Source organism: Balaenoptera musculus, chromosome 13 (assembly GCF_009873245.2).
Source record: "Balaenoptera musculus isolate JJ_BM4_2016_0621 chromosome 13, mBalMus1.pri.v3, whole genome shotgun sequence".
Taxonomy (NCBI): Eukaryota; Metazoa; Chordata; class Mammalia; order Artiodactyla; family Balaenopteridae; genus Balaenoptera; species Balaenoptera musculus.
Genome location: NC_045797.1, coordinates 82,989,567 through 83,133,745, shown reverse-complemented (window position 1 = coordinate 83,133,745; position 144,179 = coordinate 82,989,567). Strand labels below are relative to the sequence as shown.

Genomic DNA, 144,179 nt, shown 5'->3' with positions numbered 1-144,179 from the left:
GCAGCTCTTCTCTGGCCTCCCCCGTCCCCCTCCCCACCTGCCATGCTGGGAGCTGCTGGACTCAGAGGAAAAGAGCGGCCCAGGCAGCGGGGAGCAGGGCAAGGGGCTGCTGGTCTGACCAGAGACCTCGGCCCCCAGAGAGGAGTCTTGCGGCCCCAGGACCTCCGTTTAAACTACTGCACTGTAACTTCTTTTCTTTCCACGTCCAGGAGAAACCTGCAGTTAGAGAAGCTCTGACTCTGTGCCACTGACATCTGCAAATCTTCCGCGGCTCCTGTCCCACCAGGCCCATCACACGCTGGGGAAGCCCTGGAGAGAACCCCCCTCCTCCTCCCAGCACAGCAGCTGAGCAGGATGAAGATACCCCGAGGGCAGAGCCCAGGGGCTTCACACTGCGCTTGGCATCTCCTGCCCACGGGGGCTTGGGCTCGTTCCCAAGGTCACTTAGGCTCACACCCTGCACCCTCTCCCACCCTCACTCGCAGGCACCTGCACCTTGAAGCGCAGACCTTTTTTTGGTTGCTGGCCTGCAGTTGGCTCATCCTTTCATTCACGGGTCGTTCTCCCCAGTCCTGGGAGCCGCAGAACGCGGGCTGCTCTCTGACTCACACCGGGGAACCCAAGGCCCAGAGAGCTCCGGTCCTTCACCAATCACACGACTGGTGAGAACCAAGGGCCCGTCCTGACCATCACCGGTCAGCTGGCCTCTTGTGCTGTGAGCTTGTTTCCCTGGAACCGAGGTTCTTGCCTGGGGCCTCATTTTGGGACCTCTCAGCAGGCAGATCAGGACCTAGGCGGGGCCCACACACTGGTGTTAATCCTTCAAGCTCCCAGGAGGTGATTCCCGTGTGGGCGGCCACGGTCATGGGCTCTGCTGTCCCCACAGGGAGGAGAGGGGATAAGTGAGGTTTTATTTCGAGTCACCCACAATCGTGATGATTTAGGAACATGTTATGTGTGTGGAGGATGCCTTTGGAAGGACTGGGGACAAATTGGGGCCGGGGAGCCCTGAGTTGACCTGGGGACACGGGACTCTGTCTAATCAGACAGAAACGAGCAAGACAAGGCACATAAGTACTCAGGGCTTTTTTCTTTTTCTTTTTTTTTTAACATCTTTATTGGAGTATAATTGCTTTACAATGGTGTGTTAGTTGCTGCTGTATGACAAAGTGAATCAGCTATACATACACATATATCCCCATATGTCCTCCCTCTTCCATCTCCCTCCCACCCTCCCTATCCCACCCCTCTAGGTGGTCACAAAGCACCGAGCTGATCTCCCTGTGCTATGTGGCTGCTTCCCATGAGCTATCTTACATTTGGTAGTGTATATATGTCCATGCCACTCTCTCACTTCGTCCCAGCTTACCCTTCCCCCTCCCCGTGTCCTCAAGTCCATTCTCTACGTCTGCATCTTTATTCTTGTCCTGCCCCTAGGTTCTTCAGAACCTTTTTTTTTTTTAGAGTCCATATATATGTGTTAGCATACGGTATTTGTTTTTCTCTTTCTGACTTACTTCACTCTGTAGGACAGACTCTAGGTCCATCCACGTCACTACAAATAACTCAATTTCGTTTCTTTTTATGGCTGAGGAATATTCCATTGTATATATGTGCCACATCTTCTTTATCCATTCATCTGTCGATGGACACTTGGGTTGCTTCCGTGTCCTGGCTGTTGTAAATAGAGCTGCAGTGAACATTGTGGTACATGACTCTTTTTGAATTATGGTTTTCTCAGGGTATATGCCCAGTAGTGGGATTGCTGGGTCGTAAGGTAGTTCTGTTTTTAGTTTTTTAAGGAACCTCCATACTGTTCTCCATAGTGGCTGTATCAATTTACATTCCCACCAACAGTGCAAGAACTTCTATCCCTAAAAGTTTGGTCTGCAACCGTTCGGAGGGTGACACTTGTGACATCCCTCCTAGGGCTTTGGGCGTTGCCACCTATTGCGCCATAAACTCACCTGATCTCTTTCCGGCCACAATGTAATGTCTCACTTTCTGCTCCCGAAAAATGGAACCGACACGCCCTAGGTATCGGGGGCACGATGAGATCGTGGGTGTGAAAACGTCTTCTGCAGGAAGGAATGGCAATGGGGACGATGAGGAGGCCACCAGCTTCCTTTCTCCAAAATCCTTCCCAACGAGGCAGACAAAGGCCAGAACTTGGGCCCAACCCAGCACAGGGGGCAAACACGAGACACCTCTATCTGCTCTGACTCTGGATTTTGGTCCAAGACCAACCTCGGTTCAACCCCTGGCTTTAAGCTCAGTCATTATGTGACTTTAGAAAGTCCCCCATCCCCTCTGAGCCTTCACCTCCTTGTCAGTGGAGCTGGGACAATAATCTCTAGCTCAGAGGCTTTACTGCAAGGAGCAGACAAGACGGTGGGTATACAACGCCTCGCAAAAACTCGGCGCAGAAAACGGCATCCCCAGGAGAGCAGCCCCAGAGTGGCGCTGGCTCCAAGCCTGCTGCCCTTCTCTGATCGGCGTAGAGCTGTGTTAGAGCTGCCTGTGGCACCAGCAGTCAGCTCTCCTGAACAGCTGCCGCCCCAGGAATCTTCACTCTTTGCAGAGGGTGCCTCTAATGTGCAAATCCCCGAAATGAGTCTGGCGAGGTACACAGGCAGTTGCGCTGGGAAGGATCCAAATCTGGGGGCCTGACGGTATGAGGACGATCCTCTCAAGGGGCCATAAACGGCCCCCGGAAGGGGCACGATGAGAAAATGATTCCCAGCAGCGCTTCCATCGGTGTGTGTGTGCAGGGGCCGCGTAGCGTGTCTGTGCAGGAGACAGAGCTTTGCCCACGTGGCTCAGCCAGGGCCTCTCCAGGCAGCCCCCGGCCCCCTTCTCCTGCTCCCGGGCCCCCTCCCCAGGCTGCCTGCTAATGAGCGAGCAAGGGAAGGACCCAGGGAAGAACTCCACGGAGACCCCATTAGTAAACAGACTCCTTACATGTTAAAAAAAAACAAACAAAAAAAACTTGTGGTCAGTTTTCATTGTGCATAAAGGCCCTGATGAGTGGAAGGACACCGATCTGCCCCCGGGAGGAGCGGGGCCAGGGCCTGGAAAGGCACCAGAGCGCCACCGCTGAGTCTGGACCCCAGAGAAATGAAAACACACGTCTGCACAGAAATCCACACACGGATCTTCATAGCAGCATCACGCCTAATAACCAAAAAAGTGGTTTACTTACTGTTTATTGTTTAAAATGAGGTTTCTCTTAATATTGAAAACACTTCCATCTGCAATGGACAAAATTCTCTCCGGGGTTTATTTCTACGATGGCCCACACAATGCTCTTTAAGTTAGTGACACGAGAATCCAGAGAAGCAGATATGAAAACTCTGGGACTGCTGGCTTATTTTAAAAGATATTCTCTCTTTTACTAAAAGATTCAAAAGAGGCTATCCCAGGGCCGTGTTCTCAGCCACTGCGTGTGCAGGGGTACAGGAGCTTCAGAGCTATTTCCAGGGGTCCTTGCTTAGAGAAAAGAGTAAACCAAGGCACATGAGTGGGGCCCTGGAAGTCCACCCACTGGGACTCCAGATAAAGGAGGGAACCCAGCAGTGTGGTCTCAGGAGGGAGGTCATTGCCAGGCTTCTGGACCGGAAGGAGTCAGAGAGCACAGGAGAGGGGAGAGCCCTGACCATGGGGTCAGGGACCTGGTCAGCCCCGGGCTGAACCACGGGCAGGCCCCTTGCCTTCTGGGCCCCCATTTCTTCACCTGTGCAGTGATAGGGCTGGACCACCTCAGGGGGCCTCACCCTCTTACACGTAGCCATGGAAACCTTTCTTCCAATGCACTCATTCTTGGCAGGCTGAGAGTCAAAACTGGGGCTTTCGGAGCAAAGCAGGAGTGAGGGTAGGAGCCATCCTTCTTGTCCTGTCCCTTACCTCCCAGCTGTTCCAGGCACCTCAGTGTTGCCCCTGGGGTCTCTCTCAGAGAGCCATGGCTCTGACTGGCCAGGAGGTCTGAGCACATCAGGAGTCCCCAGGACGCAGATTTCATGCTCTGAGTTGTGTAGACCTGATGGGAAAAGTATGTTTGGGGATAGGGATTCCCTGGTGGTGCCTGCCAATGCAGGGGACACGGGTTCGAGCCCTGGTCCGGGAAGACCCTACAGGCCGCAGAGCAACTAAGCCCGTGTGCCACAACTACTGAGCCTGTGCTCTAGAGCCCACAAGCCACAGCTACTGAGCCCGCGTGCCACAGCTACTGAAGCCCACGCGCCTAGAGCCCCTGCTCCACAACAAGAGAAGCCACTGCAATGAGAAGCCCTAGCACTGCAACGAAGAGTAGCCCCCGCTTGCCACAACTAGAGAAAGCCCGCGTGCAGCAACGAAGACCCAACGCAGCCAAAATAAATAAATAAAATAAATAAATTTTTTAAAAAAAGGATGTTTGGGGACTAAGAAGTAAAACCAGGATAGGAGATTGGGGAAAGAGAAGGACCTGGCAGGAAGCTAGATGACAACATATTCAGAGGCCACGGTCCAGGTCCTCTGGGGGCCGAGCAAGACTTCATGGCTGCAAACAAGCGTCCCTGTAGTCCGTCCCTCCCTCCAGGCCATCGCAAGTGTCTTCCAACATCCACACCTCCTTCGCAAATGTCCCAGGCCCTGGTGGTCCTGCTGGTACGTCTGGTCTCCTGGGCACGTGGCAGGAGCTCTGAACAGACCCGAGTCCCCAGGTGTACTTCTGTCTGGGGCAACTGGGTGGCGTTCCTGCAGGCCACCTCTGCTTCTCTCCCGGGCAGGGGATGAAAGTTCAGGCTCTGCTCTCACAAGAAGGTCAGAAAGAACCTGTTCACAGCAAGGATGGGCAATGAGCTGAGGAGCGGTCTCAGGAACAGAATGGGAGGCTTAGTGGACAATCAACCAGCCCTGCAGGGGCTCAGAGGTCAGAGGTCAGCTCTCTGACTACAGGCTGCAACACCGGGCAAGGGAGTGAGGCCTGACCAGGTCCAGTGCCCACCCAGACCGGCCAAATGAGCCCGACCTCACTCCCCAGGCAGGACATGGACAAGCCAGAGGGCATCCACGAGGGAGTGGCCAGGTTGGGAGCCGTGAGACCCTGTAGTCACACCGGACCCTGCTCTGGTTTAACACTCTGTTCCTGAAATTCGTAATAATTTCTGAAGAAGGGCCCTACCTCTTAACTGTTTTTGCACTGGTGTGAGATAGTCTGGTACTATGCCCTGGTTCCTGGCACACAGCTCCCGAGACCTTTGTGATAAGAGCTCTGGAAGAGTCTGTTGTTCTAATATTTGGCCTTTGATCCCGGTTCCTGACACGAGTTCTTAAATCCCTTGGAATTTCCTGGGTGATAGCAGGTGTGTTTTGTCCTAATGAGGTGACTCTGGACGACTCCTGGATGGCGGCTGGTCACCAGAAAGGCCAAGCCACAATGAGAAGCTTGGAATTTTCATCCCCGCCTCCCTCCACCCCTCACCCCCCGTTTCCCAGAGAGGGGAGAGGGAAGATGGTGTTAACGATCAATCATGTCTGTGTGATAAAATCTCCATAAAGATCTCAAAAGTACAGGGTTCAGAGAGCTTCCAGTCTGGTGGACACGTGTGGGTGCTGGGAGGGGCAGGGCAGCTCCACGTCCCTTCCCACACACCTCGCCCTATGCATGTCTTCCATCTGGATGCTCATCTGTATCTTGTATCCTATCCCTTTATCATAAACCAGTAAACATCAAGGAAACTGTTTTCCTGAGTTCTGTGAGCCGCTCTCACAAATTAGTCAGAGGAGAGGGTCGTGGGAAACTCCCGTTTATAGCCGGTCGGTCAGAAGCAGAAGTGACAACCTGGATTCCCAACTGGTGTCCAGCGGGGAGAAGGAGTTTTTCCTAAGTTATGAAATTGTGACATTTTTCTGCAGATTCTGCAGCTGGGCCTGAGCACAGTGGCGAGGGGCCTGGTCAAAGGCGGACCCCTCCCAGGGCCAGGCCTGTCAACTGGGAGAACAGGGAAGACTCACGGAAAAGAAGGTCGTGTTCATATACCTGGAGCGCCTGGCAGAGAAAAGAAGGATCCGACTTCCTGCGAGCAACCCTGGAGGATGGAGCCGAGGCCGGTGGCCAGAGCCGGGGTGGGGAGGAAGGGGCTGCAGGGCTCAAAGCTGCAAGGGCTTCGCACCAGAGGTGGGGACACCTGGCAGACAGATGCAGGGGACTTTGTGAGTGAGACCTGGGTCCTGGATCTGATACCTGGAACAGCCTTCCTGGACCTTGAACCTCGACTGAAGGCCATGAGCCATCTGGTGATGGAGAAACCACCATCCAGCACCCAGAGGGAGGTAGGACGATGATGGGGTCTCCTGAGCACAGGCAGCGCCACCTGCCCGGCCCGGTTCACAGACAGGAGGCCTCGCCTTTCCCAGGTGCCCTTCCCCATGTGGGAAGCTGGCGAGCTCCCAGACCAGGCGCTGGCTGAGCCCAGCTGAGCTGCAGCGGCCAGGCCTGCCAGCATACCCTCCAGTCCCGTCATCAACTTCTCGGGCTGCCGTTTCAGATTTGGCATCTCTCGGCCCTGGGACTTGACAGGTGCCTCCCGTCTGACTGCTCCTCAGCTATTAAAGACGCAGCCGGCTTTCCCCTTGCTGCCCCAGTCAAGGCCCAGCGGTGGTTCTTTTACCAAGCCTCGCTTGCTAGCTGCTGCTTTCTGCTGTTTGCTTAGCTCTGTCATGACTGGTGGTCCAGCAAGAAAAGAAAGGGCTTTTTCCCACCAAGACCTGTGAGAAGCAAAAACAATTGAGCCCAGTTGTTTGGAAATTCCTTGCCTTGGAACCTAATATTCTTTGGCTTTTCGCTTTGATCTTGTGTCTGGAAAAACTTTCTTTCTTGGCCTGGTGAATGTTATTCTAGCTCGAGTAGCATGTTTGGAGCAGAGAGGCTGTGCGGGCAAACTGGAGTTGGGGATGGTGATCTCCAGAATGGGAGTGGCCTCCTTCCTTCATTTCTCGGGAGTGAGTTAGTGCTGATGCGGGGGCCAAGCTGTCCTGGTTTGCCCAGGACTCTTCCAGCACAGGAAGTCTCAGAGTCACCCCAGGCCTCTGGCCTGGAAGGAGGGGCTGGGGGCCCTCAGCGGAGGTGGCGGGGACGGGGGAGGTTACCTCGAGGACATGGCTCAGGATTCTCTCCCACTCTCCCCCCTCCCCACCCCCTCCCCGCAGCTCTGCAAGGTCGTGCTGGCTCGGAGACACCAGCCCACAGCCAGTGATGGGCTAAGGAAAACAGACTCTGCTTCCCAAGCCCTTCCCTGTCTCCCCCCACTGATGCCCCTCCAGCAGTCCATCCCACCAGCATCGCTCCGAAGCCCTCCCTTTCCAGCATTTCCTGTATGCCTCCCGTTCCCACAGGGTCCTGTGCAATAGACACTCCGACTGGCCTGTGTCCACTCCTTGGAAGGGCATCTAAATCCGTTGGATTTCCCACACGGTGAGGTGTCTTGTTATTCACAGTGGGCCCCTCGGACCACACCTGACGGTTTATGCTAACCGACGGCTCGGCTCGGGGATAGGGGCTGGTCACACCAGGGAGATCTACCGTGTGACTAGGGGGTGGGGCTTGAGCCACAAGATATCAGACCGGACCTGGGGGGGCAGGGAGGGAGCAGAGACTGAGGTCATCCACACCGGCCGTGAGTCAATCCATCAAGCCTGCGTACGGGGATCCCCCCCAAAAGTGCTGACGCTGGCGCTCCGGTGAGCGTCCTTGCTTGGCAAACACTCTTTGACCGCTGTCGCACTTTGCTGCTGGAGGAACGCCATGACCCTGAAGATTATGGAAGCTCTAGAACCCTCCTGACCTCACCCTATGCACCTCTTCCTCTGGGCGGTTCTAATTCATTATCTTGCTGTAATAAAACTGTAACCATTGAGTCTAGCGCTTTCCTGAGTTCTCGCAGTCACTCTAGGGAATTATCAGACCTGAGGGAGTCTATGGGAACCCCTGGATTGGTAGCCAGCTGGTCTGAGCGTGCAGTTGGTCTAAAATGAGGTCTGTCTCGGGGAGGATGGGGCCCCTAACCTTGAGTTTGGCTGACCCCCGGGAGCTCCCCTTCCTGCGGCCTCATCCTCTCCACACCACCCCCCAATGACAACAGCCCTCTCACTGGGTCCCTGACTCCTGTCTCTTCTCTCTGCATCATCCTTCAACTTGCTGCCAGAAAGACCTTCCTAAAATTCGGATCTTACCTTGATCCCTCCTTTCTTCTGCTCTTCACGGGCCCCCGTTACCTTCTGGGTAAGATCTAAACTCCTTGGCCCAGGGCTCTTGCTGACCTCTTTTCTGCCCAACTCAACCTCAGGAAATTTCCCTCTGGCTTCACTGCCTTCCTTGTAGTTTCCTGAATCTTCTTGTCATGACATAGGTCATAACTCTGCTTTAATCGTCTAAACTCAGCCAGAACGCCACCTCCTCCTGGAAGTTTATCTTCAACTCTTTTCCTATGACTCATGACTGATGTAGGTGCCCCCGTACTGGTCCCAGCACTCACCATCAACCCACGGTACTTACACCCGGCAGAGGAACTGTCTGTCTTTCTGGATTGATGGCTACACTGTGCACTTCTCAAAAGCAAGGACCGTGACATTCAACTTCGTGGCTTCAGCCCCCTCACGGCATCTGAAACCCAGGAGGCTCCTAGCACATGTTTGTGGGATGAATGGGTGAATGAATCACTCAAACTTGAGAATCTTCACTGACTCTGTCATCTGAAGAAAGCAAGATTTACAAATATTTATTATTCCATTTGACACTGGTCCCACGTGGTCTGTATGTCAGAAGCTTGTCCTGCACGCAATATACAGAGAGCTCTCAACCACATTTTGTCCCATATTTTGTCCCTTTTTAGATTTGTGTGACATTTGCAGATCACTTGTACCCAGGGGATTCCTATGGATATTTGGATTACATCATATGATATTAGCTAAAGTAACTGTGTTAAAATGGAGAAGTGATTTTGAAATATTCAGCAAAAAAACCAAAAAAAAAAAAAAACAACCTCGAAAAACCTAAGAGTGGAAATAATCCTAATATGCAGGCCCAAGTGAATAATAGATACGGTATAAAAAAATAAAGATTTGGTCTCTATCCTAGTTCCTAGCATAGAGCTCCTAAAGTCCTTGCAGCTTCCTGTGTGATGAGTGTCTTTTGTATGCTGATGGGATGACTCTTGGGGGGCCAGCTACATAATTTCAGGATGGGGGTTGGTCAGCAGAGAGACCAAGCCATGATTAGGGAGTTGGAACTTTCAGCGCCAACCCCTGATCTCCAGGGAGGGGAGAGGGCTGGAGATTGTGTTCAATCACCAATGGCCAATGATTTAATCAACCGTGCCTATGTAATGGGACCCCATTAAAAACCCCTAACCACTGGGTTTGGTGAACACATCCATGTGATGCACCCCAATTCCATGGGGATGAGGCTCCTGTGCTTCAGGCCATTGCAGACCTGGTCCTATGCTTGTTGTTCACTTGTACCTTTTATAATAAACTGTGACAGTCAGTAAAGCATTTCCTGAGTTCTGAGTCATTCTAGTGGATTATCAAACCAGGATTGGGGGTGGGGGTGGGCGTGGGGATGGAGGCCGGGGGCAGAGTTGTGGGAACGCCTGAATTTGTAGGCAATGGGGTCAAATCACGGGCCACCTGGGGACCCCAAGTGTGGCTGGCATCTGAGATGGGGGCCATCTGGGAATTCCCTGGCGGCCCAGTGGTTAGGACTCTGGGTTTTCACTGCCAAGGACGTGGGTTCAATCCCTGGTCGGGGAACTAAGGTCCTCCAGGCTGCGCCACGCGGCCAAAAAAAAAAAAAAAAATTAAATGGGGGCCATCATATAGGACTGAGCCTTTAACTTGCGGGGTCTGACATTAACTCCAGGTAGGTCGTGTCAGAACTGGGTTGAATTCTTGGTCCCCCAGAGTTGGCATCAGAGAATTGGAGAATTAGTTATTGGTGTGGAAAAACAACACGCATTTGGTGCCACCAGTGATGGCAGAAAACACTGCACAATAGGTACCGAGCTCACAAGCGTCTAGTAAAAACAGTGCGGATCTAGTGGTCTGTGACAAGAAGTCAGCCATTCTTTAAAAGCTACCAAGACCATGCGAAATGTGGATTTATACTGATTGCTCTTACTGACAGGAAGCGTCCCTCCAAGTTCGCGTTCATGCGTCGCATTGTGCCACGCCGCGTCAGTCAGCAGCACACTTATTTATTTATTATTTATTTTTGGCTGTGTTGGGTCTTCGCTGCTGCGCGCGGGCTTTCTCTAGTTGCGGCGAGCGGGGGCTGCTCTTCATTGCGGTGCGCGGGCTTCTCATTGCGGTGGCTTCTCTTGTTGCGGAGCACGGGCTCTAGGCGTACGGGCTCAGTAGAGCCTTCTCTTGTGGCTCGCGGGCTCTAGAGCGCAGGCTCAGTAGTTGTGATGCACGGGCTCAGTAGTTGTGGCTCACGGGCTCTAGAGCACAGGCTCAGTAGTTGTGGTGCACAGGCTTAGTTGTTCCACAGCATGTGGGATCTTCCCAGACCAGGGTTCAAACCCGTGCCCCCTGCATTGGCAGGCGGGTTCTTAACCACTGCGCCACCAGGGAAGTCCCTCAGCAGCACATTTAAAAACTAAGCCCCCAGAGCCCAAGACACACCTCAATACTTTTCTCTACGAATTTTAGTCAGTCCAGTTCTTCACAAACTCTTGCAAATGAACTCTTCTCACTCTTGTAGTGAAAAGTGTCTAGAAGCTTCTTTTGAGTTTTATTTTAATAGAAAAAGCCTAAGAGGCATTACCAGTGTGCAAACACTTAAATGGATGAAATAGTGATACAGAAGAGGGTAACAAACCAAAACACATTCCTTTGTCAACAAATACTGCTGGAAAATGCCTAGAAAACACAAGTGAAAATCTGAACAGACAATCATTAGAATAAATTATTCAGTGGGGAGTTTGCTACATACAGTTGGATAAAACTACGGATATTGTTACTGTATCTGGAAAAGATTATGTTTCAAGATCGAAGTGCACAAAGAACTACTATTTTTTTCATGAGCCACCAAAAGAAGGTATTTTCTCAACTCTAAGTGATCTCTTCAAAACAATGTGTTACTGAAAACCTCTGTGAGCAACTGGAGCTTCATTTTCCTTGGAATTAAAAAAAAAAAAGGGAATTCAGAATCAGGTTACAAAGCAGGAACTCATTGTCTCCATCGCTGAGGAAGGCAAAGAATGTGACGCCAAAGAGCAATGCGACCAGAAGTGGTTAATTTTATAAAAACAACACTTTTAAACATAGTAGGATCTTTTCAATACTTTGCAATGAGATAGGAGCGGAGAAAATCTCTCATTCCACAGAGATCCAAAGGTGACCTTGTGACAGAACACTTAAAAGACCCACTGAGCTGAGAACAAACAAAAAACAAGTGTTCCAAACGCAGGGAGCCTTTCTCTGATCACGTGACCATCACCTAGCAGGTACTTTAAACATAGACACCCGCCCGCACACGATCTGTCCCTTCAGAAAAAAAATGACATTCTGATAATTCTAAGACAGTACTTGCTTTAGTTTGTGCAACTGAGCATTTGAAAAATATATTTGAAAATGTTCCCATTGTCGTGTGATTTTTTGGCGTGGACCACTGGTAATAAAGGTGTCAATAAAAAACTTCCATATCTGCACACACCAAAAACTTGGGAACAACAGCAAAGACACTAGGGAACATAATTCTCTGTTTCCAATTCATCCCAATAAAAAGTCTTGGTGGGTTCTGAATACCTTTATTAAAAATATAATAAAAGCCTCTGATTAGTTTGCAAAAACAACAGGTAGACAACAGGGAAGATGGAAAGTTATTAGCCAGATTTTAATGACAGAAAGAAGATCTTTGTGTAATTGGTGGATTTATTTATTTATTCATTTATTTATTTATTTATTTTGGCTGCATGGCTCGTGGGACCTTAGTTCCCTGACCAGGAATTGAACCTGTGCCCTCGGCAGTGAACGCACAAAGTCCTAACCACTAGACCACCAGGGAACTCCCTGTAACTGGTGGATTTAGAAGAGAAGTATGATTTAGTCAGAGTAGACAGATGACAAGGCCCTTATTTGTTTGTTTGTCCTTTATTATTATTTATTTATTTCACTTAGCATAATACCTTCCAGGTTCATCCACGTTGTACCATGTGTCAGAACTGTACCTTCCAAACTTATCTCCCTCTAGACCCTGCCACGACCTCTGCTGTTCCAGCCAGGCTGATCTATTGTTCCCCAATACACCTTCCACATGTCTGTCTCTGACCCATATCTCATCCTATTTCTCCCTTCTGGAATGTTCTTCCTTTGTTCTCACCAACTCAAGCCCTGCTCATGCTTGGAGCTCAGCTCCAACCTAACTGTCTCTACGAAGCATTCTGAATGACCCCTTTATCCTCAGAGGAGGCTTTCTCCTGGGGTCCCTCAGCACTTACAACTGCACCCAGCACGCTGGGCTGTCCCCTCTGTGTGCACCCTGCTTCCCAGCCTCACGGCCGGTTCTTGAAGGAAGACTTGGCCTTGTGTGTCCCTGGTACCCCTATGAGCTCCACACCAGGCCACTTGCACAGCAGGTGCCTGATAAGTAAGTGCAAAAACGCATGGACCGCGATACATTGTCCTAAGTACCCTCTGCACCTGTAGGTCAATTCAGGAGTCACTTTCTGTGTCTGCCAGCCCAGTCGGCGGTCAGGACCACCCCGGCCTGGAGCAGGCGTGGCTCAGCTTTGAAGACCGAGAGGCCCCAGCTCACACTCCAGCTGGGCCCCTCAGTGGCTGGGGGACCTTGGTTGGTCGGCTTCGATTTCTTCATCTACAAAATGGGCAGACACTGTGGGCTTTCTGCGGTCAGTGTGCACAACAGTTGGATCCCACGCGCGAAGCATATCGCCCACAGTGTCCAGCTCTTAAAGGTGCGAGGTCCACAGTGGCTCAGGGACCTGGACACCATCCATGGTGAGGGCATGCCTTCCCTACCCCTCTTAAACTGGGTGGGTCGGGAACACGACGCTCACCACAAAGCTCTGCCGTCGTTGGCCTTTTCTGACGGGAACCCCACTTAGTGACTACAGGAATAAACTGAGGGTGGAAAGAAAGAGATTCCGTGGGGTCCTTTCACTGTGGACGGCCGTGTGACGGTCATGACCCCCTGGCTTCACCCCAACCCAAGCCATATGCCCACCACTGCCATCTGGCTCTTTATTTCACAGGAAGAAAAGAACTGGAAACAAAATTGTGTGTGAGGCTGGGCTCTGGGTCAAGGGACGACAGGGAGGTGCTGGGACCCGGGACCCTCCTGGTGCCCAGAGGACAGGGACGCCGATGTCCCTGCAGTCTGAGCCTGCGGCTACTGGCTTCCATTCTGACATTTCCCCCCAAAGCCAAGTTCTCATAGCAACTGGAATTCCCAAAGCTTTTCTCACCAGTGACCCCTTGTCTGGTTGACCCCAGAGTTGGAAACAAGTCCCATTGTCAGAGAAGGCTGCGAAAGACATTCCTGGGATTTTATCTTTAATTGTTAACGAGTTCATATTTATTTATTTGTTTGTTTGTTTATATTGAAGTATATTTGATTTACAATGTTGTCAATTTCTGCTGTAGAGCAAAGTGACTCAGTTATACACATATATACATTCTTTTTAATATTCTTTTCCATTATGATTTATCCCAGGATATTGAATATAGTTCCCCTGTGCTATACAGTAGGACCTTGTTGTTTATCCATTCTAAATATAATAGGTTTCTTTTTCTTTTTCTTTCTTTCTTTCTTTCTTTCTTTCTTTCTTTCTTTTGAAGTATAGTTGATGTATAATATTGTGCTAACTTCTGCTGTACAGCAAAGTGACTCAGTTATACACATATATATATTCTTTTTTATATTCTTTTCCATTATGGTTTATCTCAGGATATTGAACATAACAGTTTCTTTTTTAAGAATCTGTTTAAAATGTTTCTTTTTCAATGACAGAAGTAGGCAAATAGGCTTTGAAGAACTAGAAATAATACAAATGTGAACAGAGGAAAATATAAAAGATCCTCCCCTCTCCCCACCCCAAGCTGGGAGGAAACTGTCAGTGTTAGAAAAAGAGCCTCTGCTTTTCCACCCAAAGGAAGCTGGCCTCGTGGCCCCGACGCTTTGTCCTCTTTCAAGCCTCCACAGACGTTTCCTCAACAAGGCTGGCGTCGGGCTGGCCCAGCTCCCCAGCTCCAGCTATTCTCCTGCGTTTGCAGCGTGTGCTCACTTCTGCTGGGATGGCTCCCATCCCCAGGGCGCCGCAGGCCCCGCACCAGAAGGCCTGCTCCACCCGCCAGGAGCTGCCCAGCCTCGGACAGCTGACCCCAGTACTTCCTTCCTGGAAGCCCTTCCTCTCTGGGACGCTGACCCGCACATGGCCTGGGCCAAAGGCTTCATTCAGCAGCCTCTGGAGGGAACTTCCTATCTGGAGAGATTGGTGCTAAGAAGTGATGTCATCCAGACCTGTCATCCACATAAATTAGGTCAAAAGTGAGCTTGGCATCCCTCAAAAAGGGCCTGTCTGGAACTTAAAATAGGTAGTCTTTAGAATGAAAAAAGAGAAGTATTATTGGCACAGCAGGAAGTCACTGTATAGATTTTGTTACTCCTTAAGTAACAGGATTTTAAAAGGTTGGATGAAATCAAATTAAAACACTTATTACGTGCTAGATGGTGAAAAGAATAAAGACACATAAACCCTGGTCTCTCCCTTCAGGGAGATTTAAAGTCATGGATATTGCTGTCATTTGGATATATTAGTCATTTGATTTTGCATTGTGAGGCAAAGATCCAAAGCTTCATCCTTTCATCTTTCAGAAGTTCAGCCCATAGCCTTGCTGGTGCTGGTACAGGAGCTCCACAAAGTCACCGGGATCTGGGCTCTTCCCAACTCTCAGTGCCTCGTCCTGGGGTGCGTGCCTTGTCCTCATGGCCCAAGACGGCTGCTGGAACTTGGCCATTGTGCTGAAATTCCAGCCATTGAGGAGAAGGCTGGAGATTGGAAACACTGGCTCCCAGAGTGGCACTTACCACTGCCATTTTCCCTTGTCTAGAACTTGGTGACATGGTCACACCTAGCTCCAGGGAGGCTGGGAAGTGCAGTCTTTATTCCAGAAGGGCATGTGCTAACATTTGGGATTTCTATTGGAAGATGGGGAGAGACGGTACTGGGGATGTTGTTACTACTATGCAGTAAACAAAGGAAGTGCTGGGTTTTGGAGGGCTGTGGCCTCGGGGAGAAGCTGGGCGGACAGGCCTCTCGACACCACGCCTAGAGTATGCAGACCACTGGGCCTGTTTGCTCCGGTTAGTTATATAGATTCTGAGACACTCAGGTTGAAAGTCCTGGAGGACACTTTTTCCCGCTTCAAACCCCATGCTGACTTCGGAGGCCCCTCACGGGCTGCCCCTCTTCTGTTTGAACAGACCCGTCGACACGCAGTCATTTCCTTCCAAGGCAGTTCTCATTTCTTCGACTTATACGGTCCCTCTGTAGCTTGAACTTAAACCAGCTGACGATTTCTACCCAGGAATAATTAGATTAAATTAAAACCCGAATGAGGTGTGGGTTCCATGCCAGGCCAGGGAACGCGAAAGCCACTGAGAGGGGAACCCCCCATGTGCACACAGACCTCAGGGCACTCAGGGCACGAGTGTGTGCCCTGTGGGTGAGCAGGAAGGGACCTCCTACCCAGAAGTGAGAGCAGGCAAGGAGGGGGTTGCCCCAGATGAGGGGCCAGAGACAGGCTCAGGGCTGGGCTTGAACCCGGCGCCGCTGGTCTGCGAGCACCTTTAGCAATAGCATCCTTTCCCCAGCCCCTGCGTAAACCTGTGTGCAAACCCCAAGGGCAGCTCCACTGAGGGGGGCTAGATGGGCAGGGCACCCCCTGCTGGGCTTCCCAGGCCCCCATATTGCTGCAGGCAGTGGGGAGCCCCCAAGCACCCCTGAAATGATGCTGCCCTTGTCCTGTCAGGCCCAACAGTCCTACAGGTCATCCTGACAAAAAGGCCCGGAGGAGTGAGACACCCCCAGTATCATGGCCACGTTCCCAGGGGGGCCGACCACACCTCAAGGGTCAGGCGGGTTGCCTGCCCAGGCTGGCTTTTTCCATATTTACCCCTGAGAGTTCCTCCAAACAATTGAGAGGAAACACTCTCAACCCCAGCTGTCCAGGATACACGTGTCTGCAGCATTTTTCCAGGGAGGGAGCTGCTGCTCACAGGAAGGAAGCCCGGCCCGCGGGAAGCAATACTGTAGCATCGCTGGTCTCTCGGCCACTGCGTCCTCCAGGCCGCGAAAGAGGCACTGCACGCATCCTTCCCCCAATGTCGGGTTTGCAGTGGTCCCCGGGGCTGCCACCGTGCTCCGCCAGCAAACAAGATGCCACGGAGGTCTGCACGCCGGGCCACGCAAGGCTCCCCTCATACACACACGCAGCCTGGCTCGAGCCCCACTTTGAGAGGTTTGGGGTCCCTCTAGCCCAGGGACCCTACCTTCTGACATGAATTACAAGGCAAGCCTCAATCAGCCACTCGTGATCTTTCTGTCCGCAATCCCTGAGGACCACGGGAAAGATCGAAAATACAACCTGAACATGCAGTCCATCCCTGTCGAGGACCCGGGCCCAGGTGGGAGAGGGAGTTGGGTCTAGCACCACCCTCTCGGCCCCCAAGCCCTACTTTTTCAAACCACGTGACTCTGTGTCAGCTGTTTGGTTCACTAGGACTGCCGTAACAAAGCACCACAAACTGAATGCCTTCAACAACAGAAATTCATCAGCTCATGGTTCTAGGGCTGGGAGTCCAAGATCAAGGTGTTAGCAGGGTTGGTTCCTTCTGAGGCCGTGAGGGAGAATCTGTGCCAGGCCCTCCCCCCAGCTGCTGGTGGTTTGCTGGCAATTTCTGGCATTCCTTGGCTGGTAGACACATCACTGGGATTCTGCCTTCATCTTCACAGGGCCTTCTCCTTGTGTTTGTGGATGTGTCCAAATTTCCCTCTTTATAAGAACACAGTCACCTTGGATTAGGGCCCACCCTAATGACCTCACTTTAACTTGATCATCTGAACGACCCTATTTCCAAATAAGGTCACACTCATGGGTACTGGAGTTTAGGACTTCAACATGTAGATTTGCGGGGGACACAATTCAATCCATAATAGCAGATAAACTACAGGACCCCTGGTCGTATGTGAATATCAGTGTGTCCCATGCAGGAGATGGGACATACTTATACTAAAAATTTATTTGTTGTTTATCTGAAATTCAGATTTAACTAGGCATCCTGGACTTTCTCTTTTTTCCTTTCCACTGGCAACGCTACTATGAGTAAACCCCACCTATGAAAACTCGGATATTCTCAACAGAAAAATGGGATGATTCGTTGTTTTATGAAAAGATTAATCATAGGATGCCTTTAAATAGCAAATTCCTCTGGAGGCATTAAGGCAATCGGAGTAAAGACCAACATCTGCGCAGGCTAAGGCAGAACCCCCCTGTCTGTCCTACATCTAGGGCTGGGGTAGGGAGGGTCAGCCTGGGGAGATGTACACGATGGAGCCCTTCTGGATTTGGGCTCCCAGATGTGTGAGGGTGTCAGGGATGAGCCAGGTGGGTGACCCTCCACTGGGCCTGGGGCCCAGGACCGTCTCGGCCCAGTCGTCCACCCTCTGAGCCTCGGTCTCCTTGCCCGCACACCGGTCTCTTTCTCCCCGTCTTCACAACCCCTGTGGCAGCTCCCCGCACAGGCCCCCCAGGGCGCAGGGCCGCACCTTCAATCCTGGGCTTTAGACAGTTCTCCAGGTTTGAGCACCAGGGGGAACAAACATGCCAAACTCCAAGGCCAGGTGACAACGAGGAGACCAAGGGACATGAGAGGCAGGTAAGTGAGGTAAGGGATGCTCAGGGCAGGGGCAGGTGCTGAAGTCCCCACGTCCATGGGTCTGGGTCCCCTCGGGGACGTGAACTCCTCTGTCCTTAAGGCGAGAGGCTGAGAGCCTGAGCCCACCCATGGGAGGCTGGCAGGCTGGAGGCTCCCTTCAAGGGAAGCACCCTTGGCCTGCATCCCCCGGGCCGCCAGGCCCTCCCCACACAGTCAGCGGCTCAGTCGAGAAGATGTGGCCGGTCTGGCCGTGGGCTGCCGGTGTTGGGAGCTTTCTCCACTGAGAGAAGGTCTGAGGGGAGCTGAGGCACATCCCTCTCTCCAGGGTTCTAGAAATCCAGGTTTTCCATTGTGGTGAGCAGCTCCCCAGAGATAACGGCAGGAAAATTATTCAGACAGATGGGATCAGATGTGGTTAGAATCCACCTGGAGTTCTTTCATGCCGAGTTGCTGAGCTCCACCGTAGCTGAGATGACGGTAAATCACAGCGTCCATCTAAGGGGCACTGGGCAGCGTGACTCACCAGCAACTAGACAAGGGGCAGTTAGCAGTGCCAAGCAGAAGCTTCAGGAGAACAGGGTCCTGGCACCTCTGCCTAGCGGCTCAGGGCTGCCTCAGCCCCATCCGGCTGGCACGGCAGAGCTGAGCCGAGGGACAGAGCCGGCGTTCACTCCTGGCAGCCACGGAGGCCCCATCATCCCCTCGAGCCGCACTGAGCGCCCCATTCCAGTCTGGGACCTGGATCCGTCACATTTGGCTTGCATCTTCCCTCAGACGTGCTGCTCACTACCTCTTCCCAGGTCCTGTGGAGTCTCAGGTGTTCACTCCTGGAAAAGCTCAAATCCAAGTGGTGACAAGGAGGGCCTGATCCTTGGAGCCTGACTGTGGGTGGCAAACACCCATGAGAGGAGGAATTGGTCTGTTTGCACAATTTGAGGAATCTGACAAATAGATTGGGTATGACTCAGATGGGTAAGCCTACCACCTCCTTCGAGTGCATCATACCTTGTGTAATAACACTGGCGTGGGTTTTGTTCTCTTTTTCCATAACTATTATTTAATATCCACACTCATCGTTTCCCTGAATGATGAAACTGCATCCACAGAGAGCCGTCAAGCATTGCAGACAAAATTCCTCCCCCAGAGGGGATGGGTGCTGATGGGCGCAGGGAGACGCACGAGGTACAGGAGGGGCAGGAGGCGCTGTGCATCTGCAGGTGGTGGCTGGGGGTCACGAGGGGGGACCCTGACGCGCCCGGTGGGCAGCGGGAGGGGCCGTGGCTGTCCTCCCTCACGCCACCTCGGCAGCCACGCGACGGCGCCACAGATCAGGGCTCAGGCACTGCAGTCAAGCCGTAGAGAAAAGACCGAGAGTCCCAGCCCCCAAATGGGGTACCAAGAAGTGGGGTGTTGCTGTAACAAATACCTAAAAAATGTGGACGTGACCTTGGAACTGGGTGATGGGTAGAGGCTGCAGGAGTTCTGGGGGGCGGGCTGGGAGTACGGAAGCGAAGGGTGATTCCTGAGGCTGCAGAAGGTAGAGAGGAGAGCTGGGAGGAAGGCCCAGTCTTCTTAGGGAACATCGAAGCGGCCATGAACAGAACGTGAGGAGAAATGTGGGCGGTGCCATAAGGACCCACTGTGTGGCCCAGGGAACTCTACTCAACACTCTGTAAGGACGCATACGGGAAAAGAATCTAAAAAAGAGCGGCTATGTGTACAAGTACAACTGATACACTTTGCTGTACACCTGAAACTAACACAACATCGTAAATCAACTATACTCCAATAAAAATAAACAACAAACAAACACACACACAAAAAACAAGAAATGTGGACGGTAAAGGCCATTCTGATGAGGCCGCAGATGGAAGCAAGGAACATGTTATTGGAACCTAGAGAGAAGGTGATCCTTGCTATGAAGCGGCAAAGAACTTGACGGATCTGTGTTCACGTTCTAGTGTTCTGTGGAGGGTAGGACTTGTGAGTGAGGGAATTGGATGTTTAGGAGATCTCTAGGCAAAGTGTTGAAGGAGCTGCCTGGGTCCTCCCGACGGCTTCTGCTAAAATGCAAGAAGAAAGGAATGATTTGAACGCAGAACTGTTAAGCAAAAAGGAACCAGAACCTAAAGATTTGGAAAATTCTCAGCCTACCCATGTGGTGAAAAATAAAACAGTGTGTTTGGAAGAGAACACTAAGGCTGTGGCCAGCGAACATTTGATAAGGAGTGAACTAAGACAGAAATGGAGACAGACGGGAGTCTTCTGGAATGTTCCTTGGGAATGGAAGGGACTCTTCAGAGTCTGGTTTTGTTATGTTTTGTTTTCAAGCTACTTATGTGGTGCTGCAAAGAAAGGCTCGTGTTATTCCAACAAAGTAAGGTCAACTTGTCAACTTCAAGTCAACTTTAGGACTGAAGACATTGGCCCCAAGTACTCAGAACTTCCAGATAATAGGAATTTGGCTTCTGCACTCAGGTCTTAGGAGAAAATGGCCCAGGACAACTAGGAGAGCTTGTGTTCAAAGGGCAACCTGCTGCAGTCAAAGCCGCGTCTTTGCAGGAGGTGCCCTAGCCCCTAATTCTTCCTACCTGCCCTCAAGTCAGTGCCTCTTACTGCCAGGCCCTGGGCCTGGGGACCCACCAGGGGTTCACGGCTGAGTAAGATCCGGTCCTGGCCTTGAGGACTCAGTTCGCGCCTGTGGGGAAATATAACCCCCCAGTGCAGCCCTCGGTGAACACGGGAGGGCGGTTCTGGGCACTGAGGGGGCCGCTGTCCTCTGTATCCCCCTGGAGTCCTGTCCAGTGGTACCTGAGTTTCAGAACGAGAGACCAGCCACATCCAGTCCATTTCGATTCCAAGACAGGACTTACCACGGCAGCAAAGGAAATCACAACTTTTTAGAAGATTTTGCTAGAAGGGGTAACTTTCCCCTTAGCTGGCTAGAGAATGGATTTAACTGCCCAGCCATGAGATTCTGTTACCCCGGACACTTGCTCTCACACATCGAGATGGAGCCTGGAGCTGGCGTGACGTGGGCCTGGCTGGTCCTTACTGGCAATGCTGCAAGAATGTCACCTTAGCATTTACACCCATTAGTGAGGCTTTGGGCAAAACCACAATGGCCAGAAGACTGGAGATGACAGAGGCCTTAGGAAAGAGCCTTGTATTTCTCTCATGTCATGGTCTGTAAGGAAGTCGTCTGAGCCGATGGGGCAGCCCAGCTGCAAGAAATCACTGAGGGGCCCAGGTTCCCTCCCTCCTGTGGCTCTGCCACCGCCCCATGTGCGTGGTCAGAGCTGGACAGCAGCTTATCTGACACATCCCCAGCTCTCAGGAAGAGAAAGAGAGGAGGTGCAGGAGAAGACGTTTCCCTTCGACCTGGTGACGTGGAAGTAACACGTGTGACTTCTGCTCACATCCACTCCCGGGGGCTCGAGGATGCAGCCTCGGGCTAGATTGTGCGCCCAACTAAATCCGGGAGTGTCTCGTGACTAAAGGAGTGAGGGGGACAGTTAGCAGTCACCTGCACAGCCGGCAGTGACGCGCGGGGCTGGACAGGGCTGGGACCCACCGCAGCCTGGGTCACTGTCCCAGCTCTGGCCCTAACTGACACCCGGACAAGCAGCCTCTGGGCTTTCACTTCTGCAAAACGGGGTGGAATCTGCCCCTGGGGTTTCCACAAGTGGAAAAGCACTGGCACAGTGTGTGGAATATTCTAGGTGCCCCGCCAGTGACAGGCCTCGTTATCAAGCCTGTTATTTATGCTCACAACCTCCCAAATGGTCTGGTCAGTTACACTGAATTAAGATTTATTATGTGCAGGGACTTCCCTGGTGGTCCAGTGGCTAAGGCTCCGCGCTCCCAATGCTGGGGTCCCAGATTCTATCCCTGGTCAGGGAACTAGATCCTGCGTGCCGCAACTAAGAGTCCGCATGCCACAAATAAAGATCCCGCACGCGGCAACAAGGATCCTGTGTGCCGCAACTAAGACCCGACGCAGCCAAATAAATAATAAGTAAATAAATATTTTTAAAAAGGTCTATTACATGCATATTAATGCCTGAAAACCTAGGTGCTCAGAATCTGAGGGTCATCTGCACGCCTGGACCAGAGCTAGAAAGACAACCCCGTGGCAGCAATCAGACAGACCTGTGCTCACGTGGTTGCAGCTCCTTTATACACATTCTCATTCACCCCGTGTTATCCTCTTGTGGGAGGGAGGAAACGGGCTCCCGAGCTTGTGTGACCTGCCCCGGGTCACAGAGCTGACATTTGACTCCAAGTCCAGGGCCCTTTCTCCACCATGGCTGCCTCCTCCTTCCAAACCCAGATCCAGACAACGCTTCCCACCCGAGGGGACTCTCTCCACCCTGAGAATTGTGGGTCCTCTAGACCAGGGGTCCCTGTTAGGAACCTGGCCGCACAGCAGGAGGTGAGCGGCGGGTGAGCGAGCGAAGCTTCATCTGCCCCTCCCCATGGCTCCCCATGGCTCCCCATGGCTCCCCATCGCTCCCCATCGTTCCCCATCGCTCCCCATCGCTCCCCATGGCTCCCCACGACTCCCCACGGCTCCCCACCGCTCCCCATCTCTCCCCATCGCTCCCCATGGCTCCCCACGGCTCCCCACCGCTCCCCACGGTTCCCCACCGCTCCCCACCGCTCCCCATCGTTCCCCATGGCTCCCCATGGCTCCCCACGGCTCCCCACGGCTCCCCACCACTCCCCACCGCTCCCCACGGCTCCCCCCACTCCCCACGGCTCCCCACGGCTCCCCACCGCTCCCCACCGCTCCCCACCGCTCCCCATCGCTCCCCATGGCTCCCCTTCACTCCCCATCACTCCCCATCGCTCCCCATCGCTCCCCTTCGCTCCCCATCGCTCCCCATGGCTCCCCATCTCTCCCCATCTCTCCCCACCGCTCCCCACGGCTCCCCACCGCTCCGCATCGCTCCCCATGCCTCCCCTTCACTCCCCATCTCTCCCCTTCGCTCCCCACGGCTCCCCACCGCTCCCCACCGCTCCCCACGGCTCCCCACAGCTCCCCACCACTCCCCACCGCTCCCCACCGCTCCCCATCGCTCCCCATGGCTCCCCTTCACTCCCCATCGCTCCCCATCGCTCCCCATCGCTCCCCTTCGCTCCCCATCGCTCCCCATGGCTCCCCATCTCTCCCCATCTCTCCCCATCGCTCCCCATGGCTCCCCATGGCTCCCCTTCACTCCCCATCGCTCCCCATCGCTCTGCATGGCTCCCCATCGCTCCCCATGGCTCCCCATCTCTCCCCATCGCTCCCCATGGCTCCCCATGGCTCCCCATGGCTCCCCATCGCTCCCCGTCGCTCCCCTTCGCTCGCCATTGCTCCCCATCGCTCCCCTTCGCTCCCCATCGCTCCCCATGGCTCCCCATGGCTCCCCATCACTCCCCATCGCTCCCCTTTGCTCCCCATCGCTCCCCATCGCTCCGCATGGCTCCCCATCGCTCCCCATCGCTCCCCTTTGCTCCCCATCGCTCCCCATCGCTCCGCATGGCTCCCCATCGCTCCCCATGGCTCCCCATGTCTCCCCATCGCTCCCCATGGCTCCCCATGGCTCCCCTTCGCTCCCCATGGCTCCCCATCGCTCCCCATGGCTCCCCATCGCTCCCCATGGCTCCCCATGGCTCCCCATCACTCCCCATGGCTCCCCATCTCTCCCCATGGCTCCCCATGGCTCCCCATCTCTCTCCATTGCTCCCCATCGCTCCCCATCGCTCGCATTACTGCCTGAACCATCCCCCCGCCCCCTGGTCTGTGGAAAAATTGTCTTCCATGAAACTGGTCCCTGGTGTCAAAAAGATTGGGGACCACTGCCCGACTTAGTAGCCGTGGTCCTGCGATAAGAAAAGCTGCCGTAGCCTCGGCCAATGCATGTGGGTGTGGAATAGAAGGCGGGTGATCTGCCTGGAACCAGCCAGAGGCCACAGTGGGAGAGGCGGGCTTCATATTTACTGGGGGTGCCTCTCCTTTTTACCATCAATTCTTCTGAAATAACTGGGGTAACAAGAAAAGCCCTGTGAGCAGAGTTCCCTTGGCTGGAGTGAAGGATGTATGGACCAGACAGCCCAAGGGTGTACTGGCTTCACTGGACATGCAGTTACCTTCAGCAGGACTGGGGGGCTGGTCACTGTGCTGACCGGGGTCGCTCCAGGTGAGGCCCTGTAGACTCATCTGTGTCTGAAGAGTCCTCCAGATACTGCTTTGCAGAGATCAGCAGTTGGAGGCCAGAGCTGTAAGCCAGCCTGGATGGAGACCTCCCCATCTCTTGTCTCTGATTTTCTCTCTTTTCCGTCCATTCCCAGTCTGGCACCTTGAGACACCTGGTTAACCCAGACATCCTTTCCTGGAGCATGAAATGCCTAAGAATAACCCTTCCTAGACCACCCAGGTATGTGCGCACCTTGAATTTCTGCTCCCAGGTATGTGTGCACAGACAGATACAAATCAAATAGAATAAGGGGTTTATATCCAGTATATATAAAGAACTCCTACAACTTAACAACAACAAAAAAAACCCAAACAACCCAATTTTAAAAATGGGCAAAGGGGCTTCCCTGGTGGCACAGTGGTTGAGAATCTGCCTGCCAATGCAGGGGACACGGGTTCGAGCCCTGGTCTGGGAAGATCCTGCATGCCGCGGAGCAACTGGGCCCGTGAGCCACAATTGCTGAGCCTGCGCGTCTGGATCCTGTGCTCTGCAAAGAGAGGCCATGATAGTGAGAGGCCCGTGCACCGCGATGAAGAGTGGCCCCCACTTGCCACAACTAGAGAAAGCCCTTGCACAGAAATGAAGACCCAACACAGCCATAAATAAAAATAAAAATTAAATAAAAAAAAAAAGGCAAAGGATTTAAATAGATATTTCTCCAAAGAAGATATACAAATGGCCAACAGGCACACGAAGAGATGGTCAACATTAGTAGTCAGCTGGGAAATGCAAATCGAAGCCACAGGGAGATACCACTTCACATCCACTAGGATGGCTATTGTAAAAAATAAATACATTTTTTTTAAGTAAGGAATAAAAACAGAAAATAACAAGTATTGGCAAGGATATGGAGAAACTGGAACCCTGGTGCATTGCTGGTAAGAATGTAAAATGGTACAGCCACTGTGGAAAATAGTTTGGCAGTTCCTCAAAAAGTTAAACATAGACTTACCATATGACTCAGTAATTACACTCCAAGGCCTATACCCAAGGGAATTGGAAGCAGGGACTCAAAAAGATACTTGTGCACCAAGGTTCACAGCAGCACTATTCACAGCAGCCAAAAGGTGGAAGCAACCCAGTGTCCATCAACAGATAAATGGATAAGCCAAATGTGGTATATACATACAACGGAATATTATGCAGCCATAGAAAAGAATAAAATTTGGATACGTGCTACTGCCACAAAGATGAATCTTGAAAACACATGGTTAGTGAAATAAGCCAGATGCGAAAGGACAGGTATTGTGTGATTTCAGTTATATGAGGCACCTAGAATTGTAATTCATAGAGATGGAAGGTAGAGTAGAGGTTACCAGGTCAATGGGTACAGCGTTTCTCTTTGGGATGATGAAAAATTCTGGAGATGGATGGTGGTGATGGTTGCACAACAATGTGGATGTGCTTAATGCCACTGAAGTGTTCTCTTACAAATGGTTAAAAGAGCAGAATGATTCTCCCCCATGAATGGCACAGGCCACTGTTACTTGTATTAAGAATGGCATTTTCAGTGAGCAGATGCCCCAGGTAGCAGAGTGGGGCTCGCTGGGCACTGGGGCCTGAGCCTGGCCTGGGGAAGGGCTGGTGTTATGACAGAGCAGGAGCCCGGCCCGGGGCTCCCACTGTGCTGCTCGCTCCTTCAGGTGCTGGCTCCACGGTGCAGGCCCGGCAAGCATGGGGGACGGAGGGGGCGAGTCGAGTTGAGTCATCTGCAGGATGTGTAGATCCGGGGAGGGTCTCCAAACTTGGCGGCCGTGGAGGAAATGATTTTCATTTTTTTTGAACTCTCATATAACCTAGACATTCAGCTGGGACTCTGTTTCCTATTTCAAGACTTTTCCATACAGTTGTGTTTGCAGAGGTCTTCATAAACACACATCCAGGGGAAGGAACCAGAAGGAACCGGGCTTCTCTGGGGCTGCTGGTCAGTCCCTCGGCCCCAGCGCACCTCAAGGGTTTGAACAGGAACACGGTGGCGGAGCCAACTGAGGGGCAGGAAGACTCTCAGAGAAGCTTTCTGGATTTGACCTCCAGCCAAGAAACAACTGTCAACAGGAACGGGAGTCAGAAGACTTACTGAGCATCTATTTACTGGCACCTACAGAGCCCTCCGCCTGGCTGGCAGAGGAGGCCTGAGCCGGTGCAGTAACGCCGGCCTCTGCCCTCCCGATATCGGTTAATAGTCCCCTTTCTCTTGTGGCTTTTCCAGGGCTCTCAGAGGGAGGATGAGGACCGGTTTCTGGATGGGGCCTCGGATGGCTGTCTCCTGGAACATCCGTCTTGCTTCCTTCACCCCCCATGTGGCTGGGAGGTGGTCCCCGGGTGAGAGCTCCTCGTGCTTCCACCCCCGGAGCCAAAAGCCTTGAGCTTCTTCTACCTCAACACACCGCTTACCATTTTGCCTGATCTATGTTTCTGGTTTGTCTTTTTTTTTTTAAATACACTTAATGTTTTTGAACAGCTTTAGGTTTACAGAAAAATTGAGAATATGGTACAGGGTGTTCCCAGGTACCCACACCAGTTTCTACCCTTGCGAGCATCTCAGATTCGTGTGGCACATTTGTTACAGCTCATGAATCAATGCGGATACATTATCATTAACTTAAGTCCAGAGTTTACTCAGATTTCCTTGGTTTTAACCTAACGTCCTTTCTCTGTCCCAGGACCCCAGCCAGGACACCGTGTTACATGTAGTATCATGTCTCTTTAGGTTCCTCTTGGCCTAAGTTTCTCATGGATTTTTGTCTCCCTCCTTAGACTGGAAGCTCCTTAAGGACAAAAAGCACTCCCAACCCCTCACTGTGCGCTGAACGTGCTTTGCCCATCGAGTGCCCCATAGATGAGGAAGCATCGGCTTGCAGCTGTTTTCTCCCAGCAAATATCCAAACACCAGTAAGATCAAGTGAGAAAAAATAGTGGTTGTCCCTGTAGAGACGGGGTTCTGGGGGAAATTCGCTTTCCTTGTTACATTTCTATAATGTTTAAGTCATTTTAAATAATCAGCATGTATTTCTCTTCTCATTAGAAAGAATAAGGGAAAATCGAGTTGCGAGTCGGGGCCTGACGGTTTAAGAACACAGCCTGGGCGGGTTCGCTCAGCACTGGATGTGTCCGGACGTCACCCCCTCAACACACGAAGAGGCCAGTGCCCTGAGATATGGGGTGGCCACCTGGGGTGACCATCGGGTACAAGATGTGCCCAGAGCATGGTGTACTGGCCCCTTCCAGCCCTCACCCCCCGACCCAAGGTGCCGGAAAAGACAAGGGCTTCAGAGCCATTTGGTATAAATGAAATCCAACACATGCCCGCGACCCCCAGTCTCCTCTTAAGGCATTTTGGACACCCAGGTCCCACTTCTGAAAAGAACCATTGTTGGAATGAGCAAGGCGATGTGGTGATGGAGGAAACGGGCTCAAGGTGGCCAAGTCACCCTTGGGCGCAAGAAGCTGCCGGGCTACCCTTGCCCCCGAATCGAGGCCCTGCCCCTCTGGCTCCCGTGCCCCGCCCCCCCCCAAGCCCTGTCATCTCCTGGCACATCTGCGGGCCGTCACTCATTCCCTGGGCCAGCCCTGTGCCTGGAGGTTCAGACTCCACTCCCCCAGCTCCCATGTTTCCCCTGCACTCCCCATCCCCTGCTCCCACCCTGCATTGCCTTGCCCCGTCATGCTTTTCTTGGCTGAATTGTGTCCCCATGCAAGGAGGGACCCGGTCTTATCTGTCTCTTATATGTCCCCGCCTCCCATCCACTGTCTGGGACAATGCCAGGCACTCACTGGAGGCTCAGAACACATCTTGCTAAAGGGTTTGAAGAGCAAATTGATTGAACAAGTATTTTCAAGTATAATTGAAATAAACCCTGAAGCCTCAAGCCCTGTTTAGAGACCATATCCTAATAAGGGAAGCTGGGAATTCAGGCAGACGAGCCAAGTCAGGTCTCCAGGGCCTGACTGCCCCCAGCTCCGGGGCCTCCAACCTGTCACAGCCATGCCCGCTTGGCCGCCTTCCCGCGTTTGCCCTGACCTGGTGACCATCTGTCCAGCAAGGGCCCTCGGGGAGAAATGGGCAAACAGTGAGGTTTTTCCACCAGACATTCTGCAGCCTAGAAATGGTGGAAATATTTTCTAAAACTGCTGAGCTATAAGTCAGATTTATACATTGTGTGTTGTTACTTAAACTGCAGATTTGTTTTGGGAAAAAGTCAAATATTTGGTACCCAAGAAATTAGGATTCTGAATCAAAGGCAGAAAGGACAGGGGTGAGTGGGTGCAGGGGAATGTTCAAAATTCACCCAAAGCTCAGGGTTTATTCTCATCCAGAAGACTGCAGGGAAAGGAGCAGCAGGGATTTTTCCATTAGGGGTCTTGGCAATATCCCAAGCAAGGCAGGAGAGGCCATGGCGACCACCAGGCAGCGGGACGGAGGAAGGGGGAGAAGCAGGACGTGAGTCCTCTGGTCTTTGTCCCCAGCATCCTCTGAGATGGCCCTTCAAAGACAGAAGCTGTCTGGCAGGTTGTATCGGGAAGGGGGAGTGACCATCTGGCGGAGATTTGGCTTCTATTGATGAAACTTGTGGCGCAAATGGGGTCAGGCAGTGGGGAGCGGAGAGTAGGACTCCATCAACTGTTTCCATGGTAACGGAGCCTGTGACCCAAGTGTGGAGCCCACTTCGCTGACATGGGGCCTGGGACCTCATTTGGGGCTGAGTCTCCACCGTGGTGCCACCTTGTCACACAGTCAAAGGACTGTCCTGTGGGCAGAACCCACCGGAAGGGTGTTCCCGCAGTGCCACACCTACGTGCCAAGCTGGGTCCACACTGGACCAAACGTGTTGACAAGACTGGGCAGGGGAGGGGGGTCAGATGTTCAAGAAGGAACAAGGAACCTACCATTTTCTAAGCAATGTCTGGTTCTTTACACACTTTATCTCATTAAATGGCCCTGCAGTCTTGTGAGGTAGAAGTAATTATGCCCACTTGACAGAGAAAGAAATCCAGGGGCTTTTAATGTTTCCAAGTTTCTAGATGTGGTAACCGGCGAACCCGGCTGTTTCCTCTGAGCCTTTGATACCCGGAGATCTGCAGGTGGGAGGCCAAGGGTGGGTGTGGTCCCTGTCGAAGAAGTTGTTGCTATGGTTACGAGTAGCAGGGAGGAACTCTCAACCCACAAAGTTCACAGAGGTGCAGCCCAGTCTGACGGCCTATTTTGTACGGGCACGCTCAGCCCCACGTCCCCGGCCTTGCCTGACGTCACCTCTGTCACCAGAGGGTACGACAGGAGCCAGAACAGGGTAGAGACGTGCAGTGTATTCTGTCCCAGCCCCTCACCCTTTACCAGCATCGGCTGAGACGGGGCTGCGTGGGGCTGACACAGCCCATCTCCTGGGGCCTGTCAGGGCTGGGAGAGTTAATTGGAGGGTTATGGGTAGAGACGATGGATGGCCCTGTGAACAGAATAGCGAACCTTTAGAAAGTAATAATAAGAGATGAGGACGAACAGAGAGTGAGGAGACGTGGATAGCACCCTTAGATGGTGCGGCCCCTTGGGGCTCCCCAGGCTAAGGGTGAGCTGGCGGGTCTTAGCCCCCAGTCCTGAGTTTTTCACGTCGTGCCTGCCACTCAGCTCTCCACGACTAAGACCACGCTGGTTTTCCTTCACGTGTGGCTGCACTCAACTACACGAAAGGCGATGACTCATGCTTGCTGGGCCAAAACCTGAGGGAAAGTAACTCTTTTCCAGCAGACGTTTCTGAAATGACTCTTCAAAGATCCATGCTCCATCCCCGCTCTGGCAGGAGGAAAGCCCCCAGTGGCTGAAGAGACGTCCACAGGTCTGGAGCCACCTACCATGACCGAGAGCTGCCCTGTCCACCCGGCCCCGCCAACCAGGAACTCTAATTAGGGAGGGGAACTCCTTCCGCTTGTCCGCCTCCCACTCACACCCTCCTCCATTTGTCAATTGATCCCTCTCATAGCATCTTGTTGCTGCATCTTATTGGCACGGAGCCTCTGCTGGGAAGCCCTCCTGGGTTTCCGCTGGCTACAGTCAGTTCTGTCCGCCTTCCCCCTCCTGTTCAGTCCAGCCCACCTGTCCCAGCTCCGGGGCCAAGTCTTCAGTCCAACCTCGGCAAGGGCTGGGCCGTTAGCCTCAGGTCCTTCCAGCCCTGGCTCTGCCACTTACCAGCCAGTGTTCTGTCCCCGCTGGACCCTCAGTTTTCCTACTACAGCCGCCCTCACAGGCTGCTTGGTGTCAGGGCTCCGTAAGGCAACTTCCCAGCACAGCCGGATTCGAGCTCAGCACCCAGCCCACCTGAGTCCCCCACCTGTGTTATCCCCTCCTGTCTTTCCTCCGTGTTCCTCTGTCAGCTTCATTATTTTCTCTTTCAAAGCCTGATTCTCCCCAATCCATTCCTTTCTGACCATTCGTGGTGTGTCCCTACGAGCTTGCATTTTTCCAGGCAGTTTACCTGAAGTGTGGGTGTAAAGTCTTTGCCCTCATCATGGGTCTGTAACTCCAAGTTCTGCCAGGGATTCTGGATCCCCTCTTCCGGCGGGATGGATGGGGCAGGGGGTGGGGAGGTTAAGTGGCCACGCACACCAGGCTCCAAGCCCCCCGCCCCGCCCGAGCTCCTGATGGCCCTGTGGCGGGACCCGCAGCCCCTCGCCTCAGAGGGCCGGGTGCAGGAGCAGTGAACATGGGTCAGGCCCACTGAACAGTCCTGGGATCGCAGTTCCAGAAGCTCGGGGACCTGCTGAGTTGCAAGGAGGCCTTCTGGGCTTGGAGGGGATTATCTGCTTTCTCACTTGACGTTCATGGACAGACGGCACATTTCTTGTTCAAGGAGAGAAGGAAAACCCAGCCGGCACTGGACCCGATTCTTAGAGCTGGGACGTACCCTGGCCCTCTGCTCACCTCAGACCCAAACCTTAACACGTTCCTCATTGTTCATGAATTGAGGCGTGATTTCTGCCATCCTCCTTGACCTTTTCAACCTCATCTTCCAATCTGAATTGTTAGTATGTTATTAATGTCTGCTCCAAGCCTCCTGGCTGGTCCTCAACATTTGCTGTTGACCTGAAATGATACCCAGTATCTGTGCCGAATTCAGTTGAATCCAGCGAGCTTCCCGCGTCCTTTCTGTTCACTGATTCTTGATTCATTCAACAAGTCTGGGCCAACAACTCGGTGTGTGTGGGGTTCCAAGGCTGGCACATAGTAAGGGGGTGGCAAATATCAGTGGGATGGTTAATTTCATGTGCCAACTTGGCTGGGCCGCGGTGCGCTGACATTCAGTCAAACGTTACCCTGGGTGTGCCTGTGAGGGTGTCTCTAGGTGGGATGAGCGCTCGAATGTGTAGGCCGAGCGAAGAAGGTGGCCCTCCCCAGGGTGCGTGGGCCTCATCCGGGCAGCTGAAGGCCTCAATAGAACAGGAAGTCAAAGCTAGAGGGAACTCCTCCTGCCTGACCGAGTGAGGACATCGGTCTTTTCTGGCCTTTGGACTCAGAATAAAAAAATTAGCTCCTCTTGGGTCTCCAGCTTGCTGGCTGCACGTCTTGGGACATGTCAGCCTCCATAATCACGTGGGCCAATTGCTTAGAGTAAATCTCTTTATAGAGAGATTCCCTGGTGGTGCAGTGGTTGAGAATCCTCCTGCCAATACAGGGGACACGGGTTCGAGCCCTGGTCTGGGAAGATCCCACATGCCGCTGAGCAACTAAGCCCGTGCACCACAACTACTGAACCTGCGCTCTAGAGCTCGCGAGCCACAACTAGTGAGCCCGTGAGCCACAACTACTGAAGCCCGCATGCCTAGAGCCCATGCTCCACGACAAGAGAAGCCATCGCAATGAGAAGCCCACGCACTGCTACGAAGAGCAGCCCCCACTCGCCGCAACTAGAGAAAAGCCCGCACACAGCAACAAAGACCCAGCGCAGCCAAAAATAAATAAATTAAATAAATTTTAAAAAAGAGATTTATATCTCTTTATATCTTTACTCCTATTTGTTCTCTTCTCTGGGGAACCCTGACTAATACAGTCAGTGTTGTTATAGCGTGACGATATCTCCATTTTATGCAGCCAACAAGCAGCCAGAGCCTGTGGACTTCATCAGTTCAGAATCATTTATTAAGCGCCTGCTGTGTGCACAGGAGAAATAGTCACGCAGTCCTGGCCACAGACACAGGAGCCAGCAGTCGCCGCGACGGCTGACCGTCCACGGAAGACCATAGGTAGGGAGCTATATGGTTCTTAACTGCAGTAGAAACCAGCAAAATAAAGTTCACTTATTATTGTGAGATTTACAGCCACGCCTTTTTTATGTGTGTTTTTCAAACAAATCTGTTGTCATGGTAACCCTCTTAAAACAAGATGTGACCTAGTTAAAGAACCAGAGCTAATTACAATAGTGCTTTATATTTAGTTACACCTTTCTTCTGAGGAGTTTAATGGACCTCATTCATTAAGCTCCACCCTCTGAAGTCTTTAGGGGACAGATACTATTAAACCCATTTTATAGACGCAGACACCAAGGCACGGACGGGTTAAGTGACTTCGCCGCTTAACCACGAGCAAGTCTGGGCCAGACCCAGGTCTCCTCTTGTTTCCGTCTGTTTTCTCTACTCATCAGGCTCCATTCTGGGTTTTGAAGCCCTTCATCATGAAAGGCTCAGAGTTTCCCACAGTGTGGCTGGGGGACCCCAGATTCTGCTGCCATCCTTGTGCAGAAAAGGCTGCCCAGCCAGGGGACTTAGGGGCGCGGGGAGGGGAGAGAGGAGGCCGGCCCGTCAGGGGTCTGGGGGCCAGAGGTGCTGTTCCTCCAGCGTCGCGCCGCCTGGGCTCACAGCCTGCAGAGCCCACATCATCCCGCACACTTGGCCAGATGTTCCCAGGGCTGGTGGGGCGGCAGGGGCACACAGCTGACACCAAGCCGCTCCTGCCTCCATGCCAAGAGTCTGACACTACACTGGCCAACAGGCTCTTCCTTCAACCTCCAGGCAGAAGTTTGGACCCAGCTCAGCAGCAGCGGCAGCTGCTGTGTTAGAAACCCGAAGTTTCTGGCCCCATCTCAGACCCGCTGAATCAGAAACTCTGTTTCTCAAGATTTCTGGGGGCTTTTCAGTATCTCTGCCTAAAATGTTCCTCCCCCAGCAGCTTGGCCACCCTTCCTCCCCTCCTTCAAGCCTTTTCTCAGCTCTCACCTTCTCAACAAGGCCTATCCTGACCCAGCCTAGTTGGCTCAGAGACGAGCTCTGTCCCCTGTCCCACCTGCCGCTGACCCAGCCCTCGTGGCCCTCTTCACCCTCACGACGTCTGTGAGATAGTGTCTGTCCCCCCGTGAAAATGGAAGCCCCACGAGAACACGGCCCTTTGCTTGGTCACTTGCAAGGTGTAATCCATCGATACTGATACGAACCATGATTTTTGACTCAGGTGACTGGATGACCAACGAGGCAGAGGAACAAGTACTTGGGCTGAGGGTTGGTGGGGGCAAGGGGTCGATGCTGGGTGTTTTGGGCGAGGTGACCCGAGGCACCAGAGGGCACACGGATGAAAGGTGCAAGGGGTGGTCTTGTGAGAGCAGGAGGAAATCCCGGGGCACGTCCGCACCTGTGCAGTGCACGAGGACCAGCCACGGACCAGACAGCGCCCAACGCGCAAAGGAGCCAAGCAGGGCGGGAGAAGCGGGTCTCAGATCTGGCGAACGCAGGAGATGAGCCTCCCCATCTGCAGGGCTTCAGTACAGGAATGGGGGGAGGGCAGGAGGGCTGGGCGGGGCCGCCCGGAGACATTCAGTGCAGAGACCTAGGAGGCAGACCCAGCAGGGACGGGAGGAAGGGTGGGGGGAGGGAGGTTTCAGCTCCCCCAGTTTTAACTCACAGTTGGAGCATCTGAACCAGGAGGAAGGCCATTTGTCAGCTGGGTATGTCAGCAGAGACTGGATGGTGAGTTCAAAGGGACAGGACAGGGGAAATCCAATCGGGCAGGTGTGTGGCCAGCTGAACTGGAAGGTCGGTCCCGTCAAATCCCGAGAGTCTAGGATTCATGACTCTGTCCTGAGTCTGAAAGAAACCCAAGGCTACTAGAAAAATACAGTTGGCCTCCCTCCCACCCAACAGGAAAGCTTGTGGCCCTATAACTTTGAAGTTCCATCTGGGTTTGCAAAATAGTCTCAGAGTCTGGAACCCAGCACCGTCAGAGAATAACAACTTCCTCCTCAATTAAGATGTGTGTGTGTGTGTGTGTATGTGTGCGCGTGCGTAGACAGGAAGACTGGGAGTGTATGGGTGATTTCCAGCCCCTGCAGGACAGCTGGGCAGCAGGACGCCTCACAAACACCCTGAGCTGTGTCCTTCCTGAAACCTGGCTCCAGGCCCATCCTATCTTTAAGGGCAAGGACAGAACATCTTCTAATACATTTCCATTCACCCAGGATGTGTTCATGATCAAGGTTACATGCTTTGAGTAGGAGGTGGCACCCTAATTCCCAAGAGAATTCATTCAAATGTCACAGACTTTTTATTGCACTAATTTTGGAAAATTTACATGTGGATAAAACATGAATTTCAGGAATAAAAATTATTAGGACTGGAATTTCCCCTACTTCAAAAAGGTGTGTGGTATCCTAAATCAAGCCACTTATATAGGCCTAAATATAAGGACACTCCAAATATAAGGCAACTCCATATTTTCCCAAAGAGAAGAAAATAATTTATGCCAACTTGCACAGGGATGTCGAGGAAATAATCAAGTATCTACTTATAGTATTTATTTATACATATACTTTTTCTAATACTTTGCTGTCCTCTTTCAAAGTTTTGAGTAGAATTCAGTCACTTCAAGACCCAACATGTTAATTCACTTTGGACTTTTCTTGGATTAAAATACATTACTTTTAGTATTCTCAGTGCAAATGAGAGATGAGTTTTCTATCAGATAAGAAATATGGAGGTAGGTCTTTTACAAAGAGTAAAATGGTTATGTAACTACCATCATCTACATTTGCTTAAAAACAATGACAGCATAAACTCCAGGATTTTGTTTCAACTTCATGGCTACATAGGTAATGTGAGGTTTAAAAATCATTTCAAAACCAAAATCAATCAAAAAACAATCAGATTTTTAATGCATCGAAAGTTTACTTAACAACCATAAAATCTTTTAAATTTTCTTATAAAACCACCCAAACTGTTCTTCTATAAAATCTATTTTGCATTTAATTTGTGCTGAAGATAGAGCTTTGAAAAAAAGAAAAGTCACTGAAATACTCATCTTGTGCATTCAGTCAAAAAAAAAATTCTCATGGAAGCTCCAGCAAAATGCCTCACTACAGGGCTTCCCTGGTGGGGCAGTGGTTGAGAATCTGCCTGCTAATGCAGGGGACACGGGTTCGCGCCCTGGTCTGGGAAGATCCCACATGCCGCGGAGCAACTGGGCCCGTGAGCCACAACTACTGAGCCTGCGCGTCTGGAGCCTGTGCTCCGCAACGGGAGAGGCCGCGGTAGTGAGAGGCCCGCGCACCGCGATGAAGAGTGGCCCCCGCTTGCCGCAGCTAGAGAAAGCCCTAGCGCAGAAACGAAGACCCAACATAGCAATCAATCAATAAAAATAAATCTTAAAAAAAAAAAAAAGTCTCACTACACAATTTATCACTATTAGAAGTTATAGCAACAATTACAGGTTTGCGGGACAAATTTCAGGGGGTTTTGCCAACATGCTCCTGGAGCATGAAGACAAATCCATCTGTTAGGGTAGGTGGCAATTTCCAACTCGGGGTTGGAGCCATCATTACTGGGTCATGTAATCAATTTAATAGGTGTGAACTTATTTGGGGGAGGATGGTGGGGTAAAGGAAATGTAATAGGACAGAACAGAAAAATGCCAGCCTGCTTTATATACTGGGAGGTACAGTTTGTAATACTTTTGATACACGTGTTCTGGGTCACAGTGTCAAATGTATTTCTTACTGTGGGACACGGTAAAAAAAAAAAAAAATTGAAAAACACTGAGGTAGGATTCTGGAAACTCAGAGAGGCAATAAAATCCAAGGAAAAGCAAAAGCAGAACCCAGACTTCTCAACTCTTATGTCCTGTGTTTTATTACTCTGAGGAAGCAATTGGTGTTCTACAAAGATGCTCACGGTGGGTGGAGGGGCAGGAAGGAGAGAAAGGAACGGGATGGACAGTTCCTGGGGATTAAGAGATTCAGCCAGAACAAAGGGTTCTGAATCAAGGGTGAGCTTGGTGTGTAAGCACAGAAGTTCAAGACACGGTGAGCGGGGGAAGAAGCTCACCTTGGCCCAATGAGAAAACAGAAGCTATTAGAAGAGAACGTCCACCTGCCTCTCTGTCGCCTATCTGAACCCCAGTGGCCTCTGCCTGTGTGTCTGTGTGAGGTCGGTGTCTCTGTGCACTCTATCCCATTCCCTCTCAGGCTAGTGTGTGGGTGCTAAAATTTGTCTACAGATTCTTTCTAGGGTTGCCAAATCTAGCAAATAAAAATACAGATCATCCATCACATTTGATTTTCAGATGAATGATTTTTTTTAATGTAAGTATGCCCCATGCAATATTTGGGACATAGCTATACTAATAAGTTATGTTTATCTGAAATTTAAATGTAATTGGGTGCCCTGTATTTTATCTGGCAACCCTACGGGATACTCCCTCCACTCAAAAGATGGTACCCAATTCCTCTCCCACTGTGAGTGGGCTGTACTTAGTGACTCACTTGTAACAAATCAAAGAAAGGGTAAGTGATGACGTGCCACCCCTGACACCAGGTCATAAAAAGCACAGTGGCTTCTGTCTTGGTCTCTCTTGCTGTCTGGGATCCCTTGCTCTTGGGGAGGGAGGACACTCGAGCAGCCCTATGGAGAGGCCCGTGGGGCACGGAACTGAGGCCTCCTGCCGACAGCCATGTGTCTGAGCTTGGAAGACGGATCCTCTGGGCCCAGTCAAGACTTTAGATGACTGTGGCCTTGGCTGACGTCTTGATTGTATCTTCACGAGAGACCAGGAGTCAGAACCACCCAGCAAAGCTGCTCCTGAATTCCTGGTCCACTGAGGCTGTTGGATAACTGTTACTTTAAGCCACTATATTTTGGGGCAATTACACGGCAATAGCAACTGCTATACCTACTAATGGATATCACTCCAATAACTGTCCCCTGTCTCTCTGACATCACTGTTTCCTTTTCCTGGCTTATTTCCAGTGGTGTGCAGTCATGCTGGATTTCTCCCGTTTTAAAGAAAACTCTCTCTTGATCTCACATTTTCTCTTCTCCTGTATTCCCAAACTCCTGCCAACTGCTGTCTATAGTCACTTCTTCTGATTCCTTTTTTCCTCTTCTTTCCTGAACTATTCAATTAGGCCCTTCAGCTCTGTAAAAGCTCTTGTCAAGTGAGAATCACCCCTCTGCTATTCAATCCAAAATCTGCCGTCCTCATCTAACTTGACGCAACTATTCATTTGATAAATACTTATTTCCGTCCTCATCTAACTTGACTCAACTATTCATTTGATAAATACTTATTAAGTAGCTACTATGTAACGAGGCATTGTACTAGGTGCTGGATATACAGCAGTAAACAAAACAGACCAGAAGAGAAAAGAAAAAACTATCTCCCTATCCTTATGGAAGTCACATTCTGGTGTGGGGTGGAGGATGGGATAAACAATAAACAAGTAAAGCGCTACGAATATTTCTTGTAAAATGATACCATGTCTGGGATCAAAACACTTCAAAACAAAGGGCCAGTGGCCAGGAGTAAAGAGGAAACAGGATGAGCTTCTGTGGTTAATTACTGAAGCTGGATGATGAATGCGTACACGGAAGCTCATTAAACTGTTCTCGACTTTGGTTTGTGTTTGAAATTTTCCATAGTAATAAGTTTGTTTGTTTGTTTTTCTTCTCTTAAAGCACATTGAGGTGGGTATCGGTGCTGGGAGCAGGGGTGGGACAATTCTACACAGGGTGGTCGTGACCTGAAAGGTGAGACAGACAGGCCGTGGGCTGACGAGAGAGCATTCCAGGCAGAGGAAATGGCAGCTGTGGAGGGCCCGGCTTAAGAGACACTCTGCGTGTTCCAGAAACAGCATCACATGGTGACGAGGAGTAACTGAAGGGGGCGCAGAAGGGCCTGACCACACCATGCCGTGGAGGCTCTGAGGATCTGGGTGTCTGCTCTGAGGGTAGCCCCTGCAGGGCTCTCAGAGGAGAAGGGACCTGATCGGATCTGGTCCGAGTGGAATCCGTCCTCAGCCCCGCAGCCCCACACCGGCTCTGTCCTCCGGGCGAGTCAGTGACAGCTCCATCCTTGCCGGGGCCGGGGGGGTGCCCAGCACTGGGGCCGCAGCCTCCTCTGCCCCTCATGCCGCGCCGCCAGCCCAGCCCAAATCCTGCCAATGCACCTTCAAAACAAATCAGGTCCCACCACCGCCTCCGCCCCGTCCAGGCCCCCCCCGGCTCACCCAAGGGCCTCGGCGCTTCTGCCCATTCTTCTCATGGCAGCTGGAGGATAAGTGAGGCAGGTCTTTCATGAGGTGGAAACCCGTACAATTGTCTTAGGAACTTTAATCATTTCAGTTGCAGGCGTAGTAAGACGTCCATGAATGGTACTTGAACAGCACGTTACAGTGTGAGGAACATCACAAATAGCACGACACGTTGGCATCGTGGTAGGTACGGTAATAGTATACAGTTGTTCATACAACAGAAAAATATTTGGAAGATATACCTTCTACTGTTAGTAGTTACGGATTAGTGGGGAATTTGTTATCCTGGGTACATGTGACTTTGATGAAATAATTCTGTCTCTTACGACTTTAATTGAAGTATCACATGACACAGGAAAGTGTACAAGTCATGAGGGTAGCTGAGCACCCAGGTTAAGGACTAGGACCAGCCAGGTGCCAGCTGCCCCATCACGTCCCCCTTCAACCACTTTCCCCTCTCTCCAGAAGTAACCACTGCCCCAGCTGCTGCAAACAACTTTCTGTTAATAGTCGGAGCCAAAAAAAAACCATATTAGGCATCAGGTTGAGGGTATCAGAGCACGAAGGGGATCTGGCACAGGCAGGCTTACAGAAGTCATGACTCAGTAACCGCAGGGTGGTCCTGAGGTAAAACCCACGCCCCCAGCTTTAGGCTGGGCGTCTCCTACTGGCTCAGGAACGCCCTGCCCTAGAGAAGCACGCCACAGCATCGGGCTGCTGAGGAAGCTACCAGAAACACAGGGAAATTATGGAGCACGAAACTCACGTTTAACATTTTTAAAACAGAAGACTTCAAAGAAATGGGGGCATTGCAGCAGGTGCTTCAGGAATCGCCACCCTGAAGAGGTGGGGCTGTTTAAGGGGTCGCTAGGGGAACAGCGGGGCCTGGAGGATGTGCTCTGCAGCTTTCTATCTATCCAGCAAGTTTTTCTCGAATGTCCCTCACAGCTTCAGCTCAGGCCCTCCATCTGCCCTTTCAGGAATCCCCCAGAACAAAAGCTGAGGGGCACCTCGCTCTAGGAAAATCTTGATATTAAAGAGTATGTTGAGAGACCTCCCTGGTGGTCCAGTGGTTAAGAATCCACCTTCCAATGCAGGGGACGCGGGTTCAATCCCTGGCCAGGGAACTAAGATCCCACATGCCACGGAGCAACTAAGCCCGCATGCCACAACTAAGACCCGACACAGCCAAAAATAAATAAATAAAATATTAAAAAAAAAAAAGAGTATGTTGAGTTCAGAGGGGCGCGTGTGCGGGGGTGGGGGGGTGCTGCTGAGCGAGCACTTCGTCGAGCGCTCCTGAACCCGTGCGAGGTGCTCGTGCACGTACGGGCCGCGTTCGCTCCGCACCGAAATGAAGCATCAGGCCCACCTACAGGAGGAAACAAGACTCAGAGAAGTTACGGTCAGTGGGCACAGAACTGGTAGCAACAGGCCTGGGACTCCACGCTGGGTCAGGCCGGCCCCGTTGCCAGCGTCCCAAGCGTCCAGAATGGGTCCACACCATCCTCCTGGCCCTGGCAATGCTCCGGACTCAGACGAGCCCTAGCTTCACAGGGCGAATGAGGCCCCTCTGCCAGCTGCAGCACTGCTTCTGGAATCTGGCACGTGGTGTACTGGCTCCCCGCATCACACGGAGGACCCCGAAGAAAGAAGGAAAAGGGGGGCCCGGGAAGGCCAGGTGTATGTACGGAAGCACCTGACCCCAGGAAACAGGTCTGGAGAACCACCCTCAACCCCTGGAGAAAAACTCCAGCTGGCAGTGTCCTTCTCTAACTTCTTCTCCAACTCCCAGCTCCTGAAGACAGCAGCGTGGGAAACAGAAAAGCAAGCCACAGAAGGCTAAGCCCCGTGAACAGCTTAGGGGACGAGCTGAGAAAGGCAAGTACCAAACAGGTGGGGGCCTCTCCTCTCACAACACAGGTTGGGTTGGCTGCCCACGTAACCAGAGTCTCTTTCTGGGGACCGTGTCTGTCCACACACACACACACACGCCTTTTTTCTGGAAACGTACTCTCTCTCTCAGACCACAGAGGTTAACAGTGTGCCCCACGCTGTCCCCTGCCTGGGGGAGCAGGGCAGTCTGCACAGAAGCGGAGCTACAGCGGGGAGGGGGTGTAGGAAGAGAAGACGGGAGACCTGAGGAGACAGGAGTAATGTTGAAACAGGAGGGAGAAAAGAAAGGAGGGCCGAACCGGCCTGAGTTTGGAAGGCCTGGATCCAGGTGTCCCGAGGCAGTAAGGCTCTACAGCCTGGCTGTGTTAATTAACGCCTTTGCCTTTTTGCTCACAGCATTTCAAGTTCGAGTCTATCATCTACAATCCAAAGAGTCACTCTCCCAGTTGTACATAAAGAAACGCACCTCCAAAATCACATTCATGCACAAAAAAACTAAGGAAACCAAAGTTATTTTTCAAATTAACTCAAGGAATGGGTCTCTCTCCAAGAAGCTGTTCAAATGAAAGCATTTATTTTTATAAACATTTTCTCCAGCCAGTACGTCTCTAATTACACTTAAGAAACAGAATAAAAAAAAAAATCTGTATTTAATCTTGTGCCAAGTTAAAAGAATATCCAGTAGCTTCCACTTCTTGTTTTAGACTGTTATTACCATTACTTTATATTCTCTTGGTATAAAAATATGTTTTAAAAAATCCCAAACTAACACATAAACAAGCAACACAGCTACCAGCATATCCTTATAAACATAAACATGACCGACGCTCGCAAGTCAGGCAAGACAGGAATGGCATCTCGGGGTGGCTGATTCATGGATGGCGGCAGGCAGTGCAAGAACGTTTCTGGAAGACCGTCAGTCCTGGTTTTCAGCACAGGAGAACCTCTCATGTCACGGTGCACGTTTCACAATATTCAAAAACCACCACCTCGTTTACTTGATTAAAACCAGGGGAAAGGGACAATGTTCTCGGGGAGCCACAAGGCACAGAAGCGCCCTGGGGGCACCGCACGGCCAGCGGGCCCAGCCCCGCGGTCTGACCAGAGGCCTGGGACCCGCTGCCAGATGCTGACCCCCGCAGACGCGGCGAGGGTTTCCGTGGGGCTTCGGGAGCGCGCGTCCCCGGCGCAGACGACACCCTCTAACGACGGTCAAGTGGGGGAGGCGAGCTCCTCTGAGTCACACGTGGGATCAGTTCCAGACTCAGTGGAACGGCCGTCCTCTCCAGGGCCTGGACCTCAGGTGACCGGCCGAACGGCGGAGGGTCTTCCTCTCTTGTCGGTGCAGTTTCTCAGCCTCCTGCTGCTGCTTCTGCTGTTCCGACTAAAAGAGAAAATTAAATGAGGAGAGAGAAGGAGAAAGGAAAGGCCAACACCCCTTTTTTGTGACCCTCAGAACGCCAACAGCACAACCACCAGTCACTGCCATGCTCCGGCAGGCACAGCAGGACGAGAGCCAACATTTACCGTCACTGCGAAACCTGAAATCCTAAACCCCTGGGTAAGAGAACGGCCTTGACACACGGGTCTAAACCACACAGTCCGAGGCTGGCTTTCCAACTCCCCACACAACACGGCCCCTCCCAGGAGAGCCAACTTTAAGAGACGCCATTGCTTTCAAGATGTCCACGACTTCTCGTGTAGAACTGTCTTTCGTTTACAAGCCAGAGCCATTCATTAGTTTACTCACACTGTCTTAAAGACACAAAAATACTTCTGTGTCCTGAAAGCGTATAATAACCCACCCATGATTAAGCATTCAGTCTCCAGAGCTGGTTCCAAAGAGTTTTTGGCTATTTCCAAAAAGTCACACTCCCCTTGAAAGGCAGAGATCTACCATTAAATGCTGATAAAGGCTCGGCAGACACATCAGTCACAAGTTCAGGGCTGCCTGAAAGGCACCGTTCTTAACACTCAGGCGAGAGCCAGACCTCCTCCTAACAGTTTCACTATGTTTAGCAGAAATTCTTAAAAGAGAGGAGTTTCAACGCAGAATCCGCGATGAAGGTAAGAGCTACATAGTTTTAAAAACACTTTTGGTGGTTTGGATAATACAAACTCCTAACCGTGAAGCTCAAAAAAAAATTCTTAGCCGGTGGAACTGACAGAAGGTAACTGTGAAAGCAGTGGCAGGGACAAATTTTTAAAGGTTGAAAAACACTGCCTTATAGACACCTACGTACGCAGCCTGCCTGCCTGTATTTTCCATGCACCTGAAAATACTCATCTGTATTTTAGTCTTGAAGAGAAAGTCTCTGTGTTCACTTCCAGCTGGTATCATTCAATATTTTAAAGAGTTGGAAGGTGAGGGAATCGTGAGAAAGGAAAGCAATTTATAAGACCAAAAAGAGATGAATCGCCCCTATTCTAGGAGACTCTTAGAGATTCCGAATAATTATTTAAGTTCTTTTTCTGATTATTACCATTTTTGCAAAGCCTTTTCAAAATAAAGCCTGCCCTGTGTACTCCTCCCCTTGGCTCTACCTTGGCCCCGTCCCAGCCCGGGGTGCTGTCCGCACCCCACGGGCCCCTCACTGCAGGGGAGGAGCCTCCAGCCACAGGACTTTTTAAAAATAAAAACAGTATGTAGTCTTCTGCTAACTAGAACTTTTCAATAACTTTCCACGGCTCTTAGGATTGAGGTTAAAATTGAACATGACCTACTCACGAGGCCCCACAGGACAGCCCTACACGTCTTTCCAGTTACACCCGAAGCCACAGTTCCCCTCCCCAAGATGGCTGTTTCACACGCGTAGGCGCCTTCAGATCCCCGAGCGCGCCTGGAAGCCTGCCTGCCCCACCCAGGCTCTGACCTGACTCTAGGACCCAGCCTGTCCCTCACTCATCCGCCCCGCACTCCACGGTCCAGGCCAGGCCCCTGACACTCACAGCCCCGGGCCTCCCTGGGAGCACGTCCCACATTACAGTGACGTGACTGTATGTGTAGCCCCCTCTACAGCCTGAGGACTGCGGTGGCAAAGACCAAGTCTGTCTTGTTCTGTGTATCCCCAGCATGTGGCACAGAGCAGGTATTTGATACACATTTATTAACGGAAAAGTCAGAAACCCCGAGGGAAACCGCATACTCCCTAGCAGACCAAATAACGGTGTCATCAAGACCCCTGTAAAGTCAGTCAATTTGTTTTTTCATGTTAAAAAGTATCCCTAGGGCTTCCCTGATGGCACAGTGGTTAAGAATCCACCTGCCAGTGCAGGGGACACGGGTTCGAGCCCTGCTCCGGGAAGATCCCACATGCCGCAGAGCAACTAAGCCCGTGCGCCACGACTACTGAGCCTGAGCTCTAGAGCCCGCGAGTCACAACTAGTGACCCTGCATGCCGCAACTACTGAAGCCTGCGCGCCTAGAGCCCGTGCTCCGCACAACAAGAGAAGCCACCGCAATGAGAAGCCTGCGCGCCGCAACAAAGAGTAGCCCCCGCTCGCCACAAAGAGTAGCCCCCGCTCGCCACAACTAGAGAAAGCCCACGTGCAGCAACGAAGACCCAACGCAGCCAAAAATAAATAAATAAATAAATTTATTTTTTAAAAAAAGTATCCCTAAAAAAAGTGCTTCTTGTCCAAATAACTTTGCGAAAATAAAATAAAGATGAACAGGGTGTTCTGGGTGGGGCTTTTAAGTCAGGTGCTGTTATGCGTCTCTAATACAGACATTAGTCGTAGATTTCCCTTATGTGTCTGGTGGCAAAGCCCCTTTCCACGAGGCCCTGCCCACTGGTCCCCACAAGGCAGGAGCCTACGCAGGAGCTCATAAGCAAGAGCGATCGTCCTGCAGACAAACCCCTGTCCAGAAAAACCTCTCATCAGCCCCTTTCTGAAAAGCGGCTGTACTTGGAAGACGTCGCCATCATGTGACCGTTTCGCTATGACTGAAGAGCCAACTAGCTCACTCCCCTCCTTGTTCCTGTCCCGACTCCTTCCCCACATCCACAGCAGTCCGGTCACAGGGACAGGGGAGGGTGAGCGCAAACCCACACCCTCGCACTAGCAGCGGCCCAGGGCCCCTGAGGAACTGAGCTGTAGGACGTCTGAAACACGATTTGGGACCTAATCCCAGTTTTGCCACCTCACAATTTTAAATAATATCAAAGCATAGGTTTTCTCCCTCAATTTGATTCACATATGAAAGAACTGGGAAAACTCGAGATCTTACCTGACTGTATCGTACCCGTAGTATAAAAAGATATGTATAAACAAATATGCAAACAATTCCCTAAATATTCTTAAATCAAACTAAGACTTAATAGTTCAAATTTTGTTAGTCGAATGATAAAACAGGCATAAGCCAAACACCAATTGACGCATTCCCAAAAATAGTTTCCAAGCCTCTGCTAGACTCAACCACGAGGCTGTTTTAAGTATTTTTTACTTAGTGCTTCTTTTGTTTTCAGGGAAAAAAAACCGCAAGAAAATCAGAGCCATCTTATTTTCACTTTACCATGAATTACAAACTGATATTCAACTCAGTACCTTCCAATTAAGGGGGAAAGCGGGAAAGGAGCGTGCACGCCTCCTCCCTGAAGCTCACTCCGAGCCACAGAGGGAGCGCAGGGCTGGGGCGGCCGCGAGCCTGAGGTCCTCCCACAGTTGCCGTGTGCCTGACGCCCCCTCGGCCTCTTGGACTTCAGAGGGAATCGGGAAATGTCGATGGTACACAGAGAATTTCTAAGAAACCAGGTATAGGCACAATGAGTTCGTCTGAACACACAGCCAGTTTTGGCTTATTTAAATGAGAAGTGTAAGAGTGCAAATTTGCTCTAAATGGAGACAGATTTAACTGAAAAGCTTCTTACACTTAGAATAAAGACGTTCTGAGGGGCGGTGGGAAAAGGGGGGACTTGGAGAAAGGTGGTCAAAAGATACAAACTTCCAGTTCCAAGATAACTGAGTCCTAGGGATGTAACGTACAGTGTGATGACTACTGCTAACACTGCCGTATTATATACGTGAACGCTGTTAAAACAGTAAATCCTAAGAGTTCTCATCACAAGGAAAAAACAATTTTTCTTCCTTTTTTGCTTTTTCTTTTTATTGTATCTATATGAGATAATGGATGGTAACTAAGAAAAAAAATGTCCTTATCATTTGGCAAGCCTCCTGATGACACCAAGAGAACTGTCAAAGAATAAGAGATGAATGGGAGAGGGTGTGAACAGACATTTCTCCAAAGAAAATATACAAATGGCCAATAAGCACATGAAAAGATGCTCTACCCTCATTAGTCTCCAGGAAAATGTAAATCAAAACCACAATGAGATACCACTTCACACCCACTAGGATGACTACAATAAAAAAGACGAAGAATAACAAGCGTTGGCAAGGATGGGGACAAAATGGAACCCTCATACACTGCTGGTGGGAATGTAGAATGGTGCCATCGCTTTGGAAAACAGTCCAGCCGTTCCTCAAAAAGTCAAACAGTTATCATGTGGCTCAGCAACTCCATTCCTAGGTAGATACCCAAGAGAAACAAAAACACGAGTCCACGCAAAAACACATGCCTGAATTTTCACAGCAGCATTATTCATAATAACAACAACAAAAAACCCAACCCAAATGTCCATCAACAGATTAAAGGATAAGCAAAATGTCGTATATCCACACAATGAAATATCAGTCATAAAAAGGAATAAAGTTCTTACACATGCTACAACATGGATTAATCTTTAAAACATGCTAAGGTGAAAGAAGCTGGTCGCAAAAGAAGACATGTTGTATGATTATATACAGTGTCTAGAACAGGCAAATCCATAGGCAGGGGAGATGTGAGTATGGGGTGACTGCACAAGGGGTTTCCTTTTGGGGCGATGAGGATGGTCCAGATTTAGACAGTGGTAATGAACACCCAACTTGGTGAATATACTAAAACCTCTGAACTGTACACTTTAAAAGGATGAATTTTATGATATGTGAATTATAACTCAATTTTAAAAAAGAATCAGAGGCGGAGTCTTTCTTACTCTTTCCCTCTTGGTGACAATGTATATTAAGGAAGATGGACTGAAAGAGAAAAAAAATTTGAAAAACGAAACCATGTAGCAAAAATAGAAAAGAAGTTTTCCCTCTCCTGAGAACAAAGAAAAATAAAGGGAACAGTGAACAGGCTAGAGAAGAAACATAACCTGGCCTGAAAGAGTTAATCAATCCTAGTTTCATTTTAACTGTTACTAATCTGTAGTGTCTGTAGTTAGATTTGTCCTTCACAAAGCTAACCTGTCACCCCAATCCTGTGTAATTTACATTCTGCACCTGGTATTTGCTCCCCCTGTAATCTCTTGTAGCAAATCACCCCTTGTAGCTGTTTGCACTTCAGAAAGGAGGTCACAGACCCATAACCCAGAGACTAACGGACCCAATTACCGGGCTGCCGGACCCAATTACCTGGTTGCCTGACTCCAGTGGGGACTGTTTTGAAATAATGCAAGAAGAAGAAGAATGTAAGACCTTCACCATTTTGATCCTTATCACTCACTTCGGACTGCGAACTCCCCTATAAGAATCCCTGTAACTCCCCAGGAAGCGGGGGCACAGTTCTTGAGGCGCTAGCCTATTGTGTCTTCCCTTTGCCTGGCAAAGAAAATAAAAAGCCTCGCTACTTCTTATCTCCCAAACCTCTGTCTCTGTACTTGTACTCGGGATCGGTGCGCAGGGAGCCAAGACTCGGCAACAGCCTCATTCACGAGTTACTAGCAAGTGTTCAAAGCAGCTTATTCCTCCTTCAGTGGGCGCCAGGCATCATCAAAGCCGGCTAAAGAACTGACTGTTATAAGTCAGTTTAGAATAACCTACTACTGACAGAAACTATCTACGCTGGACAAGCTGATCCTACTGCCACGAACATATCGGAACTCACCAGTTCTTGATCTCCTTTAAGTCCACGTGAGCCTGAACCAGTCCACTATACCGCAGGAGGTCACGACTTCTGCTTTAGAAGGCCCCACTCACGTGGTCCAGCCACCCAGAAACCACACGGCAGCTCCTCACCAACAGCACCAAGCCTGGGGTCACTGAGGCCCTGTCTCCCTCAGGACACCAGAAACACGCCAGCTGTGCCGAGGCCAAGCAGTGCGCTTGCAGCCCAGGATGCGTCCTGGCGGCAGGAAAAATGCCTGAACAGAACACGGCTCCTCAACAGGGGAAAAGCTTGGGAAGGCAGCTCTGAGGTCACACGTGCACAACACTACTGGAGGCCTATTTTTCTTCTGTAAATTAAAAAAGAACATTAAAAAGCAACTTACCTTCTTTAATGTAAATGTCAACTGTTTGCTGCCAACCGTGGTGTCCGATACACTCAATGTCCCATTTTTCGCTTCAAGTTTCAACCGGTCTTCAAGGGTTTTACTGCAGGAAATTTAAGAGAATGACATATTAATTAGCATTTTGTTTTGATTTACCATTTGAAACAAGTTTTAATTGTAATTGATCACACGAAGAATGATCTTTTACAAATTTGGTAAAGACAGAAAATGGCATTCGTTTAATACTATCAATGGAGAGAATTGCGGGCACTCAAACCGTCATTATTCAGACTCAGCAGATCCCTAGTAGAAACAATGGCTGCCCCAAACACCCACTAATTTAGTATTTTAAGTGGTGGTTCCACATATTTCAATGCTTGCTACTTATCTTACTAAATCACATTTCTGAAGCCAAAATGCAAAGGAGCAATATTTCTGAAGCCTGTAATTTACTGTAATGGTCAGCGGCACTTACGCTGCTAAAGCATTTTATATGTAATCCACGCATGAGTTAGGTATGTGAGCATCTCAGCAACTCATTCACCTTCTGCAAAGGAAGCTCTCCAGGTCAAGCCACAGAGACGTGCTATGAGAATTCTGATTTTTCCTTCACTCGGTCTTAGCTCACGGACCACACTCATCACCCACAGTATGAGCAACTTGAAACATGAATACTCGTCTGATTACACAGAGAAAACAAAAGCAGTTACACTGAGGGTAAATTCTATCTGATCCAGCCCTATTCACTGCTACTTCTCCAGGTGTTTTCCTTTCAATTTCTTACCTGAATTACCCTTTCTGACACAATTTGCCCAAATTTCAATTTCATTTCATCTCTTGATCATGTTTCTAAGGTCTCTTTTTATCATCTTTGTCCCTGCTATGGTTTGCTGTGCCCGGCAACTCACTGCCATCTACAACAATCAAGACGTTAAATTTGAATTTTGTACCAGTTATGTAACACTTCATTGAATGTTCTTAAAATAATGTATTATTATAAAATCAGATCATTGTTAAGTTGGTTTAGAGGGAAAAAACAGAATTAAGTCTAAAGATAGACATTTTGAGTAAGTTTTAAAGTTAGCTCTAGCCCTTCTAGAAAAGGCTAAAAAGCAACACCCTCATATCCCTGGGATGAAACTAGGAGGGGAGAAGAGAGGGAACAAAAAACAAGAATACAGTTTTCTCTTCTATTCGGTTCCTTCCTCAAAAAAAAAGTAAATATACTTCCCTTTCCAATCCTCCTTGCACCAACTTAAAACTGAATGCACCCTTTTTAAAAGTTAATGTGAAAAAACTTGGTTGAATTTAAAAGGGGGGGTGTGCACTGTATGAAAGGGTCTTCTTTTTCCTGAAATATGATCTTTGTAACTAATTACTGAGGAGAACACAACTCCTAAACGATCCATTAGACAAAGTGATGCTCCTTTGAAATTCTGAAGCCAATGTTTGATGTTTACACCTTTGAAAGCCCTACCTCTAGTTTATGACTACTAGTTAGTACTAAACATACCTTCTTTACATGATTTGAGACATAAACGTGGTTAGCATAAAAGTGGCACTGTTTTCTAAGCAATAATGTTATTAAGAAGCACTTTTAAAGTACTTTTCATCTTCAAAGTTCTTAACAGACTAACTAATTAATCCTTTCAACATCCCTGAGACAGAAGCGCTTATCCTCTATAGATGGCACAAAGGGAGGCAAGATGTTCTATGACTTGCCCCAGGCCACAGACGGATTCAAGCCTAAAACCAGGATTCCACCTGAAGAATTTCTGGTTTCCAGGCGTGTGTCAGACCATGCCTGATTTATAAAGGTTTGTTCAGGAAATGTGTCCACTAAGTATTCTAAATGACAAGCTTCCACATGACAAACTGAATGAGAAATTAAGGTTTGGTTTCGCCTTTTTTTCACTTAAGCAGAACTCAAAGGTGACGTGTAAACTGACTCCAGCGCGCCTGTGACTCACGTCAGCTCTGCACATTCCTCCAGCCCTTCATTGCACTTTTGTTCTTTCCTTTCAGAGCTACAAGTGCTGAGATTTTAAAGGTAACAGGAATTCTGAGTAAGTATGGAGCCACTGAGACAAGGTGGTACACAGAGAACACTAATTTGGGAAGAAAAAGACTTTTCAAGTAAATTGTGGGAAATTACTACTCTTTTCAGGATGACCTATTTCCTGCAGATAGGGCAGAGAAGCTCTGGTCTCCTCTCCGTGTACCTGGCCGGGCACCTGCAGCAACTTGTTCTGCCTCGGCTCCTTGGAGAGACCTGAGCTTTAGGAGGAGCCGTGGCAGAGGATCAGACGCAGGGGCCGAGGGCAGAGGCTCCTGCAGTAAAGCAGGTCCCACTTCCCCCCCTTTAAAGTCGGCTCGCGGAAAGCGGCCGTGAACCACCAGTCCCGAAGCCTGAATTCCCGAAGTGTGAATTCGCTCAGAGGTGACTGAAGACGCAGTCAGGCCCCTGAAAACTGTCTACTGTAACCGAAGAAGAAAACGCAGAAACCCCCCTGCTCATCCTCCTCACGTTCGCCCAGCACTGGCCGGCCCTCCCCGTCCTGCTCCTCTTCCTGTCTAGGCTTTGGGTCGCAGGCCTCCGGCTGCTTTGTAACTGACGGTAAAGTTAAGAGGTTTAGGGAAAAAGTACCCCCCTGCCGGTCACAAGATGATCAAAACTCCCCCACATCTGCGGGGACTGCTAAGAAGACAGCCATGGGCCGCAGAAGGTGGAAAGGGACAGGAATGACTCAGTATGGGATGGAGAGGGTATGGGGGGGAAGAACCTAAATGATCAGTACGGCTGCATTAAAAGAATGAAGAAAAATGGGCATAAACTACGAGGGGAAAAAAATCAAATTATATATTTATTAGATACCCCAGGACAGCTAAATGATTTACTTCTTTGAGGCTTTAAAAACACACACACACTAGTATCTATTTCCTTAATTAAAACTAATTAAAAATAATGCTCCTTCACAGAGTTTTTAAATCACTCTGTGAGGAACGGGAGGCAGGGGAGTGGAAGACATACCTAAAGGCACCTGCTTTAGTACAGCACTGAGAAGAGTGAAATGAGCTTAAGAGAGAGGAATCGCCCCACACAGTCTACATCAAAGGGAGTAAGAAGAGAATGGAGAAACAGAAGTATTTAAAATTTAAGTACTTCGTTTTAAATATATAACTTTGACAAATATTTACATACACTGTAAAGGTTACTGGAAACTATTTCAGTGCTTTCAGTTTGCATACGGTGGCTTCAAAGCCTCTATCTCAGCAGATGTAAGTTCAAGCAACCATGAAATCGGTTATCTCAACTTGCAGCTCAGTTAAAATTTTAGAAGATCCCTAATATCCACTGTTGTTGCGAGTGTGGGGAAACAGGCATCCTGGCAAGAGGGCAAAGGGCCCAAAGCCCTTCTGGAGGCCGATCTGGCCAAATTGATCGCACACCTCTTTTGGTCCAGCAAATTCCATCACTAGGTAAGGCAGTCTAAAGAAATTCTTGCACATGTGTACATATTTATAACTGTGAAAAAGGAAGAGAAAAACAAGAAACAACCTAAACATCCAAAATTAGATAGCATGGCCCAACCATCTTATGAAATATTTATGCAGCCATAAGGCAGACCTCCATGTATTTACAATGAAAAAATTTCAAAACTTATTGTTCAATGAAAAGAGCACGTGAAACAGCAACAAGGTTAGTGTGATCCTTTCATGTCAAAGGCAGAAAAGCTACAACTGTACACGTGAGTGTGTGCATACACGGGAGTGACTGAAATCTAAGAAGGCGCCCAGAGCAGGACCTCAGGAAGGGAGTGTGGGGAAGAAGGGACTTTCACCTTTCATCCTATGCTCCTAAGTATTACAATGATAATATGCTCGTGTATTACTGGAGCACATATTACTGGAGTAATAAAAGATTCTTTTTTTAAAGTGAAAGTTTGGAATTAAACTGCTTTCAAAATTAGATTTTAAAAATGTTTATATGAAAAACGAGACTGCATTCTTTTAGTTCTTATCCACAATCAGTGAAGAAAATAGCTGAAGAGTAAAAACTGGCCATAGTTATTTAATTTAAAGTGGATAAGGTTGCAGACATGATAGGCAGCTCACCAAGAGCTACTAAAGTAGCTGGTGAAGAAGATGAGGTCGTCAAAGGCAAAAAATGTCTTAAAAATCTTTGAATTTCCAGGACCTACCACAGGGTAGGTGCTTCAAAGAATGCTCTCATGAATTGGGCTGAAAGGGCCACCTAGCATGTAGTACTTATTACCCAAGAAGAGGGGCTATCCTCAACTACTGAAATTTAGAAAGTTATCCCAAGGACTCTTTCTCTGGGGTTTACCAACAGACACCTCCAATATTTACATCATGCGCCGCAGACCAAAGCTGCCCCAGGTAACTGAAGAGGCTGATGTGCCCAGATTCCTGACGGAGGTCAGCCGGCGTGAACTCCCAATCTTTCTACCTAGAAACACAATCATCTCCACTCGTCCTGACTTCTCTCCCTTGTCTCTGAAGATGTACTGGTGCTCCTGGCCCCATTCACTCCTGACTGCTCACCTAATTCAGCTCTGCCAGTTCAGTCCAGTCTCTCATTTCTTCACTCTCCCCTTCCTCTCTGTGTACTGATAAGTCACATCTCTCAAGCCTAAAAACCCTTTCCTATCAAGTTACTGGCTCTGAATTCCTTCCTTTCACTGCCAATGTCTTGAAAGAACCATCTATGCTAATTGTTCACAATATTCTTTTATCTCCCATTCATTCATCAATCCTGAGAAATTCATCGCAATAAGACACTCTTCCTACGGCCTTTCTCCAACCTCCATTCCGGGGACTCCCCTGCTCCCCCTGATATTTGTGCCACGCCCCTCTCGGTGAAATTCTCCCCATGCTTGGCTCTTTCGTTTTCCTCCTGCCTCTTGGGCAGCTCCTTTGTAATGTTTACTGCCCATATTCTCCTTTACCAGCCCTCTAAATCAGAATTCTCAGCCCCAGCCTAGCGATATATTCCCGACACCTCTAAAATCATATGTGTTACTTTGCCTGCACTTGTATGTTGTCAGAGAGGTGTACGGTTTTCATCATAGACGCAAGAAAAATACTTGTTGTTCCCAAGGGCTCCACTCTTAGCCCTCATCTCCCTCTACATAATTGTGGGAAGTCTTTTTTGTACCACAGTTTCAGTCCCACAGTGAAGCTGGTATCTCTTATACCAATGTCTCTGGCCCACCTCCTACATTTCCATTTGTCAGCTGGATGTTACCAAGAGGACATTTGGGTCTTGCGGACTTAATGTGCTGAACACCCAGCTCAATACTTTAGCCTTAAATTTGTTTTTCATTCTGTATCCCTTATCTCGGTGGCAACATTGCTAGACATTTCAACATCACCCCTGACTCCTCTGATATTAAATTAGTAACCAAACAATGTTGTAGCGTGTGTCTTATTCTTAGACATGCTTACGAATACTCATGCTCCTCTCCACCCCACACTTCAGGCTTTCGTCACTTCCCGCTGAGACTACTGTACAGTTTGTGAGCTGACCTCACAGGCCGTTTCTCCCTGCATTTTCTCTCTAAAACTGCGGTATTTCAAAACAGTCTCTGGGAAATAGGGACTTTTTCGCTTATGTTTTTATGTTTATTTTCTACAACAAACATGTATTGCTTTTCCTGTGTAAGTATTTCCATCGTTGGGAGGAGGGGCTGAGCAGATCTGATCACGTTAATCTGAGCCCAAACCCTTCCCTGGCCCGCCAGGACCTGGGTCGGGGCCCAACACGCCTCTCCAGCCGGCTTGTCAGCTGGGCCCCTGCCACTCACTCTGCGCTCCCGCTGCACAACGAGGGCGCTTCCGCGCTTCCCTCACTCCCACGCAGCAGTCCTCTCTCCACGCCGTGCCCTCGGCGAGAATGCCAGCTTTCCCACCCTGCTTTCTGTGCTCATCTTTTTCTGTCAAGAGACCAGTTTTAATAGGATCTCTAATAAAGACGTCCTCAAATCTCTAAAAACTGACCCTCTTTCTTCCTTGTACACGTTCCCCAGGCCTCTGGACAGCTCACGGCGTCAGCGAGAATGGGAATGCTACGGGCATGTGAGCTGTGCTTTTCCTTTCCATCCCCCGGGCCTAGAACAGCACTTTGCTCACATGAGGCACCCAATGAATGCTTGACTGATGAATGGGTGGGTGGAGAGGCTGACAGGTGGATGAACAGACACACAAACAAAGCGCAGCATACTGGAAGGCATGTGAAAAGGTGCTGACAGACATATGCATTTATCTAAAGCCCTGTTACTACGTCAAGCAAAGGACTCACTCAAGTACCCAGTCGGGATTCACTCTTCACTTTTCCCTTTATAGAAATGCTTTTAAGGTTGGGCAAGTCCAAGTGAACTTTTAAACATAATACACTTGCTTCTGATGTTGTGTTTTGTTGATTGCCTTGTGGTAACTCACAGAATAAACATAAGGAATCACTATAGCTGTCTGAAGGATAAATGGTTCAATGCTTCATTAAATAACATTAAAATATTACAAGTTCAGAATTTGCCAGAATAATCCAGTCAAGACCAGAATTCAATAAGCAGTATGTGCCAAAATGCCAGCAAACTGCAGGCTATTCATACCAAAGGGTTATTACTTTAAGCAACTGGATTTGGCTTTTAAGCTTGTGTAAGTATTATCACTCATATAGCTCCTCTTCTCAAAAAAACTGTTTAACTTATTGACGTTTAACTAAGTAAGAACGTGTAACTGCAGTGCATTAACTTAGCTATTATTTATCATTATATACTAAATTTTCATCCCTTTTGTTTTTTGCATTAATATCCTACTACAACCCACAGGCAAAACAAGAATATCAGTGAATTTAGTCATGTCTCCCACCCCGAAATCGTGGCTTCCTGTTACCATGGTTACCCTGAAAACAACTGCTCCCAGATTTTCCTGGGTTTCAGGTAAATGAGTTCTTTTTCAGCAGATCTTGAAAGGGTAACTTCCAGAGTTGCCTGACATGTAGGCAAGGCATAGAAGAGTCACACTCTCACAAGGATTTATCAAGTGCCTACTCGGGTCTAGGTACTGATCCAGGAGCTAGGGGTAAATAACGCAAGACAAAAACAGCAGATAATCTAACAAAGAAATTCACTCCACGGAATCAGAATACTGAAAACAAGCAGTCTTCCCTCTGCTTCTGAGTAGGACTCCGAATAAAAATCTAAGAATGACAGCTACATAAAAAGCGAGGTTGCACATATTGCTGATGGAATGTAAAATGAAGAAGCCTCTTTGGAAAACAGTGTGGCAGTTTCTCAGAAGGTTAGACATAACCTTACCATGGGACCAACAATCCCACTCCTAGGTACGCAGCCAGGAGAAATGAAAACACATGCCTATGCAAACACACACACAAATGTTCATAGTAGCATTATTTGTGATAGGCAAAAACTGGAAACAACACAAATATCCTTCAACTGATAAATGGATAAATAAAATGTGGTATATCCCTACCCTGGAATATTATTCGGCAATAAAAACTAATGAAGTACTGACACACACTACAACATGGATGAACATGTAAAACATTATGCCAAGTAGAAGCAGTTGGACAAAACGCCATGTACTGTATGATTCCATTTGTATGAAATGTCAGGGACTTCCCTGGTGGTCCAGTGGTTAAGAATCTGCCTTCCAATGCAGGGGACGTGGGTTCGATCCCTGGTCGGGGAACTAAGATCCCACATGCCGCAGGGCAACTAAGCCCGTGCGCCGCAACTACTGAGCCCCCGTGCTCTGGAGCCCATGCGCCTCAACTGGAGAGAAGCCCGGGTGCCCCAACTAAGACCAGACGCAGCCAAATAATAAATAAATAAACATTAAGGAAAAAAAGAAATGTCAGAATAGGCAAATCTATAGAGGTAGAGAATAGATTAGTGGATGCCGGGGATGGGGTGGGGTAAATGGGGGTGAATACCAATGGGGTAAGGAATTTTGTTTGGGGGCGATGAAAATGTTTTAAAACTGACTGCGGTGGTGGTTGCAGAACCCTGTGAATAGGCTAAAAACCAACGACTTACACACTTTAAGTACGTGACCTGTATGTTATATAAACTATATTTCAAGAAAGTTGTTATGGGGCTTCCCTGGTGGCGCAGTGGTTGAGAATCTGCCTGCCAATGCAGGGGACACGGGTTCGAGCCCTGGTCTGGGAGGATCCCACATGCTGCGGAGCAACTAGGCCCGTGAGCCACAGCTACTGAGCCTGCGCGTCTGGAGCCTGTGCTCCACAACAAGAGAGGCCACGATAATGAGAGGCCCGCGCACCGTGATGAAGAGTGGCCCCCACTTGCCGCAACTAGAGAAAGCCCTCGCACAGAAACGAGGACCCAACACAGCCATAAATAAATAAATAAATAAATAAATAATTTTAAAAAAAAAGTGAGGTTGGTAGGTAAAGAAAATTTCTTCAAAAGATATTAAGCCTATCACTAGATTCTTTGTCTACTAACGTCTCTTTTGTTAGTCAGAACCAGAATTTCTAGGTGCTCCTGGATCTAAGTTGAAGGGTTTGCTCAACATTTGGTTTCCCAGATATTTGCCAGAAACTGCTGAAATAAAGATGAATAGGCATATCTCCATTCCAGAAACAAGTCAGCCTGTCTATCAATATCCTCCCCACCTTTTCCCCCTTCTTCTGTCTGAAAAACCACATTTTTCAAAACGGGAAGGTGGGAGCTAGAAAAGCACGGGGCACAGCGCTGGTATTGCCCCTGACCTAATGCCTCGCCGGTCTTGCTCGGGTCCTCCTCCTCCTCCCCTTGCCTTGGCCCCCCAGACCTTTAGGCTCTTCTTACAAGGTACTCTACTCTGACTGGCTATCACATCCAAATCCTGTATATCAATACTCAGCCTAGAAATTCTCAAAGCAGAGACCTGGGTGACTTAGAGCTTATACACGCTTTGGGCTTACGTACCCAGCTAGTTCCTTACTTAGACACCTGACAACTGAAACTGTTCAAATAATACCACTTCTTTTAAGGTTGATTTTTTTATTGTGGTAAAATATATATAACATAAAACTCACCATGTTAACCATTTTTCAGTGAACAGTTAGTTCAGTGGATAGTCACACTATTGTGCAACCATTACCACTGCCCATTTCTAGAACTTTCTTATCATTCCAAATTGAAACTCTGTATCTCATTAAGCAATGTCTCCCCACCCCTCAACCGCTGGCAACCACCATTCTACTTTCTGTCTCTATGTATTCGACTATTCTAGAATACCACTCTTTCTGATCTCTCAGTTTTCCTACAAGAGACTTAAAATTCCTGGCAAATTTTCCAAGTGACCTTTTTAATAATCAGGTAAACTACGATGACGGTAAACATAACTGAAATTCTAACTTTTAAAAATAACTTTCTGTTAAAGAAGTTGTTACCTCTTAATTACCACCATAATTTAAGAGAGTGGCTTCTGCAGTATAAAAGTGATCCAATGTATATATTTACCAATACTCATGGGGCCACACCCTGCACCTTATTGTATGTAAAGTATACCTCAAAAAGTTGTTAAAAATAATCACAGTAAAGACCAGTGTATTTCCCCTCAGGCCTTGTGGTGCTTCCCTCACATTAACTCCAAAGATCCAAATGCCACCTTTAGGGCAAGGAGAAAAGCAAGGCTGGGACAACTCGACGAACCATCACTGAAGGCTGTGCTACTCACTTCATCAGCTTCTGCTTTGTGGCAGAATCTCTGAAGCTTCTGAATTCTTCGCCTGCTTTGATCTCATAAAACTGGGGCTTGAGGACCGTCTGCCGGTCCTCCCTGAGCCGTTCCTGCCGCTTCACTTTTTCCTCCTGTTGGAGAAGCCGGCGCTGTTTCCTGACCTCTGCAACCCAGGCTTTTTCATCATCCGAACTCTCAGAACTTTCTGCATCACTTGGTTTTCCTTCCGGTTCTTCCTCCTCTTCCTGAAAATAAAAATAGTAAGAAGCAGCTCCTCTCCCCCAACCAAAAACACTGACCCACTATTTTCTCTTAAACAGCATTAGCCCATCAGAGTACGTGACATCGCATGCATCTGAAAAAACATCTTTAATTAAATAAGATATATTCCTAAGCTGAAGGTCAAACAAATTACAGCTCAAGTTTGTTCAAAGACTCTTTCAACTTACACAGAAAACTTTATTTTAAACAAACAGGAGCAAATTCTAAATGATAAAGAGTACATTACTTTTTCATGAAGTTCCTGTTGCTCGAAGAGTCTTAGTTTCTTCTTCCTTTTTTCACAAAGTTTGGAAACAAGTGGATTCAAAAGCCTAAATTCTTCACTCTCTTCGTCTACTTGGAAGTCAGGGTTCTCAAACATAACTTTAAATCGATCATCGGTGAGAATATTAGGAAGGCTCTATAAGAAAAAGAATGTCAAAATTTTAAGTTAATATTGGAATAAAATCTGACCAGAAAGATGGCTTAAAAACATTTTACTCAATAATAAATTAATAAGCTACATAAAGCACAACTTATTAAATTATTATGAAATTGCTAAAAGAATCAGTTTCCAGAACTTTCTAATTGCTTATCTCTTACCCACAATCAAATTCTATTCACCTATTTCACAGAAAATATGTATTAGTTGGCCGTTGCACACAATGAGCTAAGACTGAGTCTTTTGGCCTAACCTTATGCTTAATACATTAGAAAGAATTTTCTTCAATTAACATTTTTGGATGCAAAAACATTTTTCAAGAAAATACATGTTTTTGAAACATGGCTTTTTAAGCATAGCTACTATACTGAATGAAAATTAGTGAGACTTTCAACTTCATATTCTAAAACTGGGAGAGGAAGTATGCATCAATAATAAGTCAAGAATTAACAAGGTGGGGAGCTGGTGGTGTAAGTTTACTGACTCTGAGTTATTCGGAAACCTAAGGGATATTTCCTTCCCTCACAGGACAGCCTCGTCGATCTTTTTCTCCTAGGCCATTTAATTGTTCTCAAAGGATATAATGTGAGACTGCGATTTTGACATAATAAAACTTTACTATTGAGTCCCATTTTGGATAGCTCAGGACTGACACTGCATTCCCTTTTATTTATACCACTCTGAACAGAAACATTTTCTAGAATGTACTGTAAACTTATCTGTTCACTTAAACAGATGATAATCTTATACACTCAGGGCTCTCCTATTGTTCCTTATCTGCAATAGGCTTAGAAACCAGATACATTAACCTACTTAACATGGTTTGTAAAGAAAACAGCCTAAGCACAGGCTGGAAAAAATGAACCTGTTTGTGGTAAACTATGCCTCTACTTAACAGACTTTATTTTACTGGCTGCTTCTCCACTATTGGGAGTAAATAAGGTTGTAAGTAGTTGAGCTCAGAATGTTGTATAACTGAGCTACACAAAAAATTGGTAAACCATGAGACATTAAGGAACTTGGGTTGTTTATTACCTGTATGTACCTAAAATCTGACAAACCCTTACTAAAATTCTATGATATACTGAATATATATTTGAGATATATCGAAGTCTTCCCTAAGTATCATTTCCAAGACAAATTTAGATTCAAGGAAGAAACAAAGATAGGTAAGTTCTAGCTCCTGATCCCAAGGCATTCACAACCTAATGAGCAAAAAACAAACAAACCTCTATGCTACAAGGCACCTTAAAAAGGATGCTAAACAGAGTTGAAAGTGCTCTAGGAGCAGAGAGGTAAAAAGTAATTCCAACAAGGTACACCTCAGAAGGGTTCACAGGGGATATGCATCGGGGAGGAAGCTTAAAAGATGGGTAGTTTTCAACAGATAGAAATTTGGGAAGAACATTTCCAGACCACTGAGGAGTGGTGAACAGTCTAATGCAATAGATAATGCAAGGATAATGGCAAAATTTGAAAAAGTAATTCTTGATCAGGCCAGATTGTAAAGAATTTTAAATACCGTGACCTTATTCTGCAGGTAAGGGGAAACTATTAGGGAACAAGAGGATAAGGAGGAGAAAGATACAGACAGAAGAGTGCGTCAAGAATCTCAGATGACAGGGCTTCCCTGGTGGCGCAATGGTTAAGAATCCGCCTGCCAATGCAGGGGACGCGGGTTCAAGCCCTGGTCTGGGAAGGTTCCAAATGCCGCGGAGCAACTAAGCCCGTGCGCCACAACTACTGAGCCTGTGCTCTAGAGCCCATGAGCCACAACAACTGAAGCCCAGGTGCCTAGAGCCCGTGCTCCACAACAAGAGAAGCCACCGCAATGAGAAGCCCACGCACCGCAACAAAGAGTAGTCCCCGCTCGCGCAACTAGAGAAAGCCCGCGCGCAGCAACGAAGACCCAACGCAGCCAAAAATAATAAATAAATTAAATAAATAAATTAAAAAAAAAAAAGAATCTCAGATGACAAAAAGAAGCCTGCTTTGCGATTCTGCAGCAGCGTGCTACATGATGGGCTGTTGAGGGAGAAACCAGAGTCATGAGGAAGACGAAGAGGCCTCTTGAGGAAACTGGGAAAAGAGACAGGGCCTGAGTTAGGGCAACTGGAATCTAAGGGTGTTTTAGGAAAGGATGATAGTGAGATACACTTCTAAGTTCGAACTGATAGATACAGCTACAGATGAGATGGGAGGAGGAAGACTGAAAAAGAGGGTTAAAAATTTCTCTCAAGTGTCTAGCTTAAGTGACTAGAAAGCTGGCGATACAGTAAGTCAGGATCCATCACTGGAGATGATCAGAAAAAGAGGCATAGGATGGAATAAAGGGCAAGAAATTATGTACCAAGAAACCAAGACATCCCCCAGTAGCTAAATAGTAAGTACGCCGTGGTACATTCAAACAACTGAGTATTATTTAGCGCTAAAAAGAAAGAAGGGGGCTTCCCTGGTGGCACAGTGGTTAAGAATCTGCCTGCCAATGCAGGGGACACGGGTTCGAGCCCTGGTCTGGGAAGATCCCACATGCCGCGGAGCAACTGGGCCCGTGAGCCACAACTACTGAGCCTGCGCGTCTGGAGCCTGTGCTCCTCAACAAGAGAAGCCGCGACAGTGAGAGGCCCGCGCACCGTGATGAAGAGTGGCCCCCGCTTGCCGCAACTAGAGAAAGCCCTCGCACAGAAATGAAGACCCAACACAGCCAAAAATAAATAAATAAATTAAAAAAGAAAAAAAAAGGAAAAAACTCAACTATATGCTAAAAAAAAAAAAAAAAAAAGAAAGAAGGTTTTCAGCCACAAAAAGACATGGAGGGACCCTAAATGCATATTATTAAGGAGAAAGAAGCCAATATGAAAAGGCTACGATCCCAACTATATGACACTGTAGAAAAGGTAAAACAATGGAGACACTAAACAGATCAATGGTTGCTAGGGCTCAGTAGGAAGGGATGAATAGGTAGAGAGCATAGAGGATTTGAGGGGATGTGAAAATATTCTGATGTTCTAATAGTGGATACATGTCATTATACATTTGTCCAAAACCGTGGAATGAACACCACCAAGAGTAAACCCTAATGTAAACTGTGGGCTTCCGGGTGATTATGATGTATCAATGTAGGTCCATCGATTGTAACAAATGTTCCCTCTGGTGGGAGATATTAATGGGGGGAGGGGGGATTACGCATGTGTCAGGGCAGGGGTATATGGGAAATCTCTGTACCCTCCTCTTGATTTTGCTGTGAACGTAAAACTGTTCTAAAGTAAAAATTGTCTTAAAAAAAAATCCAGTGCATGAGAAAAGTTAAACAAAGAAATTATGTTCCATTTAAGACTGGTTAACTCAGTCTATGGCTCAAGGAGAACATCATCTGGATTCTGATGGACACCATTAGGTGCCTAAAATCAAGGCACCAGGACTCAGGAGAGAAGAGGGGGATAAACTGGATAAATTTTGGAGTTACCTGTAAACACAGGATATGTAATACTGCTAAAGACTACATGAATAGCTATTGGCCTGTTATACATTTTCAGGTTTCATGTATATATATATAAATCCCAAAGGAAATCTTTTCTTTTTCATCTTACTGTATTATTAAATAATCACATTTAACAAATGACTGAGAAACATGTTAAAAAAGGATATGTTGGCTAGTGTTCTCTTTTTCCCTTAATTTAAAACAAATAAGTTGCATTGCCTAAAGACAAGTATGCCTTAGAAGAACAAATACAAAATAAAAACTCTTCTAACCCAGCTGTAAAAATATTTCCATCAGAGAGTTTCCTAGTCTAATTGTTTGTTTTCACAGCTGTCTTAAAAAAAAACAAAAAGTAGTTTGAGATGTAGTTAGTGATGTGCTGTAGCAGCTCACGCGCGTCTGGCTAGCGAGCTGCCTTACAAATACACGTGTGCATATGCCAAACACTTGCCACTGGAATTTAGGAAACATCTTAAAGTATTGTTTATACCACAGCCCTGCCTCACAGAAGTGTATTATGTGTAGATCTGAGTAGGATGCTTGTTATCAATATTTTGTCCCAACACAGTGACATATATGAGAAATACTTAACATTTAAAACAGATTAATTCTTTCAATGCTACGATATCTATGAAATTAAGGTGATGCAGACTTCTGAGTAAAGATGGTGGTTCGAACATGAGCATCTTCTAATCTCTGCTAAAACCCCACTAAAACAACAGAAAAGGGGCTTTAAAAAGACACAGACCCTTAACGCTGAGAAGGACAGGAAAGGAAACAGGAGCAACGAGGCTGCAGGAGCAAGAAAGGAAGGTCTAGTCCCCGCGGTCTCCAGCTGAAGGAAGGCTTCTCTGCAGGGGAGGGCGTGGCCAGCCGGGCCCACAGCGCGGGGAGGCCAGGGGAGCCCCTGGCACCAGGGGGTGCGGGCGAGGGGCTGAGGTGCCCCCCACCCGGCCACCCCAAGCCCCCCTGATGGGAGTTCTCAGTCCTCGGAACGCTGGCAGCCAGGCCACCGCCCTCCAGTCAGGAGGCTCGGAGCAGCCGAGGGAAAGGCTGAAGACCCTGCCATTTGGCGCCTCCCCAAATAAACCGCTTGGCCAGGTCAGCACACAGGACTGAGGAGCCCTGTCTCCACCTCAGAGCCTCCCCTCAGCTTTTCAAATCTTTCACTCTTAAATTTGAACAAGTGACCATGAATCACAGCAGGGAAAGACTACTTAAAATTTTTTTTAAGAAAATTTCCAAGTGCTGAAGAACCTAAGTTCCTGGATTGAAAGAATAAAGCTGAAAGAACAAATGAATTAATTCTTAATTAGATTAATACCACCAAATTAATTAATACCAAATTTCTAATACCAAATACCACCAATTAATACAACCAAATTTCTAAGTTTGGATAAGGTCCAGATAATGTTTCTTGACATTATTACGCGGTGGGTCACTTGCCATTGCAGATGCAACATCAACTGAAAGGTAAACATCTTATTAGACTTTAATTATGTTATCAGTGGTAGCGATATCTGGGAACGTATTTCACCGTTGGCCTCCATGAAATTTCAGCTGGAGCCAAAGCAGAACATAACCGCACCACACTGACTTTCACATCAGAAGTTACCAGAGCTATTAAAGCTCCTGAGGGCTTAAAGAGCTGAATTCAAAGACCAGACAAGACTAATGAACTGCTGATGGATTTCACAATTCTTTCAAGTATTCTTTACAATTATAATGAAGGAGTCTTTCCTTAATTCAGGAACCGTTTTTAAGGTCTTTTTTGGGGGGGCGGGGGTGGGGGAACCACACCACGCGGCCTGTGGGATCTTAGTTCCCCGACCAGGGGTCGAACCCAGGCCCTGGCAGTGAAAGCGCCAAGTCCTAACCACTGGACGCCAGGGAATTCCCCAGGTCATTTAATTAGATAAAACTGTTAAACAACGAATCACACAAACTGTCTAATAACAGTCTCAGATTTTTAGATGACTATATTTAAGTATTTCTGGAAAGAAACTGAGCTCTGATAACGGAGCCTGACTTGGGTCAGCAAGCCACTAAGAGCAGACGAGGAGCACGTTTTACAAACACCACCTTCTAGCGGGATTCTATAGTTCACACAGCTACAAACACCGTGCTTCCAGCTTCCAACAGCTGAAGGGGAACTGTTTGATGGAAGAAGATAAGAATTTCCAAGGTTCTTCCTCCTTGCACCTGCAGTAGAAATAGCACACAGTCTGATGATTCTTTATAGGATAACCCTATAAATGTTTTGACTAAAACTGTTTTAAAGGCACAGACAACCATGATTTTCCCATTGACTCTACAGATCACTTTGCATGTTTTCAGCTCCCAGGCTCGTTGTTACCACCCTGCACTAACGTGCACAGCAAGGGCCGCCTGTGTTCTACATCTCTTCCAGCCGTCCCTACCTCAACAAAAGTCTGTGAAGCAGAGGGGGGATGGTGAGAAAAGGACGATTCCCCCACATCTCCACAATCATAAGGCCTTTAAAAAGGCTCCGGAACTGTGTATACCGTGCTGCACAAAGTATCAAAATTAAATTTTAAGTGTCCTACTCTCTATAACATTAAATGTAATAAAGACTCATAAGCATAAAACATAGAAAAGAATACATCTGCAGCCTAAATTAGCTCCACTCCCTCCTTACTGAAACTTCAGGGCATGTAAATCCAAAGATCACTTCCATTAAGCTTGCAGAATGACATATAAAGCTGAAAGGTTACCTCCCTAACCATCCTCAGGCTGGGCTAACAAGACAATCAATGTGGGGACTTCCCTGGTGGCGCAGTGGTTAAGAATCTGCCTGACAATACAGGGGACATGGGTTCAATCCCTGGTCCGGGAAGATCCCACATGCCGTGGAGCAACTAAGCCCACACGCCACCACTACTGAGCCTGCGCTCTAGAGCCCACGAGCCACAACTACTGAGCTTGTGTGCCGCAACTACTGAAGCCCGCGCGCCTAGAGCCCGTGCTCTGCAACAAGAGAAGCCACCGCAATGAGAAGCCCACACGCTGCAACGAAGAGTAGCCCCCGCTCGCCGCAACTAGAGAAAGCCCGCACACAGCAACAAAGATCCAACACAGCCAAAAATATAAATAAATAAATTTATTAAAGAAAGAAAGAAAGAAAGGAAGAAAATAAATCAATGTGAATACTCTGAGGAGAAAGTCAAGGTAGCAGGAAGCACTTACATTTTAAACATTTTAAGATATACATATATACTTAATACACTGATGTAAATTAGGAAGGTGCACAGCCATAGCATATAGATGTATAAATTCATATAATAACAAGTTTAAGTCATTGCTTCAACATTGGTATACTATTCATGTAATGAAAATAGAAACGTAAAAGCCATCTATGTATTTACTTGTGTGTGGGGGGGTGGGATGAACTGGGAGATTGGGATCAATGCATATACACTAATATGTATAAAATAGATAACTAATGAGAACCTGCTGTATAGCACAGGGAACTCCACTTCGATGTACAGCAGAAACTAACACGATACTGTAAAACAACTATACCCCAATAAAAAATAAATTAAAAAGAATTGGAAAAAAAAGGGAAAAAACAGCATATTAAAAGAAGCTAACAGACCAGGATAAGAGGATGCAGAAAGGATGAGGAGGCCAAGGACGACAGAGGGAACAGTGAGAGTGAACCCATGTAGAAATCATAGCGCCAAGAACGCCCCTCGCTGGTCCTACTCTTGCATCTTATAGAAGAACAAGCTATGACCCAGTGAAGCTGAGGGTCACCCATGATGACACAACTAGTTAGCAAGGGGGCCAGACACAAGACCCTTTAGTTGCAGTCCCCTGACGTCACTGAAGAGAGTGGTACAAAAATAAACACATGAAGAGCTCACTTATCTCCCGTTCACTTACCTGGCTAAAAACTAGAGAGAGAACCGAGAAAGAATAAACAAGCAAACAATCCCCTCCTGAGAGCTCAACACAGCAGGCCCAGATACGAGGTTCGGCCATCTATCTACTCAGGCAGGTCCTGCAGGCTTGCAGGAGAGATCGGATGTTTACACCTCATTCCAGAGGACAGCCCAGCTTGGTCATCTGCCTGCCTGATCTAAACTGGTGAGAAAACAGCACTGGGGAGCAACGAGGAAGCCTTCGCATATCCGGGAAAATTAGAAAAACCTCCTCCTGTCTTGACAACATCAGCTAAATGAAGCATTGACCCTTACTTAGTTTATGACCGATCTTTCTCTCTTTTACATTAGGAACGGAATGTGGAGAGCAGTATTCATAGGAGTTCACAGTCCCAATGATGCCAAGTCTAAATGAAAACTGGCTACTTGTGAAGTTAGTTATAAACAAACCTAGTTAGTACAGAGAAAAACAATAAGCAAACTCAATATTTAACAATAAAAGGATTATTTAAAATACATCACAAGATAAAATATGCAGCTCTCAAAAATATTTATGAAAGAATTTTTAATAAAAATGGGAAGCTATGTGTGTTATGTTATAGAACCAGGATAAATATTTTATATATACAATAGTATCCTGCTATTATAGTTTATAATTTTAAGAGAAATAAGACAGGAAGGAAATTCACTAAAATATTAATGATGCCTTTGTCTGGATAGAATTATATGGGTGACTTTCTTCTTTATATTCTATTTTACAAACTTCCCATATTGAGCACATACTATCTTAAAAGCAGGGAAAACAGAAAACTAAATGCATTTTTAAAGTAAAAAGAAAAAAGATACAAGTTACTGTCAAGAAAATGGAGAGACAATTTATCAATATTGTCTCTGCCTTATAAAATCTTACCTTAACCTTCTTTTTCCATGTAGATTTTTGCTTTTCCTCCTCTTCCTCAATTAATTTAAGTGCCAGCTCTTTGTTAACTTTTGGCAATTTCTAGTAGAGGTGAAAAAAAAAAAAAAGCTGTACTGAAATACCTACAATTTAGCTTTAAAGGTTAAAGCGAAGAGCAGGGACAGAGGACTCCGTGTCCTAGCCTGACCTGGCCAATATACACACACACTCACTGCTTTTAAAAACTTAACAAATAATCTGGAGAAAGGAAAGGCCTGTCACTAGTCTTCTGCACTGGAAGTGTGTGCATGTGCTTTAAACAGGGTCCAGTCGGAAGTGACTGTATCACCTGGTGGCTGATCTCAGTCGGGACGGGAAGGCAGAGGAGACGGGGTTTGCGCTTCCCCTCTGCTTGCCGCTGGCGTGACATCACCCGCCAACGCTTCTTTGTCCTGGCCACAACAGGTGGCTCCAGCAGAGCGGGGAGGCCACTCTGTGGTTCTCCCCCGCTCCCGGGAACAGCCTCACCCTACCTCGAGGACCCCACGGCCAGCTGTCAGCCCTCCACGGAGGTCTGAGTCCCGGCTCTCAGGCCTGCCTCTCTCCTGCCGCCCAGCCCTGGAGTGTCAGCTGCTCCCTGAAGCCACGGCCTCTCTTGTCAATACCTCAGTATTTCTGCCTTTTCAGTTCTCCAATACCTGGGTAACAATTCTTTACATTAAATTCCCTCTGTTAATAGAACTAGTGTGGCCTGATTCCTGTCTGGGCCCTGGCATAGTCTAATGACCATTTCCCATGATCCAAGCAGCTAGCCTAAGACACTCCCAAATGTCAGGAAGAAATGGGGATTAGCAAAGCGCCATCGCTCCAAAATCTAAATCCCTGTTTGAAAACAGCATCATATCTTCCTGGTAGGACGGACACTATCAGCTCACCTGGCATGATCTTCCACACTACCATTACCATAGAGTCTATAATGATAAAACTCTAAAGAGTGTCCACCCTCACAACAAATAAAATATACCAAAAATACCAGTAAAAGATGTAAACTAAGGATGGAAAAACTAAGAAATGGATGGCAGGTTTCTTTGAGTAATAAATAAAATAAAAGTGAAGTACCCTTCTCTAGTACATTCAATGATGACTACAATATTTACCTTTAATTGGACTCTCTGTGCTCGTGTTTCTTCTATCTTCTGTCGGATCTTATCTTTCCTATATTCTTCAAAAGCAAATGGATTTACCATCAATTTCACCTTTTCAAAGTGGAAAAAAATTAAAAATAAGAGAATTGTATTTAGCAGCATGTCTCATATACAGCATGACTATCATGCCAAAGAACAGACAGATTGCTTACAAATCTTAAGTATGTTTTATAAAAATGCAAGTAAGTAGAGAAGAAATGGCTACAGAGCGCTCATCAGTCACCTAAAATAACTGTAGTTTTGTAGTTACCTTGTGGTAGAGTCTTATATCCATGAAAAATCCATGCATATATGCCCGGAGAAAAGGTGATCCAATAAGATGGGTGAGCCCTGGGGAAAGTTAATCAGAAGAGGGCAGATTTTTATGAAATCTTGATTAAAATTCAACGATTTTTCATGACAATTTGATTATAAGTTCACTTCTGAGTAAAAATTTAAGGATCAGAATTACTGATCTTCTTCAATAATTGCAAAGAAAATTTTACTCTGCTTCAGCAATATCATCCTTACTTATTTTTAATGCAATACTAAGCATAAAAATGATGGCAAGGTCTTTATGAACTATGACAGATAAGTAAAGAAGGGTTCCCTATACAAGTGGTTCTCAGATTTTTGGATTCCATGAGCTAGTTTAACTTTAAAAATAATACTGAGGGCACTTCCCTGGCGGTCCACTGGTTAAGACTCCACGCTTCCACTGCAGGGGCACAGGTTCGATCCCTGATCGGGGAACTAAGATCCCGCATGCCGTGCAGCGCGGCCAAAAAAAAAAAAGCCCAAACAAACAAAAAATGCTGAGATCAACACTAGGTTGTCAACTTTCAAACTGCCAAGTAGGAACAGTGCCAGGGTTGGGGGGAGACCACTGTTATGGCCCATAATTTCCAAAAACAAAGGACACTGTCACAACAATAATGTAGAAAGGGCATGTTTTTCCCCCAAAAGAACAGCTTTTGGCAAATTTATACCAACATATATATTATATACAGACATACTTCATCATGGATGAATTAAAAGTTCAATGCCAATCAGTGTTTGGAAGCTTTGAACAGTATCTTTCACAGGGTTTCCTAGATTTAGATTTCATTTACAATTAGTGGTGCTGGTGGTCAGAAAAGGATGCTCTGCCTATGTCACAGAAATTATTTATTAATTGCAAATATTTACACAGAGAAAGGTTATGAGAATATTTATCTTCAGAATAAGACCACCTATGATATACTCACATAAATGGCAGCTTTAGTTGGTATAATACTAAGTGACTATGTTTCCAAGGAAAACATTACCCTGATTTCCAAATTTTAGAAATTAACATCCCTCCAGACCTAAAAATCACTTACTAGGCAAAATCACATAGATGTACAAAACAGTATACATTACAGAACAACATCAAAAGGCAAAATTAAATTTAGGATAATCTCATAAAGTAATAAGACTTGGTCAGAAAAATACTTTCCTAGAATTCATTAGGTTAATAAAACCACAGGGTTTGGATTTGCACAGTAGAAACTTAAAAGGTGGTAGGGGGGTTCGGGGGGAGGGAGGGCTGAACCTTAATGAAATGTCCAGTGCATAACAATCTGCATTTAGGTACCTGCACATGTGGGTTCGCAATTTTTTGTTTCCCCTATTAGGTATATAAAATTTACATTTACGGCCCAGCATTATTCCCATTCCAGGAGAAAGCTTTTCATGTTAAAACAATTCTACACAGAGAATCTGGCAGGAGCAGCAGCTTTTCCCATCGTTAGCTCCACAGAACACTAGTCCCAAGAGATCTTTGAGGAAGAAGAGGTTCTACGATCAAGTTAAGTTTGGGAACTGTTTCATATTTTCCTCCCCCTCCTGGATATTTATAGTGTATGATGGCATTAAAGGCTCAAAGAAGTCCATAAGTAGAGAAACTGATTTATCTTGGCTTAACCTAACATTTCTCAAACTTATTTGCCACAAATCTCTTAAAATGATAGGTAACATTTATGTATCATGTTTCGAAACTGTGCTGAGTACTTTTCAAGCATTATCTGATTCATTCTCCAAGCAACCCTACGGGTAGGCACCATTACTACTGCCATTTTATAGATGAGGAAACCAAGGCACAATGAGGTTAAGTAAATTGGCCAAGTCATAGAGCTGTTACGTGGTAGAGGTGGGATGTGAGCCCATGTCAGCCCATCTCTAATGCCAATGATATCAGCCACAATGCCACCCACCCAGCACTGCATACACAGTGGCCCATGAAACACGTTTTGGGAAACACCATGGTATAGGACCTGCTAAAGGCTATAACTGGGAAATGTCAGAACTTGCAAGTATTCAATGCTATAATCTTAAGAAATAAGGGAAGTTAGTGACATGGCCTTATTTTTACTTTAACATAAATTATTTTAAAGGTTTTATATATGATGGTAAAATCTGTTGAAAAATTATAACCAATGGCTCATTTAATATTAAAAGATATTACTAATTTACATGAAGATGATTTCTAGTATAACTTATTTTGTTGAATATTATATCTATTTCCATAGTTTTAAAAATAGGCAGTATGAATGCATTTTAACAAAACGTATCTAAACCTTTATCACTGCCTTCCTCACCCAAAATAAACACAGTGAAGAGACTGAAAAAAACACCCAAAATATACTAAACACAGTAGTTTTTAAAAATCCACAAAATAGCAATGACTTTTTAGTCTCCAATTTAAGAAGGTAGGTGAGTATGACACAAGCATACTGTAAAAATTACATTGGAGATATTTAAGGAGGCACTTCAGTAGGAAGACTCAGTTCACCCTATTTCATCCATTAGTCATATTTTTAAAAGGCTAAATACAACTCTTTTCTTTTTAAACACATTAAAATTTAAAGAATTATTTTGGTGGTAGCTAGTAGAAAATAATTCTGCCTGGATTAACTGTGCTAAAAGATATAGTTTCAAAATAGAGTTTAAGAATCTCTCTTCTCATCTATTTGTTATACAATTCTATCTTCTTTTAGCATTTAACTGCTATAGTACATCTATTTGTTCTAGACAACTAAGCTGCCTAGGCTTGTGGAGAATGGACCCTCTAGGTTTTCCCATTCTCAGTAATTTGCTATGTAGCCTTTTCCCAACAATAGAACAAGATTAGCAAAACCTACTCTTGTTATCCTACAAACCAGTACTAGTCAACTAAGATAAACATGTTCTTCAGAGGGGTCAGTATGGCTGAGGTTAAGAGCATGGACTCTAAGTTTAAACTCTAACCCTCACATTTACCAACCACTGAAGCCTTTGGCAAGTTGCTTTAATCTTTCTGGGAAAAAAAAAAATCTTTCTGTGCCTCAGTTTCTTTACCTATAAAATGAAATCATAATAGTATCCACTCCATAGCTGTGAGGATTAAATGAGTTGTATATAAAACATTCAGAATACCGCCTGGCACATGTAAGCCCTATTTTAAATGTTGGCCATTATTAAGAAGCATTTCTTGGTTTGTATTCTTTAAACCTAAGTAACTGTTAAGGTTCTACATATTTGAGGATTCAATCTATGGGTTCTAAGTTTTGGATTAGGTCTTTTAATAAGCAAACCTACAGGGGGACAAAAATCATTTCCGTGCAGTCTCTGAGATTTCTCAAAATCGTATTATATTCAAATAGTACTTGAAAGTCACTGCTCCCTTGACATATTTTTCCTATACATAGGTGGTAGGTTAAAAAAATTTATTCCTCATTTAAGATACAAAAAAGCTTCAGTAGGTTGAATTTATCTGAATCTTTTTCTAAGCAGAGATTATATATACTAAGTTTAATGTCTGATTTGTCAGAAAGAGATTTGGAAAATCAGATCACTGTGACTCCATCACTTCTAATGTTCAAAACTCAAAACAAAAACAAGTAGAAATAATCTTATAAACATTTCATCATAATTTTTTTTACCTAAATTTTCAAGGTCTTTCTTGGTGACAAATTTGTAATCATCATAAACTGTGCTTTCTGGATTCTCTTCCAATTCTTCTGTCAAGTTGTCTAAGAAGGAACACCACCTGGGAGCAGGACCCAAAACCTGCCGGCGTTGATTAGAAGGTTAGCAAATGTGCATTCTAATCATGTCAACTAAGAGTTGTTTTACAACCAGATTTCATATTATATTTATATAATTTAAAAATCCTTGATTCTATCATAAGTACTGAGAAACAACTGCAATATGCATAATCAAGTCTATAACGGAAGAGAAAAAAACAAAGTAGGGAGAACTTAGACCTATAAGGGAAAAATCTCAGTCTGGGACACAACAATATTAATGAATATCTTTACGTGAGAACTATGAAAATAGAAATAATAATTCAGGTAGTAATAATAACATCCATCTATAATTCTATTATCTCTTTCATTCAAAACAGTACTAGAATCTACAAAAGCATACTTGGCATACCAGACTTTTTGTTTGCCACTCATGACAAAAGTCCAAAATGAGAATTATCCTTTTTAAAGGTTTTCAACTAATTACTTGATAATTACATTCTATCTTGTATGGTCCACTTCATTTAATTGATTAAAAATTAAAATTCTGTATACAGAATTCTTTAGATTTAACCTAAAATGGGCTGCCAGGATCCACAATCAGTCCCAATAAAAGGCTGAGGAACAAAGGATTGAACAGAATTTATAACCAAGTAATAAAATATGAATACTTCAATTTGTAACCCAATTACTTCCATAAAATACCGTGATTGCTTCTTACTCTTTTGCCCCTGGTACAAATCTTTCCCAGCAGACGTCTCACGCACTGAGGTCAACGCTTATCCCAAAGGAAATAACACTCAGCGGGAGAGCCAAGCTACTGAAACCCTCCCTCATGGTGGAGGCTTTCAGAAGAGAGAACTCTGGGCTCTTACAAAATGAAACTTCCAATGACTTCTTGCCTGTGTATTTTGACAGTAATCAATCATACAGAGGAAAAAAACAAAACTCATAATGGAAATTATTAAATCTAGCTTAAACTTTTTGGAGAAGGGAAGGTAGGAGGAAGAGAGTTATAACAAAGGAAGACAGCCCCCAATACCCTCTTCAACCATTAAAAAAAAAAAAAAAGTAAATGTAAGATATAGCCATACTAATTAATTCTATTATTTTGCCTGATTAGAGAGGGTGATCCCACCACTCCTGCCAAAGGCTATGGGGCTCATGAACATGAAAAACAACTCTTAATGAGCATTAAAAAGTCCCATGGAGTATTTTCTTACTTGCATAATCTGTACAATTTTTAAAAACAGAGGTAAAGGTCTTGATACGCTAAGTGGTTTGACTAACCATAAAAGACAAACCTTCAAGAAATGAAAGGTATTTTTTTTAAAAATTCAATGTAGACCACTTTAAAGAAACTGCTGTGGTTTTAAGCAATTTTAGGACAGTAGCTTGAAGTCGACAAATATTGATATTAATTGCTACTATATATAAAGCACTGTGCTAAACCAAAGTCCCCGACTATGCTCTTATTCCCCAAGGAGTTAGAAACCTAACTGCAGCAGATGGTTTGTGCATGCACACACACATGCACGTGAGCACACACTCAGCCGTTTAAAGCAATGAACTGAGATTGTGCTGAATCCATGTGGAAGACGGGCAAGGGCTAGATGAAACAGGCCGGGTCGGGACACTCAGTAAGTATATTTGAAAGGACTTCCGGTTAGAATGAACACGTGAGCAAGCTAGGAAAACCACGGGGCACCTTCTGAGAGTGAGAGTTTAGGCACCTGCAACTACAGGGTATTTGCTTCCCATCAGTCACAAATATGCAAAAGCAAAGCTCGACCATGTACTGGTGTACAACCTAGGAGAGCAATCGTCTCCTCTTTTAGAGAGGAAGAAAGTACACTAACTCTTAGCACTTTTCTAGAATATAAGATCCTCAAGAAATTGTTCTCATGGGAGGGTTTAAACTTCATCTGTTTTAAGTGCTTAATTTCCAGTACCTAGAACATTGCTTGCCAAGTAGTAGGTGTTCAGTTAAGTGTTTCATAAATAAATCTAGTCACACATAAAACATGTATGAATGCATTCATGAATTCCACTGCACAAGGCATGAAGACTTAAAGGGTCTAGTTTGGCAAAAGTATTTTTTAAATTGTCTAGTTGTCCTTACTCAGATAAAAACATTCAAACACCTCACCATAAAACTACTGGATATAAGAACACTTTTTAGTGAAAGTCAGATTTATTTTGCCTCCTATGCAAGGGGGCACTGGTACCAAAGGACCTCATAATAAAGTAGTTTCAGTCATAAACATGGGCTTCAAAGACAATGAAAAGATTACACTGTGTTTACTGACTTTTCTTGGGGGATGAGGGGTAGGAATATTAAAATATCAGACCAGATCTGAACTTACTTTCACATGGTCCTTTTTTATAATGTTCCAGAACACTCTTTTTGATAGTTATCTGGATTCTAATGAAACTGTTTCAAATTGCCTCTCCAGGGACAGCTCTGGTTATGGAAAATAATCTCTGCAATCAAATTCATGGCCATTAAATTTTACAGGAGGAAATATTTCCATCAAAAACAAAATGAAGTCTAATGGGTTGATTATTAATCACGTTTCCCTACTTCCTACTCAGAGAAAAAAAACATCAGAATAACCATAACAAAGTTCAAATTACTGATTTAACTGGTATTCACTGAAGGTTTTATCCACATTAGAGCTTTCCTCAAAGGTCTACCACTAAGTTGCAAAAACAGTGGTTGGCTTAACTAATAAGGAGGGCTTAAGCACATGCACGGCTCTGATGTACCTATAATGACCACAATATTAATTCATGTGTAAAAATTCTTGCTGTCTTTATTCATAAAATATGTTAATCCTTCAACTAATACGTAAAACTATATTAATTTATTCTTAAATTTCAGGCTTTACAACTTGAAGAAAACATCTTTTTTAACAACCGGTGTACTATTACTACTACGTCAAAAGTTTCTAGGTTTTCCGTAGTGTCATTATATTGCTATATTCTATACTGCAGTCAAAACTGATTACTGCTTGATTATCTACATTTTTATGCACCAGAAGAGTTTTGTTTCAGAAACTTGGTGAAGACTGTTCTATTTTAAACTTCAGTTTATCTGTTAATGACTTTCCACTGTTTATTTATAAGAATTTCCTAAAGCCATAGGTCAGTAAAAGTAGAGAACTGGAAACGGACTCATCAAACCGCTATAAAGGGTTCCGTGGGTCCCTCAGCAACTTTAATGACAATCACATCAATCAATTCAAACAGAAATACTTGGTCCTCCAAAATAGGAAAGAATCTTTATCAGTGTGCTTTGGGAAGGCCTTGACTGAAATGCAGCCGAGTATCTACTTGCTCTAATCCGTTTGGGCAAAAGAACCAATTTTAAGGTACATGAAAATACATGCCACGTGCCCAAGCTCATCCGCCTGTATGATTACAATCTACTTTTAAGATGTTAATTACATATGCTTAATTTAAAACCTCAAAATTCTCATGTATTCTGGTAATGGACAAAAATGACTAAGAGTGGGGAGGAAAGACAATGAATATTAAGATTCTTAGGGAGTTGACAGAAAAGGGTACCCCGTCCCCCATTCTTTGGAAAAACCACTGTGCCACATCCTAAAGCTGGGTTAAGGCAGAAATAAGGATTGAGGATTACTGGATGGATGGTTTTAACAGATCAAGGGTGATTAAAATAACAACAAAGTATTATTAATATCATTAGAGACAAAGAACCAAACTGTACTAATTCAATATAGATGCCATAATTTTTCCCGTTTACTTATAATGCTACTTAGTATTTCCTATTTATATGAAAATCACTGATAATATAGCACAGCAATTAAATATGAAATTGTTATCTTGACTTTTTAAAATAAATTTATTTATTTTTTATTTATTTATTTTTGGCTGCATTGGGTCTTTGTTGCTGCTCACAGGTTTTCTCTAGTTGCGATGAGCGGGGGCTGCTCTTCGTTGTGGTGCGCAGGCTTCTCAGCGGTGGCTTCTCTTGTTGCGGAGCACGGGCTCTAGGTGCACGGGCTTCAGTAGTTGTGGCTCATGGGCTCAGTACTTGTGGCTCGTGGGCACTACAGTGCAGGCTCAGTAGTTGCGGCACACGGGCTTAGTTGCCCTGAGGGATCTTCCCGGACCAGGGCTCGAACCCATGTCCCCTGCATTGGCAAGCGGATTCTCAACCACCGTGCCACCAGGGAAGTTCCTTCACTTTTAAACTAATGATTTAAAAACAATTTTAAAAACTTTAGTAACTAAGAAAATTCTTAATTACTCCATTTGGTAGTACTGTATCAACATACAATAAATAACTTTTTTCTTTTTTCACAATAACTTTGAACAAAAATGGGAAACTTTAACTGTATGTAATATATCCAAGTGTTCTAACATGTATCAGTTAAAGTTTCCCCATTAGAATTTTAACCCACATCTAATCTGAAATCTGTTACTCTCACTATAAGGCCACAACTCTTTATCAGAAATTAACAGGGCCAGGGACTTCCCCGGTTGTCCAGTGGTTAAGAATCCACCTTCCAGTGCAGGGGATGCGGTTTGATCCCTGGTCGGGGAACTAAGATCCCACATGCCGCGGGGCAACTAAGCCTAAGCACCGCAACTACTGAGCCCGCACGTGCTGGAACCCGGCACTCCACAACTAGAGAGAAGCCCATGCGCTGCAACGAAAGATCCCGCACGCCACAATGAAGAGCCCATGGTGCCGCAACTAAGACCCAACGCAGCCAAATAAATAAATAAATATTAAAAAAAAAAAAAGAAGAAGAAGAAACTACTGGGGCCAAAAAGCATTTGAAACCTTAGAATCTTCTGCATTTTCAAAAGGTAACACAGTATGTATACTGCTTTTATGTAAAATCTTCAGTGGGGTCTGGGTCAGTGATCCATAATCAAACACATTAATAGTTCTCTGCGGCAAAATCTATACATCTTCATACCGGTGATCTGGATAAACAGACTAGAAAGAGCCCCATCATTGCATGTCAGATTTGAGTCCTAATGAAGCGATTCAGGTTTTGCCACTGATCAGTTATAAAAAAAAAAATTCAGGGCTTTTTGGATTTCAGAATTGCAGATCAGAGATGATGGGGGTATACTATAATATAACTATCATTAACCACTATTATGATTAATCATAATTTTTCTAAATGTATAGCCTGCATCTCCAGAAGGAGAACGGGATTTTGCCAACTCAGATGACCAACTCTGCAATACATAAACTCAAAGGCAAACTTCCTTTTCAAACTTTCCCTCTATTATTAGTTGAACAGCACCACTAGTACCAGCATGTATTTTCAAATTCTGACAGCTGGGGCTTATTAATAACCAGTCATAAATAAGCCTAAGAGAGGAGAGACAGCTGGGTGAGCCAAGGGAGTGGCCATGAATTTAAGCATGTAACTGCATTTGCAACATAATGAGCTGCCTAATTGCGTATCCAAGTTTACATGTATTTGCGTGAGTAATTATGAGTCATTTAAAGGTACTCTACTTGTAGTGCTTTGTTCTCTCATTCCTAAAAATCAGATCAGCAAAAGAGCAATTTAATTTCAACATTTTAAAATATTTATTTTAAAAAGGAGAAAAATTATTATCTGCCATGATTTCAATTTTTTTCAATTCACTTTTTGAAAAGCAGTGTAGGCACTGAAATAAAATGATAATAAAATAAGGCCAGGTGAAAAAGAAAAAGATCACCTATGCCATTCTATCCATATCAGCCGACAAACCAATAGTTAATCTATGCAATGCCCTATGAGTACAAATAAGCATGAGATGGAGCACCTATACTCAAGGGTTAGGGGAGATAGGACACCCCAAGCAAACAATTAAATGGCGCACTAACTGTATATTTTTATCTCCTTTCCCTCCCAAGCCTACTTAAAATGATAGTAAACCATTATAAAAGGTATTACCTTCAAGGACAAAAAGAACAGAAGAAGAAAATATAGTGGTTAAAGGATTTAATACAGTATAAATGTTGGGTATGGGCTTCCGTGGTGGTGCAGTGGTTAAGAATCCGCCTGCCAATGCAGGGGACATGGGTTCGAGCCCTGGTCCGGGAAGATCCCACATACCGCAGAGTGACTAAGCCCGTGCGCCACAACTACTGAGACTGCACGCTAAAGCCCGTGAGCCACAGCTACTGAGCCCATGTGCCACAACTACTGAAGCCCGCGTGCCTAGAGCCCGTGGCTCTGCAACAAGAGAAACCACCGCAATGAGAAGCCCACGCACCACAATGAAGAGCAGCCCCCGCTCGCCACAACTAGAGAAAGCCCGTGCACAGCAATGAAGACCCAATGCAGCCAAAAAAAAAAAAAAAAAAAAAAATGTTGGGTGCTTCCAGAGGTAAGTATCGAAGAGGAGACTAGATTCTTTCCTTAGAGTCCTTGAGGCCCAGCACTTCCAGGCTCCATGTATCCGGGAAGATGGGCCCAAACAGAGGGGAGATGATGGAGTTGATGAATATCTAAAGTCCCACCACCCCTTAGGAAACCAGAGGATGATTTTTTGGAGAAAGTGAAGGAAAGCTGCTCCACGTGAGTAGATACCTGGCACAGGTGACTTGAGCTGTGGGAGCTGAAATTAGCAAACTAACTGGCAGCCTCCGTATCAGTGTGCGACCCTCAGCTCCTTTCGCAGCTCCCAGAATGCCAGAAGCCAAACACATGTTGCTGTGCTTCCATTCCTGCCAGCCTAAACCCCTAACACTCCTGGTGAGAAACTGGGGGATTCTCTATAGAAAACGTAATATCCCCAAAGACAGACTTCCAGATGTTGATATCTGGGAATCCTCCAATACAGGCACAGACCTCATTTTATTGCACTTCGCAGATATTGTGTTCCTTACAAATTGAAGGTGTGTGGCAACCCTGTGTGGTCAGATGGATGACGGTTAGCATTTTTTAGCAATAAAGTATTTTTAAATTAAGATATGTACATAGTTTTTTAGACATAATGCGATTGCACACTTAATAGACTACAGTATAGTGTAAACATAACTTTTATATGCACTGGGAAACCAAAAAATATGTGACTAACTTTATTGTGACATTTGCTTTATTGTAGTGGTCTGGAGCCAAACCTGTAATTTCTCCAAGGTATGCCTTTGGTCATTAGCTGAAGAGTTAGCATGAAAATTACCAGAAGACAAGACCACGGCATACAGAAAGCTTCCAATCAGCATTTAGTATTTCATTCTTTTCTTTTTTTTGGCTGTGTGGGGTCTTTGTTGCTGCACACGGGCTTTCTCTAGTTGTGGTGAGCGGGGGCTACTCTTCGTTGCGGCTTCTCATTGCAGTGGCTTCTCTTGTTGTGGAGCACGGGCTCTAGGTGCACGGGCTTCAGTAGCTGTGGCACATGGGCTCAGGAGTTGCAGCATGCGGGCGCCCTAGAGCACACAGGCTTCAGTAGTTGCTGCACACAGGCTCTAGGACGTGTGGGCTTCAGTAGTTGTGGCTCACGGGCTCTACAGCGCAGGCTCAGTAGTTGTGGCACACAGGCTTAGCTGCTCTGCGGCATGAGGGATCTTCCCAGACCAGGGATCAAACCCGAGTCCCCCGCACTGGCAGGCAGATTCTTAACCACTGCGCCACCAGGGAAGTCCCTAGTGTCTCATTCTTAAATAAGAATAGATTCATTTATTCAACAAAGTTATTGTCAAGCATTTTTCTCTTCACTGTAGATACAGCAGTGAACAAAACAATCAAGAATCTCTACCTTTAAAGAGCTTTCATTCTGGAAAGGGAAACAATAAACAAACAAAGGAAAGACAGTATAGAGTATGACAGACAGTGATAAGAGCTATGGAGAAAATCAAGCAGTGAAGGGTGATGGAGAACACAGGGGAGGGGGAGCAGGGGTGGACAGGGAAGCCCATGTTGAAGTGACAACTGAATACAGACCTAGAGGAGAGGAGAGAGTAAACCATGAGAATATCTGGCATATGCAAAGGTCCTGAGATCAGAACTGCTTGGCATGTTTGGGGATCAGCAAAGAGACCAACCCGGTATGGTCTGAACAGAGGGAGGCAGGAGAGGGCTAGATCGGGTAGGGTCTTGCAGGCCACTGAAGGACTTTACCTTTTCCTTGAGTGAGATGGAAGTCACTGGAGGGTTCTGAGCAGAGGTGTGACATGATCTGACTTATGTTTACGAGGATCCCTTTAAAAAGGATGGGAGACTTAACTGGTTCCAGGAAAGCTCTGTCATTAGCTGAATTAAGTCAACTAAGCAGAGACTTTGGTGGCCACACAGAGCAAAGCTATCAGATTTTACAGACTTAATCCAGCAGTCACTAAACAAACAAAACGGCAACAACAATGAACTCAGGGTGGGGGTCATCTGAGTTCCATAACTCCCAAATTATATTATCTAAAACACCTAGTTTTCAACAAAAAATTACAAGACGTGCAAAGAAAGCACGGCCTATACACAGGGGATAAAAAGCAGTCAACAGAACCTATCTTTTGAGGAAGCTCATACTTTAGACTTACCAGGCAAAGACTTTGAATCAGCTATTATAGATATGCACAAAGAACTAAAGAAACAGACCCGTGTCTAAAGAACTAATGAAATGTATGAGAACACATGTCTCATGAAATAGAGAATATCAATAAGGAGAGGGAAATTATAGAAAAGAACTAAATAAAAGTCTTGGAGTTGAATAATACAATGATTGAAATAAATTCACTAGAGGGGCTCAACAGATATAAATCAGCAGAAGAAAGAATCAGCCAATTTGAAGACAGGTAAATTGAGATTATCCAGTTTGAGAAACAGAAAGAAAACTGAACAGAGCCTCAGACACCTGTGGGACGTCAAACAGACCAACATACACATAATGGGAGTCCCAGAAGAAAAGAGACAAAGGGGCAGAAAGAGTATCTGAAGAAATAATGGCCAAAAACTTCTCAAATTTGGTAAAAACTATTAAACGGCACATCCAAGAAGCTCAACTCCAAGTAGGACAAGTTCAAAGAGATCCACACCTAGACACATCATTGTCAAACTGTGAAAAGACAAATGTATCTGAAAACAGATATTCATACCACTCCTTTCCTTTTTTAAACTTTTAAATTTGAGGTATTGTAATGCCAAGAAAGCTTCTGGGAAACCAAAGTAACAATGTACTGAAAACTAAACACATATGCCCACTGGAGACCTACTGACTGTGAGCTTGGCAACATTCAGAACATGCAAGCTTAGTAAACATTCAGAACATGCAAGCTTACATCAAATAGTCCTGCTAAATTGAGGAAAAGGGGAAAGAGAATTACTCTCAAACCACTGCAATTTAACAGAGCAAAAATCTTGTTCAAAACCATGAAATTCCTTCATAAACCAAATCTCTTAAAGTTCTCTTGTAAGTATTCAAAGCTGTATTATACTTAACCTAAGTAAGTCTAATTTGAGTTAGAATGAAAAGCTTTACATTCGTCTGCTTTTCCTGAAAATTACTAACAGTGCATTAAATAGCATGAAAAAGTCCTCAGCTTCCATCTTCCTTCAATTCTCAAGAAAAAAGAAAAAAAATATCTTAATATGGTCCCTGTCTTTTTCAAAGTCCACTGTTAGTTAAATAGGACAAACATATTTCTTTTAAGGTCTCCCCTTTATTCTTTCCTGAAGAGCCTGGCTCTGCACCTCTGCTGCAAATCACCACTGGATGTTTATCATCATGTCGCACTTGAAACCCCATGCAGTTTCCCCAAGTTCACATCCAGAGTTTACCGTTCCAATGACTCCAAGCAGTGTCAAAGTCCTCTACTTCCAGCCTTTTCCTGTCCCAGTTTCCTAACTACACTAAAAATGCTCAACCTTGACAGCTATGTCTGCACATATGCGTACACACAACCGTCCCATGGGTGCTAAAGGCACTAGGCCAATTTTATCATTTGAGAATGTATTTATCTTTTTGATCACACACCTGGTAATGTGCACTCTCCAAGATCTTGTTTTGTCATTTTATTCCTGCCAAGAGTTACACAGATGGTTTCAGTGTGTTATCCTGGTTACCACATCAGCAGTTTCCTGGTTCTATCCTACTTCCTCACAGGCAAAGGAATTTATTAATAATTTTTTGGCATATTCTTATGCTTTCCAATTCTTAAGTCTATGTAAAAACTAAGGGTATCCTAATATTTAAAAATATCTAGGGATGGAAACTTGGCAGAAACAAAGGAAGAGTAAAATGTTTTTAAATGAAGGTTATACACTTCAACAGTGCTACTCTAGAAGGGTCAAAAAATATTTTGCCACCATTTAGCAGTTAATGTTTATCTACAGGGTGCCACACATGGAACTAGGAAATCCTGAAGAATACACTTTAAATTCAAGCAAAAGAAGATTTCCATATATTCCCAAAGAAAGCCAAAGTAGAGCATGATACTGGCAAAACAAGAGGGTAAAAGAACCCAATTTGGACTCATAATTGAATAAAATGTAACCAACCATAAAGCACGTAATTTTCTACAACCCCGGTAGAATGTCTATTTCAGATTTTAAATACCTATATTTCCCACTGTGATGATAAACAGGATTCATACACATGATGATATTAATGGCCCTATTAAGATATATGATGTATGTGTGTGCAGGGTTGTGGAAGGGAAGTAGTGTATATACTGTATTTATCTTTTTTTAGGGAAGTCTTAGGATAGATTCCAAAAACTTCATGTAAATCTAATGATTTTCAAAAAGAGAAGTGCTTTACAAGGAAAACCATACACATAATGAAATCTTTAAACTCAGAATGAAAGGAAAGCTATATAGTTTGGTGGGGGGAGTGATGAAAGGGAAAAGATTACCTGCTGTAGCAGAACCAAAAATTGCACTTTGGACTCCATGGCTACCAAGGCAAAAGAGATGCAAAATGAGGTAGAAAGAGATCACTTACTTGATAAAGGAAGCATACTGATATGTCTGGAAAGAGAAACTCTCTTGTGGAACTAAACTCGAGAAGCATTTCATAGATCTCCCTCTAAGGAACTCTAACACTGAACAATACTTCTTTAAAAGAGGTTTACAAGAGAAGCTTTATATGACTGTTAAACATCAAAGAAACACCATTAAACTGCAATTTATGAAGGCCCAAGTAATGTGATCCAAGCAAGCACCTTGATGGCCTAACTTGACTCTAACATAGTTCAGAGCTGCGCTGTCCAATACAGTAGCCACTAGCCACATGTGGCTACTTAAATTAACTAAGATGGAATAAAATTTAAAATTCAGTTCCTTAGGCACACCAAGCACATTTCAAATGCTTAATAATCACACATGGCTAGTGGCTGCCATGTGGGACAGAGCAGATCTTAGAGCATTTCCATCAGAGAAGTTCTACTAAACAGCACTGGTTTAGAGGTCGGAAAGAAATGAGTGGTGAATATCCATTAATAGGAAACTAGACAAATAAATTATGACATATCTATATAATGAAACACTGTACAACTATTAAAAAGAATGGGTTTGCTTTATATTTATCTGATCCGATCAGAATAACATATCGTTAAGTGACAAAAAGCCCTTTCGAAATTGTATGCATCATGAGATCCCAATTCTGCTAAAATGCACATGCTAGTGTTTGGGGGGTTTGGGGGGGAGGCATGGAGGGAGAGAGTTTGGGGGGGGGCATGGAGGGAGAGAGAACTGACTTGACTCTGCAAAGAGTATGCACCGTCTTGTTAAGACTGGTAGTGGGAGGGGCGGTTATGAAGGACTTTTTCTTCCTTGGTTACATATTTTTACAATGTTTGATTTTTTTTAAAAAAAATAGAGCATTTTTCCTAAAGTAATAAACAACATCTCCAAAGGGACAGATGCACAGACACAGACAGAGTTACCGAATGATTAACAAGCCCCCTACAACATCAAACTGTAACATCAATTGTTTCAGAGCCTATAATTCAGGATTGAGACCCCCAGTGAACATCTGGATTGGTATTTGTGATATTGACTGAGAAGAGACCTTTAAGAAAGACAAAAGATCCTTTTTCTCTCCAGAAAATTCAAGAACTTAACTCACTCACAACTTTTGATCCTTTCCATAGAGATAAACCAAAAAACCAAAAGATCAAAACTCCCTCCCAGGAAGTAGTTTGCCATTATCTGAAGTTTCCGAGTTTTAAATCATACACCTGGGAGAGAAAATGTCAAGTCATCTCAACACTTCCAAAACTCAATTTAGCATCTACTCCATCATCTGTGGCTTTTATCTTTGTGAATGGTACCATCATTCATTCAGTTCCCCATCTCCCTCTTAGTCTCCACTCCCAATGATCACCAAGCCCTAAGGAGGTATTACCTCCTTACTGCCTCTTCTATCTGTCTCTTCCTTCACCAGCCACTGCCACTGCCTCAGAGGGCGCTCTCAGGACTCTCCCCGGTCAACTACAATCTGTCCTAGCCCCTGCTTCCAAAGCCACCCTCTCCCTAAGGCAGAACAATCTTACCCCCCATCTCGTCGCACTCCCCTGAATAAAACCCTTCAAAGGCGCGCCGCTCCACTTCAAGTCAAAAGCAAAAACTCTAACAGAGTACAAAAGGTCTAGATTTAAGGCCCTTACATCTCTCCAGTTTTATTTATTTCTTGCCCCTCCCTGCCCCTGGAAAACCTAAGCTCCTCCCAGGCACACAGAACAGATCTGAGGCTCTAGCATCTAGTTTCAACTCCCCGTGTGTAGAAAGATCTCCCTGATTCCACCACCTTTCTTTCTACCTCTTTGTTGGTTAATTCCTACATGTCCTTCAAGATTCAATTCAAATATCTGTACTCCCTCTGACTCTCCCACCTATGGGAAGATGGCTTCCTAGTGTGCTCCTACAACTGTAATGTTTGTTCCTTTACAAAACTATAAGCTCGGGCTTACCTGGTGGCGCAGTGGTTGGGAATCCGCCTGCCAGTGCAGGGGACACGGGTTCGTGCCCCGGTCCGGGAAGATCCCACATGCCGCGGAGCGGCTGGGCCTGTGAGCCACAATTACTGAGCCTGCACGTCTGGAGCCTGTGCTCCGCAACGGGAGAGGCTGCGACGGTGAGAGGCCCGCGCCCCGTGATAAACAGTGGCCCGCGCCCCGCGATGAAGAGTGGCCCCCGCTCGCCGCAACTGGAGAAGGCCCTCGCACAGAAACGAAGACCCAACACAGCCAAAAATAAAAAAAAAAAAAAAAAGACAGAATCCAAGCTAACCACATATTTTAAAAAAAACAAAACAAAACAAAAAAACTATAAGCTCCAAGGCAACAAATAAAATGTCTTTGATATCCCAGGCCTTAGTGCAGGTGCATGAAAGGTGCCTACTAAGGATTTGTCCAATGACCCTTACTCCCCCAAAAACTCAAACTAGAAACTAGTCAACATAGACTATCTAGTCAAGCCCACAAAGACAAAAAACAAAGGGTTGGATTTCCTTCAGTGACCAAGATAAAAATAAATGTACTTACAAATTAAAATAATGAGATACCACTACACACCATTAGAATAGCTAAAATCCAAAACACCGACAGCACCAAACGCTGACAAGGATCTGGAGCAACAGCAATGCTCATTCAGTGCTGGTGGGAATGCAGAATGGTGCAGACACTTTGGAACAGTCTGGCAGTTTCTTACAAAACTAAACATACTTTTATCAGACAATGCAGCAATCACACTCCTTGCTATTTACCCAACAGAGTTGAAAACTTATGTCCACACAAAAACATGCACATGAATGCTTAAGGCAGCTTTATTTATAACTGCCAAAACTTGAAGCAACAAGTTCAACAGGTAAATGAATAAACAGACTGTGGTACATCCATACAATGGAAGAGTATTCAGTAATAAAAAGAAATGAGCTATCAGGCCACAAAAAGACATGGAGGGATCTTAAAGGCATATTACTAAGTGAAAGAAGCCAATCTAAAAAGGCTAAATACCGTATGATTCCAACTATGTGACATCTGGAAAAGGCAAAACCACATAGATAGTAAAAAGACCAGTGGTTGGCAGGGGCTTGGGGGAAGAGGGAGGGATTAATAGGTGGAGCGCAGAGGATTTTTCCGGCAGTGAAACCATTCTGTATGATATATAATGGTGGATACATGTCATTATACATTTGTCAAAACCCACAGAATGGACAACACCAAGGGTGAGCCCTAATGACTTTGGGTGATAATGATGTGCCAATGTCAGTTCATCGACTACAACAAATGTACCCTCTGGTGCAGGACACTGATAGTGGAGAAGGCGGTGTACACCGTGTGTGTGTGTGTGTGTGTGTGTGTGTGTGTGTGTGTGTGTGTGTGAGAGAGAGAGACAGGGGGTATGTGGAAACTCTGTACTTTCCAGACGATTTTGCTGTGAACGTTTTGAAAACTGCTCTAAAAAAAATAAAGTCATACAAATAAATGACTGAATGAATGAATGAATGATACAACCATGTGCAAATATGAAAGAAACATAAACAGACCTAAACTTCCTTTCAATATGTCTCACTATTATCATTTACACATTGTTTCCAACCAAGAATAATGTTCTGTTCCTCAAGAAGGTAAATACACAACCTAACTAAAGATTTGTGCCAATGTGCAGATCAATTATTCATTTCCATTTAACAATTTTCAACAACTTCTTTCTACAGCAATTTAAACTGCTAATAATATGAGTCAATCCCACCACCGCCCCCCAAAAAAGCATGGGGGGAAAGAACATGATACTGAAGCAAGGAGATGCATAGATGGGGGCTCTTTATATTTCTCTTTACTTTTACGTATACTTGAAATATTTCCAGAATAAACTTTTTTAAATGAAGTGTCAGTAATATTCATTCCTTCAAATTGGCACGTATTCAGCAAGAGCCCACAAAGTACCAGACACTGTTCTGGGCACCAGGGACACAGCAAAAAGTAAAACACACAAAAGTCCTGCCCTCAGGGTGCTTACATCTGAGCACATGTGCATTAGAAGACAAACTTGCCTGGGATTTGAGAGAACACTAAATCAAAGTAAAGAAAGTCTAAGTCTTAGAACTTTCTTATTTTCTGTATTAGCTGGGCCTTTTAAAAAAACATAGCCCAAACTTCTTGCCTATTTGTATAACTTGCCTTCTATTTTTAAGGAAAAAAACCCAAAACACAACAAAAAAAAACCATAGTAGGTAATGGGCATATTAATCAAAGAAAGTGCCAAAGGATTCAAGCAGTCAGGCAAACTCAGAAACTAAAATCAATCCCTGGTTGTGAGCACTACATTCTACCACCACCACCGAGGTGACCACGCCAACAGGACAAAAGAACACTAGATTTACTTCCAACTCTATCTTGTCCAAAACAAGAATGGTAAAGAGATCAACCTGGTAAGCATGTAATCACCAGGGCTGGGAGATAAGATCTTTGGTCAATATTTGATTCAGAACTGAAAACCTAGCATCTGAATAGGAAGTTGTTATTTACTTTCAAGAAAACGGGCATGCCAGATGTGTAACCATTTAAGCAAAAATAAATATCATCTAACATATTAACATAATAAGATAAATGTCATACGTGCGTCAAATATTTCCATATGGAAATTACATTCATTTTTACCTTGCCGGAACTGAAATTAACTTTTGAAAATGTGACAGGATGCTCAGAAAATTACTTCCTGAGTGTCACACATTAACGCTTTCTGTATGTCTGCTATTCTTGTGACCCAATAAAATGTGATGGGAAATGGAGAGGATTTCCTTTGTTGAGAAAAATGCCACAGATACTATGTTACTGCCTGAAAGTGTTTAGATTAAAATAGGAAGTCTACATTTCCCCTTTGTAAAGACACAAACAACTTGTTTGTATTAGATCAGAATACTTTATTAGCCACCTGACATTTATGCCCTACTTCCCATTTCACAATTATGAATATATAACTGAAAAATTACAAACAGAACATAACACCTTATAAAGCGATTTCATGCATGAGATAAAATTCAGTTACAGTAATCTGCTGTGAGCTTGGGTTACAAAGGAAGCTCACTAAAAAGAAATGCATCTGCTTTTCACCCCTCTCCTTTTTTTGTTAATTAGAAGAAGGTAATGAAAATACATGGAGTTTGGAATCTAACTTTTCCACTAACTTGCTGTTCTGACTTTAAGTGCCTCACATTTTTTTCTCCATAAAAGTAGGTCTATGACCTTCCATAAGATATATCTTATCCCTCCAGATCTTTCTTATGGGCTTGGCTTTATCTTTTAAATGCTTTTTTTAGAGAACAAAATAAAGCATATGTCCCATCTGCATTATTATTAATCAAGACATCTAAAAAATACACATCTTTGAACTCAAATTAAAATGGATCATGTTTTTCATTCAAATTTGTCTTTTTCTTCCTTTTAGAAGCTCTGAAAGGTCAGTCCTTCAGTCCCTCCTGTATTGATTGCTCTTCCCACACTCTCAATAATGAAAATTTTCTTCCTTAGTCTAATGCCCCATCATTTTTTTTTTTTTACCTCACAAAGGGTGACTTTCTTTTATGAACTTATTCTTTTCCTAAATCCTAAAAACATGCCTTCTCTAGATGGTGCCTGATAACACAATTCCTGAATTCTTTTCTGAGCTTTCTCTAATCCTCAATCTGTGAAATATTTCTCAATGAACATTCACGTTAACAGCCCCAAGATGGCCCTTTCATTGTACCCCCTCGTCCTTCCCCACCCCCATTCACATGTGGAATCACTGCCGACATTCTGCTTAATTTATTCCTTTGATTTAGAGGTGAACAAAACCCCTGGATCCCTTTTTCACAAATGCTGCTGCTAAGCCCTATCTCACTCATTCTGAACTTGCTAACTGTATTTTTAAAATCTTTCCCTTTCTCCTACTCTGTCCATTGCATTTAAAATTTCTGAATTTCATTGGTTTAACCTCTTACATAGAGACCAGGTTCTAAAGTCAAGCAGCTAAGACTAAATAAAGTGTAATCAAACTTGAAAAATCCCTTTGGGATGTCCTTCAGTATGTCTAAAAGAGCACCTATGCCTCAGGTGTTGGACCAGGACCAGATACAGTGACCTACAGCCACGAGTCTTGTCACACCAAAAACCCCTTACCTTAAATTACCAGAATCACACTCAGTGTGGCAATGCTATGAGAGGTACTGGGAACAAAAATCTTTTGAAGAAAACATTCAAGCAGCCCTTTTTTGAATGGCGGTCCTCATCTCAACCACATAACGCAGAAAATGACTGTTTTCTCAAGTCTCCCAAGAATGATACGTAACTAGCACCTACCTACATGCATAGATGAGAAGGTGACCGACCGACTACATTCAGTGGATGCTTTAGAGAATCAGGGCTGATTTCTGTTAGCTGATAAACGATCTTCCACCTTAAATTCAGTCCTAGACACAGGCCTGCAGCGTGAGATGGATGGGGCCACATCACTCCCCAGCACCCACACCTTGAAAGACTTCTATTTAAATTTACGTAAGCTAAGTGAGCGTCATTATAGGATTTAGGTGAAAATGTAATCAGTAGCCACCAAGGTGTTCCCAAATGCAAAGAAAATGTAACAGAAGTATTAGCAAAATGCCTCTGACTCGGTGAGACTATAGTTGGTTTTTTCATCTATTTAAACATTTTTTAAAAACTATATATTATTTTTATATTCACACACAAAACCCACTTTTTAATGATCTCCAAGAGTTTATGATAATTTGGGGAAACATTAATTAAGTGGGAAAAAGGCAAGATATTAAACCATATCAACGTTTCAGTTTAAAACAATGGAAAAAATAGAGCCAAATGTTAAAATGTGTTTGCCTTTGGATGATGGAAGAGTGACGTTTCTACTCGTCTTTATTTGATGTTTTCTATAAAGAGTGTGCTCTGTTTATACAACGTGGGGAAATGGACTTCACTTTTAAAAATCAGATTTTTAATTTGAGCAACCAGATTTCATCACTGCTTTCTGTTTCAATAACTAACGGCAAAACCAATGGCATTCAATAGTTCTTTCTCAACCTCTATTTTATATGATCTGTAACAGCCCGAACGATCTCAAGTCATATTTCTGAAGTCATTTTCCTCACTCACACCTATGATTCTGTCACGACCTTTTCAGTGTATCTTTATTTTCCTCAGTATCACATTCCTCCTAAAAGCTACATAAAAGCCCGTGTCCATATAATGCTAAATGTAAATACTCTTTCACACTGGACCCATCAAATTTTACTCACTGCAAAAAAAGTATAACAGTAACAATCAGCTGAACATCTATCAGGCACCAAGCACCATGATAAATGACTAAGTATCTACTGTACATAGCTGCCTTACAACATCATTCTTCCTCTGTAGCTCAAGAAACCAAGGCTGAGACAAGATAAGTAACTTAGTCAAAGTCACCATATTTACAAGTAGCAAAGCTGGTATTCAAACTCAGGTCAGACTAATTTTGAAATTCGTTCCATAAGTAATATGGAATGAAGAAATGCCTTCTATGATTCACTTTGTTATAAAGCAGAAACTAACACACCATTGTAAAGCAACTATACTCCAATAAAGATGTTTAAAAAAAAAAAAAAAAGGAAATGCCTTCTAGATTCAGCTCTGTGACCAACTTGTCATTTGACCTTGAATAAATGACTTGATTCCGCCTATAAATTAAGGGGCTAGACTAGATGACCTCAAAGTTCCCTTCCTGCTCAAATGTTCTGTACTTCAAAAGCTTCCCCTGTTCCTTTGCAGCACGTTGGGAAACCCTTTATTGTGGAAAGCCATTTCAGCAATTATTTGTCCAGTTTATGTTCTGTTTTGTACATCCCTTGTATGTTGGCAAACTCCCCCGAGGACAGTTTTCTTTGCATCTGGTACTACCTCCCTAAACCAAGAGAATATGTTGCAACTGGCACTAGAAAATAGGAATTTCTAAATCTAAAAAAAACTAAAAAACCAAAACAACAACAAAGAAGGAATTTCTAAGAAAATTAACTCTGTCACTACATCTAACAGCTCTCTGCTTAAACAAGCATCTTAGAGGAAAACGTGATCCGTCACTTTTAGGACTCTACATGGATACTAATATATTCAGGGCTAGTTCAACATACACTGGTGGGCTGAAGAGAGCTCATCTGGGGAATCTCTGGTATCAAATCAGTACACATAAATGCCTTGGGCCTCGGCTTCCAACCGAAACGCATCAATGGTCCAGGTTCAAAGCCACATCTTAGGGAGCAGCACGCGCAGCGCCTCCACCAGCTCCAGCTGAAGCACAGGAAGGAAAACAACGGCATTGCTGCCAATCTGTAAAACACGCAAGTCCATCCTATCCTAGATGCAAAGCCAACTCTTCCACAAATTTCAAAAAAGGTACAACAAAAGCTAAATGCCCTTACTTTCACATTCTCCTTTTGTGTGTTTCTAGGAAAGAGTTCATCTTAACAGCACCACTATTAAATCTTTTGGACAAGGCATTTCTTCTAGAAATCTGTCAGCATTCCCAAACACAATGACTGCATCGCCCCAAGATTCTCTGATTCTGCTGATTAGAACATACTGTCAGAGCAAAGGAACTGATCCTTACCCTACTGTATAAAAATTATGTCTAGGGGCTTCCCTGGTGGCGCACTGGTTGAGAATCTGCCTGCCAATGCAGGGGACACGGGTTTGAGCTCTGGTCTGGGAGGATCCCACATGCCGCGGAACAACTAGGCCCGTGAGCCACAATTACTGAGCCTGCGCGTCTGGAGCCTGTGCTCCACAAAAAGAGAGGCCGCGATAGTGAGAGGCCCGCGCACCGCGATGAAGAGTGGCCCCCGCTCGCCGCAACTAGAGAAAGCCCTCGCACAGAAACGAAGACCCAACACAGCCAAAAATAAATATTTTTTTAAAAAAATTAATTAATTAATTAATTAACTTTTTTAAAAAAGTCAAAACTCTCTAAGGAAATCATCTTTAAAAAAAAAAATTATGTCTAACACTTATGGGTCATGTTCTCCACTTTTTAATTTCACTAATGGTAGGAGAAAAGGGCAGATGTTAAATTCGAATTTGGTATCATAACAGCTAAAAATCATTGCAAACCAGCCATTGTCAAAACATTATCCAAGATTCTTCAAATTATGGTCATCAGATTACTCTCATATGTATTTGTTTTATTAATTTTCAGCACATATTAATTGAATGTCTACAGTGTAGTAGACACTGCTTTAGGTGCTGGGAATATAACAGAGAAAAGAGCAAAACAATATCCCTGTGTCCATGTTTTACATTATAATGAGGAAAGATATACATTTATTATTTATAAATTTATTCATATATTTATTATTTATATAAATTTACAAATAAGTAAATAAATATAGGAAGATTTTGTGTTCAATGGAAAGCTACGCATACTCTAGAGTGGGGGCCACAAACTTTTCCTTAAACGACCAGGTAGAGATTTTAGGGCTTGCAGACCACAGGGTCCTTCTGTCGTAACTACACAACTATGCCTTTTTAGTCATAAAGCTGCCATAGACAACACTTAATAAATGAATGCGTGCACTGTGTTCCAGTAAAACTTTATTGACAAAAAGAGGCAGCTGGTGCTTAGGTGTTTAGTTTGCCAAACTCCTGGTCTAGAGATTATCTGATTCTGATTCCATGGGGTATATTTTTACAACTCTGTAAATTGCAAGTAACTGACAGCAATGCAAGATAATTGTCTACAGTCACGCAAATGCATTCTGTCCTGGACAGATAACCCTCCATAACTTCAGAAAGGCCTATCCATTTATTTGCACATTCCCAATTCAATATCACTTTATTCCACGTAAATCTGTGCTATTTTAGACTTCACCTTTGATGACATGTGCCTGATTCCCTTATTTAATTAGTAAGTTAAATGAAATTTTCAACACGTATTCATTTGATATCTATGTGAAAGTCATGACTTCACATTTTTCTGAAAATTATACTTTAACGGTTTTAGAGGGTCTCACCAAGAGCACAATGGATTCACCTGACAGTGTCAGGGAAACTTCATCACCAGAGAAGCACAGCCAAGCACAGCTTTTCTTCTTGGCTCCATATGAATCCAAAGGGGCAGCAGAACTTCGGTGACTCTGTTTTTCTAACTTTAATTTTCCTCTCTACTAATTTTGTGTTTGGGTTTTGGTTAATTTATGGCCTATAAGTTATTCCCCCTTGCTGGCAGCAATGACTGGGGATTTGGTCTTACGCTCTAACCATCTGGTGATCTCTGTAAATGGGATAAATGGTTTACAGAGATCTAGTCTCTAATGGGTGAGAGAAAATGGAGACTCTGGTGTTTTAGCCTTTTCCTGTTGGTGGGACATTTTAAGTTACGATAGGAGTTAAGATGCTACGCTATGCAAAATGATAAGCCTTTGGAAGGTTTAGGAAGAATGATAGACTCTGATTTTTGTTTTTATTTTTATATTTTAAATCAACCTGGCTGTTGTATGGAAAACAGAATGCAAGAGAGACAAAAGTGAAAGAAGAAAGATCAGTTAAGAGGCCACTAAGGTAACCCAGATGAGTGGTAGGAGCGGAAGTACTGAAAAATGGCTGGATTTGAACCAATGTTGGAAAAAGAGTTGATGTGACATTCGGATGGACTGGACGAGGAGGCGTGAAGAGAGAGGGAGGAAACATGGTGGCGCCTGCGCTCTGGGCCTAGAAACTGAGGAGACAACGGTGCCTCTGCTGCAACGGGAGACGGGCACGGGTGGGGTGGGTGGAGAGCTGGGATCAAGACTTCTGCTGCGGGCACCTTAATACAGTGCACCAAGTAGACGTCCAGGCGGAGAAGCCCAGTAGCCCAGTGGATATGTAACTCTGCAGCTCCGAGAGGAAGGAAAGGCTGGAGACAGAAGTCTGGAAGTCAGCAGCATGAAGGTGCCTTACAGAGCCTGGGGACAGATGAGCTCCCTGGGGGAGAATAAACAAAGAGGCAAGGACTAAGCCCCAGGGCTCACTAACATCTGGGTCAGGGGGAGAGAGGCGAGGCCCAAGCACTGGGCCATGCCAACAGGACAAGCCACCAAAGAAGGCCAACTGGAAGGGCCAAGTGGGCGACGGGAGGAGAACCAAGAGAATGTGGTGTTCTAGAAGCTAGGCACAGCCTGGTCAACTGTGTCCAACGTCAGCTAGAGATAAAGTGATCTGCATACGAGATGTACTTCAAAGGAGAAAGCGCATCCAACTCTCCAGGAAAAGCAGAACCTTCTCTGTTGGCCAAAATTCTCTCTGCTGTTTGCATTGTTTCTAGAGATTGTGGGACAAATGTGTCAGTCACCATTTTGCCCCCAGGTGTGTGATGTGATCACCAGACAAAAAGAAGACCAAGGGACTTCCCTGGTGGTCCGGTGGGTAAGGCACCACACTCCCAATGCAGGGGGTCGGGGTTCAATCCCTGGTCGGGGAACTAGATCCCGCACGCATGCCACAACCAAGAGTTCGCATGCTGCAACTAAGAAGGCAACATGCCACAACTAACGATCTCGTGTGCTGCAACTAAGACCCTGTGCAACCAAAATAAATAAATTAAATAAATAAACATTAAAAAAAAAAGAAGACCAAGTCTCTAACCCTAAACTTTAAAATTAAAATGGAGAAGATAATAGCTATATAAAAAGGAGACATAAAATATCTGTAAGACACTGTCAAATCTAATGTTAAGCTAAAATAACATATTTACAATTTGGACAGCTGATAAAAATGGTGTTATCTATCGTGAAGGTGAGGAATAATTGTTACAAGCACTATATAACTATGTTTCTTAAGCCTTCTGGAAAAATTATGCCAAAACATACCCAAGCAGTAATATTTGAAATACTGGCCGTGAAAAAAGAGGCCATCTCTGAGGGAGGCCACAGAAATACCTCGATAATGGACAATCTAATATAGTGGCTGAGTTTAGAAGTAGACTAACAAGTTCAATTCACCACAGACAGAACAGTCAAAATTGTTCATATCTAAATTTTTTTGTTTTAGTCACGAAAGCCCATAGAGAAAAAAACACCAGTGAAACGATTATGATACCCATTTTTAACTCTTTACTGAGCAACAAAAACAAAATCTGCCCAAATGCAAATATCCATATACCTACTACAAAATTTTTCATGCCACTTCTCTAAAACTGACTTCCAAACACTACAAATGTATTTCAAAAGCACCTCTCCGACCACCCCCAAACCAGGCCGCACTCACTGACCTCTTGTCTCCTGGAGGGCTGAAGCACAGGTGTTTGATCTAAATCAGACTAAACCCCTCTGAACAGGAGCAAGTGAACCCAGCGATGGTATCTGGAGGCCATGGCTCTTCTGAAGACCTTTTGGGTTGGTGAGTGATAACTCACTTAAGTGAAAAGACTTAAAGACATTCACTAGACTGAATCTTTTATTACATTTCCAAAATTGGCTAAACTTCACTAATTTTTTGCACTTCCTTTGGCTTTACATGCCTTTGGGAGGATATGTGCGTGTGTGTTACAACTAAGTGAAGCAAGCGTTCTTGAGATTTTTATGCTTCTTAATACGTAGTCATCTCTCTTTGCAAAGATAGAGTTCCGGAGGTTTCATGCATTATGCTGGATAAGTTCAAGTGCTATTTTCTTAAAGAAACAGAAGCACTGGTGCAAGTTAAATATAACCCTTATGTTTTTAACTCTGCCCTATTTGCAGGTACTCTGGCTCCAAAAGTACTTTCCAAATTTAAAATATAATTTTAAATTAAATAGTAAATGTTAAAATATTTAATACAGTTTTTTGATTCATTATAAAGAATAAAAACATCTCAATAAAAACAAGTATTTTTTTTTCCCTAAGAAAATGTTTTAAAATAAAACACCTAACTGCCACTACTGAAAGATGGTTCAGTGACATTGCATATAGTCATTATAGTGGCTTAAATTTACATGTTCAGGAAAAAAAAACAAACCAAACCATACATCCTTAATCAACTGACTTTTATTCTTCTAATTCAAATAGCTTCCTAAACAAATAATAATTCTCTTTTTCCCAAGTTTACGCATCCATACACATTATCAAACATGCAAGCTATCAACTATCCCGTCATGAGTGGTCTCTGGAGCTCACTGACCCACGGGGGGCTTGGAGCCCAAGGAGCATTTCCAACAGAAACAGTACTCAGCACACTGGCAGGTTTTGGGCTGGGTGCCACAGGACTTGGATTCCCTCTGGAGTCTATACAGTTGCCAAAGGTGTTAATTATGAAGAACTAACCTACGATTAAATTACATTTCAGAGGAAACCAAACTTGAAAAACTATTTCTGGCATTAGTCCTGAAAGCTGCAGTTGAATTAGGCCCTGGAATTTAAAAAACAAACAAACAAAATAACAGATCCTGGTCTCTGAGAGGGGAAAAAAAGAGTACTGAGAAAACGGGGAAAGGGCTGGAGAAAATCCATTTGGTCATAAAAGACTAGTTGGCTGCTGGGATATGTAAGTAGCAGAGAGTATATAAATCAGTAATTGCATTTAATCTAAAAAGACTTCAAGTATTCAAGAAAGATGGTATCAGGTAGAAAGGTAAAAATTAATAAGCTAAAAGAACATTAAGCTGTCTTCATTTTTAGCCACAGCCCCAAAGCAGGGAAAAGAGTTTTCATACCTGGTTTATAAGATGTTGATACAAATCACAGTCCAACCTCCCATATTTGGCATGAATTATATATTAAACACACACTTCTCTGTTTCTATAGGCCTCAAATAACCTTTGTGCCAAATATCAGCTTGGTGAGTTTGATAAAATCTTATGAAAGATGGCAGCTTTCAGACCCCTGGGCTCTCTCTGCTTTGAAGGAGTGTCACAAAGAAGAGGTTCCAAGTAAAGACAAGCGGCACTCTAAAACCTCACTCCGTGCAAGGCAGCAGGGCAGAAAGGCAGGTCAGGAAGGAACACTGAGGTACCAGCTGCAGCACAATGCTTAGCTGGGCAAGAACAACTCTGCTCTCACTGTCCGCACATGCACAGTCGCCTGGGAGCAGCCTCTGGATTCTTTCTCACAGCGCTCAAGTTAATCTGAGCTACAGAGGTGAAACTAAAAGACCTTATAAGATAAGCTAACATTTGTCAAGAAGGCCGTTTCTCACCACCTGGCCAGCATCTAGCCCCTCTCACACGTGCAAATTAAAGTTCCCAGAACTTGGAACAAAAAAGCCCACTCTGAGAAACAGACCCAGAGAAGCAGAAGGGAATAAGGGTCTCCTCCCGTTCTAAGAGTCTATCATCCCCTTTCTCCTCCTGGATTCAGGGAGGGATGTCCTCGTCTGCATGTTTACCAAGCAGAAAGCAGCTGTCATCTTTGGTTCTTTCCTCTCCTTTCCTCCTCACATCCAATCAATGACCAAGCCTGTCTTACAACCTTGACAATCTTTCCAATTCTGTCCCCACTGCCACCATCTTAGCACAAGCTGGTAAGACAGCCTTCCCACAAAAGTACTCAGAACTGCCCTCCCCGGCTCCACACCAAGGGGCTCTCAGCCCACGGCTGCTCACCAGTTGAGCAGACCCCCCAGTTCGGCCTCCCGCTCTATCTCAGATTCTGGTGGGATTCTATACACTTCTGACGGGAGGAAGGGCTCGTCCATTCAAGACATCTACGCCTTATAGGCAGCTGCTGACGATCAAAACACAGTAAGCACTCCTGAGAGGAAGACGGAAAGAGACCTCGGCCAGGAGAAGAAGTAAAGGGAGGGGCAAGCTGATTTATTCTGCCTCTCCTGACGTTCCCAGAGAGGCTGACGCTGTGAGAAGACTATTAACACTGGACCAAGGGAAGGCTCTTCTCGTGATCGACACAAGTCTTCATCAGTGGACACCTCCGGACACACCACCTGGCTATTCATGGATAACAAACCTCTTAAATCACTGCCCACCAGATCAGACTTCTTTCAAATTACCCCAGGACCCCCAAAGCTCCAACTACTAAAAAGGGAGGCCTGGCCAAGGTAACACAGGGACCATCACCTCTCCTGTAGATTCCTATAGCCTGTTCTTGCTGCTTCCGGACTGGATCCTACCTAATCCATTCTCCTGATGGCAGCCAAAATAATCCTTCAAAAATGCAAATCTATGAATTGATTTCATGGGTAAGAATAAAGCAAGTTCTACCAAAAAAAAAAAAAAAAATGCAAATCTGACCATAGCACTCTCCCGCTTACAACTTTTCCAGGAGTGCCTGCCCTGCACCGTCACGCCTGGCCTACAAGACCATCATAGCCTGGCTGCGGAGCACCTTTTCGGCCTGAGCTACCGCCAAGTCTCAAGCGCTAATGCTTGGCCACGTGTGTTATCTTCTCCCTGATCTTAGCACACAATGTTCCCTTCACTTCCAAGATCCTTCCCCCATTCTGAACCCCACCCTCTTCATCCAGGAGACAGAACCAGCCTTCTGGTCTCTCCCTGGATATCAATTCCTCTGGGAAGGTTTCTCCGAGTATCCTCCACACTTCCCACCAGTTTCCAGCCCCATGCTGGGTTCCTTACTTCTGTATAGCATTCATCACACTGACTGGAAATTGTCTACTTTCTTCTTTTATTCCCTAATAATGAACTCCTTGAAGAAAGGGGCAGTACCCTATACACTGTTACACTGCCAACCTATAGCACTGTGCCTGCCACACAGTTGATACAATCACTTATTGATCAGATGAAGACAAAGATATATGAACTAACAGGAATATGGAAGCAGTATCTGTGAGACTCCGGGGAGAAAAGGAACAAATGACAATTTAGGAAAACGGAAAAGCTGCTGTTTGAATAGTCTTCATTTCACTATCAATCAAAAGAAACATCTCAAAGTGCTTTCAACAACATATCAGGTTCCTGAAACCACAGAAAGTCAACATCAACAGAATACTTTTTTTTTTTTTTTTTGAAATACACGCATGGTTGAGCTATTTCAAAAAACCATCATCAGTATAAAGAACTTTCATAACTGGAGGCTGACAGTGATTATAGAGAGCTCACTGCCCTAAAGATCTGATCTTCAACACCCCTCATGCTCCTCCCCAGATCTCAGAAAAGGAGATGTTTGCTAACCACAATCTAATGCCAACTTTGTACTATATGCTTTTCTGTTTAGGTAAAGGGAGGGAAGCTTCTGGCAAACGTAACAGAAGAATTCTTTAAGGAAGAAAAAACGGCACAAGATTGCAAACTGCATGTCATCACTGATCATGGCAATCTAAGATAGTTTCTTTTATATAAACTCATTTTTAAAAGACACAAACTACAAAGAGATGACTGGAAGAGAACTAGACTTTTATTTTAGAGGATTAGATCTCCTGATCACTAATAGCTGAAAGTTTAAGATTCTGGAACGCTTTTAAACAAAAAACAAATGTAGATCTGAAGAATAAAGACGAATTTCTACTATTTTAATGGGATATTATAAGTAGTTTCCCATAAACAGTGGTTAAGCATTATTTTACCGGTTCCAGGAAGCACAGGGAATTGACAAGTGAGCCACTGTGTCTAATTTACACAGCCACATGCAGACCCAAGTCCCTCGACACAGCCAGCTTAAAAATACAGCATCTTTTCTTGTCCTATTTTTATCATAACTCCTTTCTGTATCACTTACCGGAATGTAATAGATGCCCATCTTGGGGGTTTCATTGGCAGTAAGAAGCATTCCTAAAAATAAACACAATGAAAAATGTAAACACATGGGGAAAAGAAAAGCACCCTTTTCTACTTGTTTAACGCTGTGAAATGCGTGAGGTGCTCGGAACACTGCGAATGGCAGAAGAGCCAGACCGGCAGCCAGGCACCCTCGGAGTCAGCTTGTGGCCTGTGGTCCCTGACCATCCCAGACGGGGCACCTTAAGTATCGGAAAGACCAGCTTCCCCATCTGCAAAACACTCAGGCTGTACTAGCTAAGTGACTGAGCAGTTCCCACCATGAAGTGCTCAGGTCTATACAAAGTTTGCCATCATTTTTAAGGGGGAAAGTTTTAAGCTTCAGACACATAGATAAAACGTAGTTTTGATGCACTATTTATTATAATAATAATAAGGAAGTCAAGAAGAAAGGTTTCTCTCTGTTAATCAGGAATCAAAGAACCAAGGTAAAGTATTTCCCACCAAATGGCACAGCAAAGAAATTCCTAATGTTTGAATTAAACTTTACACCTTAACAGAAAACAAAATGGCTTACAGGGAACGCTATGTGTAGCTACACTAGAAAAGACCCATACAGAATCTAACAGCCTGGGACTTCCCTGGTGGCGCAGTGGCTAAGAATCTGCCTGCCAAAGCAGGGGACACGGGTTCGAGCCCTGGTCCGGGAAGATCCCACATGCCGCAGAGCAACTAAGCCCACGCACCCTAGAGCTTGCATGTTGCAACTACTGAGCCCATGCGCCGCAACTACTGAAGCCTGCGCGCTCTAGTGCCCCCGTGCCCCCACTACTGAGCCCACGGGCTGCAACTACTGAAGCCTGTGTGCCTAGAGCCCGTGCTCCGCAACAAGAGAAGCCACCTCAATGAGAAGCCCACGCACCGCAACCAAGAGCAGCCCCAGCTCGCCGTAACTAGAGAAAGCCCACACGCAGCAACGAAGACCCAACGCAGCCAAAAATAAATTAATTAATTAATCAATTAAAAAAATAAAGAATTTTGCGTCTGCAGACCTGCTTTCCTCGAGACCACACTATTCACTGTGCGTGGGACGTGCTCCAGGGTGAGGCTGCAGATCAGGGTGGGGCTTCACAACCACTTGGGAAGCATGTGAAAAGTAACTCATTTCAGAGCTCTCCCCCAGACGCCGAGTCAGTACCCCTGATGTTTATAGGGCCAAGCAAGCCGTACTTTTAAGATGCTCCCAGGCGATCCTGGGGGCGGCCAGGCTGGAGACCCCCTGCCAGACACTGCCACTGTCCCCCTGCCTCCTCATATTCAAGGCTGCAAAGAAGAAAACATAGTCTTTCTCTCCAAATTGCTCTCTCTCCTGTGCTCCCAATCTCGGCTCCAAGTATCACTTCCTACTCATCTTAGTTCAAAACTGATCTACCGTTCACCTGGTGGACAGAACCACCTCGGGAGGCAGGGCCTGCGTAGGTCCTGACCACAGACAGCGCCCAGCCACTCAGCAGGTCACTCCTGGCCACACCACCCGGGCACCACCTGCTTCCACCCACTTCCTCCCAGAGCCCCTCCGTTGCACCATGCTGTGCCCCCGCCCGTCCTTCCTGCCCTTCTTACAATGTCCCCTCATGGGGATCACCTCACCTCCCAACTCCACCCAGCACCCAGGCTCAATGCAAACAAAGATCCTCATCTACGTCTCCTCTCATTGCTTCAGCTGCGCGTGCTCTCTCTCTCTCTCTCTCTCTCTCTCTCCCCTGCCATGTGTACATACATAACAGAACTCTTCCTGCATTGCCTTGTATCCCCCCGTCAAAATTATCTGTGTACGTCCGTCCTCAGAATACAACCCTGCTTGAGAGTGGGAAGTGTTCTCATTTTCCAGAATTCTTCACAGATTTGCCTTGAAGGGGTTGTTAAATCTTGAAATCTGCCAGGTTATTTACTGAACAGCCTGCAACACAGAATATACCAAACCCATGGCTTTATGAGCCTGTGTATCATCATCAGGGAGCTCCAGCCTCCTCCAAATCCCTAACCTCAATTTCTACACACGATTACTAATCACATAAAACAGCTAAAGCGCACACTAAAATAGCACCTCACCTGCCACCGACCTACAGACTGCTACCAGTTTCTACTGATAGCTAGGCTGGCTGAGGACTGAGTCACTGAGAGGGTCATTTTCTCAATCATCCACGCCACTTCCTGCTCGTAATTTTTCAAGTAAATACAATATCCAAGAATTGTCCCAACCAAGCCAAACCCTGTCTTAAGAAATAAAATGAGTTTAAAACCCTATAAAGCATAACCTAGATTCATCTCGCAGAATGGCCCGTTGCTACATACTGCATACCTGAGTTGGGATAGAGGCAAACATCATTAATGTCATGTTCTGGCTCCAAGGAAGTAAATATTTTTCCCTGAAAGAGTAAGCAAAAAGGAATTATTAAGATAGTTAAAGGAAGACAACTTTTGGCAATGTGATATATAGAAAATAACCTGGAGACATAACTCCACTACACTCTGCTGATGCGAAAAAATAAAATCACCTAACTGAAATCACAGAATTTAAGTTCAAACAAATCTTAGAGAATCTGTTTTATCAATCTATCAAATCCTCTCATTTTAGAGAGGAAGAAACTGAGGCTCGGGGGGAGAGGTGACTTTCTTGGGAAAATAAACACAAACTTTTAAAGGTAATGTCTAAACAGGAAAGGGTAAAGTCTAAAATAAAGTTGTACATCAACTTTAAAAAATTCTCATAACCTGGAAAACACACCCTAGGTAAACCTGTCCTCAAAGAAACCAAAGATGAAGAGACGGTCAACATGGCAGAAAGAGGATGGTATCTGCCATGGCTGCCTCACGAGGACTTGAGGGGGATCAAGTAAGATGACGACTATAAAATAACTTACAAAACAAAACCCTATAAATACATAAAGTGTTAGTTATTACATAGCAAAGGGTAAAATTTTTTTTTTAATGTGGGGGGAAATATACTATAGTTTTAAAAATTAAAAGAAGTTAAGTAAAAGAAAAGAGACAGAAAGTAAGTAGATGGGAGTGGAAAAAGGTGATGAGAAAGGTAAACAAGGAAAGCAAGTCAAGCAGAGCCAAGTAATTTGGGTGTTGGTCAAGAGGGCGTATTTAGTCATTGGCAACAACGCCAAAATAAAACTTACTGTAGCAACTACAACGTGATTTCAAGAACTGCTGTTGAAAATGTCTGCCAGCTCTTGCATTTATTAACCCATCATTAGAGGCTCCACGGCAAAGTGGGGGCAGTAGTTAAAAAACTAATTTTGCACTCAGTGAAAGACAGCAGCCAGGTTCTAATTCAAGACAGACAATGGAACTCACACAGCTACCTCCCTTTCGTCTCAAGTGCCCACTGAAACAAAAAATGGAAAGAGGGAAGGAAAAAGGAAGGTGAAATGGGAATAATAATAGCATGGAACAAAAAAGAAAAGGGGCCACAGTTCATAGAAATCCATGTAGGGGAAAACTATGCAGCAGTTAGAGGGCCTGGGAGGATACATCCAAATTGGTAAGTTTACCATGAGGTAGGATGGAAGCCAGGTCAAGGAAAACGTCTACTTTACCAGTATGTTATGACCTTTCAAAAATAAAATGTCTGCATTTGTAGTGTTAAAAAGAAATACTGTGTCAAAGTAAACTAGTTTGGATTATCAGAAAAGAGCAGAGAAAATTCCGGCCTAAGACACCACGAAACTTCCTAAGAAAGCCCTCAAAACCCTCCAACTCAAAGCAGCATAGTCGGCTCCCGGGCAATCGTCAGGGTAATTCTTCCAGGAGTTGAGAAGAGCCGGAAGCCCTTCCTCTTCTCCCTAACATAGTCTCAGGAGCTGCAAAGGTAACAGGGCTTGAGAGACAGGACACACCCCAAGGATAACTCTGAACCTCCACAGCTGATCCAGAGAAAAAAAGAAAGGGAGCTAAGTAAGGTCAATACTTTGAGAGTTGACAAAATGAAAATGGAAAACAAAAGTAATGGTCCGAGCAGGCAGGGAATCTGACCAGTAAGTAGCTGAACCGTGACGGAGCTGCTGGTAGCACCTCTGCCCTAAGCTCGCGCAGCCCTCACAGGAAAGACTGACGCTTGCCCTCCGGCAACTAATGCTGAGGCTGCTGGGCCCTCCACCCGCTTCATCTCAAAAATGAATTTTTTTTTTTTTAAAGTAACACTTTTTGACTAAAGATGCTAAGTTTGAAATCAATAAACGCAAAGACTCTTAAAAGCAATTGCTACACTGAATGAATTTTTTCCCAGTTGATGAGCTAACCTTTTACTACTCTCTCAAAATACTTAGGTTTTAAAATGAAGAAGCAAAAAGCAGAAAGCAGAATAAAACCAGCACACAGGGTTTGTTTACCTTTTAAATGACACTCAGAAGGGCAGAGAACATCAAATATTCTGAAGAAAATATTGTTTTTAAGAAAAACACTATAAGAAATTATTGTAAAGGTATCATATCTAAAATCCAATTGTTTGACATGGGGAAAGGGTATGAAATTGAGATGTATAATAATACTGATACGGAAAGATTAGCAGTAGCTCATAAAAACCTTCCTAAGGTTGTAAGACAGCCTCAGAATCTAGGGGGTTTCTCATGGATCAATCTTTTTTTTAAACAATGATTTACTCTCTACCTAACTGAACATGTAAAATTGCATGCCCGTTCCAGCAAATGAGGAAAACTTCTTAACAGGAAGAAAACAATCTTGACTACTTTGAATATGAATATTATCTGTCCCGAAGTAACTGACTTCCAATGAAGTGCCCAAACGGATGCTTAGTATTGATATTTCTTTCTCAAGAACCGACACTGCTCAAAAAAGGCAACAGAAAGAAAAGAAACATTAAATGGAAAATAGGCAAATAAGTAAGTAATGTTAACAACAAAAAATACATACTGAGTTCTTATTCCACATTTTGATAATTCGAGAGTCAGCAGACAAAATCAAATCTAATGAATCCTGGAAATGAACTGATTTAATGGGCAGCCCATATTGGTGATCCTTAACTAGCAATGGCTTATCAGACCGAAGATCATACAATAAAACCTAAAAAAAAAAAAAAGTTATTTCTGTTTAAACAAACTAAATATTTTATCTTGAAACTTTTAAAACTTAGAATAACGGCTGCCATTTACTTCATTACCTTTTTTATCAACACAATGAACACCCCTCACTCAGGGTACAAAGATTCTAAAGTCAGCCAGCAAAAGTACTCCAGAAAAATCTCTTAAATTACCCTTCCAGCATACGGTTTTATGAACTCAAGCCTGAGAGTAGTCTTTAGGCACACTGAGATTGAGAACTACTTAGCTATATTAAGGAAGGAACCAGAAGGAAAGTCCACAAGAATTTGTGTCATTTATGAATTCAACAAATATATACACTGAGGGCCTACTGTGTACCAGGCACTGTCACAGCGGCTGACAGAAACAAGAACAAGAAGCATAATGAAGACAGTCCTGGTAGATTCAAGACAGATGGCGGTGGCAGGGTTATGACTTTCGGTGGGGGGGGGGGGGGTCTCTTCTGAGCCCTGTCTTGATAGGCAAGGGGCCTGGTGAAGCTGGATCTTAGTCCCAGGTGACAGATGACAGAGGCAGTAACTCTACTGGAAGTAGGGCTCACACCTGTGCTGAGGTGAGAACAGACTTACAAGTGTGGGGGCTCTGCCTTGAAGGAAAGAGAGAAAAGATGAAATTAAATCTCTGAAGCTATTTCATTTGTACTCCTCAGACTAGCATTTGCTGAGGTATGTCCCACTGACCACTCACTGCACGGGATATGGGTGATAGTGCTGGGTGAAAAAAAAGGTTCCTTGGGCAAATACATTTTGGAAATACTTACTCAACACATTTTTTGTCTACAGGAATTCTCCGAGCCTTCAATACATATTTAAATGCACTATAAACCTCAAAGAGTAGAAATCTGGAGAATTCCAAACTTGTATGACCACGGAACTCTACTCCACACACTCTAGAAAATGCTGTTCTAAACCACAGTCAGGAGGACACCTGAGGCATACCCCACTGCAGCTTCAGCTCGAGAGCCTCTCACACCAACCATTCAGGCCAGAACCAGAATTTCTCAAGGTACTGAAGGAACACAGCATTCTGAGTACCCTCTCCACTCTGGCCAGAACAATAATGCTTCATTTTCTGTTCCCACAGTGAACAGACACGTGGATGTTTCCCATGATACATACACGCCCCTGAAGTAGTAACTTAAGTGTGAAGTTTCCAACTTAAACATATTTACCTGCCCTGTGGACGTTCCAACTGCCATGGTCAAGGCACCATTAAATTTCAAAGCAGAGATCGTTGGTAAACTGTTTATCCTGAAAGGCAAAACATTTGTGTTTCGTGCATATATGGCCAAATCTCCTTCCAAATAACAAATTCATTATTAATCTTCACTTCAATTCTAATGGGGACAATCACATTTCCTAGTCTTCTGTTTAAAAGGTAATTGTATCCAAACTTTCTTAATCAAAATGAAAAATAACCTTTACTTATAAATGTAATCTACCTTTAAAAATCTATAGATTATGTTCTTTAAGAACTGCAAGAAATATTTTCAAAGTAGCTACAAGCAAAAAAAGTTTCTGAAAATATAAAACCAATTGAAAAAGATCAGTATGACAATATCTTTCATTTTGATTAAGCCAGGATATTTACAGTAACATGCCCTTTTTTTGCTTAAGAGAAAACAGTTTTATATTCGGGCATGGGTATACCCATTTTCATTTTTAAAGTTAGTGATGTCAAGCTAAAATAAAGACTAGTCCCCAAACAGGGACCCAGAACCTGTAAACGTAACAAAATGATGGATGTTTACGGCTCTGAATCTCGAGTATGCTTCCCACTCAGTAACCAAGAATAATGCTCTGAGGGGGAAAGGGTCCTAGAAGATGAGTCAGAAGCGGACCACAGTCCTGATTTCAATACCTATTGTCTCCATGACCTTGGCCCAGGACCTTCAGTCCAGACTGCTGACTCTTGGCATCCTCAGGTCTCTTATGCCACCTAAAGCCTCAGCCTGCAACTACACTGAAGCATCCAGGGAAACCTGGAGGCCTCTCGTCTGCATCACTTTCAGTCATTTACTCTTCAAAATGAACTCTGGAATCATTTCTCAGTGCGGTGACATTATTTTTCCTCATTTATTCAAACTTCTTTTTTTTTGTATTTCTTTTTTTTTTTAATTTATTTAATTTATTTATTTTGGCTGTGTTGGGTCTTTGTTGCTGCACGCGGGCTTTCTCTAGTTGCAGCGAGCTGGGGCTACTCTTCTTTGCAGTGCGCAGGCTTCTCACTGCGGTGGCTTCTCCTGTTGTGGAGCACGGGCTCTAGGCGCGCGGGCTTCAGTAGTTGTGGCTCACGGGCTCAGTAGTTGTGGCTCGCAGGCTCTAGAGCACAGGCTCAGTAGTTGTGGTGCATGGGCTGAGTTGCTCCGCGGCATGTGGGATCTTCCTGGACCAGGGCTCGAACTCGTGTCCCCTGCATTGGCAGGTGGATTCTTAACCACTGTGCCACCAGGGAAGCCCTATTCAAACTTTTTTGTTTCTTAATAAAATTTTGTCCCTTTCTTCAGATAGTCACTTATTAAGCTTATCCCTCAGTATTTTACAATTTTTTTGTTACAAATTATTTTGTTATAAATGAGAACTGCTTTTCATTGTATCTTTCTAACTGGATATTGCTGATAAACATCAAAGCCACTGATTTTGTACATTTATTTTGTAACCAATTTACTTAACTCTCATATTAGTGCTTATAGTTTTTCAGTTAGTTCTACTGGGTTTCTTAGGCAGACAATCACATCATCTGCAAAGAACAAAAGCCTGTCCTCCGCTAGCCAAAATTTAACACGTATTTCTTTCTCTGACTGTGTTGGCTCCACCTTCCAGAACTCTACCTATGTCAAATAACAGAGGGTGACGGCTTATAATGTTTGTGTAGGAAAAAAATAAAGCTAAGCATAAAAAAATTAATAAATAAAATCACCTGAAGCTGAATCAGCAGGCAGAGCTACTTTTAACACTTTGTAACATATCCAGATTTCGTCCCTGTGACTGTACACATAAGTTCATTGTTTTCTTATGAAATGTGATAAAACTCTGTAGGGAACTGTATGATTTGCTTTTCCACTTAACAGCATATTTAGAACATCTTTCCCTAGAAATAAATATGCTTCTGCCACATAATTCTCAAAGGCTATCACTTCCTCATCTGTAAAATAAATACAAAACAGTACCTGCATCAAAGACTGTTGTTGTTTTATTAAATAAGTTAACATACATAGAGAACTTAGAACACTACCTGGCAAATAGAAAGTACTGTTAGCGATTATTTCTACCAAGCTGTATTTTGATTTGATATCCCGGGCTCTTTCTGACATCTTAGTATTATTATAACGGGATTAACACCTTGGGCTATGGAAGGTGGGAGAATGTGCACTCTGTACACGTAGGTAGACCTTTAAACTGATGTTACCTTTTCTGTCAGGCAATTCAGCAATGGGTACCAAAAGCCTTAAGAACATGTATGCTGTTCAAGCTCTTGATATTCTCCCTCAGGAAATAATCATAAAACTGTAAATAGATGTGTACTAGTGAAAAACTATAAGCATCCTTCATGCACGAAGAGTGGTCTGTTACTTAAATTAGACCTGCCTGTGTATATGCAGAAGTCATTTTTACTATCTTTTGTGCATTTTTGAAACTGCTTAGTATCTTTTTACACTAAGTACAAATCATCTTTACAAAATAAAATAAAATTTTTAATCAATAAAATAACCTCCATCATGATAGCTGAAAAATGCCTCACCCCTAAGGACAAAAGAGGCCACCAAAAATGTTTGTGAATCAATATTCTATTAAAAAAAGAAAAAATACTCCCATGTTTCTAGGGACCACAGTTAAGATTATTTTTTAACATCCCTTCCTTAAATTTTGTATAATGGTACTTCTATTGTAGTCATTAAAGTAGAAATAACCTTAAGACATACTGCAAATAACTCCTACTGGCCTGTTTTCTTAAATGACTTTTCAAGATGAAACAATTAATGACAGAGTTTGTACACAAGTCTCTTTATTCTAATTCAAACACAAGTTAATGCTTAAGGGTAAGAGAAAATTAACCTCTTTGCTTCCTAGAGAGTGAGTAAATATCTTTCACTTAAACCTGATTTTCTACTTTCTAAAAATAAACAAGTTTCTGATTCATTTTCTTTCATACCTATTTGATGAATACTAATAAGCATTTTCCGTTGCTTTACTCTATTAACAAATGTAGAGACTCATAATTCAGTAATCTTCACATTGTTTTATGAGTTTTTCTGTAGGTGTACATTTCACAATAAAAATGTCTAAGTAATTCCAAAACAAAACGAAAAATCAAATGTAGAATGAGTTTTCCATTTTTAGATTGTTTAATATACTATATTCCATACCATGACTAATGAAGTTATTCATTAGTATTACTTTAATAAAACTCAGTAACAATACTCAGGAAAAAAATTTCCTATACTCACTTTCAATGTCATAATTAAAAGATGGAAAAAATTTTTTCTTTACTTATGACAGAGGAAAAAATGTATACATTAGAAACAGACATCTTTCCATTCAGTGATTCTTAGCTTTTTTTCCTAGGTCAAGAATGCTTTACAAAGCTGATTTTTTCAAAAGAAAGAACTATATTTCTTCTTCTCTCCTCCAGAAAAATGCAAATCACACAAAATTCTACAATAAATTTAGAGTTAGTCTCTCTTAGCCCACCCATCTAACACTCCACCTCCCATGTGACATGACTGTAGATAAATGTCTGACCAACTGAAAAGACAAGGTAAAATGACATTTCCATGAATAACAAGACCCCAGAGAAAGGGCGTTCTCGAGCTGATTACAGCAACTAATCCCATGTCAAGGATCTGACAGTGATAATCTGCATGTGTTAATATGAGCACAGAAAAATGTCTGAAGGGAATTCCCTGGTGGTCCAGTGGTTAGGACTCGGAACTTTCACTGCCGGGGGGCCCGGGTTCAATCCCTGATTGGTGCAGTAAGATCCCGCAAGCCATGAGTCAAGGCCAAAAAAAAAAAAAAAATGTCTCAAAACATATGTACCAAGCAGTGTAACAGTAAGTACTCTTGTGAGTGGGAAAAGGACAGGGGGCTTATAGGTATTACTTAATTCAAGCTTTAGAGGTTTTCATCCCCCAACTGTGATTTACTTTTCCAATTATTTTAAGTGTAGGAATGGCCAAAGAGGAACAAGAAAATATCAAAACATTGCTTCCCTCTACCTTAGAATTCAAAGCACATATTTTTGTTTGTTAAATGGAGTGGTGGACTCCTGGTTCCACCACCATATCCTACAGAATGGGAAATAGAAATTCCTGCAGTGTATTTGTTTTAACAAAATTCCACGGCAACTAAATAAACAAGGAATTCCATCTGGCTTCCCCACTTGGTGAGCTTTCACAGGAAAGGATTTTTACATAAAACAATCACAAAACCACAACCTCAGATAAACATGTTTTAAGAGTGTCATCCTTTAGCAACTGATTTTAATTTAGTGTTGATAAGTTTGTTTAAATCAGAAGCTGATGAGTATTTAAACTGCGACTTCACTCCCACTTACTCTGAATCAGCTGTGACGCTACTTAAGGCGCAATCTAACAGGCCAACCCTGCCACGCGTCCTCGGGTCCCAACACTCCACTCGGCCCTAAACAAACAAAACACAGTCATTTTAAATACTAGAAAATTTTTAGACAAATACCAAAAAAAAAGCCTCGTTAACACTGATTATCTCGTGGGGAATAAGAATTTAACTTTTTCAAACTTTTTACTTATACCCTTTTTAGTACTGTTAAATGTTTTATCATTAGCTGCATTTATTTTATAATTTAAAAGAAGAAAAGAAGGATGGTTAAGAAAAACAAGTGCAAAACGTGATGCATGATCCTTGAATGGACCTTGATTTGGCTGGTGTGGTTGAGGGGAGAGGAGTTATGAAGACATTTTGGTATAACTGGGAAAATATAAATTTGTAAATATTATTGTATCAATGATAAATGTTTAATATATGTACTACAATAACTATCACAGAAGAAATCAAAATCCAACATATAATATAAAAATCAGGACTTCCCTGGTGGCGCAGTGATTAAGAATCCGCCTGCCAACGCAGGGGACATGGGTTCGAGCCCTGGTCCGGGAAGATCCCACATGCCACGGAGCAACTAAGCCCGTGCGCCACAACTCCTGAGCCTGCGCTCTAGAGCCCACGAGCCACAACTACTGAACCCACATGCCACAACTACTGAAGCCCAAGCGCCTAGAGCCCATGCTCCACAACAAAGAGAAGCCACTGCAATGAGAAGCCTGCTCGCCGCAATGAAGAGTAGCCCCCGCTCGCTGCAGCTAGAGAAAGCCCGTGTGTAGCAACAAAGACCCAACGCAGCCAAAAATAAAGAAAGAAATAAATTTATTTTTTAAAAAAATTAATGTAAAATGAATTTTAAAGTCTGGTCTGACTATGCATATCAAATTTCAAGCCCCCAGTAATCAAGGTACCCAAGGAATTTCAGGAACCCAGCCCTTGGCCTGGGGGGTTCTGCTCTCCCTTCAACAAGTCTCAGGGCTGGTCTTAAAACAGCTGGTGAAAGAGCAGCCTGCTCTAATGCATAACTTCTCTTACAGAGCACGCTTCCTGATTTCTAGCCTAGCTTGCTCTGTAAGGACTCTATTCAAATAAACAATTTTTTCAAGAAAATTATTTTAAAACTTCCCCTTGGTAATCTCAAGAAAAGTAATTAGCAAGATAATGCTTCATTGGCCTGACTTAGGCTTAGTAGTATTATAACACTGTCAACATAGTTTTATATGTTTCCATTAAATCAACCTCATGTGTTCCATTTTGAATCTTAATCTTTTAACATAAAAATAATTTGAGTAAAGATACCTAAATTTCATCCAGATGGATTGGTTTAATAAACTACAGTACATTCAAACAATGGAATCCTATCCATCAGTTTAAAAAAATTACTTTAGGGGTTTCCCTGGTGGCGCAGTGGTTAAGAATCCACCTGCCAATGCAGGAGACTCAGGTTCGAGCCCTGGTCCGGGAAGATCCCACATGCCGCGGAGCAACTAAGCCCGTGCGCCACAACTATTGAGCCTGCGCACTAGAGCCTGCAAGCCACAGCTACTGAAGCCCATGCTCCTAGAACCCGTGTTTCATAACAAGAGAAGCCACTGCAATGAGAAGCCCACGCACCGCAATGAAGAGTAGCCCCTGCTCGCCGCAACTAGAGAAAGCCCACGTGCAGCAACAAAGACCCAACGCAGCCAAAAATAAATTAATTAATTTTTAAAAAATTACTTTAGCTTTATAAGTAATTACAAGTACCAAAGTATAAAGACGTACATTATATACCATTACATTAAAAAAAAAAAGCAAATGAAGAACCATGGTATAATTTCAATTTTGTGAAAAAGTTTTAAAACCATGTTACTAACACATATGCATACCCGCACATACATAGAAAAACAAAAAAAAAAAAAAGGAGAATACTGCAAGCCATTAAAGAGTTACCTCGGGTGTACGAGGATTTGGTAACTGGAAGGCACAGAAGGGTACTTTTTTAATAATACGTTTTTGACATTTTTACCTTTTTTTAAATTATGAGTATTTAACAATATTGTAATTAAAAATGCAAGTCTAGAAAAACTTCTGGTAATCATGAAGGACACTGATTCAAAGGTGCTGTACTTTAAAATGAAAATGTTGTGCATTTATTGAATGCTACTATAGAGGATGTCCAAATCACAACCCTATATACCTTTCCAGTTTATAATGTTTTCAAATAGGTTCTTTCACGTGATTCTCACCAGCACAGCACCTCTATAGAGTTGCCAAGGTAAGTATTATCATCTCCATTTCACTGACGAGAAAAACAAGCCTCAGGGCAAGTCAGTCATAAAACTGACAAGCAGCAGAGAGCTGGGACTGCCTCCTGTTAAGAACAAGAGTGGCAATCACACTGGAGCTGGCAAGTCAGCAGCAACTTCAAGTCTCACCCCCGACGATGACGGCCCTCGCAGACCAAATCAACGCACAAGGGGCACAGTCTGCAGCAACGGCACAGCTGTATCTCTGTGGAACGTGACCCACGGTCCATACGAAGAGCAAACCAGTGGCTTGTGGCTTCATTAGCACCCTGCTCTTAGGGACCAAGCAACGCTGTCTTTAAATAAAACTCCATTCGTTATCAAATACAGAGCAAATGTTCTAAAAAATAAAGTCAACGTACGCTTACCTCTATTGTTCCTGCGGCAAATAAGCCATGCACTGAATTTACGTCACAAACATTATTCTCCCTAAAATAGTAAAGCGATAAGGGAGAGAGTTTTAGCATCTACTTCTGCGGAGGGCGGGGACGACAGACACTCAGTAAACTCTGTAAACAAACAGTAAACCCAATGCTGTGCCGAAGGTGGCAGCAGACGCTCTCGCTCGTCTGCACACGCGAAGCGCCGAGGCCTCGAAGGGGCCAGTGCACGGCACACAGTCCCCGCAGTTTCAGACCCCAGGGTGACACTCTATCTGCCAGGGGACGAGACAAGGAAGGGCATTCTTCAAAAACACTATTCCACCATCGCGAGAACACATTTCCCAATATATTTTCTCCCAAAGCAAAAAGAACACAGGCTATCACTACACCAATCCTGAGACTTGACCAGCTTGTTGAGTACACTGATCTAGGCTCATTTTCTTTTTCTGCAAAATGGTATTCACCAACCTCATATGGTTGTTGTGAGGATTAAATGAAAAAACTACATGTTCAGCACAGCGTCTAGAGTTTACGAGACACTCAATAAATAAAAGTTGTTATTATAAACAGGAAATTCTGCTACTAAAGAGCAGATAACTTTTTATTATTCAAGGATGCATCATGACATTACTATAATTTCTTTTTAAAGAAAATAAGAGGGGGCTTCCCTGGTGGCGCAGTGGTTGAGAATCTGCCTGCCAATGCAGGGGACACGGGTTCGAGCCCTGGTCTGGGAAGATCCCACATGCCGCGGAGCGACTAGGCCCGTGAGCCACAACTACTGAGCCTGCGCGTCTGGAGCCTGTGCTCCGCAACAAGAGAAGCCGCGATAGTGAGAGGCCCGCACACCGCGATGAAGAGTGGCCCCCACTTGCCGCAACTGGAGAAAGCCCTCGCACAGAAATGAAGACCCAACACAGCCATAAATAAAAAAAAAAAAAAAAAAGGAAAAGAAGAGTATTTCAAATCAAGGTGGAAAAAAAAAAAAGAAACCCAGAGTTTACCTGGTTTTTACCACTACCTGTTCTTCCAACCTTTAAAAATCCCTTTCAAAGCAATAAGGAAAATCCAACAAGCTCATTATATACATAGGTGAGAAGTAATCCAGCTTCCACTCTATACTAGCTGTGTGAACTTAAACAAGCTACTTACCCTCTCTGAGTCTCAGCTGCCCTATCTGTAAAATGGAGATAACATAGTACCTATACTGTAAAAATTTGTTATAAGCTTCAAATGAGTGAATATATATAAAATCCTGAATAATGCTTGGCACATAGTAAGTGCTTTCACTACTGCTGTTGTTGCTATTACTCAGTATTAATCCTATTATGACAGATTCATTCCTAAAGGATTTCTCTATGAATAAAACAAAAGTACAGACCATAACATATGATGAAAAGAAAATGTGAAAAAATCTTAAATGTCTGCCAGCAAAAGCATAAAAAAATAAAATTAAAAAATAGTACTCCAAGTTATTTCAAAATTTCTCTATAAAAGAAAATATCACAAAACTAAATCATGAATGAAAATTTAAAGAACACAGCAAAAAACAGTAACTGAATTTCTGGAGTGAGTTAAAAACTCTTCACATATATTAAAAAAATTTTTTTTTTAATTTTACGACATCACTAGGTCTTTCAGTGAATTTTTTGTGTGAGAAAAAATTTAGTGTTACTCTTTTACCTAAGTTGCCCAGAGCTCTGCTTAAATGCAACAACATGTCATGTGACAACAAATTGGGCATCTGGCTTCATCTCCAGGCCAAAATAAATACAGCAGGATTCTTATAACAAAACACTCACGCAGCATCAGTCTGTAGAGGATTCAGGAACCGTCCTTGTTCCAAGTTTAATCTATAAACTTCAGAGCTGCCAAACAATGAATAAAGTAAAAAATCCAGTAAACTACAATGAACGTTTCTTCAAGTAAATATAATTTTTAGAAACATGTATCTGTCATAAAGCATCACTTCCCTTTGTAAAACTGATACAAAAATGTATTCTAAACCTAAAAGATAACCACCTTACTTGTAAGTTGGTTCACGCATAAAAGTGATTTAAACTACCCATGTGCCAAGGAAATATTATGAAGTCATTAAGTAGAATATTATTTACAAATAACACAGAGAATACAAGATCCAAAATGTATCTATAAGTGTATGTATATAAGACTACAATGAAATAACAATAAAATACTAATAAGGGTTTCCTCTGAGTGGCATAATTATGGGTGATTTTTTTTTCTTCTTTATTCTTTTTTATATATTCCCAATTTTCTAAAACGGATATGTATTATTTTTATAATCATAAAGAAGGCAGCATTTAAGAATAAAAGTTTTAAAATGCATGCAATGGGGCTAAGATACTGACTTCACACCACTGCTACACTACTGGGTCACCCATGTCTCTCTAGATTTAGAGCACCATGCTAATAGAAGTCAAGGATGTAATTCCTAAATGAGCCAGTCACTTTGGAACTACACTCTTTGAGCAACTATAAGGCAGGGATAATGTCTTATTCTTCTTTTAATCCCTCTCCTCAATTTTAAGAACAGAAGTTGCCTGGGGAGGTGGAAAGGAGAAAACAAAGGGTGATTAGATCCCAATACCTTGCGCCAACAAAGTACAAGTCACAGGATGGATAATGGTAAGAAAAATCTCTCCCAAACTTTGGTATTCTGGTTTTGTAGTAGAAACCTGATTGTGAATGAAATTCGATGTATCTATCATTATGCAAGAAGACAACCTGAAAATGAAACAAGAAAATTAGTTTGCTTAGGTTAAAGTATTTATTTCATCATCATCACTGAAACCGGCAAAGCAAGAAAATCTCTGATCTCTCTCATCCTCCTTCTTGCTCTCTGTAAACCCATGTGTATAAACACAACTCGCCATCACGGTTAAGAAATGTGTTTAAGAATCAAACCTCTCCATTAGTTACTTAATGCCTTCCTGCATCTTAGATAGGTTTTTTGGCAAACTTTACCTTCTAACTGAAAGACTTAATACAAATGCCCTTCATTTATCTGGCACCAGCACTTTGTAATGAAGAGCACTGCTCAGTAACCTCAGTGAGTCATTTCCTATTTTACTTAAGAACACATTTTAATAACCTCACTATTATCACACAGTTTGACAGACTCCTTGTATAAATTTAACGTATTACAAAGGTATCTTAAAAATCTGCAGATGGTATTTAAAAGCAAATTTATCAATATCTAGAGAAAATATACTATAAAATTACAAGTCCCAAAACATGATAAACGGCTACCACAGGCAAAAGGATAAACTGTACTCCACGGTTTCCAGAACTGAAGACAACATAGAAAGCATGTCAGCTCTGAAAATTCAATTTTCCTTCATGATGACATCTGTAAAAGTTTTTCATTTTAAATTGAATAAGGCACTTTTACTGACAATCTCGTAACTGTTGAAAATTACTACAAGAGTTGAAAGATGCACTAATAGCACCAAAAAAGAAAGAAAAGGAAACATAAATATATTAGCTGTGTCTTGAACTGTTTCAGTATATGCACAACCACTTATTTGCAGGGTTAAGAGAATTAAACGTACAACACTGCTACTGTACTTTTCACATATGAATAAGAAAATGAAAATAATAAATGCAATAATGAAAATCACACATCTAGAACATAAGATGGTCTAAAAAGATGACTGCTATCAATTCTTAAAACTACAGAAAAGGTTTCATTCATACATGCTATGGAAAACTTACTTCGATATTAGACTGGCCAAAGGCTATCTCTATCCCGGTTGTCACATACATGTGACAAACTAAATATATATTAATAGAAAACAATAGGTTTTATTTTACTATACAGCCATTTTAAATTTAACAATGGAAACATCATAAAAACACTTATCGTAAAAACAAATCCCACTCATTCACTTCTTGAGGACAGGCAGTAAAAACCAATGCTATAAAGCATACCTTTGAATAGTCATCAGACAAAGTTTCAAAGGTGACAACTGAAAAATAAGAAATAGTAGGAAAAATACAATTATCAGTCCACTTTTTTAATAAAAATACAAACTTGATGCAAAGATTCTAATGCAACACAAATACTATATACAAATGCTGGGGTTTTCTTCCTTTTTTTGCACCTACATAACACAAGAACAAAGTTTCCATGTTATATTGCCCCCCAAGACACCAAATGGAAAATTAAAAGCGTTATAGTTTCTTTATACAGATCAGCTAGATTTTCTACAGAACTGAAGCAAATTAAATAATAAATTTACAAAACATAATGACTTCTAAATTTTGTCAGTTTTTCTGAGATGTTCAAAGTAAAACAACAAACATTAAAAACTCAAAACTTTTTGCTTTAAAAAAGGTAACAGTAACTTTTTACTCATTCACAGTATACCTGCTAAATGAAAATAAAGAATGAAAACAGTTATTATTAGCGGCACATGGAGTTTGTCCTGTTTTTTAAAAAGAAGACAGTGAAACAAGTTAAGAGAATACATATCCCATTAACTTCTTTTCCCTCAATCTCAAACATGGGGCCACCTGACAAAAATACCTGAACTCTCCCATTTCAACCTGCGCCCTGTGCCAGGCAGAATTCTAAGAATGACCCCACTGGCCTTCCCCCTGGGACAGTCCCCTCCTCCGGAGAGTGCGGGTGGACGCTGTCAACGTAAGGAGACACCGCTCTTGTGATTACATCACGTTCTATGGCAAAGGAGAGATTTATAATCACACGAGCCCTTTCAAAGCAGAGTTTTCTCCAGCTGGCGGCAGAAGGGACGGTCAGAGAGATTCAGAGCACAAGAAGGATCCAATGAGCTGCTGCTGGCTTGAAGGAGGAGGGGACCAGGTGAGGAGGAATGCAGGGGTCTCTAGAAGCTGAGCATGGCCCCAGGCTGACAGCCAGCAGCAAAGGGGTCCCTAGCCCTACAACCAAAACAAACTGCATTCTGCCAACATCCTGTATGTTTGAAAAGGGGTCTTGCCCAGGGCCCCTGGAAGAGTCCTACCTGGCTGACACCTTGAGGTCAGCCCTGAGCACAGAACACAGGAAAGCCTGGACGGACTTTACCTACAGAGCTATGAGCTAATAAATGAATCTTTTTTAAGCTGCCACGTTTATTGCAATTTGTTACACAGCACAGAAAACTGATACACAACCCATGCCCATTTTAAAAAGCAGAAAAGCAGCCAAATATAAAAACTATTTTTGTGATTTCAAATATAACCTCTTACCTTCTGAATCTAAACACCTTTCAAACTTCAAGGATAATTGATAGGTGTCATAACATCGAACTCGAGGTTTATATGTTCCTATAAAAAAATTTAATGTGATGTAAAACCTAAAGGACATACTTTTCATTATCAATATCCTGCAGATATGTTGAGTACACTTTTTGTTTAGAGGTAAGTAAGATTCATTATAAGCACATCAAACAAAAAGAACTTAAAAGCAGCCCTCTCCTAAAATGGATGGCTAGTGGGAAGCTGGTGCACAGCACAGGGAGATCAGCTTGATGCTTTGTGACAATCTAGAGGCGTGGGATAAGGAGGATGGGAGGGAGGCTCAAGAGGGGGGGATATGGAGACATGTGTATGCATATGGCTGATTCACTTTGTTGTACAGCAGAAACTAACACAACACTGTAAAGCAATTATACGCCAATAAAGGTATTAAAAAAAAAAGCAGCCCTCTCCAACATCCCAAGGGAAAAATGAACAAAGGATATAAACAAGCAAGACACAGAAAATGTATAAACCTGTGTATGAAATACAAATAGCTAATCAACTTCACAAATAATCTAACAAAGTAGATTTTTAAAAAATTAGTTTTTGTCAATATTTATAAAATAGATAAATAATAAGAACCTGCTGTATAAAAAAACAAAATAAAATTCAAAAATTCAAAAAACAAATTCAAAAAAAATTAGTTTTTGTCTATCAAATGGCAGAGATGAAAAAATGGTTAGTATCTGCATTGAGGTTGCTGTTCAAAAAAAGTGCTCTCATACTTTGGTGATAAGTATAAATTGTTACAAATTCTTTGGAGGACAATCTGGCAATATCTGTAAAATATGTGATGCTCATACACCTTATATCTGTATTTCAACTTATACAAATTTATTCTACAGAAACACACCCATAAGTGTACCAAAGACATGAAGAATGTTCACTGCAGCATTATTTACTGATGGCCAAAAATTGAAAGCAAATTAAATGTCCACTGATAGGGAAACGATTAAATAAATGATGGTAAATCATTATAGAGGTTATAAAGAGGATGACGCAGACCTGTAACTCCTGACATGGAAAGCTGCCAAAACATATTACAAAGTGAAAGGGAGAGTGAGTAGAGCAGGTGCAGTGAGGGCTGCAGAGTGGCGCTTATACAGTGATCTGGCTTTTGTAAAACTCAACAATGACAATGTTAGTACTCTGTACAGAAAGAAGATGGAGGAATAAGCACAGTGATATTTTGTATATTTTAGTGTCATCTTAGGGCCTTTCACATTTTATCTTATGTATTTCTATAATGTTTGCATTTTTTATAAGTTTATCATGAAAAGAAAAAGACTGACTTTTAAAACCACTAAGGATATTTTTAAAAGAAAGGAATGAAGTAGTCCTATGTTTTCTGGCATGGATCAAAGCCCAAGATCTCATTTAAAAATAGTATATAGGGCTTCCCTGGTGGCGCAGTGGTTGAGAATCTGCCTGCTAATGCAGGGGACACGGGTTCGAGCCCTGGTCTGGGAAGATCCCACATGCCACGGAGCAGCTGGGCCCGTGAGCCACAGCTACTGAGCCTGCGCGTCTGGAGCCTGTGCCCCGCGACGGGAGGGGCCGCGATAGTGAAAGGCCCGCGCACCGCGATGAAGAGCGGTCCCCGCACCGCGATGAAGAGTGGCCCCCACTTGCCTCAACTAGAGAAAGCCCTCGCATGAACCGAAGACCCAACACAGCCAAAAAAAAAAATAAAATAAAATAAATAAATAAAGTAGCTATAAAAAAGAAAAGTGCTTTTAAAAAAAAAAATATATATATATATATAGTATATAGTATAGTATATATACACACACATACTCTATATACAATATATATGTTATATATAATCTATAATTATAATCTAGATTCTGAACATAAAACTGGACGCTAAAAAATGTGGATAGTGTTAGTAATGAGACAACCATTGACACAGAAAAAAAGAGACTAGCACGTGGATGTATAAAAGTTGTCAAATAAGAAAGTGGTTGGAAAAGAGATATAGATGGATAATGTTAAGCCAACAAAAAAAATGTAAGTGGACAATACCCAGGATATATGCAGCAAAATCACAACCAAAAACAGGTTGGGTAATGCTGTTCTAACTTATAATACATTAAAAGTTTCCTATATTTGATGACTTTTTGATACTGATGAATACTGCTAACATAAAATCTTAGTGACATAAAAAATACTAGTATATGATAGAGAAAATCATTATGATAAAAATGACCTTTCCTATCATTCATTGTTGGTGGGAGTACAAAATGATCTGACTACTTTGGAAAACCATCTGGCAGTTTCTTATCAAACTAAATATATAGCTACCCTATGACCCAGCAATGTCCTCAAAACAGACTTGTACAAGATGGTTCATAATGCTTTACCAGTAACAGTCGAAGAATGAAAATAGCCCAGGTGTCCACCAAAGGAAGAATAAATTAACAAAGTGTGGCATATTCCTATAAGGAAATACCATGTGCTAATAAAAAAAGAACACATTACTGACACATATAATGACATGAATGAATCTGAAATATGAAGTCCTAGATGAAATAAGTCTTACACAAAAAAAGTACATAGTGTATGACTGCACTTACATGAAGTCCATTTAAAACAGGCTACACTTGTCTGTGGTGAAAAAATAAATCACAGCAGAAGCTGGCTACACATGGGTGGGAGCAGGGATTGACTGTGAGGGGCATAACGGAATGCTCTGGATGAAAGAATGTTTTGTATCTTGGTAGGGGTTTGGGCTACACAGGCGTATGCATTTGTCCAAACTCATCAATGTACTTATACAAATTTATCTTTAAAAAAAAAGCCATAAACGAATACTGAACTCTAGTTAATGATGTACACACTGAGGTATTTAGGGGTGAAGTATACTAATACCTGCAACTTACTCTGAAATGCATCAAAAAACAGGATGGATTGATGGATGGCAGAAAGATAGATAGACAGATATGTGATGAAGCAAATACAGCAAACTATTGAAGAATCTAGGTGACAGGCTGTTCACTATACAGTTTTTTCAATATTTCTATATGTTTGAAATTTTTTAATAATAAAATGTCAGGGTAATTTTTAAAAAGTGACCTTTCCCACCACAGCATTTCCTGCTACGAAGTATATGTAAATCATAACCAAAAAGATACTTACCAGTTGCTAAAATATACTGTCCATCTTTTGATACCTTAATAGTGGTACAAACAGTAGGCATTTCAAAATCCTGAATAAGTTCAATTCTCCTACGGACATCTACAAAGAAAGAAGATAAATAACTGGTTTAACCGCCACGTGCTTACTCTGTGTCCAGGAACACAGTATTCAGAGTGGTCACTACCAACGGCAACGCCCCAGTGCTTCCCAGCCTCGGGAAGGCGCACGGACACAGCCCTGCCCATGACACAGCAAGCTTTTCTCTTAGCTCATACCTTATTTTTCTAAACTAAGTATTTTATTTTTATGTTTCAAAAAGGAAAAAGTGTCATCGTTAATTGGAAAAAAAATGTCCATAATAGTGCATCAAACATCCAGTTTCAAGCCCGGGATAAAGGGGGAACAGAATAAACATTAAACCACTATTGTTATTCAATCATGGATCATGGCTAAGACAAAAATCTTTACCATTTTTTCTCCTAAATAATAACAAGTCTAAACCTTTAAAATCTTAAGTTTATATAAGAAGCTGCTACCAAGCTGACTTTTGCCTCTTTGTGGCAGCACTGATCTGCGGCCAAGAAGATCCAGGCTAGCGGAAGCCTTAGAGCAATCTTTCTGGGTCAAAACACTTAAACGTACTCTCACAGAAACTGGTTTCCTGCAACAAGAAAGTGTGGGTTCTTGCTGGCTGCTATTGTAACAATGTGCTCACTGTAAGGACCGTGTATGACTCTCTGGCACATTACTGCCTTGTTCACTAAACCAACCAACTGAGCAGGAGTGGCCCACTCAATTTGGAAGACACATGACAGTTTTGAGATGGGCTGGAAAGGAGTCAATGAACAATTTTTTCCTCTAAGTAATCTGAATCTGTTTTCTTACACGCTAGAACACTGGAGTGTAATGAGAGAATCAGAAGAAATCAACATCAGTAAGCACTGCGAAAGCAGCAATTATTCTTTTCCTTTGATTTAAAGTTGTAATTTTCTAATTTTATATAAAGCCTACTTTTCCAAGATGCTTGCTTTGAGGTATTTATCTCACATCCAGAAACCTTTTCAATATCTTAGGTCTTTGATTTTCAGAAAATAACTTGAACAAAATATGTGGGAAGTTAATCATCTTTCAACTATGACAAGTTGTAACAGAAAAAATTTAATGAAAATTTGTCCAAAATGATTTAAGTTAAAAACTGATCTTACAAACCTATCTTCCCTGCTGTCATAACTTAAAGAATCAAAATCTTCTACAATGATCATATGTTCATGTTCATATGTCCTGTATGTAAAATTACTTTGTTCAGAAAGAAAATGTTCATTGTCTCTGTATCTCAAAAACTGACAAATGGATTTAACAAATGGAAAAAGATATGATACACATGAAAACAAAGTGATTATGGAAGTGTTAGGAGAGCTAGTCCTTCTAGCACTGCTTGCATCCTATTGGTCTTGCTGGGTATGGCAAGACTGTGAGGCCCTGGCCACTCCTTTACCTGAGTCATTTCTCAGCATTATTTATGCAGCTGGGAACCTCCACAGGTGAGTGTCCTCTAGACAAACAGCAGGCTTGTTTACTGCTTGCTGTGAAGGCAGTGGACTTCTCAAGTTCAGTGTTCCTCAGCTGCAACACAAACCCACTGCATGCAGTGCACCCATCTGGGCCACACTGAGTGCCCCTGTGAACTTGGGCAGGGGGGTGACAGAAGCATGCTGGTGCTCATGCTATCTGCTGTGCCGCCTGAGTAATGGAGCCCTTGTCTCTGACCCAGGAGTCCTACGTCTTCTGCTATCATCCAGGAAACAGTAACAAGCTAACTTACTAGTGCTTAAGTAGGTAAAATCAAACCCCATACCCACGGGACTGTATCAAGCACAACAAAGGTTTTCTTAAGAAGGAAAAGGGGGCTTCCCTGGTGGCGCAGTGGTTAAGAGTCCACCTGCCAATGCAGGGGACACGGGTTCAAGCCCTGGTCCAGGAAGATCCCACCTGCCGCGGAGAAACTCACCCCGTGCGCCACAACTACTGAGCCCGCGTGCCACAACTGCTGAAGCCCGCACGCCTAGAGCCCATGCTCCACAACAAGAGAAGCCACCGCAATGAGAAGCCCGCACACCGCAAGGAAGAGTAGCCCCCGCTCGCCGCAACTAGAGAAAACCCGCACGCAGCAACAAAAAAACCCAACAGAGCCAAAAAAAAAAAAAAAAAAAAATAAAAATTAAAAAAAAAAAAAAAAAAAGAAGGAAAAGGGCAGGAAGTTTATTTTCCACTGCATGAATTCCACTGTGTTTTTGTAAACCTTCAGTTAAATATGATAACAATAAATGAGAAAAGCATTATAACGTGGATCACAAATGTAACTGAAATGAAAAAAATAATACTCACTGACATCTTTCTTCTGAAGTGCTCTCTTTTTCCTGTCAGAAAGCCACTTAAAGAAAAAAAGAGACTTTATTTTAAAACATATTTACTTGAATTGTTTCTCTGCTTACAAAAATAATACATGCTCATATTAAAAAATTGAAACTTTACAGGAATATGTCACATAGAAAATGAAAATGAAAATACTCTGTAACCCTACTGTTAACATCCTGTTACATGGATTTTTTTCTGTTATATATTTACATAAACTAGACAGTAAATTTTTAGAACTTCCATATTTTACACAAGAGAAAACTAGCTCATCTAATCAGCCTAAGGGAAAGGAGTGAGCCTCAAATGTTATGGGTTGTAACTAACATATAGAACTTCATTTAGGTGAAATTGTACAAAGCAAACATTAAATGGAGAAAGTTTCTTAAAGAAATATATTTTTTACAAAACATAAACCTAGATAAATAACTGACCAAACAGCTGACACTTGATAATAAAGAAATGATACTTTTAAAAGTCCCATTCGCTGACACCAGATTTTGTTCTGTAATTCCTGTACCTTATTTTAGCTTGCAGCATAGGTCCATTGCATGAACAGGTGCCAATGATGAAGCACTAATCACTACGATTACCTTAAAGCAGTGGTTCACAACCAGGGCCAATTTTGCCTCCAAAGGGCATCTGGCAATTCTTAAAGCGCACTTGGCTGCCACAGTGGGAAGGGGTGGGCGCTCCTGGCAACTAGTGGGTAGAGGTCAGGGATGCTGCCAAAGCTCCTACAAGGCACAGGGCAGCCTGTACAACAAGCGCTGTCCAGCCCAACACGTCAATAATGACGAGGTTGAGAAGCCATACCCTCAGGAAATCAAAGAAAAGCAAGAGAAAAATTAACAGATGTCACTTCTAAAAGCACAAACCCAATGTACAGCCCATGTCAGACACAGGACATTATAATCTTTAGGACTCTCTGGTCATGTAGTCCCACTCCTGAAGACCCTAAGTGTGACGCCTGAGGCAGTGTCGACACTGGAACAGGTGTCACTCTTTGAAGGGCCTGAGTCTGAGCCAGAGCTCTCCTCCTGCCTTTGTCTTTAGGGCATTGATTTACAGGTCTGTGCTAGACTTCGTGATTACACTGCTCTGATTTCATTTTAGGCAGAAATGTTTCAATTAAAGGTGATGTTAGGGCTTCCCTGGTGGCGCAGTGGTTGAGAATCTGCCTGCCAATGCAGGGGACACGGGTTCGAGCCCTGGTCTGGGAAGATCCCACATGCCGCGGAGCAACTAAGCCCGTGAGCCACAACTACTGAGCCTGCGCGTCTGGAGCCTGTGCTCCGCAACAAGAGAGGCCGCGATGGTGAGAGGCCCGCGCACCGCGATGAAGAGTGGTCCCCACTTGCCACAACTAGAGAAAGCCCTCGCACAGAAACGAAGACCCAACACAGCCATAAATAAATAAATAAATAAATAAAAGAACGTGAATTTCTTTAAAAAAAAGAAAAAGGTGATGTTAAACTATATTTCTGGGCACTCGATACATTCTTCTACATCAACCTAATAGAAGCAAAACAAAGGGCTTCTCCTTTAATAGGCGATTCGATTTCCTCTTCTCAGGGAGTTATGCTAAAAAAGGGGGCAGTTCATTCAATAGCTGGTCTCACACATCATGAGCTTGGGGCAAAGAGGAGGGGACTGAGATTGCCTCCTAAATGGGAGCCTGGGACCTAAAAGAGCCAGAAATTCCTTACAACAGTGATGATGGAAAACAGTTGAAAAATGATGAAAAACAGTTCACTCTGGAGTTTCTGTACAAACTGACAGCACTACAGGAGAGCACACAAGACAGAGTCAGCGCGGGGCAGGAATGAATCAGTCTAAGTTTTAGAAGTTCACCAAAGAACTGAAAGTTGTCACTGATATCAGGCATCCTCTTTGTGCTCCATAAAATCACAGCTGATAGAGAATGTCACTTTACCAATGCCAAATAATTTAACCAGAAACCCAGCAAAAGAGCTCTGGGAATGCTGATGACCTAATTCTCTCACTGGACAGGCACCCCGCCATTGTTGAAAAAAAACAAAAGAAAAGAAAAGAAAAAAAAAAAAAAACCCTGCTTGATCTTACATTTGAAGTAGGTAAAGCAAAATAGGCAATTTGTTGATAAGTCAGAATTACTTTAAAAGAAGATTCAGAGAGATTCCCTAACAGGATACACATACCTGTTTACTCAGCATTTCCACCTGATGTTTATCAGAACATCAAACCTTCAGTACCAAAAATAAAACTTTTAATACCTTTTGCTCACTACCGTCCCCCGACCCCCAATGTGCTCAATTCTCCATTTCAGTTATCAGCAACACCGTGTACCCCGTTATTCAGATCCAAACCCTAAGAGTTCTCTCTTGATTCTTTCCTTCGCCTCAACTCCCTACGACTATCCAACCCATTAGCCTACCTCCAAAACACCTCCTTTACCCCACCCAGTCTTAGCATCTCCTCTGCTACCATCCTAGCCCGAGCCACCCATCTCTCAGGTGGACCACCTAACTCATCCCCACTCACACCCTCCCCAGCTGCAGTAATTTACCAGAGAGCAGCCAGTCTGAAACCCAGCAACAGCTTCCAACAGCACTAAGAATACAACCCTAACTTCCTGCCTTGGCCTACAAGGCCCACCTCTCCAGCCTCAGCTGTCCCCACCCTCTTGCCCCACTCAGCATTCCACAGCCACAACCTGTGCTTCTCCTGTTTCTCCAACGTGCCAAGTGCCTTCCATCGTGGGTCACTGACACTTTCTGTTCCCTCAGTACGGAAAACTCTTCCTTTCCCCCATCTTCACAAGACTCGATCCTTTTCATCATCCAAGTTCCTGTTCAAATGTTACCCCCTTGTAGAGGGGCCTTCCCTGAGGGCTTGAGTCCAAACCACTTTCTCTAAACAATTCATCCACAAGTGCTCTCTTATAGACACTCAGCACTCAAAGCACTTTTCAGTATCTGAAGTTGTCCTATTTGCTTACTTATTATCCTTTTCCCCAACAGGGAACCTTATCTGACCGGTTCATCACGTATCCCAACACTTAGAACAGGGCTGCCTGCAGGTACTCACGTCTCAGCAAATGTGCAGAACCAAAGAACAAAATGAGAAGGATCATGCTGTGTGACAAGCAGCTGGAGAACGAGGAGTTATTTAACCTGAATTCTGAGAAGAATCTAATCACTGGCTCCAAACCTTTTAGGGTCGGACACAAGGAAGAGTTACACTTATTCTGATTTCCAAGGGCAGGGCTCAGAGCAACAGAGCCATGTAGAAAGGGGGCGTGTTTTAAAACAACTGTCTAACAAGCAGTCTCAAAATGGAAGAGCTTCTGCCAAAAGTTTCTTCTCACTGGCAGTGCTTCGACAGCAGCCTGACCAGCACTTATGAGAAATAACATCCAAGCTACAGAGCCTAGGCGGATGGCTCTGGACAAGTCACCCTTCCCCTCGCTGGATCTCTTGCATATTTTCAACATGAAAAGATTGGAAGAGAATGGCTGACTTTCCAAACGCTTTCCAATTCTGATGTCCTAAGACTCAACGAAATCAAGTTAAGTTCAGCAAGGTTCAAAAATACTGCCGTCCACATCATAAATGCTGCTGACGCAAAGTCTGCATTTCTCTTCACTGCTGCATTTCTAGAACTTGGCATATAACAGGAATTCAACGAAAAGCTGATGAGCGGGCATTAAAATGGGGGAGAAATACCTGTCAACCAATTTGTCCACGTTTTCCTCCTCGGTGTGGCAGCGGCTGTGAACATTATACAAGCCCAAAGGGACAGTTCCTCTGTTCTAGAGAACTTTACCCCAAAAAAGTTCAAGCCAACTCATCAATCCCGATCACCCCTCGGCCCAGGTTCTGGCGCGGTAACAGCACTGTCCTCGTCTCCCAGCACCGACCAGCTCCCCTAGGCACCGTCCCTGGGCTCTGGGCCTCCCCTAGTCTGGGGCCGGCCCGGGCCCAGCGGAAACTACCAGGGACAGGGAGGAGGAGAGGGGCGGCTGCCCCGCGAAGAGGAGGACCCAACGTGACTCACCTCGGGAAGGGACTTGCCGCAGCTGAGACTGTAAATCTTCACTTCGTTGAGGCTGGAGACCTGCATCGCGGCGCCGAGGAGCAGCGACCCCCGTTCCAGTCCAGGACGCTGCAGTACGCGCAAGAACCCGAAATCTCAGGGCCTCCTGGGGCGCCTGGGCGGCGTGGGGCCGGGGCGCCGGCGCTGGGTGATGACGCACTTCCGGGCGCCGGGAAAAAAAGCGCCGGTCCCGGAAGTGGAAAAGTGGCGGAGTTAGGGAAGAGTAACTAGTGAGGTCTGGGAGGCGGCGGGGCTGGGAGCGACATTAATCTGGGGAGGGCGAAGAACTGCTTTCCCTTTTCTCAGCAGGGAGGAGCAGGAAGCTCTTAGGGTCGCTGCTCAGGCCGAAGGGACGAGGTACCCGGGAGGGCGAGGCTGTCTGGGCTGACTGAGGCTTTGGGGGTCCGGTCAGGGAATCCAGGGAGAGAATGCGACCTGGGAGCGAATTCAGAGTGGAAGTGAGTTCTTTTCTCACCAGTGTTTCTGCAATATTACATTAGAAATAAAAGCTTTTTTAAAATGATATTAAAAAATATTTTCATCTGGAATTGACAGTTATCCTGCAGGGGAGCAAAATTTTCCACCCCAAAATGTCTCTTTGGCATGCGTATTATTTCAAGCTGAAACCAATCAAGGCCCCAAAGACACAGGAAGAAACTTTGACCTTCCCCTTGACTGTCTAGAAGAATGTAGATAGAGGACCTGTTCTAGGAAGGGCGCTGTCGCCATGGATAACTAGAGTGTGAACTGGGTGTGGTAGACAAGGAGGAACCTAGCAAAGTCTGTTAAAATTCCTCTCTGTGTCCCATTGTCTCTGTGATACCCAGCAAGCATTTGTTTACCAAACATTTGCTTTTTAATCTCCTTGTCAGTTGCCTTCCTCGCCTTTGAAGTCTCAAACCAGTGCCCCAAACAATCTTTTTTGTCTTTAGCTGAAGATGGTATTTAAGATGAGGGTTTCCAGCATTTTGGTGCCTTACTCAGTTTTCCTGGGTCTCTCCCATGTATACATGTTATAACACTTTTGTTTGATTTTCACATATTAATCTGATGTCAATTTAATTCTTAGACCAGCCAAAAGAACCTAGAAAGGTAGAGAAAATTTTCTTCCTTCCTGGCAATCTCACTACATAAGGAAAGAAAAGAAAAAGCGTAGTAAGAAGAGGGGAAAAAAGGTAAAAGAAGAGGTGATCAGGGAAGAAATGGATTTGAACCTGATGTTTTTTGAGATGGGTGTGTGACAGTATTGACAGACAGACCCTCACTTAAGTATTGTTTTCAGAAAGTTCACAAACTTTCTCTGTTGATCATCCAGTTACTTAGAGACTGTTGCCTAGATCTGAGGACTTAAGAATTCTTGGAGTGCTTAGATGAAACTTCAGCAGAAAGTGTCGGTTAACTGTGCAAAAGGGTCCTTTTGAAACTGGAGAGTAGTACTCACTTCACTTTCATGTAACTGAGGTGGGTCACTTTGAGCACAAGCTATATTGTTCATGGCAGAGTAAGGACTTCTGAGCTTAACAATTTTGTTCCTATTGTAACTGTCCTTATTCTGCCTTAAAGTTCCAGTCCAAATTCTGCCTTCCGCCTGAGACTTTTTTTGAGAAAATATGCAGGACTGCCATCCTCCTTGGGGAGGTGGTGTCCCAAGGGAGAGAAAGATCATGGGCTTCAGAGTGGTAATAAAATAGGCCTTTTAAGCAAGTTGTAAAAATAGAAAACGTTAACAGAAACAGACTGACAGATCTAGAGAACAAACTAGTGGTTACCGGTGGGGAGAGGGAAGGGGGAAGGGACACGATAGGGGTAGGGGATTCAGAGGTACAAACTACTGTGTATAAAATGAACAAGCTACAAGGATATATTGTACAGCACAGTGAATATAGCCAATATTTTATAATAACTTTAAATGGAGTATAATTATAAAAATATTGAATCACTATGTTGTACACCTGAAACTAATATTGTACTCAGCTATACCTCAATTTTATTTTTTTTATTTATTTATTTTTTTAATTAATTAATTTATTTATTTATTTTTGGCTGTGTTGGGTCTTCGTTTCTGTGCGAGGGCTTTCTCTAGTTGCGGCAAGAGGGGGCCACTCTTCATCACGGTGCGCGGGCCTCTCACTATCGCGGCCTCTCTTGTTGCGGAGCACAGGCTCCAGACGCGCAGGCTCAGTAATTGTGGCTCACGGGCCCAGTTGCTCTGCGGCATGTGGGATCTTCCCAGACCAGGGCTCGAACCCGTGTCCCCTGCATTGGCAGGCAGATTCTCAACCACTGCGCCACCAGGGAAGCCCTATACCTCAATTTAAAAAAAAAAAAATGGAAACTTCTTATTTTCCAAAATATGCAGGATGATTTCTAAGACACTTTGAATACTTTCACACACACAAAAATACTACCTTTATCATTTGTTTTTAATAAATTTTTATTTATTTATTTTTATTTTTGTCTGCCTTGGGTCTTTGTTCCTGCGCGCGGGCTTTTCTCTAGTTGCAGTGAGCGGGGGCTACTCTTCGTTGCGGTTCCCGGGCTTCTCATTGGGTGGCTTCTCTTGTTGCAGAGCACGGGCTCTAGGCGTGCAGACTTAAGTAGTTGTGGCACTCGGGCTCAGTAGTTGTGGCTCGCAGGCTCTAGAGCGCAGGCTCAGTAGTTGTGGTGCAGGGGCTTAGTTGCTCCGCAACATGTGGGATCTTCCCGGACCAGGGCTCGAACCCGTGTCCCCTGCACTGGCAGGTGGATTCTTAACCACTGCACCACCAGGGAAGTCCCTACCTTTATTATTTTCAAGAATGTATTGTACAGACCCATTGAGTGTAAACCACAAGCATGTATGTCACTTATTAAGTGACATGTGTTAGGTATAAGATATATAGATATAGCCTACTCCTCACTTTGATAATAAAGAGTCCTAGACCATTTCACTTTACCTTATTCAATCCGATGTCCCGCTGACTGACCCCTAGATTTGCCATCTGCCTCACGGATATCCATTTCATTACTCTGCTTTTGAATCTTGGTCAATCCGATGTCCCGCTGACTGACCCCTAGATTTGCCATCTGCCTCACGGATATCCATTTCATTACTCTGCTTTTGAATCTTGGTCAATCCGATGTCCCGCTGACTGACCCCTAGATTTGCCATCTGCCTCACGGATATCCATTTCATCATTACTCTGCTTTTGAATCTTGGTCAATCCGATGTCCCGCTGACTGACCCCTAGATTTGCCATCTGCCTCACGGATATCCATTTCATTACTCTGCTTTTGAATCTTGGTCAATCCGATGTCCCGCTGACTGACCCCTAGATTTGCCATCTGCCTCACGGATATCCATTTCATTACTCTGCTTTTGAATCTTGGTCAATCCGATGTCCCGCTGACTGACCCCTAGATTTGCCATCTGCCTCACGGATATCCATTTCATTACTCTGCTTTTGAATCTTGGTCAATCCGATGTCCCGCTGACTGACCCCTAGATTTGCCATCTGCCTCACGGATATCCATTTCATCATTACTCTGCTTTTGAATCTTGGTCAATCCGATGTCCCGCTGACTGACCCCTAGATTTGCCATCTGCCTCACGGATATCCATTTCATTACTCTGCTTTTGAATCTTGGTCAATCCGATGTCCCGCTGACTGACCCCTAGATTTGCCATCTGCCTCACGGATATCCATTTCATTACTCTGCTTTTGAATCTTGGTCAATCCGACGTCCCGCTGACTGACCCCTAGATTTGCCATCTGCCTCACGGATATCCATTTCATTACTCTGCTTTTGAATCTTGGTCAATCCGACGTCCCGCTGACTGACCCCTAGATTTGCCATCTGCCTCACGGATATCCATTTCATTACTCTGCTTTTGAATCTTGGTCAATCCGACGTCCCGCTGACTGACCCCTAGATTTGCCATCTGCCTCACGGATATCCATTTCATTACTCTGCTTTTGAATCTTGGTCAATCCGATGTCCCGCTGACTGACCCCTAGATTTGCCATCTGCCTCACGGATATCCATTTCATTACTCTGCTTTTGAATCTTGGTCAATCCGATGTCCCGCTGACTGACCCCTAGATTTGCCATCTGCCTCACGGATATCCATTTCATTACTCTGCTTTTGAATCTTGGTCAATCCGATGTCCCACTGACTGACCCCTACATTTGCCATCTGCCTCACGGATATCCATTTCATTACTCTGCTTTTGAATCTTGGTCAATCCGATGTCCCGCTGACTGACCCCTAGATTTGCCATCTGCCTCACGGATATCCATTTCATCATTACTCTGCTTTTGAATCTTGGTCAATCCGATGTCCCGCTGACTGACCCCTAGATTTGCCATCTGCCTCACGGATATCCATTTCATTACTCTGCTTTTGAATCTTGGTCAATCCGATGTCCCGCTGACTGACCCCTAGATTTGCCATCTGCCTCACGGATATCCATTTCATTACTCTGCTTTTGAATCTTGGTCAATCCGATGTCCCGCTGACTGACCCCTAGATTTGCCATCTGCCTCACGGATATCCATTTCATCATTGCTCTGCTTTTGAATCTTGGTCAATCCGATGTCCCGCTGACTGACCCCTAGATTTGCCATCTGCCTCACGGATATCCATTTCATTACTCTGCTTTTGAATCTTGGTCAATCCGATGTCCCGCTGACTGACCCCTAGATTTGCCATCTGCCTCACGGATATCCATTTCATCATTACTCTGCTTTTGAATCTTGGTCAATCCGATGTCCCGCTGACTGACCCCTAGATTTGCCATCTGCCTCACGGATATACATTTCATTACTCTGCTTTTGAATCTTGGTCAATCCGATGTCCCGCTGACTGACCCCTAGATTTGCCATCTGCCTCACGGATATTCATTTCATCATTACTCTGCTTTTGAATCTTGGTCAATCCGATGTCCCGCTGACTGACCCCTAGATTTGCCATCTGCCTCACGGATATCCATTTCATCATTACTCTGCTTTTGAATCTTGGTCAATCCAATGTCCCGCTGACTGACCCCTAGATTTGCCATCTGCCTCACGGATATCCATTTCATTACTCTGCTTTTGAATCTTGGTCAATCCGATGTCCCGCTGACTGACCCCTAGATTTGCCATCTGCCTCACGGATATCCATTTCATCATTACTCTGCTTTTGAATCTTGGTCAATCCGATGTCCCGCTGACTGACCCCTAGATTTGCCATCTGCCTCACGGATATCCATTTCATTACTCTGCTTTTGAATCTTGGTCAATCCGATGTCCCGCTGACTGACCCCTAGATTTGCCATCTGCCTCACGGATATCCATTTCATCATTGCTCTGCTTTTGAATCTTGGTCAATCCGATGTCCCGCTGACTGACCCCTAGATTTGCCATCTGCCTCACGGATATCCATTTCATCATTGCTCTGCTTTTGAATCTTGGTCAATCCGATGTCCCGCTGACTGACCCCTAGATTTGCCATCTGCCTCACGGATATCCATTTCATCATTACTCTGCTTTTGAATCTTGGTCAATCCGATGTCCCGCTGACTGACCCCTAGATTTGCCATCTGCCTCACGGATATCCATTTCATTACTCTGCTTTTGAATCTTGGTCAATCCGATGTCCCGCTGACTGACCCCTAGATTTGCCATCTGCCTCACGGATATCCATTTCATTACTCTGCTTTTGAATCTTGGTCAATCCGATGTCCCGCTGACTGACCCCTAGATTTGCCATCTGCCTCACGGATATCCATTTCATCATTGCTCTGCTTTTGAATCTTGGTCAATCCGATGTCCCGCTGACTGACCCCTAGATTTGCCATCTGCCTCACGGATATCCATTTCATCATTACTCTGCTTTTGAACCTTGGTCAATCCGATGTCCCGCTGACTGACCCCTAGATTTGCCATCTGCCTCACGGATATCCATTTCATTACTCTGCTTTTGAATCTTGGTCAATCCGATGTCCCGCTGACTGACCCCTAGATTTGCCATCTGCCTCACGGATATCCATTTCATCATTACTCTGCTTTTGAATCTTGGTCAATCCGATGTCCCGCTGACTGACCCCTAGATTTGCCATCTGCCTCACGGATATCCATTTCATTACTCTGCTTTTGAATCTTGGTCAATCCGATGTCCCACTGACTGACCCCTAGATTTGCCATCTGCCTCACGGATATCCATTTCATCATTACTCTGCTTTTGAATCTTGGTCAATCCGATGTCCCGCTGACTGACCCCTAGATTTGCCATCTGCCTCACGGATATCCATTTCATCATTACTCTGCTTTTGAATCTTGGTCAATCCGATGTCCCGCTGACTGACCCCTAGATTTGCCATCTGCCTCACGGATATCCATTTCATTACTCTGCTTTTGAATCTTGGTCAATCCGATGTCCCGCTGACTGACCCCTAGATTTGCCATCTGCCTCACGGATATCCATTTCATTACTCTGCTTTTGAATCTTGGTCAATCCGATGTCCCGCTGACTGACCCCTAGATTTGCCATCTGCCTCACGGATATCCATTTCATCATTGCTCTGCTTTTGAATCTTGGTCAATCCGATGTCCCGCTGACTGACCCCTAGATTTGCCATCTGCCTCACGGATATCCATTTCATCATTGCTCTGCTTTTGAATCTTGGTCAATCCGATGTCCCGCTGACTGACCCCTAGATTTGCCATCTGCCTCACGGATATCCATTTCATCATTACTCTGCTTTTGAATCTTGGTCAATCCGATGTCCCGCTGACTGACCCCTAGATTTGCCATCTGCCTCACGGATATCCATTTCATTACTCTGCTTTTGAATCTTGGTCAATCCGATGTCCCGCTGACTGACCCCTAGATTTGCCATCTGCCTCACGGATATCCATTTCATTACTCTGCTTTTGAATCTTGGTCAATCCGATGTCCCGCTGACTGACCCCTAGATTTGCCATCTGCCTCACGGATATCCATTTCATCATTGCTCTGCTTTTGAATCTTGGTCAATCCGATGTCCCGCTGACTGACCCCTAGATTTGCCATCTGCCTCACGGATATCCATTTCATCATTACTCTGCTTTTGAATCTTGGTCAATCCGATGTCCCGCTGACTGACCCCTAGATTTGCCATCTGCCTCACGGATATCCATTTCATTACTCTGCTTTTGAATCTTGGTCAATCCGATGTCCCGCTGACTGACCCCTAGATTTGCCATCTGCCTCACGGATATCCATTTCATCATTACTCTGCTTTTGAATCTTGGTCAATCCGATGTCCCGCTGACTGACCCCTAGATTTGCCATCTGCCTCACGGATATCCATTTCATTACTCTGCTTTTGAATCTTGGTCAATCCGATGTCCCACTGACTGACCCCTAGATTTGCCATCTGCCTCACGGATATCCATTTCATCATTACTCTGCTTTTGAATCTTGGTCAATCCGATGTCCCGCTGACTGACCCCTAGATTTGCCATCTGCCTCACGGATATCCATTTCATCATTACTCTGCTTTTGAATCTTGGTCAATCCGATGTCCCGCTGACTGACCCCTAGATTTGCCATCTGCCTCACGGATATCCATTTCATTACTCTGCTTTTGAATCTTGGTCAATCCGATGTCCCGCTGACTGACCCCTAGATTTGCCATCTGCCTCACGGATATCCATTTCATTACTCTGCTTTTGAATCTTGGTCAATCCGATGTCCCGCTGACTGACCCCTAGATTTGCCATCTGCCTCACGGATATCCATTTCATTACTCTGCTTTTGAATCTTGGTCAATCCGACGTCCCGCTGACTGACCCCTAGATTTGCCATCTGCCTCACGGATATCCATTTCATTACTCTGCTTTTGAATCTTGGTCAATCCGACGTCCCGCTGACTGACCCCTAGATTTGCCATCTGCCTCACGGATATCCATTTCATTACTCTGCTTTTGAATCTTGGTCAATCCGATGTCCCGCTGACTGACCCCTAGATTTGCCATCTGCCTCACGGATATCCATTTCATCATTGCTCTGCTTTTGAATCTTGGCCAATCCGATGTCCCGCTGACTGACCCCTAGATTTGCCATCTGCCTCACGGATATCCATTTCATTACTCTGCTTTTGAATCTTGGTCAATCCGATGTCCTGCTGACTGACCCCTAGATTTGCCATCTGCCTCACGGATATCCATTTCATTACTCTGCTTTTGAATCTTGGTCAATCCGATGTCCCGCTGACTGACCCCTAGATTTGCCATCTGCCTCACGGATATCCATTTCATTACTCTGCTTTTGAATCTTGGTCAATCCGACGTCCCACTGACTGACCCCTAGATTTGCCATCTGCCTCACGGATATCCATTTCATTACTCTGCTTTTGAATCTTGGTCAATCCGACGTCCCGCTGACTGACCCCTAGATTTGCCATCTGCCTCACGGATATCCATTTCATTACTCTGCTTTTGAATCTTGGTCAATCCGACGTCCCGCTGACTGACCCCTAGATTTGCCATCTGCCTCACGGATATCCATTTCATTACTCTGCTTTTGAATCTTGGTCAATCCGATGTCCCGCTGACTGACCCCTAGATTTGCCATCTGCCTCACGGATATCCATTTCATTACTCTGCTTTTGAATCTTGGTCAATCCGATGTCCCGCTGACTGACCCCTAGATTTGCCATCTGCCTCACGGATATCCATTTCATTACTCTGCTTTTGAATCTTGGTCAATCCGATGTCCCGCTGACTGACCCCTAGATTTGCCATCTGCCTCACGGATATCCATTTCATTACTCTGCTTTTGAATCTTGGTCAATCCGATGTCCCGCTGACTGACCCCTAGATTTGCCATCTGCCTCACGGATATCCATTTCATCATTACTCTGCTTTTGAATCTTGGTCAATCCGATGTCCCGCTGACTGACCCCTAGATTTGCCATCTGCCTCACGGATATCCATTTCATTACTCTGCTTTTGAATCTTGGTCAATCCGATGTCCCGCTGACTGACCCCTAGATTTGCCATCTGCCTCACGGATATCCATTTCATTACTCTGCTTTTGAATCTTGGTCAATCCGATGTCCCGCTGACTGACCCCTAGATTTGCCATCTGCCTCACGGATATCCATTTCATTACTCTGCTTTTGAATCTTGGTCAATCCGACGTCCCGCTGACTGACCCCTAGATTTGCCATCTGCCTCACGGATATCCATTTCATTACTCTGCTTTTGAATCTTGGTCAATCCGACGTCCCGCTGACTGACCCCTAGATTTGCCATCTGCCTCACGGATATCCATTTCATTACTCTGCTTTTGAATCTTGGTCAATCCGACGTCCCGCTGACTGACCCCTAGATTTGCCATCTGCCTCACGGATATCCATTTCATTACTCTGCTTTTGAATCTTGGTCAATCCGATGTCCCGCTGACTGACCCCTAGATTTGCCATCTGCCTCACGGATATCCATTTCATCATTGCTCTGCTTTTGAATCTTGGCCAATCCGATGTCCCGCTGACTGACCCCTAGGTTTGCCATCTGCCTCACGGATATCCATTTCATTACTCTGCTTTTGAATCTTGGCCAATCCGATGTCCCGCTGACTGACCCCTAGATTTGCCATCTGCCTCACGGATATCCATTTCATTACTCTGCTTTTGAATCTTGGCCAATCCGATGTCCCGCTGACTGACCCCTAGATTTGCCATCTGCCTCACGGATATCCATTTCATTACTCTGCTTTTGAATCTTGGTCAATCCGATGTCCCGCTGACTGACCCCTAGATTTGCCATCTGCCTCACGGATATCCATTTCATCATTGCTCTGCTTTTGAATCTTGGTCAATCCGATGTCCCGCTGACTGACCCCTAGATTTGCCATCTGCCTCACGGATATCCATTTCATCATTGCTCTGCTTTTGAATCTTGGCCAATCCGATGTCCCGCTGACTGACCCCTAGATTTGCCATCTGCCTCACGGATATCCATTTCATTACTCTGCTTTTGAATCTTGGCCAATCCGATGTCCCGCTGACTGACCCCTAGATTTGCCATCTGCCTCACGGATATCCATTTCATCACTCTGCTTTTGAATCTTGGTCAATCCGATGTCCCGCTGACTGACCCCTAGATTTGCCATCTGCCTCACGGATATCCATTTCATTACTCTGCTTTTGAATCTTGGTCAATCCGATGTCCCGCTGACTGACCCCTAGATTTGCCATCTGCCTCACGGATATCCATTTCATCATTACTCTGCTTTTGAATCTTGGTCAATCCGATGTCCCGCTGACTGACCCCTAGATTTGCCATCTGCCTCACGGATATCCATTTCATTACTCTGCTTTTGAATCTTGGTCAATCCGATGTCCCGCTGACTGACCCCTAGATTTGCCATCTGCCTCACGGATATCCATTTCATCATTGCTCTGCTTTTGTATCTTGGTCAATCCGATGTCCCGCTGACTGACCCCTAGATTTGCCATCTGCCTCACGGATATCCATTTCATCATTACTCTGCTTTTGAACCTTGGTCAATCCGATGTCCCGTTGACTGACCCCTAGATTTGCCATCTGCCTCACGGATATCCATTTCATTACTCTGCTTTTGAATCTTGGTCAATCCGATGTCCCGCTGACTGACCCCTAGATTTGCCGTCTGCCTCACGGATATCCATTTCATTACTCTGCTTTTGAATCTTGGTCAATCCGATGTCCCGCTGACTGACCCCTAGATTTGCCATCTGCCTCACGGATATCCATTTCATTACTCTTCTTTTGAATCTTGGTCAATCCGATGTCCCGCTGACTGACCCCTAGATTTGCCATCTGCCTCACGGATATCCATTTCATCATTACTCTGCTTTTGAATCTTGGTCAATCCGATGTCCCGCTGACTGACCCCTAGATTTGCCATCTGCCTCACGGATATCCATTTCATTACTCTGCTTTTGAATCTTGGTCAATCCGATGTCCCGCTGACTGACCCCTAGATTTGCCATCTGCCTCACGGATATCCATTTCATTACTCTGCTTTTGAATCTTGGTCAATCCGATGTCCCGCTGACTGACCCCTAGATTTGCCATCTGCCTCACGGATATCCATTTCATTACTCTGCTTTTGAATCTTGGTCAATCCGACGTCCCGCTGACTGACCCCTAGATTTGCAATCTGCCTCACGGTTATCCATTTCATTACTCTGCTTTTGAATCTTGGTCAATCCGACGTCCCGCTGACTGACCCCTAGATTTGCCATCTGCCTCACGGATATCCATTTCATCATTGCTCTGCTTTTGAATCTTGGTCAATCCGATGTCCCGCTGACTGACCCCTAGATTTGCCATCTGCCTCACGGATATCCATTTCGTCATTGCTCTGCTTTTGAATCTTGGCCAATCCGATGTCCCGCTGACTGACCCCTAGATTTGCCATCTGCCTCACGGATATCCATTTCATTACTCTGCTTTTGAATCTTGGCCAATCCGATGTCCCGCTGACTGACCCCTAGATTTGCCATCTGCCTCACGGATATCCATTTCATTACTCTGCTTTTGAATCTTGGTCAATCCGATGTCCCGCTGACTGACCCCTAGATTTGCCATCTGCCTCACGGATATCCATTTCATTACTCTGCTTTTGAATCTTGGTCAATCCGATGTCCCGCTGACTGACCCCTAGATTTGCCATCTGCCTCACGGATATCCATTTCATCATTACTCTGCTTTTGAATATTGGTCAATCCGATGTCCCGCTGACTGACCCCTAGATTTGCCATCTGCCTCACGGATATCCATTTCATTACTCTGCTTTTGAATCTTGGTCAATCCGATGTCCCGCTGACTGACCCCTAGATTTGCCATCTGCCTCACGGATATCCATTTCATCATTACTCTGCTTTTGAATCTTGGTCAATCCGATGTCCCGCTGACTGACCCCTAGATTTGCCATCTGCCTCACGGATATCCATTTCATTACTCTGCTTTTGAATCTTGGTCAATCCGATGTCCCGCTGACTGACCCCTAGATTTGCCATCTGCCTCACGGATATCCATTTCATTACTCTGCTTTTGAATCTTGGTCAATCCGATGTCCCGCTGACTGACCCCTAGATTTGCCATCTGCCTCACGGATATCCATTTCATTACTCTGCTTTTGAATCTTGGTCAATCCGACGTCCCGCTGACTGACCCCTAGATTTGCCATCTGCCTCACGGATATCCATTTCATTACTCTGCTTTTGAATCTTGGTCAATCGACGTCCCGCTGACTGACCCCTAGATTTGCCATCTGCCTCACGGATATCCATTTCATTACTCTGCTTTTGAATCTTGGTCAATCCGATGTCCCGCTGACTGACCCCTAGATTTGCCATCTGCCTCACAGATATCCATTTCATTACTCTGCTTTTGAATCTTGGTCAATCCGATGTCCCGCTGACTGACCCCTAGATTTGACATCTGCCTCACGGATATCCATTTCATTACTCTGCTTTTGAATCTTGGTCAATCCGATGTCCCGCTGACTGACCCCTAGATTTGCCATCTGCCTCACGGATATCCATTTCATTACTCTGCTTTTGAATCTTGGTCAATCCGATGTCCCGCTGACTGACCCCTAGATTTGCCATCTGCCTCACGGATATCCATTTCATTACTCTGCTTTTGAATCTTGGTCAATCCGATGTCCCGCTGACTGACCCCTAGATTTGCCATCTGCCTCACGGATATCCATTTCATCATTACTCTGCTTTTGAATCTTGGCTGATGCTCCCTTGAAGCCCTGCCCTTGTCCTTATATCCAGAGGCCACCATCTCCTCAAAACTCACCTTTTGAATATTTTTCTCATTCTCCCATGCTTTCACTGTACTGAATAAGTAACTTTATTTTTTTTGCAGATTTTTATTATTAAAATGCACAGTAATTTAACACATCCTACAGACAATGAACGTGGATGCCATGCTATACTAGATGCCTGTTCTTGGCAGTTTCCTTCAGGCACTCTGGTTTCCTTAAGTCACAATCTCTCAAGGCTAATTAAAATATCATTTTTTAAAATAGAGCCCATAAAGCTTCCTTTTTTGTTAAATTTGGGATGGGCTCCTTTTTTAAAATTTAAAAAATTTTTGATTTCTATACAATTTTTAAAGGTTACTTTCCATTTACAGTTATTACAAAATATTGGCTATATTCCCCGGGTTGTACAGTACGTCCTTGTGCCTATCTTACACCCAACAGTTTGTACCTCCCACTCCCCCACCCCTGTATTGCCCCCCCACAACTGATAACCACTAGTTTGTTCTCTATATCGGTGAATCTGCTTCTTTTGTTATATTCACAAGTTTGTTGTCTTTTTTAGAACACAAATAATACATATAAGTGATATCATACAGTATCTTTCTCTGTCTGACTTATTTCACTTAGCATTATGCCCTCCAAATCCGTCCATGTTGCTGCAAATGGCAAAATTTCATTCCTTTTTATGGCTGAGTAATATTCCATCGTATACATATACCACAGTTTCTTTATCCATTCAACTGTTAGTGGACACTTAGGTTGTTTCCATGGGGGATGGACTCCTTTTGAACATGTTCTTCACCCTGTTATTTTCTTTCTCCCTCATTTTCATTACTCTAGGAAATTTTTAAACATATTTAGAAGTATAATAGTGTATTGAACTCATGTACATAAAACCCAGCTTCAACAATTCACACATGAACCATTATGTTTCAGCTATACCCTCACCACTTCCTCATCCTCGGATTATTTTGAAAGATTTGAAGTAAATCCATGGCAATTACCTTTGTGGTTTGTAATGTACTTGTCTGACCACCCTTTCCACCTAGACTTGATGAAAGTCTGGGCCTTAATTCATCTCTGGGTTCCCTGAACCTAACCCAGTGCCTGGTAAATAGCACACTCTCAGTAAATACTTCTTGATAAAAATGAGTCAATTAATCACTCCACATCCTGACCCAGAGTCCTAATTCTTTGTCCCATACATTTTGGCCTTTGGAATATTGAAAACAGCACAGCTCTCTGCCAAATGATTGTTTCAAACATGCCCATTTATACATCTTCCTTCTCCAACAAGAAATGTCAGAGAGTCGGGAACCACACTGCAAGGAACATGGTGTTTTCTGCCAGGTAGAATAAGGTGTTCTTGGTCCCCGGTGCCAGGGTGGTGCCCTTCCCACAGTCACTGGCCTGAGGGTTCAATCCTCTGTATTCTAGGGTTGTTTTCCACTGAGGGTGGAACTACAAAGCAGGTGCTGCTTCTCAGGTGTTTCTAGTTTCATCTCTAACACAAATATTCAGTCCCTAGACTGTGATGAACTTGAATGTGGTGCTTTATCCAATGCCTGTGCTTGAAGCTAAGAGTACAGTCTTCAAAGCCAGACTGCATGGGTCCAAATCCTGGCCCTACCACTGGCTACCTGGATAGAGGCTGGATAGAACAAGTTCATGTAATCTCTCTGCTTCTGTTTCCTCATTTGAACAATGAGGATAATAATAGGACCTACCTCAGAGGGTTGTTATAAAGATAAAATGAGTGTGTGTTATAATTCACTTGAGTCCAGGATACCTATTTTTATCATCCCTGAAATCAGGTGTGTCTTGTGTATCATGCATATTTAATTGACAGTATTTTTCTTCTAATGGTACATGGGATAATGGTGCATCTTATAGTTAATGGGCTTTTAGATTCAATAAAATATAGTACATATGAAACGCTTAGAACTCTTCCTAACATGGTAAGCACTATTTATTAGTTATTATTATTTACTCCTGGGAACAAAAACATTAAAAACTGTCTAAGAAAAAAATAAAGTTGTAGACTCCAAATAATCTTAACTGCTGTGTTATTAGTTGCCAACCCAGAGACCTTCAAGTAAACATTCAAGATTCCTCTCCCAATTCTTTACGTCCACAGCCAATCCAACTCCAAATCCTTTTGATTCTCCCTTTCAGATGTCAAATTCATTCTTCTCTGTTCCCACTGCCAGAGGAATTCAAATTTCATCCTCTCCCACCTGGCCATCGCAATCCTTTTATTCTGGTCTTCCTGCCCCAAACCTGTCTCTCACAGGAGAGAAAGTCATGTCTCTAATGGGCAAACCTGATCACATCAACAGTCTAACTCGAAACTCTTTAGTTCTCCCCAAGCCTAGAAGAACACATCTGAACACCTTTGCTGGCCCCTTCTGACTTTCCAGCCACCGTACCTGATGCTGCCCCCTCCCCAGCTCCTCTCACACCCCTGCTCACTCCCTAGACTCTCCAAGCTGAATTACTCACAGCGTGAAAAATACGAGACCCTCTCTCACACCTCCTTCGAGTCTTTGCACCTGCTCTTCCGACTACTATTAATCCCACCCTCTGTGTACCTCAGTAACTCCCGTTCATCCTCCTTCATCTCCAGGGGGCCTTAAATACCTAGATTCTCATCATACATTGTATATAATCTCACTGCAGTGTTTCTTAAACTGGGGCTTACAGTTGTATTTGCAAAATAACATTTCGTTGTTTTGTTTTTTTTTTCTATTTCAACAATAATCTTTTAACCAACTGATTATATTCACCAAGTGGTTCACTCTCCAAGTCAAATCCACCGGGAAGTCTATCTGCTTTATCTCCAAAGAAGATTTTCCGGATTTCTACACTGCCACTGCCACCCACGGCCTGGCTCCCCAAGCTGCCAGCTGGTCTCCCTGCTTTCACTCGTCCCCTGACCCTCAGCCCTCAGAACAACCTTTTTAAAATAGTGCATCAGATGGTTTCGCTCCCCTGCTTAGAATCCAGGGCACTCACATTTAAATCCAAACTCCTTCCTGATGCCTAACAAGATCCTCCACCACCTGTGTTTAGCCTACCTCTCCCTCCCCAGTGACTTGGCCACACTGTTTTCTTGCTTTTCTGGCCTCAGGGTCTTTGCACTTGCTGTTCTCTCTGTCCAGAATGCTCTGTCCTCAGCATTTCCACGGCTGCTACTTTGCAGCATCCGGATCTCATTTCAAATGTCACCCCCCACCCCCAAATGCCTTCTCTGACCCATAGCAGCCCTGCCCCCGCCCAGCTGCGTCCATCACATCCATGTGCTTTATTGTCTTTCTTGCATTTATTACCTGAAATGACTTTACTCTTTGACACTTGAAGTGTTTTATACTCTGGTTCCTCCATGCTCACTAGCATGTAAGCCCCGTGAGAACAGGGACCTTATCCATCTGACTGCTATACATATATGTAATTATATGCAACACTGAGAAAAGAACAAATATAAATATTTGTTGAATGAATGAAAGAGGAAGATGTTACTATAAGTGATCCCCAAAGATAACGTTTCTGTCTTCCAGACTCTCGCTGATCGCGTGGTCTTCTTCTCGCCTGTCAGACCCCATTTCAGAACACTGATGGCTAGCCACGCCCTTCCCAGCCCAGGATGCCGAGCTCACCCACTTCCCTGTTACTCTGAATCATTGCTTCGGGTTCCGCATAACCTG

At 44.4% G+C, this 144,179-nt stretch overlaps 1 protein-coding gene across 2 annotated transcripts; it reads right to left on the bottom strand.

The window, feature by feature from the left end:
* Window positions 1-41,119: 41,119 nt before the first annotated feature.
* NOL10 (nucleolar protein 10) lies at window positions 41,120-127,832 on the bottom strand. 2 transcript variants are annotated; one of them, XM_036873130.1, is made up of 21 exons: window positions 127,659-127,832; window positions 123,594-123,639; window positions 121,209-121,307; window positions 118,020-118,097; window positions 116,739-116,776; window positions 115,396-115,532; window positions 114,590-114,655; window positions 112,773-112,833; window positions 110,091-110,176; window positions 105,706-105,784; window positions 104,347-104,496; window positions 101,765-101,831; window positions 99,404-99,456; window positions 71,738-71,864; window positions 68,068-68,147; window positions 67,770-67,868; window positions 66,625-66,714; window positions 58,134-58,307; window positions 57,623-57,870; window positions 47,891-47,993; window positions 41,120-41,958 (listed from the first exon to the last, which is right to left on the bottom strand). In XM_036873130.1, exons 1-21 carry the CDS (start codon window positions 127,722-127,724, stop codon window positions 41,839-41,841), a joined length of 2,067 nt encoding a protein of 688 aa, XP_036729025.1. In that variant the 5' UTR covers window positions 127,725-127,832; the 3' UTR covers window positions 41,120-41,838. The 2 variants fall into 2 exon arrangements, with proteins under 2 accessions (XP_036729025.1, XP_036729026.1); XM_036873131.1 differs by lacking the exon at window positions 104,347-104,496.
* Between the last annotated feature and the right edge of the window lie 16,347 nt (window positions 127,833-144,179).

Excerpts from the sequence above, each read along its gene's own strand:
- NOL10 (XM_036873130.1), bottom strand. The coding sequence starts at position 127,724 with ATGCAGGTCTCCAGCCTCAACGAAGTGAAGATTTACAGTCTCAGCTGC. Across the intron at positions 114,656-115,395 it reads TTGTACTTTGTTGGCGCAAG|CTCTGAAGTTTATAGATTAA; the intron begins GTATTGGGATCT and ends ATTGTTTGGCAG. Across the intron at positions 99,457-101,764 it reads TTGCCTCTATCCCAACTCAG|GAATGCTTCTTACTGCCAAT; the intron begins GTATGCAGTATG and ends GTTTATTTTTAG.